The sequence below is a fragment of the Podarcis muralis genome, chromosome 1, assembly GCF_964188315.1.
Source record: "Podarcis muralis chromosome 1, rPodMur119.hap1.1, whole genome shotgun sequence".
Taxonomy (NCBI): Eukaryota; Metazoa; Chordata; class Lepidosauria; order Squamata; family Lacertidae; genus Podarcis; species Podarcis muralis.
This window is the reverse complement of record NC_135655.1, coordinates 115,278,732-115,422,910: the sequence shown is the minus strand read 5'-3', so window position 1 is coordinate 115,422,910 and position 144,179 is coordinate 115,278,732. Positions and strand designations below refer to the sequence as shown.

The 144,179-nt window shown below is 44.3% G+C and overlaps 4 protein-coding genes across 13 annotated transcripts in view; 1 reads left to right on the top strand and 3 right to left on the bottom strand.

The window, feature by feature from the left end:
- The window catches only part of SCRN3 (secernin 3), a 24,098-nt gene extending 4,325 nt beyond the window's left edge, over positions 1-19,773 (top strand). For 3 of the 6 annotated variants that reach the window (XM_028749322.2, XM_028749330.2, XM_028749340.2), the window contains exons 4-9: positions 1-162; positions 1,537-1,749; positions 4,882-5,044; positions 6,374-6,554; positions 8,258-8,409; positions 9,290-10,190. The exon at positions 1-162 is cut by the window's left edge and continues 38 nt beyond it. In XM_028749322.2, the coding sequence (XP_028605155.2) occupies positions 1-162; positions 1,537-1,749; positions 4,882-5,044; positions 6,374-6,554; positions 8,258-8,409; positions 9,290-9,320 (902 nt within the window). In that variant the 3' untranslated portion in view covers positions 9,321-10,190. Of the gene's footprint in view, positions 163-1,536; positions 1,750-4,881; positions 5,045-6,373; positions 6,555-8,257; positions 8,425-9,289; positions 10,191-17,189 lie in introns of those variants that run through there. The other 3 variants (XM_028749346.2, XM_028749359.2, XM_028749350.2) reach the window with 3 other exon arrangements.
- Positions 11,240-46,392, bottom strand: GPR155 (G protein-coupled receptor 155). Of its 4 annotated transcripts, none has more exons than XM_028749276.2 (16): positions 46,220-46,390; positions 39,553-40,060; positions 31,161-31,560; positions 30,223-30,388; positions 28,066-28,221; positions 26,062-26,145; positions 24,752-24,872; positions 23,756-23,840; positions 23,572-23,662; positions 21,596-21,809; positions 21,173-21,280; positions 18,776-18,909; positions 17,545-17,640; positions 16,874-16,938; positions 15,879-16,013; positions 11,240-12,193 (listed from the first exon to the last, which is right to left on the bottom strand). In XM_028749276.2, exons 2-16 carry the CDS (start codon positions 40,022-40,024, stop codon positions 11,953-11,955), a joined length of 2,568 nt encoding a protein of 855 aa, XP_028605109.2. In that variant the 5' UTR covers positions 40,025-40,060; positions 46,220-46,390; the 3' UTR covers positions 11,240-11,952. The 4 variants fall into 4 exon arrangements, with proteins under 4 accessions (XP_028605109.2, XP_028605119.2, XP_028605124.2 ...); XM_028749286.2 differs by lacking the exon at positions 46,220-46,390 and adding an exon at positions 45,320-45,479; XM_028749291.2 differs by having other exon boundaries at positions 12,051-12,246; positions 46,220-46,392.
- Positions 46,393-48,303: 1,911 nt separating this feature from the next.
- WIPF1 (WAS/WASL interacting protein family member 1) lies at positions 48,304-112,331 on the bottom strand. Of its 2 annotated transcripts, none has more exons than XM_028749260.2 (8): positions 111,751-112,331; positions 66,293-66,381; positions 63,658-63,787; positions 61,922-62,077; positions 58,625-59,392; positions 57,188-57,409; positions 54,640-54,753; positions 48,304-52,897 (listed from the first exon to the last, which is right to left on the bottom strand). In XM_028749260.2, the coding sequence occupies exons 2-8, from the start codon at positions 66,341-66,343 to the stop codon at positions 52,842-52,844; spliced, it is 1,497 nt and encodes a 498-aa protein (XP_028605093.2). In that variant the 5' UTR covers positions 66,344-66,381; positions 111,751-112,331; the 3' UTR covers positions 48,304-52,841. The 2 variants fall into 2 exon arrangements, with proteins under 2 accessions (XP_028605093.2, XP_028605098.2); XM_028749265.2 differs by lacking the exon at positions 111,751-112,331 and adding an exon at positions 90,841-90,880.
- A 14,773-nt stretch (positions 112,332-127,104) lies between these two features.
- On the bottom strand, positions 127,105-142,669 carry CHRNA1 (cholinergic receptor nicotinic alpha 1 subunit). The gene is made up of 9 exons (XM_028749253.2): positions 142,425-142,669; positions 139,930-140,075; positions 138,542-138,586; positions 137,734-137,843; positions 135,953-136,148; positions 133,534-133,771; positions 131,644-131,867; positions 129,425-129,664; positions 127,105-128,082 (listed from the first exon to the last, which is right to left on the bottom strand). The coding sequence occupies exons 1-9, from the start codon at positions 142,465-142,467 to the stop codon at positions 127,951-127,953; spliced, it is 1,374 nt and encodes a 457-aa protein (XP_028605086.1). The 5' UTR covers positions 142,468-142,669; the 3' UTR covers positions 127,105-127,950.
- Between the last annotated feature and the right edge of the window lie 1,510 nt (positions 142,670-144,179).

Below are 144,179 nucleotides of genomic sequence, written 5' to 3'. Positions count from 1 at the left end.
TTGGTGTCATTGTTGACTTGCTGGACAAGTATGGTCAAGGTGGAAACTGTATGGAGAGTCATATGGCATTTACATACCATAATAGCTTTCTGATAGCAGACAGAAAGGAAGCTTGGATACTGGAAACCTCTGGAAAGTATTGGGCTGCAGAGAAAGTAGAAGGTAAGGACAATCATCTTCACTTAATTAAATTCTTCTCAGATTATAAGTGTATATAACCTGTTTGTGCTGCTTCAACATAGAAAATTTTGGTGATAAAAGTGGTATAACTGGTGCTAGTGTGTTTTCATAGAAAGGCAGCTTAGTTCCTCATTCAAATGAGGAACTGTTTATCTCTTATCTGCCAGCAGAGATTTAACAAAACAAGATGAAACTGGTGGATGATGGTGGTAGTAGTAAATAATAATAAATACATGAAGGTCAGCATCAGATGTTGTGGCAAACATTATTGACTGCTGGTTCCAAGCTTTGGGCTTGCAGGCTTCCTCTTCCCATCATGTACTTAAAATCCCTTCTTTAATTATTTCAAACCAGGAAGTATGTATGCTTTGATGTTGGAATTGAGCAAGTCTTGGTTACTGCAATTCTGTGTTGGAGTCAAGTATGGCGAACTATAATTTGCCCAATTTGCTACAGCAAACTATAGCTATCATGAACCAGAAAGTGAAGGAGGGTATTGGGACATGTAAAGGGAAGAGGAAGAGCACAAGCGTGAGGTTCAAACCATAGTTCAGTTGCAATGTCTGAAACATGCTAAAGAGGAGAGGTGAAGAAATTCATTTTTTATTTAGCTGATTGACAACCTGCTTTTCAAGAAAGAAAAAGTCTTCTCCATGCAGCTTACAGAATACACATCAAAATCATAATAAAATACAAGCTAAAACAATTTAATACATCTATAGCAAACTATTGCTAAAGAGCCAGCACAAAAACAATACTACAACACCATTCGACAACTCCTTATAACATTAACCACTAAAGGCCACAGTAAAAAAAATGGGTCTTTAGGCCTGTTTTGAAACTAACTAGGGATGAGCCTAGCCTGATCCCACATGAAACCGAATTCCATATTTGCAGGGCCAACACTAGGGAAGGGGGAGAAATTCGATTCAGTTCGCATTCAAAGCAAAATCATATCAAATTTGCACTTTCTGAAACTATGCGAGAACTGAAACATAGCCATCCCATGAAATTTGTATTTATTCAAATTTTGCCATTCAGTTCTCCAACCAAACAATGGAGACGAAAATGCATATATTAAGAGAATGTGTGCTGTATGGGACAATAAATACCACAAGTGCTGGGGAATGAGGGGCGGAGACAACTGTTTCCTATGAGCATGTTATTGACCCTAAACCCAAATGCCTACTAGTTTGGGGAGGCCTTTTGGGTCATGCTATGAGGCCTCTTGGGTAGTAAGGTTAACAGTACAATCCTATGCATGAAAAAGTCCCACTATAGTTCAGCAGGCCTCACTCCCTAGTATGTAGGTTTATTATTGCAGTCTAAGATACTGTTTTCACCACTTTTCAGCAGAAGGAGTACGGAATATTTCCAATCAGCTATCAATAACAACCAAGATTGAGCGTGAGCATCCAGAAATAAGGAATTATGCTATAAGCAAAGGCTGGTGGGATGGAAAAAAAGAATTTGATTTTGCTGCAACCTTTTCATACGTGAATACTGCCAGGATGACTACTACCAGAGGCAGATACTGTGAAGGCTATAAACTGCTGAAGAAACACGAAGGTACCTTTGTTGAGTCATGAGTGACTTTAAATGCTTAGAAGATGTTTGTAGCAGGCTTGGGATCCAAGAACCACATGGAATTTTTACAGTGATTCTACTAGGATAGAAAAATAGCATTTGCACCATCTTGCTACAAACCCGGAAAGAACAAGGTAAAAAAGCTTGTCGGCTTGAACAGGATTCTGTAGTTGGCTTTTTGGCTCAGCCAAGGCCTATACAACAGCTGAGCAATTTAGGCCATACTTGCCCCTAGCTCAGGGACAGGGAACTCCTTTGTAGCCCAAGAGTGACATTACCCTCTGGGCCACTTCCTGGGGCCACATGCTGGTGACAGGCTGGACAAGGTCAGTGGGCAGAGCAACATATGTGAATTCTACAGCAGGCTAGTTTCTACACGTGAGACATCCCTCTCTGTTCTTCATTCAGGAAAGCAAGGAGCATTATCAGATTTCCAGGACACATTTCAGTCAGGCATAAGTGCTCAGGGGGAGTGTAGAGCAGGGCTTATGCAGGGTGTGGTCTGCAGAGTCCTGAAGGCCAGACAGGACTCATCTTTTCAAGAATGGCTCATCTCATGCTTTGAGGACTTTGGCTTTAGAAAAATGAATATAACACCACAGGGTACTAGAAGAGCACATTTGAATATCCCCCGATTTTTGTGATCCTTATAACAGCCATCATTTGGTATTGTTTGCTTATTACACGTGTATCAAAATTTCATGTATAGTCATGTGTTGAAAAAATAAGAACATAAGCCCAAATAAAATTGCACTCCTCTGTTTCAATATTCATTCTGCTGAGCCCTGCCGCCCCCAATTGTAGCAGTTATTCTGTGCTTCCTAGTGGATTACTTGAAGCTATAATACCCCTGTGATCATGCAAATCCTACATTCATTTGGGGAATTGTAGGTTCTGAATACTGAACATGTTTAATACCTGTCTAATGTGATGGCCTTGTTGAGGTTCTATCAGTGCCTTCATTCTAAATCCCCATTTTTCAGATACTTACCTCAACCATTTTTAAGTCGCACCAGGTGTTCAAGTTATCAGTCAGATGCAGTTTAAGCTGTTTCTTTTCTACATACCTTGAATGAATCATTATTGTAACGCACTAGTCTCTAACAAAATTCAGTACTTTCAGGTGTTTTTTTCAAAAAAGATTTTCCAAAATTGGTGCAGAGGATTTATTTTTAATATTGAGATTGTTATTGTAAAATGGCCACTGGGTATTCCGAACTACCTGGTGGGCAATGATGGAAATCTAAAGTGGAAAAGTATTTTTATGTAAATAGCATAAAACAGAGATAGATGCATTCATACAGATCAAAGAGGCCGGTAGCCAAGTATTTGGCTGCTTATTTCTAGTGAATAGATAAATCCCAGCCTTTCTCACCTTTTCAATGCTTGGCCATGTGTAGTTCTCCTCTAGCCCAATTTTCTCTCTCTGTTTTCATTCGCCTATTAGACTTGTCCTCCCTCTTTCCATCAAAACCTTTTATTCTTCTGGAGCACTCCCTTCCCCAGTCTTACTTTCTAATGCTCCTGCTTATTCTGCCCCATTTCTCCTGGGACAGTAGCCAGAAGCCCTTCCGACTTTTGAGTTCTGACAAGCAGCTAAACCAAACGTTGCTAGAGACCTCATTGAAATACAACCCTTGCAGTACAGATAATAGAGACTTCATGGTTTTGAGAGTTAACAGTAAGCACCCTGAAAGAGAAGAGCATGGATGGATCTCTTCCCACACACTTCACTCCCTGCCAAAAGAGATGTGCAAGCTCCTTTTCTACTCAGTACTTCTTCATGCTTTATTGCTATTATCTTTAAAATGCATTGTATCTAATTTTCTATTTTAAATACACTGCTTCGCATCTGTGTGCTTAATTCCAACTAGAATTTGAGTTTGGGGGTTTTTTATAAAAAAAATATTCAACGCAGCACCATGCAACTTGTTCAATCAGCAGAAGGATTTCTTCTTGTACAGTGGAATGTTCTTCCTCTCTCCTCCCTAAACCTCTTGTGGGGTTTCTCCCAACTCTTGGAGCAGATTTGGGGACAGCAGGGAGAGGAGAAAGAGGAAGTCCTAATCTAATCCTTGCGCTAGCTTAATTGTTTAATTGGATATCACCTTACATTTCTATTCTTCCCCAGAGCACTGAGAAAAGTTTTCCACATTTAGGGAAACTTTGTTTCCTTGCAGAGTGGTAGTTCCCCAACAAATTTAGTATGGTTCTCTTCATTTTTATTTGCAAAACCCCCTTTTACGCTGGCTGGCTGACTGGGATGGGAAATGGAGCACAGAAGGCCATACATAGTAAATTGACATGTAGCCACCCATTTCATTTTATTTCTGTTTCCCCAGTATTAAATTTAACATCTAAATATGTCATAAAGCAGTATTTCATGAGAAATACATATTTTAAAAGTTTAAAGCCATCCATTGTTTTGTGAGATTCTTCAGGGAATCCAAAAACGTTGCAGAGAAAAATAACTTCCCATTCTCTAGCGGGTACAGAAAATGACAACAAAAAAGATTAAGAGGTTGCAACACCTTTTTGTGCTGAAACATTTGGTCAGTTTTCTTTTAGTCTAGCAAAAAAGGTTAAGGAGTATATAACAACTTTTATATTACACTAGAATTTGAATTATCCAGTATCATTAACTGACAACAAATTTAGGAGACAAAAAAACCAAACAAACCCCACAGTGCGTAATTCATTAAAACTATTCACTGTCACAGATATGATACCATTCATGTATTATTTTCAGCTTTTCAGAGGCTGATTTTCCACTATTTGAGATAGGATGCCAGACAGATGAATTCTTTGTCTCATACAGAAGGGTGCTTAATGTTGAAAGAAGTGATTTCTCTCTGGAACATTTCTGGAAAATCTTGTGAGGCTTGAAACTGGATGACATTAGTTTCAACACTAATTTTTAGTACCCATGGGAAAGAATATTTTTGGACAGCGTAATGGTGGAGCCCTCTTTGATTCTGCCATTCATGTTTCACTTACCATTTTCCTAATTGTTCCTTAGTTTGAAACAGACATGCATGTGGTTTTTGAATTGGTGCTATTCAGTAAACTATGTTAAATATGCATATGAAATGAATAATGTTTTGTCTTGCATAGGCACCATAACAGCTGAGACAATGATGGCAATCCTTCGGGATAAAGAGAGCGGCATTAATATGGAAGGAGGCTTTATGACCACTGGAAGCATGGTTTCCATACTTCCTCAGGAAACCAGCCTCCCTTGCATCCATTTCTTCACTGGAACTCCAGACCCTGACAGGTGACTCTTAACAATTTATCATAAAGACTAAATTCCTAGCCCTGTTAACTTTCCTTTGAGCAACTTATTCATGATTGACCTTTAACCATTTTAAACACAGAGCCCCAAATTTCATTGAAGTCCAAAATATAATCCATAATGGATGAAACTATTTCACACACAGAGACAGGACCAAGAAGAGCCATAAAAAACTCAAGCACAAAAAAGGGCTGGAGATTAAGGCCTTGCTTTGACATAACACTAAGCTTAGTGAGGGACGCGGGTGGCGCTGTGGGTTAAACCAAAGAGCCTAGGACTTACCAATCAGAAGGTTGGCGGTTCGAATCCCCGCGACGGGGTGAACTTCCGTTGCTCAGTCCCTGCTCCTGCCAACCTAGCAGTTCGAAAGCACGTCAAAGTGCAAGTAGATAAATAGGTACCGCTCCGGCGGGAAGGTAAATGGTGTTTTCGTGTGCTGTTCTGGTTCGCCAGCAGCGGTTTAGTCAAGCTGGCCACATAACCCGGCCAATAAAGCGAGATGAGCGTCACAACCCCAGAGTCGGCCATGACTGGACCTAAGGGTCAGGGGTCCCTTTACCTTTAAGCTTAGTGAGAATGGGCAAGCATACAGGTACCCAAGGAGAAAATTGTGACCATTTTTCTCCTCTGGTTTGGTTTAATATTGCATGCAAAAACAGCCCCCAGACAAACCACAAAGGGTAAACCAAGAACAAACTTTGGTTACAGCTTGTTGTTTGTTTGGAGATAAACTATAACCCTGGGTTCATGTGTAACACGATACCATAGTTTAGCTCTGGGTAATGCAGCAGTCGCAGTAGGACCAGAGGAGGAGCAAAGCAGCCACAATTTGCTCCCTGAGTACCCATATTCTTGCTCATTCTTACCAAGCCATACCTTGGGCTTAAGTGTTACATGTGAACTGTCATATTTATTAGTTAATCAAATTGCACCCCACCCTTCTTCCTGAAGAAGCTGAATGCATTTTGAAATATGTGAGGCTTCATCAAGTCTTATGAGGAAACATGAAAGATTTTCCTTGAGAAAAGGTAGTCTTGAAACGTGCTAGAATCTCTCTTCTTTGTTCTAAGCACTGCAACCATTATTGGACAGTGCATCCTGTCTGATTTTAATAGAAAATACTCTTGAGTACATGTGATTAAAATGAGTAGCTCAAAGAACTCACTTGTAGACTGTATGGAGTAAACAGATAAGATATTGTAATGGCTGTGTGCTAGGAAATAGTTTAACCTTCACGTCCGTGGTGGAAAGCAGCATTCATTGTGCATTTGCTAATTTTCTTTTCACTTGGTGTTTCAATTTATTCTCTAGGTCTGTCTTTAAACCTTTCATTTTTGTGCCAAATATTACGCAGTTGCTAAAAACCAGCTCCCCAGTGTTTGGTCCCGAGGATCCAGTTAAAAAGCAACCACGATTTCAGACAAAGCGAGACAGAAGACACGAACTCTACAGAAAACATGAAAGTGCAGCTCTTGTGATGGAGTCTTCTAAGGTGTGTTAATTTAAGTTGAATCTCTGGGGGTATGAGGGGTATGGACTTTAAAATTAAAATCAGTGTAAGGATTTATGTAATCTGTTCCATTGCAATCATGCTGATGTAATTTAATACTTCAGCCTCCGGATGGAGAGAGACTGCTCTGGCATCTAACCTTTCAGTCACAGGGCCAAAAGATAGTTCTTGAAAGGTCAAGAGGATATTAGCATATGCTACTTGATCTTGTTTCCTATGCTCAAGCAAAGCCAGCTAAACTCAAATACTCTTTGAAAGTCTGCTCCCAGGGAGAGAGGGAAGAGAGTATTAATGCTCACCAGTTCAGCCCACTATCTTTATGTGGCAGGCTGTGGGTGGACAATGCAACTGTGTGACTTACACCAGTCTTGCAACAAAATAAGTCGTACTTCAGTTCTCGAACACCCTTGAACTCGTACGTTTCGGGTCCCAAACAACTGAACACCGGAAGTGAGTGTTCCGGTTTTCTAATGTTCTTTTGGAAGCCGAACATCCGGCGGGGCTTCCGTGGCTTCTGATTGGCTGCAGGAACTTCCTTCAGCCAATCAGAAGCCGTGCTTTGGAAGTCAAACGTTTTGGAATTCAAACAGACTTCGTTCGACTTCCAAGGTACGACTGTACACTGTTTTCTTGCAGGTAGAGGTGGAGCTAAAAAAATTTTTCCACCAGGGATGGGTAATCTTCTCCACCTAGCAGGCCAAATCTTTATCAGTTTCCTCTCCTGCAGGCCAACTTTGACAGGTAAACCTGCCAAAGTCCCTTGTGCAGTGCTTTCCTACAGCCAACCTGGGAAATGCCACCTTCAAGCAGGCTTGAACTCCCTGCCCACAAGCTAATAGGCAGTAGGAGCACAACTTGTTTCACTAGCGTGAAATGCTTTGCACTGAAAGCGCCACTAACACAGGAGGGAAAGAGCTCCATTTTGGCAGCTGTTTCAGTGCAAACCACTTCAAGGTTATCAGAGCAAGATGCACTGAGTGGTGGGAGATCACTTTCATCCCCCCGATTATTCCTTTGTAGCTATGTTGGCACCCAACGCAACAGATGACATCAGGTATGGGTCAGGTGGGTGAGCTTTGTGGGCCAAATTGGGATTCCTGCCAGGCCAAATTTGGCCCGTAGGTCAGAGCTGCCTATTTAGCAGCAACTAGAAGTCATGTAGACAGTCTGAGCCTAGCAGCTGTCTTATCACCAAGCGCAGTTGAGCCCCATAATTTTGAACCCATCCGTTAAACAAACTGGCAGAGAGGCAGGGAGGAAATTAACCTGCTTGAACTCCTACAACAGCAGATTATAATATCCTAGGGACAGACATTAGTTTAGGGGGTAGGGAGCAAGAAATGTGTGCTCGAAGGCTAATAAAATTCCCCTCCCCCCAAAGAAGTAGCAGTAAAGCACTTAGCTGCCCACCCTTAACCTAGTCCTTTAACTCTAACATAGTGGGACAGACAAGAAAGTTATTCCCTATGATTTCCAGACAGCAATAGGCTGCTTCCTAGTCTGCTGGAAGCCTGTGAACAGAAGCAGCACTTCCATTAGGGAATGCACTGCTACATTTTGTGTAGATCTTCACCAGATATGGGTAGGCTGATATGAACCTCTTAATGGTGGATGAAATAACTTTTAGAAGAGTTCATATGTTCAAGCATTACATTGTTAGTTTAATTTAATTTTTTTTTTAATAGGAAAAAGGGGACATGATATTGGAACGGATCCGAAAGTTGGAGAAAGAGAAGATTAAGGAAATGGAGCATATTCTACAGAACAGGAGCCTTGATGCTGATCAAGCAGTTAATCTTTTCTCAAACTGCACAGATGATGAAATCCAGGCATATGCGTAAGATAATACTGGGTAATTTGTTTTACTGCTCAAAGTGGTTTTGTTCTTTGCACATCCCCAGCTCTGGCCAAATAGCATATTATAATATGGGTATAGTCAGACTAGAAAGCAAGGAAATTTTGAATTAGGTTTCAGGAGTGTAACTGACTGTGGCGTTTGCACAGGGCCGCCGGTCATTCCACGGACTATTGACCTTGCACCACCTCGGCTTATCTCTTCCACTGCCACCAACCAGGTTTCCCCGGTAATATATTCAGACTCAGGTTGTATCGTATTAACAAAGATTCCAGTTTATTGTGAACGCAAACAAGTTTTAAATACTTTGAAACACTGTAATCCGATTCACTCTCTGTCTCTAACTCACTATCCTATGCCTCCCACCCACAAGAAACCAACCAAGCTACCGTATTTTTCGCTTCATAAGACACACCAGACCATAAAACACACCTAGTTTTTTGGAGGAGGAAAACAAGAAAAAAATATTCTGAAGCCCAGAAGCCAGAACAGCAAGAGGGATCGCTGCGCAGCGATCCCTCTTGCTGTTCTGGCTTCTGGGATAGCTGCATAGCCTGCATTCGCTCCATAACACACACACACATTTCCCCTTTTTAGGAGGGAAAAAGTGTGTCTTATAGAGCGAAAAATACGGTAACTGCCAAAGCCCCTGTGTTGAGCCTTAAAGTTAGGCTCTGCCCCTGGGATTTCTTATTGGTCAGCCTATTAACCCTTTCTCTCTCCCCCCCCAAAGTACGACATCTCCATAATGAGTGAGCAAATGCCACACTGAGCAACCTCCAAATACTGGCCTTTAATGATGGAGATATTTCCTCTTCGTATATTCTGCACTGAAACTGGTGTTTGTTTCTCCCCATCGTAGCACTACCACCACCTTCTGCCCAGGCTGGTAGGGTTGTGGAGATGGGACTTCTGCCAGAATTTTCTTCCATCCCCCATTGGATTGCTTTACTATAAGAAGACATGCACTGTGAAATTTCAAGGGGGCAGCAAGTGTGTAACTTCACAGCTGAACCAATGCAGTTGTGATTGCTCAGTATTTAAATGTGGAAGGGCCTATTCTAGCATGGCTTTCTCTCTTAACTCAGGGAAAGTCGGTAATGTGAAAAATACGAGTTTCACTTTATAGTGTAATATTATATTAATATATTGACCCATCAAGATGCTTTCTAGTGCAGTCTGCTTACTTGAAGTTAGAAGTCCTGCCACTTCAAGTAGGAGACTTTAAAAAGAAACACCCCAGAATGTAATTGTGAATGGTTAATTTTTTAAATTGACTTGCTAGGGAAGAACAAGTCCTACAAAAGTTAACTGCACGAAATCCCATTGAAAGCAACACGCTTTAGTAATGGTGACTAAAGTTTCACTGCTTTTGTTAGATCTTTGCTATGGCTGAAATTTGGCTGTGGTGGATACAGATTTTAAGTGCCCTTATGTAGCCACGTGTGTTGAACTTAGGCTAAGAATAATGGTAGAATCCTAAATGAACCAATGGAAAATTAAGGAATAAATTCTTAGTTATTTCAGGTGAAAGCCACTAAGGTTCTGTAAATGATTGTTTTCGATGCCCTCACTTCAATGGAGGGGCCTGTTTACTGTTTCTTCAAACAAAGGTACGCTATAAAGCTAAAATTATGCAACAGAAATTCAAAATAATCGAAAGATGCTACTTTTTCAGTTTATATATGTAGGAAATGGCACTGCTGTGTTAAAACACAAACGCTTCTACTGCCAAAAAAGAAATTGCAATTCTGTGTAGAGAACCAAGAGTGCTCTGTAATTGGTTATTATACTTGGGTTTTAATGTTTTGCTTTGGGTCACCTTTGTGAGAAAACTCCCCCTCCTCTGGAAATAACTACTGGGTGAGTGTGCAAAATAGCAAGTACATAATTATGTTGGACTTAATTCTGTAGGCAGCAACTTTAATCAACTCTGAAAAGGAATGTACAGAACACCAAGGTTAAACATCTGGATTTATTGAGAAACTGGAGCACAAAAATGCAGAAATGCCAACTACTTCCAAAACACATTTTTCCATAATTCCTCCCAAATTAGACAAAAGCATGATTGGCCACAGAAATGTAATTGTAATGCATTCCTGTCGTTTCAGCGGCAGATCAGATTAAAACCACACTTTATACCAAACACAGTTTTCTACATTGTGGAAGATAGTGTTTCTTCTGTAACATATACAAACAGGCCTGTCAGTTCATGTGTAAGGTTGACATAAAATAGATTACACGTTTGACAGCAAGAGGAGGTGGTTTATTCGTACATTTTGCATGCATATTCATGCAGTTGTGGCTACTGAAATGTTGACTAGGCTGCTAGCCTTGACTCGCTACTATCAGAGGCGAACGGCCACAAGTCCAAGAATACTCTTTCGATCCATACCTCTATAAAAATAAAGCACACACATCACTCATCTGGCAAAAAAGGGTTAGGCAACATAACAGATCTCATGACTGTAGGTGAAGAAACAAAAGTCACATGGCAAATTGTTCCTTCCAGTGAATTAAGTTTATATAAAATGGTCGATAAAATGACCACTCTAGTATCTACTTAAAAAATAAAGGGCATTATTTAAAATACAGTCTTACTTTATGTAGACAACCATAAAAAATAGAGAAACTAATGAGGGGCCTTGTGAAGACGAGAGAGTCCTTCAAATCAGTATTACAAGGTTATCCAACAAACTTAAATAACTCATTTAAGTTGCATATTGAAAGTAGTACCCAAATCTAATTCAAGTATTTGGTCTTTATAGGCTATTGGTCTAATTTAGGAGTGCAAAATAACCACAACCTCACAGACATCAGAATCTGTTTATTACTTTAAGGTTTGTTAAAAACAAATGGCTCAATGTTCAGAAGTTATAAGCCAACCTCTTGTTTCAGAGCAATTTATGAGGCTAGGAAAACAAATCATGCTTAGGCTGCAAGTGCTGCACAGAGGCTGCCTTAAAATCCCACTGATTTCAATTGAATTTGAGCAGCTTGATGGCACACAGGATTGCAGTCTACCTTTTCATTCTTTAAAATGATCGGCTTGTTCACCCAAGAACTGCTAATGGCAAAAATCTGCTATTTCCCAATTCTAATCCTCAGACACCACAACAATCTTCACAGTTTCATTTATGTCAGCACAAACAGAGGATTTTATGTTCAAAAGGGAGTAACAGACTGGCCAAAATGTGTTGAGTAACTATCCCTTGCTGTTTTGCCAGTGCATCACAATTCAAAAACAGAATTAAACTGGAGAACACAACACTTTCCTCAAGTACAGACTTTTGCAGAGTACTGTTTGCACAGGCAAGGAAACTATTGGGAAGCGGTTCATAGGTCAAAAATCAAAAATATTTTAAATAATTCCCTGAAATGACTCATTAGTCAGTATTCAACACATGAGACGTTAATTCTCTTTGGGTAGGACACAAGGAGAACCATATCACTAAGAGAACATCACAGAAGAGCGTGAGAACTAGGGGTCAGGAAAGAGTTGAGGCAACTCTTTTTTGGCTAGCTTCAAAGTGCATCCTCATTTCCATGGCTTTCTACTGCCACACATCTCCTAGGCACAAAGCGATAGTACAACTGCTCGTCCCGGAACTCAAATTCATCGGCAATGTGCTGGATGATGCCTCCTTTCACCAGTCTTTCTCCATACACCACAGCTCCCCCACGGTCTAAGGCAAGGCCAACTTCCACGAGCCAGTTCACCAGGTCACAGCCACAGAAGACCCCGGCCACAGTCTTTGTGCCACACCTGTATGTCAAAGGAAGGATTCACCCACATGCTCTGTAAATCTCGTACCACCACTGTTTGATGGGTGAAGACAAAGGGGGGGGGGGGGAAATAGGGGGAAACAAGGAAAGACAGCATGACAGTTAAAAGAATTGTTAAAAAGGAGGTCATGTGTATAGTAAAGCATGGTTGTGGGGATTTTTTTTGCAAACCTGGATTATCTTTTTTCTAAGTCACAATCAACATGCATGTACAAGTCATTTGAAGCCAGCATATGCATAAAATTAACACTGTGGGTTAGTATAGCATGAACTACCACTGGTTCAACATTCATAGTGGTACGAACTAAGATCTCCACTCCGTGTAACAAAAAGGATGGAAAGAGTAGGGGAAATCCACGTTTCAATCACTCCGATTGCTACCTAGTTCACACAGTATACAGCAGAAGTGGCAGTAAACCTGTTCTTGGACTGCACCATTTCAGACTGCAGGGGGAGGATTGCGTGCCTGCATTTAAAAAATGGAGAACAAGCTGGCAGAGGAACATTCAAAGTTGCTTTAGACCAAGCCAGGGTCCATCTAGGCCATGACTGTGGACACTGACTCGCCAGGGTTTCCCCACCCTACCTGGAGATGCTGGGGACTAAACGTGGGAAATATAATTCTGCTGTCTTTACATGCGAGCAATGTATTTCTTTTATTGTTTCCATTTGGTTGTGTATTTTTGATGCGTTTTATTTATTGCTTATGACTTTTGTTATGTTGCTAATTGTGTAAATCTTGTCACGTTGTAAGCCGCCTTGAACATAGTTTCAGCTATGGAAAGGGGGCATACAAATAAAATGATGATTCACACAGGCGATCAATCCCCTCTTACAGTCTAAAGGAGGAACCATTCAGGGACCGTTTTGCCACCTTTCAAACATTCACTAGCACAAACGTCTGGAGCCGCTTTCTCTTCCGACTGAGAGCCATTTAAACCCACTGGCCCCTAAGTCGAGGTTACCAAATCCATTGAAAAGCCCTCTAGCCTTGTTGCTGGTGCAGTTGCGCACACCACTTGCCTGCAATGCATCTGTCTGGCAGGGTGATGGCAATTCATACAGCAAAGAGCTTTGAAACAGGTGAAGTGCTGCCTTGGGGGACTGTATGGCGACTCAGCTACCTTTTAATGCAATTACGTAACTTGTTTTTCAAACTTAAATTGAGAATTCTCTATTACTGTATAAGAACAGTAATTGAACTTTTTTAATTCCCCTAAATTGTCGTGAATATGCAAGATGCTGAGAACAACATTTAGAAGAAAAAAAGATCAAGTTCTATTTCCAGTGACACAGTGGGAGAAAAACTACCCATGGCCACAAGGGTATTGTTCAGAAGTTGACCTGTGATAGTGAATGTTTCTGCTTATCTTATAAGGAAGCATGTGTTAGAGAGTTAGAGCAAGCCAATATGACCAACTACACAAGGCAGCAAACCAACGTAAAGAAGGAACCTATCAGCATTTTTATTAGAACGAAGAGCAAAAATTTATTTGGATTAGTGAAGTGAAGCAGAGCCAACACAAAAAAGGATGGAAGAAGAAGAAACAACAACATCAGAAGAGGACTGATGCAGGACTTTCAACTGAGAAGGAGAGAGGGGAAAAAAACATTAGAAGCAAAACATGTATATGAGAAAGGATCAAGAGAAGGCACATATTTCACCACAGTGTGGAAATAAGGGCACTCTACAAATGTACATACTCAAAACAAAACAAAAAAAAGCATTTCGTTTCAGAACTTAAAAAAACAAAGAATTCAGCAGAATTGTCCTAAGTTGTTCACTCAAGCCATCTTACTGTTCTAAAATTCCTTTTCAGTAAGTTTATTACATACCCCTTATCCCAAAAGACAAAACTTTTGGGAAATATGTAATCCTGAACTGGAAACCTCACTGCTTATATCTGAAAACATCGTGACAAACACAACTCTCTCATTTGGGAAAGGGGTAGGGAACTTTCTTTCAGGCCAAGGGCTGCAGCACCCTGATGAAAAGCTGTCGTGGGGGCTGCATTCTCAGAGTGGACAAGGCCAGACCCACATATAATCATACACCCCTAACACCACACACACACACACACACACACACACACACACACACACACACACACAGCTATTGCCCCATGGACACAAGATCCCATTTTCTCCAACACCCTTCCTCAGTCCTGACTGTGCAGGTGAATGAACATCTAAACAATGCACAGTTGGGACTGCAAGCCCTGCCTTACAGAGCCTCAAACTTAATAATGAACTTTGCATCCCAAAGATTGCATGCAAGAAATTGCAAGGTGTGTGGACAGCATTTTGAATATCTCTTAAGGAATGTAAGTACCTTTCTGCTGAAATACACCCACCCAGGCCCTCTGCTTTGGTCTCCTTGCAGCTGATCTTGCAGAGTTAGAAGCCACAATCACACGCTTTGGGACGCACAAGTCCCCTTTTGCTAATCAGCTGCTCCTTGAATGAATAGATCCCCACCCGATTTAGGACTTCAGGTACATAATAGGTTTGATCTCTAAAGTGATTAAAGAATACACCACCAAGTCTTCCAAGAGTAGCATCAGTACGAACTCCATCTGATGGGAGTTTTAAGCCCAATATTTCTTGGTTTCATGCACTACTATGTGGAGAATGACAGGTTAGAAAGCAGTAGCTTCTTCCACCGCTACTTTTGAGCTCTTGCATTAAATGTTTGTAGTTCAAATGTTTTAAATAAGACTTTCTAATGGTTGCAGCTTATCTACTGATGGCACAAAATGGGAAGGGTTTGGATTGTTTGCAGTTGCCTGCTTGAAATCAAAAGGGCTGGAAAAGCTGACTAAACAGTTAAAAACACTGAATAGGCAACAAATGGAAAACGACCTTGTAGAAATAGGACATGCCTTTATAACGTACATATCAGAAAACAATTCCATCCAACCTCTGCCAGTGCATGCCGAACAGTGGTGGGATATATTTGGCTGAACTCTTTACTTTGTTCTCATGAGGAGGGGAGGGATTATATTTATTATATGGGGATTTTTTTGTGTTATACTGGAAAATTAAATAAAAACATTTATTAAAATGTATTTTAAGGAGATGTGCCGTAAATTGTTTTCGATCAGCATGTAAAATGATTGGCTATAATATGAGCATGCTAGCATGCTCTACTATCTATTTTGGAAAGAAGTTTGTTCTCTAGGCATATAGAGGATCTTTTAAGGTATCATAAGCAAATTTTGTATGATGGTTGCTGAGATCAAGGAGCAGATTCTTGTCTTAAGTTTCAGGATACAACAGCATGCCATTTTGAATTGACACACCAAACCTTTCAAGACAGCACTCACTTTAATCACTAATTTCAAAACTGCACTGAATTTCTGGTTCCTTAGAATCCCTCAGCAATGCCAGCCACTTTCCACTAGTCTGACACTTATGTTAAGTCAGAAAAAGAATCTTGAAAATGATTTCCTGTCGTTTTGGTTTAAGACCAAGCATACCTTAGTCCAGGAATTAGAAAACAAAACACAAGTCTGGAGGCTTTCACATGCATATTTAGTGTTATTTGGAAGTGTTTCCAGCACAAAACACTCAGAGATAGAACACCAGAACTGTCTGCAAAGTGTACCCATCATCCAAGAATAGAAACAGTTTGAATAAATCTTTACATTGATACACAGCCCCACCTTCTGTCTTGGACAATGCTCCTGACACACATCTCTTTGTGGTAATTAACAAACTGTTGGCACGTCATCCGGATTTCCTCGGGTACAGTGGATTCCCTGCGCTCCGATGTCCTGTTTCCCCAGAGGAATTCAAACCTGGAAAGAGAAAAAGTCAATCTGAAACAAGCCCACTGAAATATTACAACAAATAAAAAGAAATACCAAATAGGAATGTCTTATTATAAATATCTACGTACATTATCTTTCTATTTTGTATAGATGAGTGATCAAATCAGGTCTTTGAAAATAATTAGTTTCAAGGGAGAAGAAGTATGAGAATTTGTGCATGGAATAGAAAACGGGATGAATAGGTGTGAATTTCTGCTCCTGAATTCAAGTACAGTCATACCTCGGAAGCCAAACGTCTTGCGAGACAAACGTTTTGGCTCCTGAATGCCACGCGAAACTGGAAGTGAGTGTTCTGGATTGCGAATGTTATTTGGAACTTGAACGACCGTCACAACTTCTGCGGCTTCCGATGGCTGCAGGAGCTTCCTGCAGCCAATCTGAAGCCGCGCCTTGGTTCCTGAACATTTTAGAAGACGAACGGACTTCTGGAACAGATTCTGTTCTACTTCTGAGGTGTGATTGTACCCTTTGGGCTGATTTATACACACTTGTTCATCATTTGGTGACTATAGCTTGGATCCTAAGCTGCTCTGTTCGTGTAAGGAGGACAGCAATTTGTAAACTCCACCCCTGCCCACCGTATTAATATCTCCTACCATCCTCAAGCCCCCCCCCCAATCCCATAGAGCAGATTCTCAAGAACAGAGGGCCACACAGAGAATGAGTTGAAGAGAAAGCCCCATTCCATGTATGTGAATGTTGTTTCATGAATGGTACAAAAGTTAAGAGCTGCACGGAGAAGGCGGCAGAAATAACATTAGTTGGGGGTTAAATCTGAAAGACAGTTGGCATTATTAACACATTCATATACTTATTTGGAAAATTACCTCCGTTTGAATGGAAGAATAATAAGATGTTTGTCTAAACCAAAAATTCCAAAAGAAATGAATCCCTGAAAAAGAAAGGATTGTTATTATTTTTTTTAAAAGAAACATTGATAGGTAGACCACTAAAATCTAAGGAATTTTAAGGTATCACAAGACACTTTGTGGCTTTTATTTTACTTCAGGTTATACACACACGTTCTCACACACAAGTGTGTATGTGGTAACAGCAGCAGGAATTAAAATAAGTGCTAGTACAAATACCTAAGTTACAAGTTAATGACTACTTTCAATAATGTGCACTGATTGAAATCTGCAGGCCTTGATGACAGTCACTTGATAATGCTGAAACATCCATCCATCCTGTGTCTTGGTGACAGATGCTAATGAAACACCTGTCTATTGGAAATGAGTATTTCCCCCCTCCCTTTAAGGACTGGTACAGCAGCCAGGAACCCAGTGCAACTTGTCAGAGCACATTGACAGAGCGAGTACTTTCAACATAATTTTCTTCAAGTTCATGATAAGCAAAGGAACAAAGAGGGTCCCCTCCCCCCCTTCCTGGCAAACTCTTTTTATCCCAATCTTCTTAGGCATGCTAACTGGGTTCAGTGAGATGTTGTCTCAGTCAAGTGAATGTAAGATCAGAGATGTGATGTCAGAGTCAATATTACCTGACCAAAATTAAATACAGCGCAAAAGAATTGTAGCTCCACATAGAGTCTTCCAGGTTCTTGGTTGAACAACCACCACAAACAGCTGGATAAATTCTGGGGGAAGACAAGAAGAACAAATATTTTTAAAGCTTCACTTCTGTGTGTGTGAATTTTGTTATTTTTATTGCAATCCAGTTTAGGGCTTGGAACGAGGTGGATTGTACATCTGTTTAACAAAACGCTTTTCCAATGGAAAGCTACTAGTCATTTGTCTCTGTACTAATATATTAAAGCCATGGGTTGTATGCATTCAAAGTAGCACTAAGGGGGAACAGTCCATCAGCACAATGGATTTGTCTCTAAGCAAGAGAATGTTCTCCCTTCCCACCCCAATGCACCCTCTTAAATCTGTTCTGGGGGTTCCCACTACCTTATGAAGCAGATTTGGATTTGGTGGGGCACACAGGGGAAGCCCCAATGTCCAAACACAACTCATTTGACTTACTAAACTATGTGGTTGAGTACCACACCCCAAGAATTTAATGAAATGTTTATTTCACTAAATACACAGCTGATGGAACAACCAGCCCATCTCTTTATCACTCCAATGCTGTCTGCTGTTATACCCACACTTGAAAAGCATGACAGGAAAGCACGACTACAGGTGTGGTAGCCTATTTCAGAGGTAGACAACAGGGTGTCCTTCAGAGGTTGTTAAGACTCAACTCCCATTGGACCCAGTCAGCAAGATTAGGGGAAATGTAGCCCAGAACATGTGAAAGACGCCATGCCAGCTACTCTTTGTGCAATACCTCTTCATTACACCTCAACAGATGGCTTATCACTATTTAATGCAGGTCACTTCAGACATCATTCCATGCAAGGGGTTTATGCAATGTTCTTATATTAACACAACTAAGGAAGAGGAGATAGGAAACTGGCGATATCACATCAGACCACTGGTCCACCTACTGTGAACTCTAACGCTGTGCATTGCTGAGGACCTCTAGAATTTCGGTGCAAATGCAAGCAACCTACTTGACATGAATGTTGTGAAGATAAGATTGGGGGTGGAGGAGAATGATGCAGTGAGGAAAGATGGGATATAAATGCAGCAAATAAAAAATGCTGCATAAATTATAATGGCATTGAAAGTTTCCCCTGCCTGCACTGACTTCCCTAAACATTGGTGTGAATCAATGGACTAAAACAGTTATCAGAAGAGGTGAAAAAAAATAATGCAATTTACAGCAAAGAGGCCCACAATGAGAAGCAAGCACAGCAGCACATGTCTAGCCAGCTGCTTGTCTCCAGTTTGCAGAAGCTGCTCTTCCTGGACCAAGGCACAGCTCTGAGAACTGCATGGACTTAAGCACCGATTCGCTGAAAAACATTAAAGTAAATATGTTAAGTTTTTCATTTTGCCCAATTGATATGTAAATACTGCATTGATTACTATCATATTGTTAAAGCAAAAGCATTCCCCCCCCCCACTAGAAAACACTAATCAGAAAAATAAACTGTATGTCCTTTCTTTTCCATTGCATTCCACAGCCACACATCTTTTGCTTGTGAAAGACTTTACTGGCTGCTTGCTTCAAGGAGTGAAAGACTTAGAGTTTTGACCCAGGCCAACAGCTACCCTATTTCTGTGACCTTACAAAGCAACAGGGGCAGTTACCACTTGAATAGCTTAAAACAGCACAGCACTAAAGCCATTCTCTGGAACAGGCTTTTAATCCAACATTAAATTTCCTGGCCAGGGGTGGGGAGGAGAGAAACGAGAAAGGAAATACTGGCACTAAAATACCGACCCACAATGCTTTCTACATGGTGTAGCCTTACTAAGCTGAATATCAGCATGCTGGCATTTTATTTATTCGGCCCTACGTCAAATTCCATAGGTAAAACATAACGTAATAGAATTTAGGACGGGGTTCAATGAAGCTGTACGCAGTAGGGCTCCCCCACAATCTGCTCTGGAGGGTTGGGTGAAGCCCCAGAAAAGATTTACGGGGCACGCGGGGATAGGAAGTGGGAAGGTTTCACTGCACAAGCAACAAGGCTTTTTTTCAGCAGGAACTCTGTTCCAGCGCCATTGCTATTATAAGAGAACAAGGAAGGCGTTTGTGGTGAGTTCCGGCACCTCTTTTTTTAGAAAAATAGCACTGGCACTGGTGAGTGGACCTCGTTTCTCATATACATCAACAGCTAAGCACTACAATGAATTCCACTTCTAAAGTTGAATTTGGCGTATTTATAGAAAGTGTCAAAAGTTCTTGACCGCAAAAATCGTTCCTGCCACCAGATGGCAGCAAGAGGTCAACAAATTCCCATACAGGGAGCTTACTGCAGCTGAACACTGTATTCCTTTCTGCTGCCAATCTTAGCAGCGATAGTTCCTGCTAACTTAGATGAGTAGTTCAAGAGGCCTAGGCTCCTTTCCTCTTCCTTACTTGTTAACCAATGACACACACTCTAGTCTCTCTAGTCAAGTCGTTCGCTTTGCCAAAGAATATGCTGCCCTTCTTGACAAACAGGTGAAATTATTTTCTTCCTGCTACTGCTTCCTTCGTTGTGTGATCCTCTATAGACCCACAAAGAACATAGGGAGTTGCTGTCCCCAAACATTATGGTTTTCTATCCATCCCATGTAAAGCCTCTTAGAATATTCTCTGAAGATTGTGGGAGATGATGCAGCAGTAAAAAAAGGTAAAAAGATAAAGAACCCCTGGATGGTTAAGTCCAGTCAAAGGCAACTATGGGGTTGCAGTGCTGATCACGCTTTCAGGCCGAGGGAGCCAGCATTTGTCCACAGACAGCTTTCCAGGTCATGTGGCCAGCAGGACTAAACCGCTTCTGGTGCAAAGGGACACCGTGATGGAAACCAGAGTGCACAGAAATGCCATTTACCTTCCCGCCACAGCAGTACCTATTTATCTACTTGCACTGGCATGCTTTCAAACTGCTAGGTTGGCAGGAGCTGGGACAGAGCAATGGGAGCTCACCCCGTTGTGGGGATTCGAACCGCCGACCTTCTGATCGGCAAGCCCTAGGCTCAGTTGTTTAGACCACAGTGCCACCCACGTCCCTACATGCAGAAAGTTCAAAGGGGCTAGTGGGATGATGCCTTGCTTTTCCAGCTGTCTTAAAAGCAAGGTACGGTCGTCCCCCCCGCCATTCTAACCCTCTCCCAAATTATAACAGGAGGCAGTGAATGACTTCCTACACCCGTACTGTCAAAAGTTACTTTTGGGCGTATTCATTTTTTCACTCACTAAAAATTAAGCTTATTATCAGTTTGGCCAGTTACCATCAAATAATTTTCCGAAACCCGTGTGGCAGTACATGAATACGACCAAACTCAACCATAAGAGCTCCCTTTATGTATTAACTGTGCAGCTGGAAGTTCACACATAGAAAAGGGCAACAGCCACTGACCCTCTCTGCCCTTCCTGCGCACAGACCCCCTTTACGGGACTGATATGTGAAAAGGTTCGTAACTTGAAATGTGGGTGATGTACTCTCGGCCTGGCACATGCAGACCTCTTAACGAACAGATGTGCAATTTTGCAATTTCACATGCTTCCGTTTTAAAACTTGTAAAGGGGCTTGAAAGACACAGGATACTACAGTTGTGCTTCACCTGTCTCAATTGATGTCGTGCAGTTATCGCGGGCGCTGCTACTACTGGATCCTGGCTCTCCTTCAGAACAGCATAACCTTCTATTCGGCTTTTGGCACTCACAGCACCCTAGAGGAAAAATGGCAGATTAGAAAGGTGTCTATTTTTCTAGAGAGTATTGTGACAGCAAGACAAGATTATGCTCTTTTAAATGGGCCTGCAATGGGTTAGTAATTCGACTGCAGTACATTATTTGAGCGGGGAATTCAGACATCACTGCCAAGGTGAGCGGGGGATTGCAAGTGGCAATGTCTACAAGTTTAGGTGTGGAACATGCATGCCTGGGTCGAATAAAAAAAGGAAAACAATTGCCTGACAGAGGCCTTAGTATGCCCTATTGCCGTCAAAGGTAACCAGGCTTCTTCTATTAAGGATTTATCATACCTCTTTCCATTGAAGGGTCCACCAACGAACGAGAAGAACTGTCTGGAGATCTACTGCGCTCGTTAAATTCCCTTTCTGTTTCCTCTGTTTGACTGTGTTGGGAATCTTGGGTCAACACCTCATAGCTGGCTTCCATTCCAGATCTGTTCATACACATGAGTGATACACCCGATATCAATATGCTGATGGATACGATTACTGCTGTGATAATCATCTGCAAAAATGGGGGAAGGGGAGAGAGAGAGGCAGGAGTTCAGTAGGTCCCTTGTCATTTGAAAGAACCTATGCGAAATTCAGCATCACTGTGTCTCTAAAATACTGAATAAAACAAATGCTATTTGCTTATTTGAGGCTGACACACATCTCAAATTCAATTCGAGGCTGACACACAGTCAAAGGCTGGGAACAGATGTTTGTATTACAGTACAAGTCGCTTTTGGGGGGGGGGGGACCAAAAAACAATAATAACATTCCATTTGCCACATTCACCTGCCTCAGATTTATTTAGAACTTCTTGCTGAAACCTGTGCCTCCTCTGGTTCATACTGTACACCAGATATCAAGTTTAATGTCGGCTTTGCAACTTCTCAAGCAAAATAATCTAATCCTCAGTACTTTGCCAACATCCCCTTTCTCTACCCAACACCACGCATATAATTCTGTCGAGCATATAGAAATCTCGGCTGCTAAAGCACTCCTCAAGTATTGCAGGGATGCGGTCAATTCTACACCTTGTTTCTTGGAAGTTGTGTTTCTTTCCCCCCTGTAAAAGTGAATCCAAGATTACAGTGGTACCTCAGGTTAAGAACTTAATTCGTTCTGGAGGTCTGTTCTTAACCTGAAACTATTCTTAACCTGAAGCACCACTTTAGCTAATGGGGCCTCCTGCTGCTGCGCCACCGCTGCACGATTTCTGTTCTCACCCTGAAGCAAAGTTCTTAACTCGAGGTAATATTTCTGGGTTAGCGGAGTCTGTAACCTGAAGCATCTGTAACCCGAGGTACCAGACGGAAAGTGCATAGTAGGGGTGGGAAAGCCTAAGGATGAGGGGCTGAACAAGGCCCTCCAGGTCATGCTTCCTCAACCTCAGCCCTCCAGATGTTTTGAGACTACAATTCCCATCATCCCTGACCACTGGTCCTGCTAGCTAGGGATCATGGGAGTTGTAGGCCAAAAACATCTGGAAGGCCGAGGTTGAGGAAGCCTGCTCCAGGTCTTCCAAGCAGTCACTGTGATTCTCCTCAGGCCATACATCACTGTCCTCGTTTCAATATTGCTTGAAACACTATTTGTTTCTCTAGGTAGAGGGGTGTGCCGTTTGGCTAGAACATACCTTACTGTACAAAAAGGTAAGAACTACATCAGTTACGGCACCAACTTTTGCCTTATGGCCCTCTGTAAGGTTGCCCACAAGTAAACGTGTCCAGAGGAGGGCAACCAAAATGGTCAAAGGCCTGGAAACGATGCCTTATGAGGAACGGCTAAGGGAGCTGGGCATGTTTAGCCTGGAGAAGAGGAGGTTAAGGGGTGATATGATAGCCATGTTCAAATATATAAAAGGATGTCATATAGAGGAGGGAGAAAGGTTGTTTTCTGCTGCTCCAGAGAAGCGGACACGGAGCAATGGATCCAAACTACAAGAAAGAAGATTCCACCTAAACATTAGGAAGAACTTCCTGACAGTAAGAGCTGTTCGACAGTGGAATTTGCTGCCAAGGAGTGTGGTGGAGTCTCCTTCTTTGGTGGTCTTTAAGCAGAGGCTTGACAACCATATGTCAGGAGTGCTCTGATGGTGTTTCCTGCTTGGCAGGGGGTTGGACTCGATGGCCCTTGTGGTCTCTTCCAACTCTATGATTCTATGATTCTAAATAAGGTGCTTGGCCTGAAAGGACATCCCTCCCCTGGAAGGCAGAATTCACAGACACTGACTACGGAAGGTCAACTATTAAAAGACAGGAGCGGAAGAACCTCTATACCTGATCTTTCCCATAAAAGAACGCAGAATCAATGATGTTATCCGAGCGTTCACCAGAGATTAACAGGATTCCCACAAGAACCGCTGGGATGCTGCAATAAACAAAAGAACCAAGATGAACCACACAGGTCATTAGCTTCTGGCTTCCTACGTATTTTCTCAGTAAAGAGCCTCTGCCAACATACCCCCAGCCAGCTATAATGATAAATCCGACAGGGATCTTTATGGCTTCTCTTCTTTTCAAAAGCAGCAGAGAGAAAGATAAGAAACCTGAGAACGACAAAGTTTGAAACTTGGTTTATTTCTTTTTAAGGAAGCAGTGTAACCCACCAAAGTGGGATGCCTCATCCCCTTATAACCACCGAAGGGATTAAGAAATAAGGATACACTGTAGGAAACAGGAACATAGGAAGATGCCGCACACAAAGTAGACCACCTCGACAGCTCTGTTGGTAGAGGATGAGACTCTTAACCTCAGGGCCAGGGATTCGAGGCACACAATGGGCAAAAAAGTCCAGCATTGCAGGGGGTTGGACTAGATGACCCTCGCGGTCCCTTCCAACTCTACAATTCTAAGATTTTATGAAAGGCAGACCAAACTAGCAGCAACTCTCTTCAGACAGGAGTCTTCTCATCTCTATCTAGAGATGCAGGGGACTAAGTCCCAGGAAGCAAAGCTCTTTTACTGATCTAGCACAGACTTCTAAAATATGCAACAATCCAGCTGGCAGGCATATGCAGGATAATCCAGACTAGGAAGGAAGCTGTTGTTAGTATAGCGACTAACAGAAACGAGATGCAATCCAGATCAATTCCCAGCTCAGCTACGGACTCAACTAGGTGGTTTGAGGCAAGCCACTTTCCTACTTGACGTCCAATCTGCAACATAAAATTAATACTGGCCCTTCCTTACAGGGATGTTGTGAATATGATGATGATTCTAATGTGCGTGATGTAATTTGCACACTGAAAGCGCTATATGAATGCAAAGCATTCTGGGCCATCCGGTGACAGGCTGGACACACTAGGAAAAAACAGGCTGACTCGGCTTGGAAGGAAGGAAATGTACAGACCACTATCGCAAAGGCACTATTAATTAAGAGGGGAAATAACTTGCAGGATCACCATAATGCACATGGAGTTGCATTTTGGATACCCCATATTACTGCTTTTTAGCTTACCTGTCCACAAAAAAGCACTGTAAAGCGCACTGTACAGGAAGATGAACACAAGGATTTGCAGAGTGATGCTTCTCTCTTTAATAGTGAAATTCCACATTACCATTCCAACACAGGCTACAAACTGAAAGGTAAAAATCAGGTTTATTTTTAACTCACTTTACGGGTTTGCCATGCAATGGCAGACATCTCAGAAATTAAAATTCACGTAATTAATGAACTGACTGATTAACAGGCTAATTGTAGCTTTCCCTTTGCCCTGTTACTTTGGGGTGGGAAGGGGAAGAGGTGGAGTGGTTTCTGTTTCCCTTCCCTGGCCTATAATAGAGGTAGTATCAGAAAAGAGCTTTATTTTATTTTAGATTATACAATGCTTGTGCCAGAGAAGACATAATCTTGGAAGAGGCATGCTTGCCCCCTGTTGTCAGAAGGGGTAATGCATCTAAGACAGGATGTTGAGTATCCCAGCGGGCCAGTCTTGCCCTGCAAGGCTGTTTTCCCCAAATGACATTCATCTGCCCATCAGCTGACATTACTTGCAATGGATGGCAGGACAGGGTTTCGTCCTACATTGGCTACATGCACTGTTTCTAGCAGACGAGCACAGAAATTTGCACATTCAGCTTACAATATTGTGAAAGAACCAAGTTTGCATATACAGTGGCACCTTGGTTTATGAACTTAATCAGTTCCGGAAGTCTGTTCTTAAACCAAAGTGTTCTTAAACCAAGGTGTGCTTTCCCATAGCTGCAGGGGACTCAATTTACAAACAGAACACACTCAACAGGAAGCGAAACATGTTCTGCTTCCAAAGCAAAGTTCACAAACCAAAACACCTACTTCCAGGTTTGCAGCGTTCATAAACTAAGGTGTTCTTAAACCAAGGTAATGCAATGCTTGGGGCAAGGGGAATTTCCCAACCCCTCCTTTTCATTGCAGGTGCCTCTGAAAGATTTCCCCAAGTTTCTCTCCCCAGAGTCTCATATTCTACCCAACTCTCAGGGAAAACTTTTGTTGGGGTACGCAGAAAGCTGCAGTGGAGAATTCCCTTTGCAGAAGCAACTGAATGTATTGATTTATCTATCATTGTTTATACTCTTCCATCATGGACACAAAGCAAGATGCATGGGATTTCCAGGTTATCTCCTATGAATACATTAGCCAGGCCTACTTGGTTTCACTAAGATTGCTGTCTGTGGCACACGCCTTCAGAGCTTCAGCAGAAAACAAAACACTTCCTGCTTATTATTACTTTCAAAACCATCCCTTTTACAAGAAATGTTCCATATGTTTATAGTCTACGTTATACTGACCTGAGCAATGAGTAAGTTAGTTGTAAGCATGTGAGGAAGCTGCTTGTATTTTTTACTTAGAAGAATAACACCAAGGGACCAGATCTGAAATACAGGTAAGAGAGTCAAATTCCAGTTTCTTTACAAAGAAGGGATCACATCAAATGCATGCGTGTTTTTGGTCAAAACCTGTCCCTTGTGAGAGTCAGCATTCCGATTTTTACAAGCGAGTTAATTATCAAGCCCCTTAAAAATGTTCCGTTTGCTTAACAGGTAGAAACCACCACCGACTCCCAACATGCTTAGCAACCCTGTCTTGTCCGCTGCACAAAAAACTTTGAATGCAGCTACAGCTAGCCCAATCAAGAGATCAAGTTTTTCATTTTGGTTTCAAGCTCAGAAGACTTCAGTCTGAAATATCAAATACCCTGAAAACAAGGATTCTGTAGATAGAGCTAGGTGGTGTGCAGTTTCAATGCAGCTCCCTCTATTTTGCAGCCTTTACCAAAGGTGTCACAGGCTTTGAAGACACTCGAACTCAGGACGCAAGGAAGAAATGCGCTAAGAGGAAGACACGCTTGGCAAATCCACACTGCCCGGAAACCAATGTCCCTACTGTGGAAGGACGTGTGGATCCAGAATTGGCCTCCACTGTAACTTACAGACTCATTGCTGAAACCGCGTTCATGGAAGACAACCTTACTCGGTTATGAGTGATTGCCAAAGAAGACAACCCCCTTCCCCCACATGAAAATATTCATGTACAGTTTTCACCCACAGGGTATAAACACATGGGCTGTATTCAACGTAGCACCAAGGAGATTCCTCTCCAGAGCAAGGAGAAAATCTAGCACTGGCAGAACTCTCTCTCCCCACTGTAGGATGTTCTGTAGAGTTCTCCTGGCCCTCCTGAGCAAGACTTGGGGAGGGCACAGAAGGAAGTCTAGCAGGAATCCTTGGCGCTGGCTTCTGCTGGCACAAGTTAGTTGGACAGAGGCCATTCTGCACCCCCCAAATACAGACATATATATGAAAATGTAATTTGTGAAACAGTCCTCAGTCTGGAACAGCACAGCACAAGAAGCGCTTGGTGTCTTATTCATAAAACTGGAACATCCATAGATATACAGTGGTACCTCGGGTTACATACGCTTCAGGTTACAGACTCCGCTAACCCAGAAATAGTGCTTCAGGTTAAGAACTTTGCTTCAGGATGAGAACAGAAATTGTGCTCCAGCGGCGCAGCAGCAGCAGGAGGCCCCATGAGCTAAAGTGGTGCTTCAAGTTAAGAACAGTTTCAGGTTAAGAACGGACCTCCGGAATGAATTAAGTACTTTACCCGAGGTACGTGTAAATAGGGCTACCTGTAAAAAAAAAAAAAACCCATCTGACAGTGTAGGGGGGAGAGGGAAATCTATTAATATGTCTGGTACAGTGGTACCTCGGGTTAAGAACTTAATTTGTTCTGGAGGTCTGTTCTTAACCTGAAGCACCACTTTAGCTAATGGGGCCTCCCGCTGCTGCCGTGCCGCTGCCGCGCGATTTCTGTTCTCATCCTGAAGCAAAGTTCATAATCAGAGGTACTATTTCTGGGTTAGGGGAGTCTGTAACCTGAAGCGCCTGTAACCTGAAGCATATGTAACCCGAGGTACAACTGAATTCTGAAGCTTTCAGGACAACCGCTTTTGCCCTGTACTGTCTTATACAATTCCAAGACTGTTTGCCATTATCACAAGCTTGTTAACGTTACAGGTAACCTTTTAACAAGAAGGGTTAGAATTTCACATAGCCCAGATTGTCAGCTTCTATTAACCTGCAAGTCTTCCAGCAACTGGCTATGGTAGAAACTGAAAACCCAACACCGTGCATGTTTACTTGGAATTAAACACGCTGTGTTCAATGGCAATTACTTCCAAGTAAACATGCTCAGGTTTACACTGTCAGGCTTACATGTTTGAACATGCAGGTTTATATGCTTCATTCCTCGCCCCCTCCCCAATGCAGTTTCGAAAATTTAAAACTCACCAAAGAGACAAGGCTGACGATACTAATATCAAAGCTAACGTTTTGGATTGAAGATGCCAGTCTAGTGGGATCCATAGATGGAATAGTCAACAGCCAGGCAGAAACATACATGATGGGGGCAGAGACAAAAGTGCTGATCACCATACCAGACGTTATCTGCAATCAGAAATTAAGGTGACAACAAGGACATATGACTTCAACTGCAGATCAGGAGAGGAATATAAATGGGTCAAAACACAACTTTAATGATGTGTGAGCTTTGTGGATCAGCATCATCTGATGCGATTTATAAATGGAAAGTATTCAGCAAGTAAAAGCCCGCAACACCATTTAGTAATTAATAATCAAAATCTTAATAATATCAAATTTGTATTCCACCCTTCAACCTAAAGATTTCCAGGGGAAATATGCAATATTAAAATACAAAGCTTAGTACAAGAACCATAAAACAAACAATATACAGTGGAACCTCAGTTTTCCAGCATCTCGGAAGCCGAACACCCGGAAGTAATTGCTTCCATTTCTGAACGTGCCTCGGAAGTCAAACGGCTTCTGAGGCGCATTTTTCATTTTCCCCCATTGACTTTGCAGCCAGCCCACCGATCCTCGGTTTTCGAATGTTTCAGAAGTTGAACGGTCTTCCGGAACAGATTACGTTCAGAAACTGAGGTCCCACTGTACAAAACATCAATGGAGAAATTTAGACAATCTATAGCATAACCCTCTTGCTTCAACCAAATCCAATGCAATCTGTAATGCATAATCCACAAATGGGTTAAAGGTGCATGTATGAAAAGGTTGAAGACCACTGGAGTAATATTTTATTATTTGTTTCATAAAATTTATATACCGATTACTCGATTCTAAAAACAACAACCAATACCCCTTATTGTAAAAAAAACCCCAACACCTTTACCTTTGCAAAAAGGTAAAAGAGTAAAATCGAGAAAAATTCACAACCGTGCTTTAAAATGTACTAAAGTTAAACTACTAAAACAGATTAAAATTATCTCAACTTGTTAAGCATCTATGCAAGGTTTTCTAAACAAGGATGTTTTTAGCAGGTGCCGAAAATAGTCCAATGAAAGCGCCTGGCTTGATATCAATGGGCAGGGAGTTCCAAAGAACGGTGGAGTTCTTACAAATGTGGAGCAGGTATTATGAGCCACCTGTATTAGTGCAAATTCCACTCATCGGAGTGGTCGAGCGGGCACAGGTGGGGAAAGGTAATCTCACAGATAAACTGGTCCAAAGCTGCCAAGGACTTTATATGCTAATAGTAATGCCTTGAACTCATTTTTAAGGCGTTTCAAATATTGATAATTTCAACATTCATGCGGATGCTTTACCTCAATCAAGTGGTATTTAAACTTTGTTAAATAAATAATAATAAAATTTAACCAGTTAAGTGACCCTTGAACGTCTGCAAAAAGCATGAAGTAGAAATAACCAGTAATGTTTCATTACTATGAACAAAACAGATTACTGTGTATGTAAGCCAAAATCTGACACATAACTAAATGTTCTTAGGCACAGTGAAATCAATAGGCACAAGTGTATATTGCATTATTATTAACAACTGTGGCCCTTAATCTCTGAGCAGGGTTAAGAAGCCAGGAACGCTTGTATAAGAAAAAACTGTTGGGAGTAACGGGACACGAGAAGGTGTTAATTTTCTTCACGAGCATAAAACACCCCATGAATGAGCTAATTGCTGGTGCGGTGTCAGCCAGGCCAGTTGCCATGGTAACAGCCCAGTGCCCTGACTCTATCTGTGATTAATGCATGTCTGCTCAGCGCTGTGTCTCTGCAAGTCAGTTAGCTGCTTGTCACTTGTCCAATGTTACGTCTTGAATTTCTGAACTTATATAGAGCAACTGAGATACTTTGTACTTGCGTGTATCTGTAAATATCTGTATCGGGGGGAAACTAGAGGCTGTATCTATATCTATATCCATATCTACATCCAGAACTGTTTTACTGAGCCTTATCTTCTGCAACAGTAACCTATCTAAACCTTTCTCAGCTTCTGTGTGGTGATTGGTACTGGGAGCAACCACCACTGTGTGGATATCTCACCTGAGATTCCCAACAAAATCAATTTTTTAGGTCTGCCCTAAGTTTACATTTGGTTCACTAATTGTTCAGGAGACATACAATTTCAACCTCCATGTTGAACTGAGTTGCAAATATTGCTACACCAGGAGCTGATGGAAAGACACCATACAGAAATGCATAGTTTGATAAACTGGTGTGGTTGACCACGCTGTCGCTCTTGTCGAACAGTTCCACCATTTCCCTGCATAGAAGCGGCATCAACAGCCTACAACAAAGAAGGGGAAAAGGAAACACAAATTACCCAGCGCCAATCTTACTATTTTCTAGCCTCAAAATGCAGCCGTAAGGAATACTGGAATGAAACAGCAGGAAAAGACAAAGTCAATGTTTTGAACACACTACTCGCCACAATTCAATGCAAAGTTTCTAAACACTCTTAACACCCACTGAGACTTAAGTGTCATGCTGGAAGGACATATAGGAATTCTGCTTTAAATTTTGCCTGTGTGTTTTAAGTAGTCATGCTTGTGAAAATATTAATCAGGTGATTCATCAGCTGCAGCTTAAGATGTAGATGTTGAGTCACCTACAGAGTGATCTCCTTAATTACAGTTTACGGATGCTTGGTGAATTCAATCATTTTGCCACTTCCTCCTTTAGCACCTCCACTGCTCCAGAAGGTTGGGGGACCTTACACAACCATGTTGGAGGAAGTGCTGGAAGAAGGTTGGCCAAGAAGTCACTCTCCCCACCCTTCCGTCCACAGGATCCCTCTCTACTGGATCAAAAGCTCTCTGTGGATGGAAGGAATCTTTTCATTAGCAGAAGGCAAAGTACAGATACAACCCAATGGGTATAAGAATTGTCCCCCAAACAGCCTAATATGTACTCCCAAAATGCTAACAGTTAACAGGAAAAATAAATGTTGGAGACCATTCCTGCACCAATTTCATACCGCTTCTATCCTATGAGAGTAGCTATGCACACAATACCGAAAGTAAGAGAAACACAAATGATTAAGAGGGAATCAAACTTACAGTTTCGCTGTGATGAGAAGAATCAGTGCAACAAATGTACCCTTCGTCAGCTTCTTTATTTGGCCCACCATTGTGAGGCCCAGATAAAAGAGTGCTGAGCCAGAAAACGAGCTGCCAAGTCCATCAAAGAAGTTTTCCAAATATTCGGGGATTTTTTGCTTAAGAATGAAGTTTGAGCCAATTCCTATGAAGACCATGAACACAATTGGGTTCTGCAGCACTCGAAGAAGCCCAAGTCCCACAATCTTGATTTTGCTGTGAGAGAGATTTTGATTGTCTCGCGATTTCTGGATTTCACAGAAGATAAATCCTAAGGGATTTAGCATCATAAGAGATATTGGTGCAACCAGGTAAATGTACTGGAGATACTCTGGATATGTGGTTTGATATAAAGCTTCAACTACAAGAGAGAGAGAGAGAGATGGAAAAAGAATTATTGACAAGGATTTTAATGGAAATGTTTACACCCACACACATCACTCTATTCTTAAATATATGCAGTTTCTGAAAGTCACATGGGCCAAGATCCAAAGATTTTCATCCACAATCTACTGTTCATGCAGGAGAGCTTTCTTAGGCAAGCAAGCAAGCAATCATTTTATGTGCGTTATGTGCGTTATGTGTGTGTGTGAGTGAGTGAGAGAGTGAGAGAGAGAGAGAGAGAGAGAGAGAGAGAGAGAGAGAGAAAGAAAGAAAGAAAGAAAGAAAGAAAGAAAGAAAGAAAGAGGCAATATGAAGTGGGTGGTTTTATCTTGCACAGCAACTTCAAAAAGTTATTTTGACTGCGCGATTAAAGAAATCAGTTGATTTAACGGCTTGACTAAAATTGACACAATTAACCAACTGATTCAAATGTGCATTAGTAAAAATAGTTCTGAAACAACAACAAAAACACAGTTTGTTTTTAGGTGCAGGGGGAAAAAGTGTTGACAACATTGAATGGCTTAAAATCTTTCCATACTAGATTGCTCTTCCGGTAAACTGATGCACTCCCTTTGCTCAGATCCTGAAGATTGTATGCAACTAAGTCTAGTGTTAGAAATCCCACAGGCACCAGACGAGTTTTGTGACTGGCGTGGGTCTAATTGTGACCACATGGAGCTCTCTAGATGCAGATGCCAGGCTGGCAACTGCCCTATCTATCTGGCTGGCCCCTCCAGCTTTCTGAAGCAGGTAAACAGAAGAGCTTATTGATTGCATTTCTATCCCTTCCTTTTCTCTAAGAAGTACATGGTTCACACCCCACCCCCGGCTTGGTTATTCCCTACAACGACCCTGTGAGGTAGGTTAAGAGGCTGTGCCTGGCCCAAGGTCACCCAGTGAGCTTTATGGTTTAGAGGAGATTTGAACTCAGGTCAGAGTCCAGCAGTCTACACTACCCTGGCTTCCTAGAGTACTTCTGCTTACGGGGCAGCTATATGAATTAAGTAGGTGAATAAATATGGGGGAAGCAAAACGTCACTTAAGAGAAGGATCTGAAATGTTTGCCTTGAAGCATGGATTTGTTTTATTCTAGATTGTTTGAATGTGTTGTAAACCACTTTGAGATTATTTTTCTTTATAATAATAACAACCACTTTCACTGGGGGGTGGAGGTGGACGGTGCCTAGATATTCCTTTATGGCGAACGTAACCCTGGTTTAAGGGGGCCATTAGGCAATCAGCTTATAGATCTTGATTTTCTAACATTGACTAAGTCCTACTCAGAGCAGACCAACCAAAATTAATGAAGCTAGGTTAGCCATGCACAATGAACTTCAACAAGTCTATTCTGACTAGGACTAGAATCAGAGTTGGAAGGGACTACGAAGGTCATCCAGTGTAACCTCCTGCAATGCAGGAATATTTTGCCCAATGTGGGGCTTGACACCATAACCCTACGTTTAGAGAGTCTACTAGCTTTGGGTACTGCCCCTGAACTTTGAAAAACAATCCAGCACTCCCATTAACTTGCTCCCATTAGGTCTGCCCTCATTCCATTGTTGAAACCACATTCACATTGTACTACAATCAGGATGATAATGAATAATAATAATAATAATAATAATAATAATAATAATAATAATTTCTTATTTATACCCCGCCCATCTGGCTGGGTTTCCCCAGCCACTCTAGGCAGCTCCCAACAGAATATTAAAAACACGATAAAACATCAAACATTAAAAGCTTCCCTATACAGGGCTGCGTTCAGATGTCTTCTAAAAGTCAAATAGTTGTTTATTTCCTTGACATCTGATGGGAGGGCATTCCACAGGTGGGCATCACTACCGAGAAGGCCCTCTGCCTGGTTCCCTGCCACCTCACTTCTCGCAGTGAGGGAACCGCCAGAAGGCCCTCGGTGCTGGACCTCAGTGTCTGGGCTGAGCAATGGGGGTGGAGATGCTCCTTCAGGGATACCAGGCCGAAGCCGTTTAGGGTTTTAAAGGTCAGCACCAACACTTTGAATTGTGCTCAGAAAAGTACTGGGAGCCAATGTAGGTCTTTCAGGACTGGTATCATATCGTCTCTTGGCGGCCACTACCAGTCACCTGTATGGCTGCCGCATTCTGGATTAGTTGTAGTTTCCGGGTCACCTTCAAAGGTAGCCCCTTATAGAGCGCATTGCAGTAGTCCAAGCGGGAATAAAATACCAAACGTTGGACTGTATCCGTCCCATCGCCATGAACAAATAGTCACAATCTAATAGAATGCTTTCCGGTACAAAATGCAATACCCGCAGAGGCTCCTGCCTCCTGCATGTGTGAATGCCGTCTTTCAGATTTAGGTCCATACAAATCTGGGACACATCGATGAGGCCCTGATCTTTAAACCAGACATCTGAAGCTACTACTAAGCTTTAAGGAAAGGGCCACTTGGCTTCTGTCAACCACATCTGCTTTATGCACCCATCTGTACGTTCAAGAGTGCTACTGGACTGTAAAGAGATCGGCAACTGAAAAGTCCTAGAAATTTTGCTGCCTTAGCTAACTATTCACAACCCTGTTTAATCTACGGGCAGAGTTCAAGCATTTGCTGCTGGCTTATTAACCTGTGACTCTGTTGTGGGTCCTTATCTGCAGGGATTATGTGGCGGCAATAAAAGATCCCAGGCAGTTATTCTGGTGACATTAAGCTCTTGCAGGAAAGAGCTTTGCAGAACGCCTGCTAAAACACTACAGGTGCTATCCCAAAGCTGGTGCAAGGTTAACTGCAAAACAACAGCAGAAGAAGTAATATAAAAGACAGTATGAAGCACACACCGAGACTGAGATGAAATGTGCACTAGGGAGCCCAGGTACACAGCATGGAGGGTGGTGATAGGCTGTGGTATCAGCTGCTATTCAAACACACAAAGAAGTGGTAAAGCTTCACCTTGAACCAGTTGAGAGTAAGGGAAGCCTTGGGCTAAATAAATATAGCACTGCATATAGCCTGGCCCTTTTAAGGTGCCACCTTAGAAGCATAGGAGATGAGGAGAAAAGGGCATCTATGGTAACAGAACATGCTAGCAAGCCACATTATGGCATGAAGATGACAAGCGTCGGCCCAGAAACCCTCGCTGCTTTCGCACAAAGGTCCTTCAGGAATACATGAGGCTGAAAGCATTGACAGAAAGCAAAAGGCACCCCCCTCTAGCCAAAACCTAAATAACATTTTTTACGGTGTCACTGAACTGCAACCGAACGCTCAATGTAGCTCACAAAATATTTAAAGGAAACAATGCAAACATATTAAAACTGTACTGGGGGGGGGGGGGGCATGTCAAAAATTCCTGAAAGCAACAACAGCATGCCTCCCCAAGCAGGAAGTAAAATGTGACACTACCATAGAGAAGGCTGTAACATAAACGCCAAGGCCACCCCCTCGAGCTGCCACTGTTTTATATGAGAGAGGACATTTCTATAGGCGAGTCTTATAGAGATATAAAGATTGTGCCTGAAAACTATCCAGCAGCCCATGAAGTTTTTCTAGCTATCACAACAGTTTGCCATCTACATTTTACACTCCTGTATAGAGAAAAGAAGGTGTATGCAAATTAAAATCATTTGCATGCATGTGCTTAATTAGTTGCAAGGTGGTATTTTGAGTGCAAAAGTCAAGTTGCCACCTAATTTAGATTTGGGGGGAATGCCCTGATACAGTCAAATGCAAAGAGGAAGGAAGGAGAAGTAGCAATGGCAAAGCAGAGATTTGGTGTCTTTGCGAGAGCCAGTGTGGTGTAGTGGTTAAGAGCGGTGGACTCATAATCTGGTGAACTGGGTTCGATTCCCCGCTCCTCCACAGGCAGCTGATGGGTGACCTTGGGCTAGTCACACTTCTCTGAAGTCTCTCAGCCCCACTCGCCTCACAGAGTGTTGTGGGGGAGGAAGGGAAAAGGAGATTGTTAGCTGCTTTGAGACTCCTTCGGGTAGTGCTAAAGCAGGATATCAAATCCAAACCCAAACTCTTATCCCTCTTTGCAAACACAGGGAGAAAATCCCAAGTGCTCCCCTATTTGGTAGAAGAAATCCAGAAAAGGAAGCCACAGGGATTCAAACCGCACTTATGTTTGTAGCAACAGGTTTCATATCTTACAAGTCGTCTGCATATTCTCAAACTTGACACAAACAACTTCACTGGGAATTTTTGGAGAAGAGGTCAGGCCCTATATGCAAAAAAACGGAAAACCTCACCTGTCTTGAAAAAACTCCTAGCTGTATTGGATTTCTAAAATACTCAAAAATCAATTTTCCTCCCTCAGAAAGTCCCATGTTCCATTTTGTTTACAATTTCGCCACTCAGCGTAATTAGAATTACTTATGGTATGTGGTGCTTAAAGGACACCTAACTAATGTTTAACTATGACCTGTTAAGTCCCTTTTAATGATGGGAGTCAAAAACCACGGGATTTGCAGAGCCAATGTTTTCTGCCGCATTGCGCCATTCAAGGACTCTCAGCTTACCTCTCCCAGCTGAAAAGCATTATCTTTTAAAACAGATTAGCTCTTATATGCTCTTAAATCAGGGTGGGGCAGAGAGAGAACATGAGAACCGGTCCTAAAACATTTCGCCCCCCGCATGGACCACTTGAAAATTGCAGAGGGGTATTAGCAGAGCACAGAATGAGCTGCTTTTCTCTTTCAACACTGCCTTTGTCAAAACCAGCACCATGTTATGAGAGTCACAGAGGGGGCTCGTTCTCAGCTGCCAGAGAAAATAAGTACAGAGCCACACAGATTCTTGAGTGTTCCATCAGTGCTCCAGAGATCAGCAGAGTGGAGCATGTGGACCACTGCTTGATGGTCTCTGTCTCAGAATACAGAGGAACTGTGCTGTTGGCTTTTGTCAGTTTCGAGAAACAATGGATTGCATTTCCAGGAGTTAAGTCAAACTGCTGCATCAGCAACAACAAAGTGACCTCCCCAGGGTGCAAGCCTGGGCAGTGAGTAAGGCGGTCTTGGGCTGGCTAGATGACAAGACCTTGCCAATGTGGTCCAAAGGAAAGCAGAGCAATGTGTTTGGCACCAGTGTGGTTTTAGGAGTTGCTGGAAGGAGCCAACCAACTGCCTTAGGAGCTCCATTTTGAATTTGTGTAGGGTTTCCTCCGTAGTCTTTTCTTGTCCCAAAGATATTCTACAAGGCAGCAGAATACCAGCCACCTAAATCAGGTCAATGTTAAGAAGAAAATTCACTACAGTGGTACCTCTGGTTGCGAACGGGATCCGTTCCGGAGGCCTGTTCGCAACATGAAAAGCCTGCAACCTGAAGCACCGTTTCTGCACAGTTGCGCGGCACGATTTGGCGCTTCTGCACATGCGCAAAGCATGATTTAGCACTTCTGCGCATGCACAAGCGGCGAAACCCGGAAGTAACCCTTTCCGGTACTTCTGGGTCACCGTGGGACGCAACCTGAAAAAACTTAACATGAAGCAAAAGTAACATGAGGTATGACTGTAGTTTCTTCTGAAGTGTATGCAACACACACACACACTTTGAACTAAACTCAAGGCTGCAGACTGCAGTTCTGCACATATGCAGAAACGCCACTGCATGCAGAATTCTATTGAACTCAGCTTTTAAGTATAAAGCTTCAATCCCATGGAAAAAAACCACTCTCTCCCCCCATCTCTAGCAGGTGCAGGAACAAATTAGGCATACTGACTTCATACTGATTTCTAAAATTCCCTATCATTCTGTCTCATTGATGACCACTCTGCTGAAGTGATTTAATCACATTCACTTAAACTTAAGCACTAATGGCAACTAATCCAACTAGCCGAAGGGGAAAACAAACAAACAAAATCCAGAAACAAAAGAATGAATTGGAATTAACTTCAAGCTTCTTTGATCAAAACAGTCAAGGATCCACACATCCTGGGTCAATACACTTTGCAAGCTTTGTTTTTGTTCTGCTTTCTTAAAAGCAGAACACAGCTGGTAGGATCTGGACACAAGCAGAAACATTCACCTGCTCACTAAGCCAAAAGCCTCTCAAACTACAGTTTTATACGCAGGCATGCTGCCGAAATTGCATCGAACTCAACAGGGATCAATCAATTTAACTGTGTCAAGGCCATTCACAAAAAGCAGTCATCATCTGAACTGGCTCCAAGGCAGCCTCTTTCTGCTGGATCAACTGAATATTGCCAACAATGCTAAAAGTCCAATCCTGAGTTATCCCCTAACAAGGGTTTTCAGTGAGGCATAATGACTTCTCCAATAGTATACAGCACCATAGGTGCATGCATGAGTTGTATCCAAAGGTGCGCAGGAATTTTTGCTGATGGAACTATTTGCTTTACTTGTTCTAGAATATTGCACAACAAAAATGAAACTACATCCCAATATATTAATCCACTTGTACAGCAAGTTGTACAGGCTGGGCAACTTCCTGCCCAACCAAAAGCATGAGAACAGTTATAGGACCTTCCTATTATATCACTGGATAAGCCTTTGTGTACATGTTTGCAGAACAGTGCCAATGGCCACTTTTCCAACCCTTGCTTGTGGTTTTCTTTTTCTTTTTTGGGGGGGGGGCATCCAACCAATTCTCTGTGACAGGGAGCCAAACATTCTCAATCTTTGTATGTGAAGACCTTAGACGCAAGCAAGCAAGCAAGCAAGCAAGCAAGCAAGCAAGCAAGCAAGCAAGCAAGCATCACAGCAAGTGAAAGTAACTGCTGGATACAAAATAATTGCCTGAACTAAATTACCGTATTTTTCGCCCTATAGGACACACTTTTCCCCCTCCAAAAATGAAGGGGAAATGTGTGTGCTTCCTATGGGGCGACTGCAGGCTTTCGCTGAAGCCTGGAGAGCAAGAGGGGCCGGTGCGCACCGATCCCTCTCGCGCCCCGGGCTTCGGGCAGATATCCGCAAGCCTGGGGAGCCCAGCGGGAGTTCCCACCGGGCTCCCTAGGCTTGCGGATAGCAGCCTGTTCTGGGGTCAGGGGAAGCTCGGGCTTCCCCCGCTCCAGCCCCGCACCTGGGGGGGAAAATAATTTTCTCCACTTTATTTCCCCCCCCCCAAAAAAAACTAGGTGCGCCCTATAGGGCGAAAAATACGGTACTAAAGGGTGATCTTGGATACAGATTCTAAAAGAAAGAACTCTTCCCATTTTAGCCATATTAACATAGATTTGGATGGAACACCGCTTGTGGAAGAGGACAGACGGCTGTTTCAGCTTCCCTTCTCCCTGCAGACCACTCTGCCACCTAAAAACATGCTCCAGGCAGTTTGAGGGAATGGCGTGGGAGGCTGCGGGGGGGGGGGGGGAATAACCAAAAATGACTTCTCTTTCTATTAGCTGAACCTTCCAGAGAATGCAAACTCTTTCCATGAATGGGGGGGGGGGGGTTCTCCTAGTCATTCCCACTGGGAATGTTTAGTCTGTCAACCTACTGGTGGACATTATTGCCATTCACCCCAGAAAATCAACACAAGAACTAGAAAAATAAGTATTCAACTGGATCAATTTTTGGTGGTAAAGAAATGAAAAAGTTCTAGTGCTGCCAAGAACACCTTACATTGAAAACATGCCTTCTCACTGAACAATTCTGAGTGAAACTGACAGACAACAACAACTACTTGGGTAGTACTTGGCTTTGCTTAGTAGAGTGGCTGGGGTAACTCAGCCAGATGGGTGGGGTATAAATAACAAAATTATTATTATTAATTATTTATTAATTATTATTAATTATTATTATTATTATTATTATTATTATTATTATCTCATCAGTTCTGCTTCATGCGACTCATAGTGCAACAGAATGTGCTCTTTCTCAAATTCAAAAGCACAAATTAGCAGCTGTAACAACAGTGCACGCACTGTGTACATCATCAATGCAAACAAGTCACTATGCATTCCTAAGGCACAAAGTGTTATGGAACAATCTCATTACAAACAAAAAAATATGTAAATTTGTTTCTTACCTATAGGATAGCCCAGTGCAAAGTCATTGCTCTGAGTAGCAAAAATAGGAAACAGTCCAGCTCTGCTAAACCGCCTCTCAGGAGTAGCTATCAACAGTGTTAAAATGCAGACCAAGAAGAACACTGATGCTTTGGCAACAAGGATGCTGTATAAGAAGGACCAATTCACATTGGAAAAATTCAGTACAACCATGTTTTTGAACAATAAAGCTGGGAGTGCAAAACAGGAGACAAAGTTTCCGAGTCCTTTGGCCTGAGTTGATGTGATAATGTTAACTCTTCCAGCTATATATCCACAAAGGATTATGCCAAAGCATTGTAACAAGGCTGGGAAAAGCTTACTTATTGACATAGAAGGAGAATTGCTGGTGAAGTTCAGCTGGTACCCAAATCTGCCTGAAAGCAGATTGGACATATTGGCTGAAGAAGAGAGATTCTTTGTGCTGACATACGTGTAAATATCCATATTCATTCAGCGCTTCTGAAAACGTAGCATGTGGATTCTGATCTGTAAAACAAGGAAGGCAGCGTTCGTTATTGTATTGCAGTAAGATTGAGAAAGCCCCTCACATCGCAGTAAAATGGAACAGAAACAGGAACCCTAAAAGGGAACTGGAAGTAGGAGACAAGGCCAATAGGGAGCCGAAATAAATATTATTCCGTTGAAAGAAAAGATAAGATAGCACATCTAAAGAACTGTTATCCTTAAGCAAGATAACACAACTTCTCCATAAGAAAAAAAAAGTTTGTCTAGATTTTATTTATGTTAAAATACCAAAACATGATTTTCAAAAGTTTATTTTTTCTTCTGTTTTCCTATAATCAAACTATTTCAGCAAGTTTTATGATTTCAATCATTTCTAGATTTGATGTCAGGTCACTGAAGCATGCCATACTGAAGAATCAAAATCGGTGGGTGCAAGGAGAAGGACTCTGGACTTCATCAGCAGCAGAAGCCATAATACAATCATTTGTCATGCACTCAGTGTAGAGATAAGACCGTTTATCACATAATAAAGGGAACATTATACATGTTCAGCCACACATGCATCTCCAGGGCAAACAAGAAGATGCACTGGTCATCCAGTTCTAATGGCGTCGCAGTATCAGCAAGATCTTCCCTCACAGAAAATGCAGGAAACTTGCCATTCCCATGATGCACCTGGCTGGCTAGCTGCTATTATAAGCTGCTGCAGATGGGCAAATTGTGCTTCTCTCAGCCAAACTGCCATGTCACTGTTGTATGGGCAGTTCATTATACAGCGGCATGTTGGTGATCCACAGGAGCAAAATAATATCACAGAGGCCACAGAATGTTGAGGGTTGGGATTACCCTCCAAGATAAAAAGGGTGGAGAGAGAGAAGAGGCCTGCTTGAGCCCCACAGGTCTGGATGGCACCAAGAACAGGAGTGTTCTTGTTACTGCGTTAGGTTGCCGTGCAACCTTTGTTCTTGTTACAGGTTGCCACTTGTTTCCTCTAATTGCCAATTCAGGTGGTAGAATGCCTATGAGTTTGAAGGCAAAACACAGCCCACTTAAATTAAGATAGGGGAGCTATATATTTAGAGCACTCCTTGCATGCATGCATACATAAGGTTGTACAGTGGTACCTCGGGTTAAGTACTTAATTCGTTCCGGAGGTCCGTTCTTAACCTGAAACTGTTCTTAACCTGAAGACCACTTTAGCTAATGGGGCCTCCTGCTGCCGCCGCACCGCCAGAGCCCGATTTCTGTTCTTATTCTGAAGCAAAGTTCTTAACCTGAAGCACTATTTCTGGGTTAGCAGAGTGTGTAACCTGAAGCGTATGTAACCCGAGGTACCACTGTACATAATAAATAAACAAACAAACAAACCGCTCAGCAAAGGCCAAGCACGCCAAGTGGATTCTAGGAGCCATGGAATGTGAAAATGTTGAGATGGTGCAGTGGCAGCAAGAGGCCCCATTAGCTAAAGTGGTACCTCAGGTTAAGAACGGTTTTAGGTTAAGACCGGACCTCCGGAATGAATTAAGTTCGTAACTAGAGGCATCACTGTATTTCTATTGTTTTACTTAATCTTGGGGGGGGGGGCAGCTGTCCCCCTTTGGCTAAACCATGTCAGCATTGTAGGCTGGAATCCTGAAGAACATTCCTCTTAAGAGGTGTGGCTGTACCCCAAAATGTTGTAGCTGGTTCAGTTTGTATTCCCTATACAGTATAGGTGAATACAGTTGTACCTTGGTTTTCGAACAGCTTAGTTCTCGAACTTTTTGGCTGCCGAATGCCGCAAATCTGGAAGTGACTGTTCTGGTTTGCAAACTATTTTTGGAAGCCGAACGTCCGACGGGGCTTCCGATTGGCTGCAGGAGCTTCCTTCAGCCAATCAGAAGCCACGCTTTGGTTTCTGAACATTTTGGAAGTCAAATGGACTTCCGGAATGAATTCCATTCGACTTCCAAGGTACGACTGTACTCAGGAATATGCAGATCAACTGTGCTTTGGAAGGATTCATGATTATGGGCAAAGCAGAGATTCTTGTGTAAACTGTGTAGGTACAGCACCAAAAGTCTGTCTGTATTTAGTTTCCATTGTGAAGAAAACTGTGGTTTTATTTGCATATTCACAAATAGTAATATATATATTTGGGGGGGGCTGATTGTTAGAGAAAGGTGATCATTTCTGTCTCATTCACATTTAAGATGTCTGTTAGGCTTTAATTTGGGTAACTTTGGGCAAATATCAAACTGAAACAACATGCCCTAAAATGTTATCGTAAGCCAAGTATACGAAATGTCAAAGAGGACAATGTTTCTACAACAAAAGAATCTTGGTAGATAAATTTATCTGCTATTTAATGGAAGATACACTGATTGAATGTAGCTTTTTCCAACCAAGCTGAAGTAAAATCTCTGTAGGAGGAAGCTAGCTGCATAATTTTACCCTTTTGTTACCCTACTCAAGAGAGATTTTTTAAAGGCATAAATCAGGGGTCAGCAAACTTTTTTTCCAGCAGGGGGCCAGTCCACTGTCCCTCAGACCTTGTAGGGGACCGGACTATATTTTGGGGGGGGGGGGGGAATGAACGAATTCCTATGCCTCACAAATAACTCAGAGATGCATTTTAAATAAAAGGACACATTCTATTCATGTAAAAATACGCTGATTCCCGGACCATCCGTGGGCCGAATTTAGAAGGTGATTGGGCCGGATCCGGCCCCCAGGCCTTAGTTTACTTACCCATGGCATAAATTGTAGGCTTCTTGTAAACCAAGCAAAACCTTCTACAATTGTCACCTCATATTTTAAATCTGGTGATCAAACAATCATACCCTGACACAAGACAGATAAAAAAGTGCTATTGTGAAGGTATTTTAATGTTTGAGATGGTTAATAAAGGGGGGGGGACCACAATAGCAGTCATCATAGGACCTCCCTCAAATTAAGCAATCTCAAATTTTATTAATTCAAAACTCTTAACAGTTCTTTGCCCATCATTGTTTCTCTGAAAGCACCTAAGTCACATGACAATACAAAAACGTTTATCTGAGATTTTTAAAAGAAATAAGTAACGAGAATAAAAAACATCTACAAAGCCTAACAATCATAAAAATATTATTCTCCCCAGATGGCAACAACCATCTTTAGACCCCTGGCTTGTATACAAATAGCACAGTCAAATGTTACAGAAGTCACACCTTTCACATAAAATTGTGTATTATCATATGAAGTTCTCAGAAAGGCTCCTAACATTTGCACCCCAGATGTGAAGGGTTAACATTAATCTCTTTAACAAATAGGAGGCCTGAGTAAACATCAGGTTTCCTTACTAATTCTGTTGACAAAGCAAAGGTCTGACCTGTCCATTTTCATTCATTCATCATGCCCTTATGAATCTAAGGTTCCAGTCGTCACTTAAGTCTTGCCAAAGGACAGGTGTGGAAGTAGACTGCTGCCAAATTCTCCTACTGAATCTTCTTTCCTCCATGGTTAGTAAATGTGGGGCAAGCCTCTCAGAGTCATGTTTTGTCCAAGTGACTGCTGGCCACCAAGGTCAAATACAGTATACCAAGAATGCTACTGCCTATCTTTTTTATTTCATTGTGGTGTCGTCTTTTTTAACCTTCGCCCAACAGCAGTCAGGGAGCAAACCTAAGAGCACATCATAACGTAACTTCACCCCACCCCACCCCGGTTACCTGCTATAACAGTAAGGTAAAGGTACCCCTGACCGTTAGGTCCAGTCGCGGATGAATCTGGAGTTACACGCTCATCTCGCTCTATAGGCCGAGGGAGCCGGCATTTGTCCGCAGACAGCTTCCGGGTCATGTGGCCAGCATGACTAAGCCGCTTCTGGCGAACCAGAGCAGCGCATGGAAACACCGTTTACCTTCCCGCCGCAGCGGTACCTAGTTATCTACTTGCACTTTGACGTGCTTTCGAACTGCTAGGTGGGCAGGAGCTGGGACCAAACAATAGGAGCTCACTCCGTCGCAAGGATTCAAACCGCCGACCTTCTGATCGGGGAGCCCTAGGCTCTGTGGTTTAGACCACAGCGAAAATAGGACCGCAATAAGGCATGAGTGCCAAAAAACCTAGTTGGTCAGACCACGACCAAATTCATATCCTCAATTGGCCATAAAAAAACCAGAGTGTTCAGTCAGTCACACTCTCATAGACTATTCTGCTTTACAAACCTAGCACAAAGATGATAATGATGATGATATAATAATAATGGATGGGATTGAATTACAGATTTTTTTATATAAAAAAGGTTCACAACAGCAGCTAACAGTAGTTAGTATAAATACCAAACCTTTTGACGATTATTTTTATTGCTATTTTCATTAACGGTAGTGCTTTAACAATAGTGGACCAATCAACAGTACAAATATTTTTGGCCAGTCAAATGCAAAACACAAGGTGATCCATATTCTAAGCCAGCTAGCCGCCTCAGTGCCTCTGCCCCCAAATGATTCAATTCCAGTAAAGATAATGGTTAAATTCCTATTTCTACTTTGCCACTCGAGAAAATAGGCTGAACTGAACTGGGCTGACAAAAACAACCACCCTAAAAAGATTTGCCAGTTCTATACACTGTATCCAAACAGTGCCAATGGACCAGATGGTGATATGCTGTGATATTCACAAACAGCCCTGTTTATGATCAAGCATGCAAGTCTCACTGAAATCATGCCACATTAATAAATAAATAAAACAAAACACCACCTAAATATCTGAAGTATAATATCACAATGCTATCAATATTATTTGTAGGGCTGCTGCCTAGTTAAGAAAGAATGGTTGATTGATTATATGAACTTTAATTGGCTGCCCAATTAAATCCAGATATGCAAACAAAGGAGGGTTCTAAAGAAAAATATGCTTGCTTCATTTTTCAGATGAGGCACACATGCACCACTTCAAGCATATTGCCTCACATATAGGAAGGAATGCTTGTCAATGTGGTATATTGTTATACATGGTTTATGTAGTATCAAAAGCAGTCAAACATTTTAAAGTCTAAGACACTACCCTAAGACCAAGTAATTGCAACTGCAGTTGCAGTTTGGAAGAAGAACATAACAAAATATTTTACTGCACGTTAACCCCAGTTATGACTAAATGCTGCAATTACACCCCCAAAGTGGTGAAAAACAACTACGCAACCCACCAAAAAATTCATCTGCTGATTTAAATAGGAACAGGATGCACCTAACTTTCTGTCGACTTTAAGAAAACTCATGTTTCCCCTTATCTGTAAAAGGGGGAACTGATATTCACCATCACCTTATGGAACCAGATACCCAGCTGTTCTCTTCTTGCAAAAAAAACAACACCACCACCTCTTCGGTTGGTTTCAAGCGCAGATAGGGCGATTTAAAGGGAAACCACACAAATGCCTTGTAAATTGTCCCCCACCGCCCACGACTTCGCTTATCCGGTTTGCAACGCGCGAAAAGGCCGGGCCGAGATGCAAACCGCTGCCGGGCTGCGATTACTTGATTTAAAGGGAAAGGGTCGCCGCCAATCCGCCCGCGGCAAAGGCCTTGCACCCACCCCGAAAGACGCGCCGCAGCCAATGGGATCCTGTTTACCAGAGGGCGATTTGCTGGTGGAGAGTTTGAGCCAGACGCGGCGGCCCTCGCGCGCCGGCGGACGAACCCGAAAGGGAGACCCCTAAACGCAGACGCAAGACGCGCACGCAGCCACATGGCAACCTGAACCAGAGGGCCGGAGTCGCCCCACAACTGCACCGACCCCAATAAAAGCCGTACACGCAGACACGTCCCAGAAACGCCGTAAATGCAAAGTCACCTGGCAAATGCAAAGTCATACAGTCTCAAGTCTTTGCGCGCTGGCCCTTTTGGGGTGGCTTCACTTTGGGGCGGCCCCGCTGGGTATAATAATAATAATAATAATAATAATAATAATAATAATAATAATAATAATAATAATAATAATAATAAGGTCCTAAGTGTTCACAGGAGGCTCTGCTTCCAGCCTCCCCTCCCCCAGCTCTCTCAGTCTCCCATTGCCCTCGTAGTAGTGGCTGCCGTCCAAGGTGAACCTGGCGCGGCGTGTGGAGAGGCGAGCGGGGTCTCCCTGTTGCTGTTTGGGAGCGGGCGAGCAGCGGGGGTTATGGAAGGAGAAAGAAGGAAGGTAGGGGGTCCCCTTTCCCTCGTTTACCTGCCCTCGCCCTATGGCGGCTGCAGCAGCAACGGCAGGCAAAGCAAGGCGGGCATCTCCGGCCCACGGCGCCGTTGTCGCCTGGGCGCCCGGGAGCAGCGCGCGTGGGACGGAGCCGGCGGCGCGTGAGCTCAGCGCAGAGGCGGGCCTGCCCGCCAAAACCCGCCCCGCCGCGTCCGAGGCGCAAAAGGCTGCTTTTAAAATGGCGGCGGCGGCGGCGGCAGCCGAGGCAGCAGCAGCTGCTGTGTTTTTTGTTGTGCTGCTGCTGCAGTAAAAAGCAAACCAGAGGCCTTGGAGATTCGCTTCCGCGCAGCAGCCGCTTGCTCGCCTCCAGGGCACTTGGCGTCTTTTCACAAGAGCTCTCTGGTTTAGTTGGCCAAATGAAGGTGTGTTTTTTTCTACGGAAGGAGCCGCGCTTTTCTCTGAGGGGGGGAAAAAGTCCCGTTTTCTTTAGGTAACCCGCTTCTTGGGCAACACCCGCAACCTCGCGGCAGCACAGGGTTGTCGGAATGGTGGGGAGGAGGAGAAGCATCCGTGCGCCAGCCACCCCGAGCTCTTTCGAAGAAAAAAGGCCCAGAAATATAATAAGTAAATAAAAGCACATGGCTTCCCCCTCCCCCACTCACAAAGGACCATGGGAACTGTAGTTTAAGGTCTCTGGGAATTGTAGCTTTGTGAGGGGTCAACGACTGGATTCCCAGAGACTTTAGATCAGTGGTTCCCAAACTTTTGGGGGGGGCATGCCCCACCTAAGCATCTCTAAAATCCTGATGCCTCCCCCCATCCCGACATATGATTCTTATTATTCAAAAAGTGAACTCCTATTCACGTGGAGGATGCCTAAAAGGCCCTTCACTGTTAATAACTCATTCTCGAACTGCCCCTCTTAAAAATCAAATTGCCCCCTGTGGGGCATGTGCCTCACATTGGGAACCACAGCCTAAGATTAAATGAGCCAACAGCCTGTGTTCACCAGAAACCCCTAAATTTATGGGCCATGGGTGTCTTAAATCTTTACCCCTATTTTCATTTTTCTTAAATATATTCATATATCCATATATAAGAAAAGCACTGGTTAAAAGTGTGACTTCATGGTGAGTACAGACACCTTTTTCTGGAAGAAAAGCACTTATTATTTTTATTTGGGATGCCCTTTTAAGAATTCACATTCTTCTGCTAAACCGCTAGGATATTAGCTCTCTAGTGTTTAGAAACGAAGAAAGCGCTTTATAGGCAGCAGCACACAGGATGAAGGAAGTGGCAGCATCTGCCCACCACAGCATCCCAATATGGATGGAAGGGAGATGGGCAGAGAACATCCCTCTCCCAACAGCCAGATTGCTGCTACTGGTTAAGAAATTGAATACCTGCATTTGGGTAGAATAAGGCAGTCTCCTAAGATTTAGTTAAATCTAGATTTAATTTAAATCATCTAGTAAATTTAATTTATTGTATTTTTAACCATGGATGGATCCATTTGGTGTTGACAGCTCAATATCCAAACTGTCCTGGATCTCTATCCTGCAGGTTTATATATAGGCAAGTTGGCGATTTTGATGTACAGTAGTGGTTTGGATAAAAAGTGCCCTCTAGTGCTGAGCTGTCAACTTACAAATTTATTTACCCAAGTAAAGAGACACGTCAAGTTGCTCATGGGGGGAAGCCTCATATTCATCTTTAAACTCTGTGTATGATCTAACCACCCTTTTAGTTAAAAAACACTATTATTCATAATACAGAAGAAATCCCTCCATAGGAGCTGATGGGAATTGTAGTATTCATCTACATGTATCTACAGGGATCCGTGATATACAGGATGTGAGTGGGCCAGCCTACATGCTTACCGTAATTACAATCCACATGGCTGGCTACTATACAACAGGCAACAACAGTTTTGTTACTTCACTTTAGTGCCGAGGTGCAATCAAGAGGAAGTTCAGCATATTTAAGACGCCATTGAAAATAGTATTTGGACATGGCTAATATTTTTTTGAGATTGCACCTTTGCAGGATCAGTGTAAAATGATTCCAACAAAGAAGAGTTGTCCAATCACATTGAGTGTATCCTAAAAACACACAAACAGTTGCTCCAATTTTATTTTTATTTTTGCTTTGGACAGACACGAGTTTATTTGTTACCTGGTTTCTCACAATTTGAGTCACAGTGATAACATATTTTAAGATATGCATGTTAATAACACAAAGCAAAGTCAAATAGAAAAAAATCTTATTTACATTATGGGCATTGTTTTACTCTAATACACCTGTGCAATCTCATATATAAAAAAAGTGGTGAGTATGTATTATATCAGAGGTTTCCAAACTTTCCATGTTGGTGACAACACTTTTTAGGCATGCATCATGACACAGTAATTCAGTTTTACTAGTAAACAAGAGGTTAAAGTAAAGAACCCCTTTCCAGTCCCGGGAGGAGCATGGGGAACGTTTAGAAAGCTCTGTATTATATAATGGAACTTGCTCTGTAAGTTCACGATCCATTTGATTCATTCTCTCACATATAAAAACATCTGTAGGGTTTAAAACTTTTGCTCATTTTAAGACCTCGGTCTTAAACTCATTCATTTGGAAGTTGTTTTGATCTATGTAACTTGCCTGAATATACATACCAAAAAGAGTATTTTAACAAGTCTTACTGAAATCCAAAATATTTCTATACAGTGGGCATCAGGGTTAGATGTTAAGACAACCAATAGGAAAAGAGATGGGGCTCAAACACTACACCATATATAAAGTACAATTTTATATTTGAAATTCTGGGGGCTGTGGGAACATGATCTAATTTTTGTTGTTGTTTTAAAAAAGACAGCAGCCATTTGGATATTTTAAAAGTGGCTTTTAAGTAGCAGTAAGGCACCACTGGGAAGAATCTTTTGCTTTCTGCTGTTTGATCATTGTACATAGTCAAATAAATATTTACTCTAAAATGTCTATAATAAAATGATATGCTAAACTTCAAAATGCTGCTTCTATCAATGTATCTGGTGAAAGAAAAAGAAATATGCTTTACACCAAACAAGTCCTATTATTGTTTTTCCTTTGAAGTATTTCCTGACAATACTTAACATATACACACACACACCAAGGAAGATTCCTATTGGAGAGAAAGTGCTAAAATGTTATCCTCTGAGGAAGACGGAAGCTCCAGGTTTTGCTTCTCTCTCTAAAAGGCCACGTTGCATTCTAAATGCCAAGGCTTTGGTTAGAATTTCAGATAATATTGCACGGGAATTAATTTGCCAATGGTACAGACAATTGGCAGGATAAAATGAAATCACATCACAGAGTTTCTAAATACCATAATCCTGAGAGTTTCTGAGCGGACGTTGTTTGTGAAATCACCAAATTTTAACCACTGCATGCTTATTCCTTCATTTGTCTGCCCTCTTGACACCTCGCTTTTCATTACATGGCTGTTCCTTGCTGTCAAGCTTTTTCACTGCAAAGATCCAGACTGACTAGCTGAAGAACACAGCTCCAGAACTTCACTCACTCAATGAATAATCCATTGGCAGCAACAAGGAGTAGATAATGCAACCAGCTCCACTCTATTGCATAACCAAATTTCTAACTTGAGCGATCAGTTGAAAGCAGTATCGTCAATTTCTCTCTGCCATCTTTAATCAAGATATTCAAAGAGGGAATTTGCTCTTAAATCAGCTTACACAAAATGTACAGCTTCCGGAACATTTTTTAAAATTATTTTTTTAAATCCCCACTGTAAAACTTTGTACTTCATTTGTTCTTCAGAAGGCTGAAGTGTTCCATTCCAGGAACAAAAACGTAATAATTTAACATTTTACATCCTGCTTTAAAAAAATAATAATACACACAATACTAATTGAGTTGAAACTGGAACTGTTAATTAATACTGCATATATGTAAAGTTAAGTGCATAGGAAAAGAGTCTGCTGAAAAATCCATTATTATTGTAGACTATGCTTGATCCCAAAAGGTATTGCAAGACGTTGCTGTGCTTATGGCTGAAAAAAGGTCTTTCCAATTTTGCAACGAGACCTGTGTGGGTGGAATCTTTGGGTCCCTGAAAATATTCAACTGCAAGTATTCCATCACAAGAGGGGCTCATGGAATGCACCTCAACATAAGACCTAAAGCTACGCAGTAACTTTTTTTTCCTTTTAATGAAAAAGTCATAAAAAAGCTTTTACATACATATTTCTGTACAGACAGATTGAAAATGCAAAGCAATGTTTCTCCATCCTAAAGCTCCAGCCTGCTTTATTTATCATCAATGGGAATGCACATAGTCTAAAGTAGTGGCTTCCTAACTTTCTTCCCACAGATCACTTGATAATTGCTATGGGTCTTGGCAGACCTCTTGATTATTATTATTTGCCTGCTGTACCAATTGTAACGAGCAATTACAATTGCAGTGTGAGCTTTAGTTGAGTTTTTATGGCTTGTTTTTATTTCTTATATTGTACTTTACTATTATTACCATCTGAATTCCATTAAATTCAAATTGTAAGTGTTCTTCACAGACATGCCACAGACCACCTGAATGAAGCTCATGGACCACCACAGTTTGGGAACCTCTGGTCTAAAGCAAAGTGCAACCTTGGCTGCACCATTGTGAATATTTCTGAGTTCCTCTTCAAATCTTCCCCAAAGATCTAAGTATACTTTTCATGTGCATCTCTAAGGAAATCTTGCTCCAACTGTTCCACCACAACTTAACTTTGGATATTATTATACTCTAATACACATCTTCCATCTTCCCACTTTTTCATTCATGGCATCACCAGGAAAGTCATCCTTCTGTCTCCAATTTGCATAGTAATGTGTACAAGAGAGCCATCTTCAGAGCTTCCATAAATAGTCATTCCATTCTCAATCAATTAAGGACCACATTTCTCTCATGTGTGTAAAGGTGAATCGGTTGTGAAAGAGTAAATGCACTGATCAACTGTCAGAATGACAAGAAAATTCCTGCGAAAAGTAATGAAACTTTGCAACAAAGCCGTCACTTTAAAATGCTGTCCAGCTGTTTTGCACCTCATGGAAAGGAAAGAGCTTGAAACAGGTCAACCAAATGGCTCTTGCGGACACTTCCTGCTTGCAGCTGGATGCTTGATTAACAGCTGCCACATCAAAGGAGAGGGGAGTGTCTTCAGCACACAGGAGCCAAAATAAAAAAAATCTTTTCATAGCTAAGAACAGTTCCAATGGTACCATGAAAGAAATGGAAGCTCAGGGCAGAAGTGTTAGCAGAAAGCCACAGAAAGAGTCTTATTAGCATCTATTGTTGCTTATGTACACTAACTTTGAATATTTGCCTTGCATAGTTTAAAGGAGAGAGCTTTACAACGATTCATTTTGCAGAACCACCAATTCAGAAACCACGGGGTAAAACTCACCCCAGAGGAAAAGCCCAACAGCATAACTGTTAGCAAAAGAAGAACTTAACTTCCAAGATGACAATGACACCTTGAATCTTGTTGTTTTGTAGCACCCGCAAGCCCCAAATTCTTTTTTCTTCTTCTTCCAAAATATGAAACTCCACCAATCCAGCTGTTTGGCTAGAAGACACCCCAGTTTCCAATGCTGAAAAGTCCACCTGCAAGATCTTAGCTGTTTGTTTGTTTTTTTAATAAAGAAAATGGAGATCTTCTGAGCACACGGTCCCTGCGTCTGGGACGGAAGGGAGGACCTGTGTACACAGTATTTGGTTGTAGACACCTCCCTCCTTCCAGCTAGATTTACATGCTTGGAAGCCTGCTTCCGTGCACGTACTGCCCTGAATTGTGACATAGGCATTTTCGGTGGATTTGTTAAAAGTTGCTACTGATGCTTTGGCAAACACAGAGCAACATTCTTTTGGTCTCTGAAGGACTACAATTCATTAAAGTTTTAGCAGATTGCCTGAGAGAGAGAGTAAGAATGTCACACACAATGAATCCCAACTCTTTCCAGAGACGGAATGTATTAAAAGTTGTGCCATGTAGTTCTTTCCCCCTACCTCTAATCGTCAAACTAATTTGATCAATTTGATCAGTAATCTCAGACAAGACTGCAATTGGGGGGGGGGGAGTGCTACGAATCATATTTATCATGGAAAGAAATACAGAAGGTTGTCAAGGAAGCTATGTTTCAGGTTAATGTAACAGAGACTTGAATTTTGTAAAATGTTATTGTCCCACAAGACAAGCTGAAAGTCTTGGCTCTTTTTGATGGTACTGGCAAGACTTTGACTGAGCTCCAAAATGTGATCTATACAGTCCCCACTATGCCTTGCAAGACAGTTTTCAAGGTAACAATAGTAATAATAATATACCACTCCCCCAATATTAAGCACCTTATTGGAACCAAGTCCCCATTAATATCAAAGTAACTTAAAATTCCCATAAATGGGGATTTGGATTACAGTTCACAAAATCTTTGATTTGTAGAACCAAGGTGGAAATCGGCAGGAATAACCTGAGCAGGATTCTGACGGCTTGATCTGAAAATGATACCAAGAGTGGGATTCCCCAGCCCCTTCCAAAAAAGTGCGGCATGAAAGGAAATCTTTTGACAAGACTGCTGGGTTCAAGGGAAATTTCAGAAAAGCAGTCACATCCCCAAAGAGGTCAACAGTCCCACTTCACCTTGGAATAGGTGGAAGTGGTGGAGCACCTCTTTCTCTACGACTGGATCCACCTAAAAGGCAAAAGAAAAGAGATTTCACCTTATTTTTTTATTCACTGAAGCTTATGCTCAAGATATTCAGTTAAAACATCCCCATTCAATTTTTAAAAAACTCTTCTGTTATTCATTGAACTAGTATTGGATGGATGGATATGAACAATACAAAAATATTTTATGTCGTAATTACATGTAGCTGTTACAAACGTGTGGCTAGCTAGCCTACAACATTGTTCATGTATACACGGTGGGCGGGGGAAGTTGTTTATTTCAAACTGATAATAGTATGGCACCCATATCATTGCCCAAAGATGTGGGCATTCATTTATAAAAGACACATTGCTGGTCAGGTGGGTTTTGAAGGGTTTTCAAGCACCACAAAAACTTGCAAAAAGTAAAAAATGGCAAAAAAGAGAGAACACCTGCACGAATGAGAAACAATATTTATTTATTTTTGGTACTGTTTTCAAGTCTAAGAAAATCCACTACAGTCATACCTCGGGTTACAGACGCTTCAGGTTGCGTTTTTTTGGGTTATGGACCGCCGAAACCTGGAAGTACCGGAATGGGTTACTTCCAGGTTTCGGCAGGTGCGCATGCGCAGAAGCGCTAAATCGCGTTTTGCACAGAAGTGCCGAATTGCAGCATGTGCAGACGCGCAGCTGCGGGTTGTGAACGCTGCGGGTAGTGAACGTGCATCCCACACAGATCACGTTTGCAACCCAAGCGTCCACTGTATCTACTCCAACCTAATTTTAATGAAAAATGTAAACTGCACATGGTAAGCCACAAGGCTTAGCAAGACCATGCAAACTGGTGGACTGGAGAGGAGGAGCTCACAGCCATTTTGGCCCTCCCCAGTCCCTTTTGCTACCATGCTAAGATAAACCATGGCAGAGACATCACCTTGCCAACAAAGGTCCGTATAGTTAAAGCTATGGTTTTTCCAGTGGTGATGTATGGAAGTGAGAGCTGGACCATAAAGAAGGCTGACTGCCAAAGAATTGATGCTTTTGAATTATGGTGCTGGAGGAGACTCTTGAGAGTCCCATGGACTGCAAGAAGATCAAACCTATCCATTCTGAAGGAAATCAGCCCTGAGTGCTCACTGGAAGGACAGATTGTGAAGCTGAGGCTCCAATACTTTGGCCACCTTATGAGAAGAGAAGACTCGCTGGAAAAGACCAGGGTTGGGAAAGATGGAGGGCACAAGGAGAAGGGGACGACCGAGGACGAGATGGTTGAATAGTGTTCTCAAAGCTACCAGCATGAGTTTGACCAAACTGCGGGAGGCAGTGGAAGACAGGAGTGCCTGGCGGGCTCTGGTCCATGGGGTCATGAAGAGTCGGACACGACTAAACGACTAAAGAACAACGACATTATCCATACTGGGACTCATGTTTAAGGCCTCCTCTCACCACTGCAAGCTAGTACAGATTTGGGTAAGGGAGATGTTTTCAGAGGGAAAACTAACTAAAGTTGCCGCCTTTTCCCTTCTGTTCATAGAAACCTCTTCTAGATCAGAGAACCTTCCATGAGTGGAACAACACAACTAAATACAGTCCAAAGCCATTAAATACAGGGTCTAGGAGTACCCCTCTGTGGTCACTTGTGCAATTTAGGTGTGTCATTTAATAACATGAACAACCTTTCACATGTACGTAGTGATTTTTGAGTGCTCAAAGCACTTTTTAAATAACTTCTGTGATCGCTCCCCAAATGCTCTGCTACCAAGCACATCAAGAAAGAATACTTACTTCTGTTGTCATTCCTTGCTAGTTTACTGGGGTAGCTTTTGTTCATTGGCACATACGGCTCTGGAGGTGGCAGGTCAGACATAGGATGGAAGGAAAATCTGCTCTCCCACTCATCTGGAGAAAACACAACAAGAACAGGCTTTGTAGAACTTTCTGCAATGTCATATTATACACAGGCAACCGCCGAACCCTGGGCATCGAGGCTCAGGGTTGAATCCAGCACACCTTAGCTGCGCACCTGTGTTTTTAGGGGAGTGCAATCCCAACCACCACGGGGTTGAATCTCTATTTCCTGACCTGCGCCTTTTGACTGACCAGGAACACTTCTGTCTAGCCGGGATTAAGTTTTAATTTCATCCAGTCTGCTACCGACACCAGACACTGAAATAGCACTGAGAAAGCTTCCTCAGATTTAGATGGAAAGGAGAGAGGGAGCTGGGTGTCATATACATACTGGTGTCACTGAACCCTAAAATTCAGGACCACCTTTCTTAAAAGAGTGGGGTGGGGAGGGACAGGATAGAACCTTGAGGGACACTACAGGCCAACTGCCAAGCATTGAACCTGAGTCCACCACAATCACCACATTTTGGACCAGAGCCACTGTAAAGAAGGCATCCAAATCTCATCCCAGTGCAGTAGCCCTGAAGGATACAGGCCTTTTCTGCTGTGGCTCCCCATTTGTGCAATGCTCTCCGCAGGGAGGTTTGCCTGTTGCCTTTGATATACATTTATTGGTTGCTAGGCGAAAACGCCCCTCTTTAAGAAGACCTTTGGTTGATTGTCACCCAATGCCCCTTTGAAATGTGCTGGGGGGCTGGTTATTGGGTTGTTTTTGTTTTAATTATGTATTTTCTGTTTTTATATTGTTATTTTATCCTGTGAACTGCTCTGAAGCCTGTGGGTATAGGGCGGTATACAAATTTAATTGGTAAATAATAATAATACAACACCAAAAAGAAAAAAAAGCACTGCTAACTAAAAGTGCTCATCTGCATTAACGCAAAAAGGGCACACGCATTCTACCCCACCCAACTAAAAGACGGGATTTTTCCAGGGGCCTCTGATTCGATTTGTGCTACCTCATACAAATCCCGCTTCACTTCTGACAAGCCAAAAATCTGTCCAAGACATCCCACTTGACCTCAGGATTCATCCGAATCGGGTGCACACCCCTAGTATCATTCTACAATACCTGGGACCCAAACAACATTCTTGCAGTGTCGGTGTTATCAAAATGTCACCACCCGCAAGCGTGTGGGAAGGGCTCCTTAAAATCCTTGCGGTTAACGAAGTCCTCTTCAAAAGGTAGGTACTTGAGTAAAAAAAGCATTACAAATGGTCTATGGTTTTTTTAACTGGCACAGGAACAGGTTTGCTCCATTTTAAGAATTTGTAGCCTGAGAAAAAAAAAATTAAGGACTACCTCAATTTTGGTAGCAAATTATAAAACGTTTGCACTGAAGCATTAAACAGTCGTTGAGCTCCCCACCCACCCCACCCCCTGAAAGAAGGTCTCAAAAAGTTGCTAAGCTTGTTTTTGGGAGATCACGGACACTTCCTTTAACATGTAAAAATCTTGGGAGGTTGTATAGTTACAATGGAATGGACTTGGTGGTGGGATGCAAATTTTTATTCTTATTTATGTATGATTATTACTTTGCCAAAATATAATACTACTACTACTACTACTACTACTAATAATAATAATAATAATAGTTTTAAAAATGTAAAAATCCTCCCAAAGAGAGGACATGGGGGCAGAACCTCAGTTTCTTAAGTATTTTTAATGCTTTTTGAGGATTTAGGGGGGAAACTGCTCCCCTCTCCCCCCCCCCCCCGCCTACGCCCATGCCCACAATATTACAGTGTTTATGCAGTTAATTCCTGATAAATTGGGTAACTCCACTTTTTCTAAGTTTTTGAAAATAACCAGACATGTAGGTGATGTTAAAAGTGTGGCACTTGCTGTTAAGAACTTCATGGTGAGTGCCGACACCTCTTTTACTCTCACACACAAAAAAGCACTGCAAAAGAGCATATCAAGAGGGCGGAAGAGCAAAATTGCAAATTCTTCCATGTACAGCAGTGGAGAGCTGTCTCCCACGTGACTGGATGGAGTTCTCTCCCTCTCTGAAGGAAACCCTGGGTTCCACCCAGACGGAGAGAAAAACCCTCCCCACGCGCAACTGTACACGCAAGGATTCTTGCAGATGTTCTGCTTAATTCACGGAAGTCGCTGGGCGCACGCAATCCTGCTCTGAAAATTGGGATTGCAGGGTGATTGCCACACACACTGTTATGTACTGAAGTTCTCACCCTGGGCCAGCAGGGGGATACTGTAGCTAGTTATGCAAATAAGGGATCGAAAGTGACGTCCAGTGATTGGATAGTTTTAGCAAAATTGTTACAGTTACGTGTACTGGAGCTCTATATAAGCAGGCTGGCTGAACCCTTCAGTTCAGTTCTGTTATGCCTCTGAATAAACCAGAGCTGTTTGAAGAATCGCTGTGTCATCTGATATGTTCACCCACAACTTAACACACACCATCGCATGAAGAATCCTGGAAGCCGTTTCGCATGGCGGACGAAGGTGGCGGTGGTGGGGGAGGCGCTCCAGAAGCAGGCCTGTCAGGAGGAAGTGGAGGAGGAAGTGGTCCGCCTCTGTGTTTATCAAGCCCGCCTCTGGAAGGAAGCTGTGGGGTAGCTGGCAAAGCCCGTGAAGTGCTACCGTTTCTGCTTATTGGCGGCGGAGGTGGAGGAAGGGGTCCTGGATATGAAAGAACAAAGGAATAATAATAATAATAATAATAATAATAATAATAATAATAATAATACAGTGGTACCTCGGGTTACATATGCTTCAGGTTACATCCGCTTCAGGTTACAGACTCCGCTAACCCAGAAATATTACCTTGGGTTAAGAACTTTGCTTCAGGATGAGAACAGAAATCGTGCAAGGGCGGCGCAGCAGCAGCAGGAGGCCCCATTAGCTAAAGTGCTGCTTCAGGTTAAGAACAGTTTCAGGTTAAGAACAGACCTCCGGAACTGTACCACTGTAATAATTCATACCCAGCCCATATGGCTGGGTTTCTCCAGCCACTCTGGGCGGCTCCCAACAGAACATTAAAAATGTGAAAAAACATCAAACATTAAAAACTTCCCTAAACAGGGCTGCCCTCAGATGTCTTCTAAAAGTCAGATAGTTGTTTATTTCCTTGACATCGGATTGGAGGGTGTTCCACAGGGCGGGTGCCATTCCCGAAAAGGCCCTCTGCCTGGTTCCCTGTGACCTCACTTCTTGCAGTGAGGGAACCACCAGAAGGCCCTCAAGCTGGACCTCAGTGTCTGGGCTGAACAATGGGGGTGGAGAGGCTCATTTCGAAACAGGGGCCCATTGCCCTTTCTTATTCTGAAAGGTATGACTCACACCATAGAACATACCAGAGACATACTCGAGAACATCCTACACAGAAGGAACAAGAGGCCATTTATCTGTAAGCAGAGAGGCGGGTATTTGCTGTCTTTCTGTATTAGCTTTCTAACTTCTCTCTTGAAGCAAAGGGTATCTTAACAGCAATTTGGAAGATCCATGGAAAATTCTCTAGCTACACAACACACAAAATTTCACACACCGCCGTGCTAAATTTTATACACTGCTATTATGTCCCCTTCTCACTTCACCCCAATGTTTGCATGACAGTGGCACCTCTGGTTGCGAACGGGATCCGTTCCGGAGGCCCATTTGCAACATGAAAAGAACCCAACCCACGTCTGTGCATGCGCTGGTTGCGATTCGCCACTTCTGCGCATGCACGTGGCATCATTTTGCGCGTCTGCGCATGTGCGAGCGGCGAACCCAGAAGTAACCCTTTCCGGTACTTCCGGGTCGCCGCAGGACGTATCCTGAAAGAACGTAACATGAGGTACAAGTGTATGTATTAGGGCATTCACGTTGTCACTGGAAGAACGCAGGGATCCTCACCTGATCTGCTGGGCGGGTCTCTGACGGGAGGTGGCGGCCTCTCTCCTGGTGGCGGAGGGAGAGGTCCAGAGCGACAAGAGCCAGGCAGGCTCGGCGGAGAAGGACACGCTAGCGAGATATTCCTCTGAGGAAGCCGCGGCATCTCATCATTTCCGCCAGACGTCGGTGGAACCAGAGGCGGGCCTGGCCTGCTTGGAGGTGGTGGAGGAGGGACCGGAGAGCCAAAGGATGGCCGAGGCGTGGAAGGAACCGGAGGCCTGTTGTTTTGAGGTGGAGGAGGCGGGGGCAAGGAAGCTTCCCGGTTGAGAGGTGGCCTGCTTCCTGCTGGGGGTGGCGGCGGCGGAGGCTTGTCTTCTGTCGGCCTGCCTGGGGCCGGAGGAAGAGGAGGCCTGTTTGCGAAAGGAGGAGGATGACCCCCTTGCGACGACTGGCGGAGGGACCCTCCGAATCGATTTCCGGGGAAAGGCGGAGGTGTGAGGCCTAAGCTGACTTGCCTGCTGGCTCCGGGCACAGGAGGGGGTCCTCGGTTGTACAGCGTTGATGGGACAGGCCTTGGAGTATTTGGCACGGGAGGAGCGCCCATATCGGCCCTGGAACCAGGGTCAGGTCTCGGTGGAGGCATTCGGCTCCTCTGTGGCTCTGGAACGGCAGTTCTTTGCCCGGGAGAAGGGCCTGCAAACCGCCCTGCGCCACCTGGGAGTGAAAAGGGCTTTGCAGACGTTGCTTTTCCTCCCGGTGGGAACACTGGAGCCCTGCTTCCTGGAGAATCTGAGAATGGAAAGAAATCAGTTTGTCATACAGAACCGAAACCACAAGGAAAAGGATGGATTTTGAGCCCCCTATGTATAGCCGCCGATATATGCAAACGTTTACTGCAACGTGAACGGTAGCATCCAGGGAAGGCTACAGATCTCTTAAAAAAAATAAAAAATCCAACAGAGGATGACCGCTGTCAGCGCGTATGCAAAGCATGCTCCATTTTCTTCATGCTGTTCGGGAAGCAATGGATCCTCGATGGTATATTCCCTACTTGACCGACAGCCCTGCAAATACAGCTCTGGCTCAATGCAATTTACGTATATTTGGGCTGGCAGAAGGAATTTCTCTGCTGTCCGGTTACTTGCATTTGTCTAGAAGAGGCAGTCTCACAGAAAAACTCGGGCTCGTTAAGTGCTGTGAGATTAAGAGGAGAGCCATAAATAGCCTGTGACACAACAGATAATACCAGCTCTGAAAGACTGTGTTGTATCAAACACAGGCTGAAAGACCTCCTCATGCACTTTTAACCAGCACCGCTACATCCAAGCCTTATGGGAGACGCCTGCAATCAGGAAAGTACAAATCTGACCTGCCTCAGCCACTCCAGCTTGTTCTCTGACCCATGAATGCAACCATGAATCAAGGAAACTTTATCTCACAGTGCAGAATGCATACTGTTATTCCTTTTGGAAGCCTCTCTGCTCTGCAAGGTGACTTTTACAGCATCATTTTGCATTTTGCATTTAATTGTAAGCCATCCTGGGAAAACTCTCTTTTCCCCATGATGGGTGGTATAGCCATGTTTTAAATAAATATAATAAAAATATTGCTGCGCTAGATAAACCAGCCGTACAAACAGAGACAAAATGGATGTATTTAATGCCAGCATTGCCAAACACACATTCTCCCTTTCTGTCACAGACACAGGTTAATGGCATGTTACCAATAATATATACTATCCATAATCTATGTAAGTCAGTCTATACTGGAGAAGCAATCGGTCTAGTGGCTTAAGTAATACTGAGGGAAGCAGAGTTCAAACCTCTGCTCGGTCATGCAACTTACTAGGTCAGGCATAGGCAAACTCCGGCCCTCCAGATGTTTGGGACTACAATTCCCATCATCCCTAGCTAACAGAACCAGTGGTCAGGGATGATGGGAAATGTAGTCCCAAACATCTGGAGGGCCGGAGTTTGCCTATACCTGTACTAGGTGCATGGGCGTAGCCAAGGGGTGGCAGGGAGGGGCAGCTGCCCCCCATTAAGTAAATAAATAACAGCTCTTAACTAACTGACCAATCATGTTGCAGATGGCTCAGTTCTGCCCCACCCCCTGCCCACAAAAATCTTGTCCCGCCCACAAAAATCCTGGCTACGCCCAGGACTGGGTGACTCCAAATGTTTTGGGGAGGGAGGATTATTGGGTTGTTTTTGTTTTTATTATGTACAGTATTTTGTGTTTTTCTATTGTGATTTTATCTTCTGAACTGCCGTGAAAGCTGCGGGTATATGGTGGTATACCAATTTAATTAATAATAGTAAGTCAGCTGAATCGACCTTCCCAGAATTGCTATGAGATTAAAATAAGGTGCCCTCACATCCAAACCCCCAAGCTGCACAAAGCAAGGGTAAGATGCAAATGTGATAAAGAATAAAATAAGCTAGAGCTGTAGGAGGGAGGGCACAAAGAAGTATTTGCCTATGATACAGCTTTCAAGGTAGGGAGGCAGACCACCGAGTAGGCGAGGAGAAAAAGAAGATCTGTTTGTGGGTCTTGGCATAAATGGCAGGTGCTTTGCAGTTTACTTGGCTGCTGTGTTCCCACTGGAAAGTGATGCTGCACGCAATTTCCATACAGTGGTGCCCCGCAAGACGAATGCCTCGCAAGACGAAAAACTCGCTAGACGAAAGGGTTTTCCGTTTTTTGAGTCGTTCCGCAAGACGAATTTCCCTATGGGCTTGCTTCGCAAGACGAAACGTCTTGCGAGTTCTTGCGAGTTTGTTTCCTTTTTCTTAAAGCCACTAAGCCGTTAATAGCCGCTAAGCCGCTAATAGCCGTGCTTCGCAAGACGAAAAAACCGCAAGACGAAGAGACTCGCGGAACGGATTAATTTCGTCTTGCGAGGCACCACTGTACTTATTTGGAGGGAAGGGGAGAGAAGAACGGAAAAGGTGGCAGACTGGGACGAGTGGAAAAGGGGGGTTCAGGGAGCAGTGAAGAGCGCCTGGATTTCAGGTGAGAAAAGGTTCTATGCATCATTTAACAAGCAGCACTCATTCCTGAGCAGGCATTATCAAATGAAACCTCCATTCTGGTCCGCTTGGCACCAAGAAAGCCGGTCAGTCAATAGCTCTGCTGTTCCAGTGTGTGTGTGTGTGTGTGTGTGTGTGTGTGTGTGTGTGTAAGTGAGAGAGAGAGAGACAGAGGAAGCACCCAGGATGGATTTATTGTATTCATATTTGGCCTTTCCTCGCGTTGGGTAAGCAAGGATGCCAAGTGCAATATTCTGTGCGCCACTGAATGTATTCCTCGGCTTACCGTTATCCCTGTTTGCAGATCGGAGTTTGGGCATCCCTGCCTGGAACAGACCTCCTAAACCAGGTGGCCCTCCTCCACCATAGCTGCCGCCACCGCCACCACCGCTGCTGCTGCTGCTGCTCGTGAAGCCACCTCCACCACCAGACCCTTTAGGTTCTGCAGAGACAGCATGGGGAGGGAGAGCATTTAAACACCACAATTATTATTATTACAGTGGTACCTCGGGTTACATACGCTTTAGGTTACATACGCTTCAGGTTACACACTCCGCTAACCCACAAATAGTGCTTCAGGTTAAGAACTTTGCTTCAGGATGAGAACAGAGATCGTGCTCCGGCGGCAGCGGGAGGCCCCATTAGCTAAAGTGGTGCTTCAGGTTAAGAACAGTTTCAGGTTAAGAACGGACCTCCGGAACGAATTAAGTACTTAACCCGAGGTACCACTGTATTTTTTAAAAATGTACTTACAAGCAATGACCAACTGACATGAACACGAAGGGAGGGCCTGCGATCAGGCATGTGTGCACCTTGTTGAACCAGGAAGTGACCCGTAAACGGGTGGTGCACAGCATAACAGGGCGGGGCATCCCACCGAAATGCGTGGGGGGGGGCGGGAACGGAACCCCCACGTGAAATGGTTGATTGTTCTACCCATCCATACTACCCAATAACTTAGGGGTGATGCGCAATCAAGGTTACAACTGTAAAACAGATCAATACCTAAAATCTGAAGCAGAATAAAGATGGTGCAATTAAAACCCGGAATAGCAACAGAGGGTTTTAAAAGATGCAAGGAACTTCAAAAACAAAACAAAACACTTTGTAAAAAGTCTGGGAGAATATAGAAAGGTCTTCACATCCTAACAGGATCTGTAGGTTATTGGTAGCTGCTTTAAGTAAAACAGCGACTGATCATGCCCCAAGGAGCAGCTGGGGCTGATGGGAGTTGGAGTCCAACAACATCTGGAAGGCCAGTGGTTCCCCAGCCCTGGTCTAGGATAATAATAGGCCATTCAAGTTTTGGGCTGTGTACATAACAGAGTGGCACTGCACATGTGGATCACACGGACCTGGTTTTTCTGCATGCACTTTTGTGCATACATGAGTGCTTTCAATTGAACTCTGAATATTTCCCACCCACACTACTGTGTGCTGTTTTCCATGCCCCCAAATTAGTACTTCCTCACCCACTCTGCATTCCAGAAACCTGAGGTCCATTGTGGGCATGCACACAGGTATTTATTTACCTGTACAATGTGGTCGTTTTCTTAAAAATAAAAATAAAATTTGAGACACATATTTTCCAATATACCAGACTTGCAGAAAACAGCAGGATGTTTGCATCTAGCCAACAGAGGCAGACAGTATGGTGATAGATGCCACCCCAGTAAAACCACTCCAGACATAATCCTGCGCACACCTTAGTACACCCATTTGAAATATTAGGATGGATTTTTCGCCCTCACATTATCCGTGGATCAGAAAAACCAGGAAATGAAGGGAAAGTGCAGACTACCACGTGGATGAGGACAATGTTATATAGACAACGCAAGAAATATGCATACATGGGGTGCATCAAATCCACTTTAAATTGCCAGGTGTACGCAGCCTTTAAATGCATACATTCAGAACCACAGAGGAAAACCCTACACATTTCACAGCTTCAAGACGTCTGGCTAGTGGTGTAGAAAGTATTCTGCACAGATAACCCACTGAAAGACACAGAAGTATACTTACTATCGAAGACTGGGGCACTCCTGTCATTGGTAACAGCCTTCTTAAGTTTCTTCCCTTTGGTAATATCGGAGAGAAGAGCATTTCGTCCTGCTTGCTCTGATCTGTTTAAGTTTGGCTTTTCTGTACTCGCCTGCAAAGGAATGATACTAATTATGAAGAAGAACAAGGAAAGATGCATTTAAGTCACAATGATGCATGGTGTAGGAATCACCTTTCTTTTACACCTCAGAGTCAATAGTTACCCAACTATTTTTTTGCAAATCAGATAGATAGCTGTTTGAATACCAAATCAGACCACCAGCAGTGCCGAATTGGCTCTGCCGGTGCGTTTACACCATGCCAACCTCCCTCCTGGCCTGCCCTCTCTCTCTCTCTCTCTCCCCCCCCCAATATGAAACAGCCACCCACCTGTCGGGAAGGTAGCAGAGCAGCTCTGCCCCACCATTTCTGGTGTTCACAATATCACATGGTGGGCATATGTTATATGGTTTAAATACAAAATGTCTAAATGGGGCAGAAGATACAAAACCAATTGTTTGCAACATTATCGTTTTTGTACTTCTTTCCACATGGACGACTCCTTAAATGTTTGTGCAATGACCTTTCCCAACATGTTTTACCCCACCCCCCCCTTAATTGACAGCTGTATGTCAGTCTGGTTCAGAAAGAAAGGGCATGACTATTTAATTATTATCTTTTTAAGAAAAGAAAAGCAGCCATTTTCCTTCAGGCACAGCATCCCTCCAGACCCAGTTGTGTTTCATTTTTCTACCAACAGGAACTGGCCTTATACAGAGCCACACCAGTCGGTAACAGCATAGAATCGCAGAGCTGGAAGGGACTCCAAGGGTCAACAAGTCCACCCCCACTCTTAATCTCAGGGTTGTGGGTTCGAGTCTCACACTGGGTAAAATATTCCTGCATTGCAGGGGGTTGGACAAGATGGCCCTCATGGTCCCTTCCAACTCTGCAATGCTATGATCCATCTACTCTGATTGGCGGCTGCTCTCCAGGACAATAATAAATAATAATTTTTTATTTATACCCCGCCCTTCCCGGTTCAAAAACCGGGCTCAGGGCGGCTAACAACAAATTTAAAACACTTAATTATAAAAGCAGCATAAAATACAGTATAAAAACATGAATAACAATAAAATTCAAAAATCAATTTAGGGGAAATAAGCATTAGATAATCCCCAGGGCTAGCTGGCTGAATTGGTCCTACTTGGGCTAGCGAGGAGGCCAGGGGGGAATTAGCTGTGGGGTCTCAGAGCGGGTGATCTTCATAAAAGGGGAGGGGGACGGAAGAGAAGGCAAATAAAAGATCAGGCTGAATTCAAATTAAAGGCCAGGTGGAATAGCTCTGTCTTACAGGCCCGACAGAAGGAGGTTAAATCCTGAAGGGCCCGAGTCCTAGACGAGATCCTAGGGACTGAAAGCAGATGCTGTACGACCGAGCCACAAACCTTTCCCAAACATGGATGCTGTTCTGCATAGCACTGCTGATTCTGTGACAATTAGCTGGGACAGTCACTGTTGGTCTTTACTACCCCAACATAATATGTGAGAATGGCTCTGGCCCGATGTCAGAACCTGGCAAACGTGCAGGAAATGCCAAGGCACACAGTAGGACTGATGTTACCTGTCACCACCCCTTTAATCCTGTATGAAACAGGTCAGTGTGTGCAGGGCAGGGGTGCACCCCTAAACATGTGTTAAACACCAAGAACCAGTGATAAGCTGGGATTTTCAGACATACATCTGTGGATGCAAAGTGTATAGCAGCCCTGAATGTCTGCTTCATTTTTTTTAAAGAACTTGTTCATAATTAAGTCAGTATTTAAGTCAGTAAAGAAGAGACACTTTTAAGTTTGCTGTCTTGGAAACAGACACACAGTTCGCTTGCACAAAGAGAGTCATTTTCCAGATAGAGGCGAACACTTCCAATATCCAAACACAGGATTTCCTGGATATATTTCGAAGGGAATAAAACAGTTTCTTATCATGCTTTTTATTAAAAGGACTTAAAGAATTCTGATCAAAGAGCCATTCCAATTTTACAGGCTCCATATTTAAAATCTGCCACGATTGCTATAAAGTTTTCAATTATCTTTTGTTAGCAGAAGCACACACATCTTTTTTTTTAAAAAAAAGTTTAATAGAAAAAGAAAATATTTTGTCTGAGCAACATGAAACAGCTCAAATTTCTCCAGATGTTCCAGAAGTTGACTCACGCCTCTTCAGAATTCCACTAAATAAGCATGTTTTCCCCAAGTGTAAAATCACGTGCAACATTCCTGCACTAGATTCCTACTCCTTTTCCTAAATGTTGTGCACATCATAATAACTCCCGAGGATGCAGATTACAAGTAAGGAGTCAACCTATTAAAAATATTTTTAAAAATCAGTTCAATTCCTATTTGGATTCATCAGTTTTTAATTTTATGATTTATAGTTCAGGTTCAGACACCAAGGATGACTGAGGATTAGAACGCTGCTCTCCTGAGTCTTAGTCCAACTCTCTAACCACTACACCACACTGGCTAAGACCTTGGCTTCATTTTCATTGATCCATACAATAGATAGTGGTTGTTTATCCCCATAAAAATTTTAAAATAAAAAAGCTGAGACTTACCAAGGCAAGTGTTGGAGGAGGGGGAGGAGCTGGAGGAGGAGGGACAGGCATGGTTTAAACCTAAAAACGTTCTTCTATCACTGTGAAACCTGTCAAGGGGGGAAAAAACACCATTTTGTAACTTCTCAGAAATGCTCTGCTGAGGGGCAGTCCCCTCCTTACACATTAGTAAATGTATAGATAATGACAAATCTGAGCCGCAACAACTGAAATAACAAAAACCTTAGCGTTTTAGGCAACAGACATACCACCCCCTTGGGTGGTACACAGCTTTTTAAAGAGAAAAGGCCCTTCAGAATAATTAAAATCATGATGCTATTATAGCCTTGGACCTCACAAGAATGACTGAAAATCTGATATTTTGTCAAATCAAGCAAGCAGGGCGATAAGGAACGAGACAGAAGAACTTAGAAAGAGAATGGAGATTCTTCATCTCAGGGCTGTGGGTCCGAGCCTCACATTGGACAAGAGATTCCTGCATTTCAGGGGGTTGGAATAGATGACCCTCAGGGGTCCCTTGCAACACTACAATTCTATCTCTCTGCCAAATGTATGCACCTGACAGGAGACTAAAATACATGGAAAAGACCACCTTAGAAAAGACCTCCTTAGAAGAAGGGTGGGATAGAAAATGAATAAATGAATGAATAAAAGAACGGGGAGGGGGGGTATTGGTACTTAGCCTGCCAGAAGAGTGGCAGAAAGTGAGGAAAGAGCATTTGTGGAGAAAGTCACCTCTCTTATTCAAAATATACATGCTTTAGTACTGCAACCTCAGAAGCAGAAAGCCAGGAAGAATAAATAAAACATGCTCTAGGTAACAGCAACCGTGATCGCTCATTACTTTGGGGTGCGGCAGGAGAGGAGAAATTCAATGGGGGGGACTCAAATACTGTACCAATGTGTTTTTGCACTCAATTATTTTGGAAGGGTGGTACTGGAAACAACTGAATCACTTCTTCCCTGCTCCAACTAAAGATTTTGTGCTTCCTATGGTGCTCCACCCCCACCCTGTGTCCAGAGGAATTTTAAGATCCCAAGATACTTCTCTAGAAGTAAATGCCTGAGAAGGTTTTTTTTTCTTGAGAGGTGGGGAGAGGACACAACATTACCTGCAGTCACTTCCAGCTAATATAATTTCATATTATCTGTCCCAATAGCTTTGCCATCCATTCTCCCTCACTCTCTAACCCAATGAAGAAAGAAAACAATTACAGAAACACTTTAAAGATTGACTACTACAACAATAGAAGAAGGGAGGAAAAACCTGCTTGCAGAATTTAAAAACACTTTTTTTAAACTACAGCTTCAAAAGGTTAATGACAATAATAATCTAAAAATATATACTTAGGTCACGTAACCATCGGCCGAATTTCCGAACTACTCCAGAGTTGTGCACGTTGCAACGCTCATCACTGCAGCAAAACAGATACTATTCTCCCTGTGAGCATTTTACACCTAAAGATCAGAATCTGTAGCACTAAAATTTGTTCAACTTCCTGTTCAAAAATGGTCAACAGGAAAATTAAGTTCTCACAGCAAACCACAATCATCCTGTTCAACAGCTTCTTCTTTTTCCACAGCTGCAGTGGCCTGTGGAGTTCTGTGTCATACAGCCAACCATTTCTTGCCTTAAAAATAAATTTTAAAAAACCTTAGCTGTATTAGTTCTTTTCTCAGGCTTAACCATTTCAGGACATTAAGAGGCTTCTTATTTAATCGCCAGAAGCAAATCGGGGTTAGGATTTTTGTGTGAATTTTTAGCAAGACTAAACAACTTGATACGGAATGAAGATTACCCACCAACTAGAATAATAATAATAATAATAATAATAATAATAATAATAATAATAATAATAATAAAATTTGTTACTTATACCCTGCCCATCTGGCCGGGCCTCTCCAGCCACTCTGGGCAGCTCCCAACAGGATATTAAAAACACAATAAAATATAAAACAGCAAAAACTTTCCTAAACAGGGCTGCCTTCAGATGTCTTCTAAAAGTCAGATAGTTGTTTATTTCCTTGGCATCTGATGGAGGGCGTTCCACACGGCAGGTGCCACTACCGAGAAGGTCCTCTGCCTGGTTTCCTGTAGCTCACTTCTTGCAGTGAGGGAACTGCCAGTAGGTCCTTGGAGCTGGACCTCAGTGTCTGGGATGAACGATGGGGGTGGAGACGCTCCTCCAGGTATATTGTTTAAGGATACATTTCGGGAGGGGGGAAAGTATTTTAAAGCATTGCCTCATCCCTAGGTTTTCAGAGATGAGCTTTCATGAACGGGATAAAAAATAGGTATTAAGATTATGACAAGAAAATTAGGCAGGCTCGTCTCACCAAAATCAGTAGATTGCTCTGATTTTTTAAAAATTGGAGGATTCCCATATGGGACAGCTGCATATTCCTGCGTTGGAGGGGATTAGACAATTCTATAATTTTATGAATGTTACAAGGGTCTATGATGTTAAAAACTATTTTTGCTGATTAGAGAGCTTAGAGGTGAGGCAGGGAATCTGTGACCCTCAAATGTTGCCGGTCAACAATTCCCATCATCCTTGACCATTAATTATTATACTTCCCTTGAAGGAAAAGTATGATTAATTAATAAATGGGGAGGCCTGCTTTCTTTTATGCTTCCCTCATACTTAATAATTTAAAAACATTTCAGATACCTCAACTCCTAAATTATTAACATGCTCATAAATCCCCTTGCGTTATATATCAGTCGGTCTTTCACGTGGCGGCCTCTGTAGACTTAAGTCGACAGCATGTACCTAATCAGCCATTTTAAAGCAGCCATTCTAGAGACACTTAAAATGTAGATGGACCGCAGTAGCAGGCAGCTCTCGGAGGTTTTACTCATTTCCTGCACGATTAATCTCCAAGCAGAGAAAAAGAGGAAGACTAAATGGCAGAGTAGGAAAAACAAACCAAAAAAACCCCATAAGGCTGATAGAACTTAGCTGGGGGGGGGGGGGGCGTATAGAGAGAAATTAAGTCAAAAGTTTAAGAGTGGGCATTTTCCTGCCCACTGTTTCTACTCCCTGACACTAAAAAAAGCAGTCTATAGTCTAGTTAAGTTGCTCTGTGTATATGCATGTATATACAGAGAGAGATGGAAGAGGGAGTCAAGTGTTGAACAGATTCATCAACTCAAGTGAAGTAATGAAGAAGGAAGCCTGGGTCTATAAGCTATCCGTTCATAAAAGTAAAGGTAAAGGGACCCCTGACCATTAGGTCCAGTCGTGGCCGACTCTGAGGTTGCGGCACTCATCTCGCTTTATTGGCCAAGGGAGCCGGCGCACAGCTTCCGGGTCATGTGGCCGGCATGACTAAGTCGCTTCTGGCGAACCATAGAAGCACACAGAAACGCCGTTTACCTTCCCGCCGGAGCGGTACCTATTTCTCTACTTGCACTTTGACGTGCTTTCGAACTGCTAGGTTGGCAGGAGCAGGGACCGAGCAACAAGAGCTCACCCCATCGCGGGGATTCGAACGGCCAAACTTCTGATTGGCAAGTCCTAGGCTCTGTGGTTTAACCCACAGCGCCACTCGCGTCCCTTCATATGTTGCCATGAATACAATTATATTTGGAATGACTTTATACAGAATATAGTAGGTTATTGAAGACTGGAGGAAAGACCCTCTTAAGTACATTAGGGGGGTTGGGCAGGGGAAGGACTAGACCATATGAAAAATGAACATGAATTTTAGCTGCGGTTCATTCATTTTCAGCTTTGTATTCTTGTCACAAAAAAGCGCACCTAGAAATTTTGTAGCTGTGCCTATAACCTAGGTTTAAGCTGCTATTTAGCTCCTAGCTTTCACATCTCAGTTTCTAACACTGGTTCCACTGTCTAACAGCTCTTACTGTCAGAAAGTTCTTCCTGATGTTTAGTTGGAATCTGCTTTCTTGTTATGTTTTCTCCTTTCAGTATTATGTTTTCTGGTAGTTCCTTTACGTTTTTCTCCAATGCTAGTTACTGTGAGATTTTACTTTCTTGGGCTCCATGATCACTGCAGATGGTGACAGCAGTCACGAAATTAAAAGATGCATGCTTCTTGGGAGAAAAGCAATGACAAACCTAGACAGCATCTAAAAAAGCAGAGACATCACCTTGCCGACAAAGGTCCGTATAGTTAAAGCTATGGTTTTCCCCAGTAGTGATGTATGGAAGTGAGAGCTGGACCATAAAGAAGGCTGATCGCCGAAGAATTGATGCTTTTGAATTATGGTGCTGGAGGAGACTCTTGAGAGTCCCATGGACTGCAAGAAGATCAAACCTATCCATTCTGAAGGAAATCAGTCCTGAGTGCTCACTTGAAGGACAGATCCTGAAGCTGAGACTCCAATACTTTGGCCACCTCATGAGAAGAGAAGACTCCCTGGAAAAGACCCTGATGTTGGGAAAGATGGAGGGCACAAGGAGAAGGGGACTACAGAGGACGATATGGCTGGACAGTGTTCTCGAAGCTACAAACATGAGTTTGACCAAACTGCAGGAGGAAGTGGAAGACAGGAGTGCCTGGCGCGCTCTGGTCCATGGGGTCACAAAGAGTTGGAAACGACTAAACAACAACAAGTTTCCGTAGGCGAACTTTCCTAACACAACAGTTTGCTTTCATAGAATGCAAATTCCTGGCTACCCTTGGCCATGATTCTCACGACACCCTCCTCAAGCACAATTGGCTGGCTTGGATTTGCCATTGCACTGTGAACAGCTCCCATCAGCTCCAGCCAGCACGGCCAATGGCAAAGGAGGATGGGAGTTGTAGTCCAGCCACACGCCTGGAGGGCCATTGGTCCCCATCTTTGGCCCACGAGGCCCCTTTCCAAGCTCTCGCATGCCTGTGCAAACAGTGAGCTCGACGAGTCTACTGAAGTTTAACGCAGTGAAAAATTGGCATTTGTCGGGTTGTTAAAGGACGAGGCAGTACATGCCGAGTGCCGGTAAACAATGTAACTACCCATTTGCATGCACAATTAAAAGCTCCAGCAGATACGATGGCAGGGCGATAGCCTTAAAAGTAGATCCTGCTCTTTATTGTCGTCAGGAGTACACTTTGCTCTTCTGCAAGACGGGCTCTTGCTGCTTAAACAGGTGAACCAAAACAGTCCAACAATCTCCCCAGATACATTCCAACGGAGACCTCATATTGAGGACATCGGCTGAAAAAGAAGTATACTACGTCATGTGCACTGCGACTATACCTCTGTAGATCTAAGGGAACAACAATGGCCCCAGGCCCCAGAATTCAACACCATTAATTAATTAATTAATTAATTAGTCACCTAATTAATCTGACTGGGTCACTGCAGCCACTATGGGTGGCTTCCAAACAAATTAAAACACAGCAAGACACCAAATATTAAGAACTTCCCTATACAGGGCTGTCTTGAGATGCCGTCTAAAAGTCAGATAGTTGTTTATTTCCTTGACATCTGCTGGGAGGGTGTTCCACAGGGTGGACGCCACTACCGAAAAGGCCCGCTGACTGGTTCCCTGTAGCTTCACTTCTTGCAGTGAGGGAACCGCCAGAAGGCTCTTGGAGCTGGACCTCAGTGTCCGGGCTGAATGATGGGGGTGGAGATGGTCTTTTCCTCCCCATTGTGGCCTTCACACACTGCACAAGCACCGGTTTTCCTGTCAACATTTCCAAATAAAATGGCAGCAGTACTCCCAGGAAGTCTAAATCAGTGTCTAAATAATTCTGCCCTGCGGTGTTCAATGGCATAAGCTTACAGGTGTTGTTAACAATGGCTTTCTGCAAACATACAGCTGATTTCAATGGTCTTCAGCAATGCCAGGGTTCCCGCCCCCCACATGCTGGCCCCTATCTAGCATGGCATGGTGAGAAACTGCTTGCAGCAGCCAGAGGTTGCATACGTGGTGACACAGTTCCCCTCTGCCTTGCAAGGCTGATGCTTCATGGCTTCACTGTGAAGGGGCTACATCAGAAGTGGGGAACCTGTGTATCACCCTTCAGGTGTTGCTGGATGACAACTCTAACCATCCCTGACCATCAGCTGTGCTGGATTGTGCCGTCTGGCACTGAAGGCAAACAACATCAGGAGGGCCACAGGTCACTTAAAAGGTAAAGGGACCCCTGACCATTAGGTCCAGTCGTGACCGACTCTGGGGTTGCGGCGCTCATCTCACTTTATCGGCCAAGGGAGCTGGCGTACAGCTTCCGGGTCATGTGGTCAGCATGACTAAGCCGCTTCTGGTGAACCAGAGCAGTGCACGGAAACGCCGTTTACCTTCCCGCCGGAGCGGTACTTATTTATCTACTTGCACTTTGACGTGCTTTCGAACTGCTAGGTTGGCAGGAGCAGGGACTGAGCAATGGGAGCTCACCCTGTCGCAGGGATTCGAACTTGGTTACTCCCAATTACAGTGGTACCTAGGGTTACATCCGCTTCAGGTTACAGACTCGGCTAACCCAGAAATAGTACCTCAAGTTAAGAACTTTGCTTCAGGATGAGAACAGAAATCGTCCTCCGGCGGCGCGGCGGCAGCAGGAGGCCCCATTAGCCAAAATGGTGCTTCAGGTTAAGAACAGTTTCAGGTTAAGAACGGACCTCTGGAACGAATTAAGTACTTAACCCGAGGTACCACTGTACATTCAACAGGAGGCCTGTGACTGCACAAGCCATCTCCACAAATCTGCAGGTGCAAGTTGTTTTACCTGTATCTCAGTAGGGTTCGGCGCACATCTTTGTGCATGGAGGGCAGAGCTTTGGCCCTGGCCTTTCAGCTGCTCACCCTCCACCGCATAGCAGACTCTTCTGCACATATACCCAGGAAAAAGGAGGCTTCTTTTCTGCACACCAAAGGCAATTGACAGGAGACAGGGCAGGGCTCTCTCTGCAGCTGCCCGACGCTGCACCTAGCAACTCCCATGCCAGCCATGGGGAGGTGGGAGTTCTATCACAAGGACTCCTCTTTCAGGGTGCCTCATTGGACAGGGCTGAAACTGTGACAACCTTATTTGTTATGCCTGCCAGCACGTTGAGGTAGCAACTAACACGCAAACCTTGCAATGGCGGTTGTTGAGAAAAGAAATGGCAATAGCTGGGCTTCAGATACAGAAGTGGCTGCATGGCAAAAGGAACTGCAAAAAAACCCCAGCACTGCATATGTTAAAAAGGGTGAAAGAGTCGTGCTACAAAGGATCTAGACCAGGGGTCAGCAAACTTTTTCAGAGGGGTGCTGGTCAATACAATACAATACAATAATATTTATTACGGCCATAGGCCCATACAAGTAAAAACAACACATAAATAACAGCTTGTGTACGTGGGAAGAAAAAAAAAAAAAAAAAAACAGCCGCTAAAACACCACAATAACACTAAAATACTATAAAATAGAATGGCATACTACGCCTTAGTTAGCTTGTAGTGCTCCTTGGCGTCGCTTTTGGGTAAGGACAGCGACCAGGAACCTTGCCACTTTCAGGGTCGTATGAGTATCCTTATCCTGCAAGATTTGGGCAAGGTGGAATTTTGGTGGGGTACCCTCTAGATTCTGTATGATTGATCCCAACAAATTTGCCCGTGGCACATTGAACAGGGGGCAAGTGAACATGATGTGCTGGAGCGACTCCGGCGTCTCCTTATCGCATTCGCACGTGGCGGGAGCTTGGCCCTTTGAGAATCTATGTCTCAGGACGTTGGAGGGAAAAACGTTGAACCTCGCTTTGGTGAAGGCCAGTCTATGGGCAACAGTCGAAAGGGAGGAGAGGTATGATGGAACGCAGTAAGTTAAAGTGATACCAATGTTCTGGGGCGAACAAACACCTCCCCCCAGCATATAGTTTCGCTGTAGATCGATGTCATCCAGTCTTTGGCGGATCAGTCTTTGAGCAGTAATTTGGTCTAGTTTTAGGGAATCTGAAGGAGAGATTCCGTAACTCAGGAGTTTGGCATGAATTCTACTAGTCCAAAGGCTAGAGAATTCATCTCGCCATAAGCATTGGACAAGGTAGTGGTTTGGTAATCTATGCCACAATGATAACCAATAATTGAAGACTTGCTTCCACAGGCAAGTTTCTAAGGATGCGATCTTCAGTTCTAGTCGCATGGCTGCGTTACTTACGCACAGGGGGAGCATTAGGAGCCGACGCAGGAATTGATTTTGCAGTGTCTCAAGAGGAGCAAGGTCTGTCATCACGGCCCAAAGCGGGGCAGCATAGGCCAGCACGGCAACCACTTTTGCCTTGAACACCTTTAGGGCCGAGGGAACATGCAAAGCTCCATCCGAAAAAAAGAATCGGAGGAGCGCATATGACAGAGTTTTAGCCTTGTTAAGTAGGTGTTGAATTTGAGCTTTCCACCCCAAATTGTGTTGAAAAATAACTCCTAGGTATTGAAATTTTAGGACTTGCTCAATTTTTGCTCCGCCAAGCTTCCATTCGTATAATCTCCGGCTTCTGGAGAAAATCAGGATCTTGGATTTAGCATGGTTGATGGTTAATTGGTTGAGTTGACAATACGTGGCAAAGATCTTCAAAGCTCTGGTTAGTCCAACACGTGTATAAGATAGAATTACCGCGTCGTCCGCATATAAAAGGAGAGGGCAGCGGTAGTCCGCAAGTCTAGGCGCGTGTGTACTTGGAGATGAGTTAACTAGGGATGCTCGCATGTCGCTGATGAATAGGTTGAATAGACAGGGAGCCAATATACATCCTTGGCGCACTCCCTTGTTTATTGGTATCGAATTAGTGAGGTCGCCCGCAGGAGTAAGTCTCACTCTAGCAAGGTTACCTTCGTGGAGCTGACTTATAAGCCATAGGAGTCTTCTATCAATGCCCTGTTTCGCAAGTTTCTCCCATAGAATATTTCTAGGAACGCTGTCAAAGGCTGCCTTTAGGTCTAAGAAGGCAGCGCAGAGGTAGCCCCGGGGGGGAGAGGAGTACTTTCGTGCCAGATGGTAAAGAACTATCGCATGATCGGTTGTAGAGCGTTTAATTCTGAACCCTGCTTGTTCGTGGCCAATCTGATTAGTCTCATCTACCCATCGCAGTAGTTTAGTCAGCAAAAAGCTGGCATAAATTTTCCCTATGATCGAAAGGAGGCTGATGTTACGGTAGTTTTCCGGCTCCATTGGAGAACCTTTTTTATGAATTGGTACTATAATGGCCTCCTTCCATATTTTGGGGATGAGGCCAGAAGCGTTGATTGCATCGAAGGTTTTGGCCAAGATGCCAGCCCACCATTTTGGGTGTAGTTTAATGGCTTCAGCAGGGATCAGATCGGGCCCTGGGGCTTTACCCGGTTTCAGCTGAGCTATTAGCTTGGCTATTTCGTCAGGATCAGTGGAGGGCCAAATAGGTAGGTGGGTAAACAGATGCGTCAGGTGGTCGGAGGGAGCATCTGCCTGTGAGAAGCATTTCTTCAGGAACAGTTCCCATGTCGGTGCAGGGATGACTGCCCTTGGGTATTTCCTCACCCTTCTGTTGATCAAAGACCAGAATTCCCTGGATCTGTGTGATTTTGAAGCAGTAATCAAAGCCTGCCATCGATTGTGTTGCCACTCACGTTTGGCAATTTTCTGCGTGCGTTTGTAAACTAGCTTGGCTTGTGCATAACTAGCTGGCAGAGTAACTGCATCAGAGGTCTTATATACATTATATATAGCACGGAGGCGCTGTCTTGCTTGTTTACACTGAGAATTATACCAGGGGGCACCGTAAGTATATTCATTTCGATTTAATGTTTTGGGTGGTAGCCTGAAGAAGGACGTAAGATCAGTCGTATGATGGTGGAAGCATTTCAGCACTATGCTATGCTCGTCTGCGGCAGAGCCTATGTTGGGATGGGGCCCGAGGATTACTTTTTGAAAGAATTCCTGGTACCTTTGAGTCTGGGTCTCCGACCATTTGATTCCTCTTACTTGGAGAGATTCGTTGGTTACCATCTGGGTCGCATGTCTATGAGCCTCCGACTGCCAGTTCAGGGAGAGCTTGGCTACAAGGGGAAGATGATCACTAGATTGTATATTCTCGATCTTAAAGGTGGAAATACACTTAAGTAGATCCCTGGAGACCAACAGGTAATCGAGGACGCTGTTTGATTTAACGCTCAGGTGGGTAAAATCCCCAGGAATGTCAGGGAGACATGTGCCATTTAAAGGGACCAGATTTAAGCGGATGGCCATTTGATAGAGGAGTACTCCAGCCTCATTTGCTCTGTGGTCTTTAGAAGTTCTCCTCATGATATGTTCCAGATCATAATTATCAAGGTTTGGAGTAACCCACCATTTGGCTTTGGTCAGCGAGTCCCAGTTTGCTGCTGTGCGGGCGTTGAAATCGCCACCTATTATGGCCGGGGTATTAGGAAACTTAACGTAGCATGAGAGCAGATGCTCTTCTAGCGAGCCCCATTTAGAGCCCAGTTCGGGGGAAGAACCCCCAGGTGGCAAGTAGACATTTGTAACTAGAAGTGAGATCTTTTCCCCCGCAATGAGCCCGGTAAGGGCGTAAGGAGGCAAGGCCTGCACTAGGGTAAGTTTAGAATGAAGGTTGAGGGAGATGCCTATTATTAGGCCCCCTTTTGGTCCACTGTCCCTCAGACCTTGTGAGGGGCCAGACTATATTTGGGGGGGGGATGAATTCCTATGCCCCCCAAATAACCCAGAGATGCATTTTAAATAAAAGGACACATTCTACTCATATAAAAACGTGCTGATTCCCGGACCGTCCGCGGGCCAGATTTAGAAGGCGATTGGGCCGGATCTGGCCCCCGGGCCTTAGTTTGCCTACCCATGATCTAGACCTGCGACTGCTGCTGTTCTGATCTTTGCATGTGCACACACAGGGAGAGTCAGATTTTCTGCAGTCTTCCCACCTCTGTGAAAGCACAAGAGGGCAATTATTTGTTGACCTACGGCAAATCAAATGCACTGTAAAATCAGAGAACTGTAGAGATCCCAAGGATCATCTAGTCCAACCCCCTGCAATCCAGAAATTTCAAGATCATAAATGACAGCCATCCAACCTCTGCTTAAAAACCTCCAAGGAAGGAGAGTCTACAATCTCCCGAGGGAGACTGTTCCACTGTCTAACAGCTCTTACTGTCAGAAAGTTCTTCCTGATGTTCAGTCGCAATCTTCTTTCTTGTAACGTGGACCATCGGTTTGGCCCTACCCTCCAGAGCAGGAGAAAACAAGCTTGTTCCATCTTCCATGTGATAGCCCTTGAGATATTTTAAAATGGCTATCACATCTCCTCTCAGTAGCACCTTAGAGACCAACTAAGTTTGTTATTGGTATGAGCTTTCATGTACATGCACACTTCTTCAGATACCTGCACTGCATGCACACGAAAGCTCATACCAATAACAAACTTAGTTGATCTCTAAGGCGCTACTGGAAGGAATTTTTTAATTTTTTGTTTTGACTATGGCAGACCAACATGGCTACCTACCTGTAACTATATCTCCTCTCAGTCTTCTCTCTACTAGACTAAATATACCCAATTCCCTCAACTGTTCCTCATAAGGTTTGGTTTCCAGATCCTTGATAATCTTAGTTGCCCTCCTCTGCACACATGCCAGCTTGTTAATATCTTTAAATTGTGGTGCCCAGAACCGGACACAGTACTCCAAGTATGAGCCAGTGTGGTGTAGTGGTTAAGAGCGGTAGACTCGTAATCTGGGGAACCGGGTTCGCTTCCCCGCTCCTCCACATGCAGCTGCTGGGTGACCTTGGGCCAGTCACACTTCTTTGAAGTCTCTCAGCCCCACTCACCTCACAGAGTGTTTGTTGTGGGGGAGGAAGGGAAAGGAGAATGTTAGCCGCTTTGAGACTCCTTAAAGGGAGTGAAAGGCGGGATATCAAATCCAAACTCTTCTTCTTCTTCTTCTTCTTCTTCTTCTTCTTCTTCTTCTTCTTCTTCTTCTTCAAGTATGGCCTGACCAAGGCAGAATACAGTGGGACTATTACCGGTACTTCCCTTGACCCGGACACTATACTGCTATTGATGCAGCCAAGAATAGCATTTGCTTTCTTTGCTGCTGCACCATTCTTGCATGTTAAGCTTGTTAAGACTCCTAGATCCTTTTCACATGTACTACTGGCAATCCAGATGTTCCCCACCTTATAGTTGTGCAGCTGGTTCTTGCTGGCTAAGTGAAAAACCTTACATTTGTCCCTACTGAAATTCATTTTGTTTGTTTGGGACTTAAGGTCAACTTGAGTCCCGATTCTGTATTCTGTGGCAATGGCTCCCCCTCCCAGATTGGCGTGATCTGCAAATTTGGCTAGCTTCCCCACAATACCTCGAGACAAGTTGTTTATAAAGATGTTGAATACCAGTGGACCCAAAGCAGAATCCTGCAGCCTCCCACTTGTCCCCATTTTTTCAGGATGACAAGGAAACATTAGTGAGCACTCTTTGGGTTCAGCCAGTCAACTAGTTGCAAATCCACCTAACAGTTACCTCATCCAGTACACATTTTTCCAGCTTCTCCACAAGAATATCATTGGGGACTTCGTCAAAAGCCTTATGGAAATCAAGATATACTACTACATCCACAGCATTCCCCTGATCCACCAAGCTTGTAATTTTTATCAAAAAAGAAATATGATTCATCTGGTATGACTTGTTTTCGAGAAATCCACGTAAAAAGAGAACAAATAGAAATGGCGGTTTCAGAGCCTTTGCCCAGCGTGGCATGTTTAAAGTAGGGTACTGAAATCCTGGGCACAGCTCCTCCTCCTCTTCAAAATGCAAGAGGGAGGTGCTTAAAGCTCCTGAATAGATTGTACAGTCATTAATGACCACCTGATCCTAAGGAAACTGACTCAACCCCCCCCCCCCCACTGATTTCATCAGGACCTTCTTCTAAGGTGCTTCAGTTTGGAAGGTTTCATATTCCATGGTTTTGCAAACTAAAAAAAACTTGTCTGGAATCCCATTTCGATAGGAAGTGTTAGGGAGAAGTGTTTTGCTGTAGAAAAACAGCTGACGGGAGCAAAGGTTAAGTGCTCCCTCCCTCTGTTGTGATTTCGTGCCCTCCTAGCATCATCAAAAGTGGTGCCTGGGCTGACCCTGAAATACAGACATTTGGCTGGAAAAAAGTATACAGAGAGCCATATGAGTTTTCCACACGGCGTAGACTAGAGCCTTCAGGAAGAAAGCCGCCCTCTGTATAATTTGTCCCATGTGTTACATTCACCACCAGAACATTTAACAACATGGTATGGCAACTACATTTTGGATAAATATTACAGTTTCAGGAATTTGGCTAAATTTACATGATTTCCCCCCCTTAAGTGTTTGAGAGAGAGAGAAATCACCTGTATGATGAATCTGCTTTGACCAGTTAAGGGAGATTTTTTTTTTAATGTGAAGCTGTATCCTCAGCTAACCTTCCAGCTGTTGCAGTCTATTGGTTGGAGGGAGATCATGCAAGCTTCGATATTCAAGCTTGAGCGCAATACAGACAAAAGGAAGGAGAGGAGCTGAGTTTTGACTTTAGCATATCTTCACGGGAATTAGGAAATAAGGGGGCAGTGAGGGAATAAGCAATATACCTTTCATCTCCCTTTTTTAAAGGATAACGCTGTAAGTCCCAGCCCCCCACCATATGGATTCAAAAACTAAGGCCATTGTTTAGCAATGACTGCCAGTGAAATATACCTTTTAAAGACATATTTGAAAGTTAAGTTTTTAACTTTTAAAATAATAAAACATTTGCATTGTGTGTGGGTTTTTTTTAAAAAAAAGTCAAATGCAGTGGACCTTCTAGTTATGTACCGCTCTGGATACGTAACTTTCGGGTTACGAATGTGGCAAACCAGGAAGTGTATACTTCCAGGTTTCACTGCGCACGCATGAGCAGAAGCACTCTGTGTGCCACACACATGCGCAGAAGCGCTCAATTGCGCCGCGTGCACAGAAGCAGCGTCTCTGCCTACGGGCTTTTCAGGTTGCGGATGGACCCCCGGAATGAATTCACCGTATTTTTCGCTCTATAAGACGCACCCGACCATAAGACTCACCTAGTTTTAGAGGACAAGAAACAAGAAAAAAACTCTCTCCCTCCCTGCGCAGCGCCACTCCAGCAAAGCGGGAGAAGTGGAAGGAGCTCCGTTTCTCCTCCCGCTTTGCTGAAGGGGCGCTGCGCAGCTTTCCCTCTCTGTGTAGCGCCTCTTCAGCAATGAAGAGGCACTGCGCAGAAGGAAAGCTACGCAGTGCCTCTCCAGCTAAGCGAAGTCAGAACAGCAAGAGGGATTGCTGCGCAGCGAAAGCAGCAATCCCTCTTGCTGTTCTGGCTTCTGGGATAGCCGTGCCAAGCCTCTTCAGGGCAGGGGGAGCGCTCCTCTCGTTGCACTGAAGAGGCTTCGTGAGACTATCCCTGAAGCCAAGAGAGCAAGAGGGATCGGTGTGTACCGATCCCTCTTGTTCTCCTGGCTTCAGGGATAGCTGCGTAGCCTGCATTTGCTCCATAAGACGCACACACATTTCCCCTTACTTTTTAGGAGGGGAAAAGTGCGTCTTATAGAGCGAAAAATACGGTAATTCATATCCGGAGGGTCCACAGTCGTACCCTGGATCCCGAACAACTTGCGAGTCAAATGTTTTCGCTTCTGAATGCCAGAAACCCAAGAGTGTTCCAGTTTGTGAACATTCTTTGGAACCCGAACGACCAACAGGGCTTCCGACTGGCTGCAGGAGCTTCCTGCAGCCAATCGGAAGCCGCGCTTTGGTTTCCGAACGTTTTGGAAGTCCAAACTGCTGCACAAGGGGGATAATTTTTGTCAGGCTTACAAAAGTGGAGGGAAGGGGTAAACAAGCCCTTGCTATGATCCCGATGAAAAAATTCTCCCCTCTCCATTGCCTTGCATTGTACTTATCATTATACTTATCAAATCCCTGTATGTGGTTGTTAACCCCACGATTAACATAATGTCTACTTCAGCCCTTAAAGGTCACCAAGTAGCAAGCAAGCGTCCCCACCCACAAACCACACCAATCTGAATACATAACCAACTAACAATCTTTTGTGTATGTGCTCTGCACATGCCAACTCATTGAATTCCCAAAGATACTTCTTCACGTTTTCTCAGCAGTCGGGGGTTTAACAGAAGCAAATTTGCCTTTGGGCTTTGAATGACGCCTGTCACACATGCCACTGTGACGCCTGTCACACGTGCCACTGTGGTGCTTTAACTACATCAAAACATGCTGATTATAGTAAGGCAAGATACATATTTTTAAAGTAATCCTAGGCGAAGAGAACGCTCTCTCTCCCGATTTCCACGAGGACCACAGCGCACAGGTAGCGGAGGTCCAACTCCTTCCTCCCTCATCACGACGCAATGGGATTCCCCCCCCCCCATCGCTAACTGCGGTACCATGCACTGGAGAGAGGTGTTTCCACTGAGTTCGTGGCTGTGGAAGGAAGTGTCAAACCACTCCTTCCTAGTGAGCAAACTTTTTGAGTTCTCCAGAACTCTCCCTTTTGCTTAACATTCAACCTGAAGATGAGTTCTGGAGGACTTAAAACACTACTTAGTACATCCCCCCCACCCCACCCCACCCCAGATTTTAGGCATAGCTGTCAACCGTCCCTTTTTTTGCGGGAAATTCCCTTATTCCAGCGCTGTTTCCCACTGCTCCCCACTGATATCCCGGATTGTTAGATATCCCGTAAGCTGTCCCCAGGACAGGTGAGGCTGCTGATCCCTTATTTTCGAGGCTGCTAATCCCTTACTTTCAAATCTGAAAGTTGACCGCTATGATTTTAGGTGGTCCAAAGAAAGATACTGTGGCTTTTGAATTTCATCTCGTGGAACAAATACACCATCTCTGGCTGAGCACTGAAATATTTCAGATTGTTCTCCTGTTCTCACCATATGTGCCTCCATTCTAGTTCCAGCTCAGGGAGAGAGAAAAGGCGAGTCTTATCAATCAGCAGGGTTTTTTGGGTGGGTAGAGGGGAGACACCGGTTTAATACCTTGCAAAATAAGCAGAAGAGTTTTAATGAAAGCAATTCAACTTGCTTCCTGTTTAGCTTAAGCACCTGCGAAAACCACAAAGCGCAGTATAAAAGGGCCTCTTCTGCTCCCTGTTAACTTTTAAATTTTATTTCAGTGCTGCAATGCTGCCAGTAGGGATAAATATTTTGGCTGCACCGGGCAAGAATGAATTTGTTTTAAGCTTACTTACTTTTCTATTTAGTTTCTGCCATTAATAAACGGAAAACTGCATTTGCAGAGATTGCGGGGTGGGGCAGGGGGAATCTTCCTTGCCAGAATAAAACTGGAATCCCAGAACTCAAAGCCTCCTGCCCATACATCTGTGCATGATTTATATATTCTGTTTCAGATCCTACTTCGTCCGAATCAGTCACCTCCAACCTGGTGCCCTTCAGATGTCTTGCCATATAACCTCCACCTGGCTGCAGTGGCGTAGCGTGGGGGTGCAGGGGGGGCCGGCCGCACCGGGCGCAACATCTGGGGTTAGGGCAAATCCACAGGTTAGGGGGCGCAAATCCACGGGTTAGGGGGCGCAAATTACTCGCCTTGCCCCAGGTGCTGACAACCCACGCTACGCCACTGCCTGGCTGGGACTGAGATTGGCATTCTAGTCCAAAACATCTGGAACACACAAGGTTTGGGGAGGTCTGGCCAGTAATCCTAAACCAGATGATAAAAATCAGCAATTTCTGTTTTGAGCATGTTTAGGGTTAGGAATACCCACTCAAAAGAGTATTAGTCAACTGACATTTCCAAACTACTTGGAACTTTGGAGGTGAAAGAAACCTTACAAAACATTTACTTAGGAAATATACCAAAGGAAACAAAATTTCCCTGGCTATCACCCTGGGGGAGAAAACAAACAGGCAACGCATATGCACATGCACAAACGCAGCCGAAAATGGGCCAAGCATTTAATGATATTTTTCTATTGTCTGACCCCATACAGAAGCTTCTTTTAGAAGGGGCCAAACACAGAACTTCATAGCCTAACAAAACTGCAGGCTTCTAATGGATCGGCTAAAAAAAAAAAAGAAGGGAAAAAGCCAAGACACTTACTTAATTTGCACACTAAACAAATTCACTTAAACATCTGGCCCAAGGCTGGCTGGCAGGTCCCAAATGCATCTTTGAAAAATCTGGGCAGCAGTTACCTTTTCTGAGAAATAAAGCACACGCACTAATTTGTTCGAGAGACTTTGATCACGCCAAGACACCTGCAACTGTACAGTGGTACCTCGGGTTAAGTACTTAATTCATTCTGGAGGTCCGTTCTTAACCTGAAACTGTTCTTAACCTGAAGCACCACTTTAGCTAATGGGGCCTCCTGCTGCCGCCGCACTGCCAAAGCACAATTTCTGTTCTCATCCTGAAGCAAAGTTCTTAACCTGAGGTACTATTTCTGGGTTAACGGAGTCTGTAACCTGAAGCGTATGTAACCAGAGGTACCACTGTAGTTCTTTGGAGCTTCAGCACAGCTGAAGGGTTGGGTTTGTGGAATGCCTTTGCAAGAAGCTGCTGTGCATGGAGGATGAAAGCTTCTATCTACCCCATTGAGTTGCTCCCCCAAAGCAGAGATCTGTAAGGGCCGCAGTGGGTTGCCATCACGGAAAACTCACCCATGCCCTTCCTGTCGTGCCGCCGGAGCACGAGTTCTGTTCTCATCCTGAAGCAAAATACTTAACCCGAGGTACTATTTCTGGGTTAGCGGAGGCCGTAACCTGAAGTGCTGATCATTTGTCCCTATTTATTTATGGTTTAGAAGAATATTTGCATCCTTCATTTGCACTGTCTAGCCTATCCTCTGTGGACCACAACTCCCAACATCCCATGCCAGTTTGGCCAAAAGTCAGGGAGTTGTAGTCTAAAACATCTGGGGAAGAGTACCACATTGGCTACTTCTGAGCTAGTTTGTAAAGCATCACACTATAGTCTGCACCATCAGAATGAATTTCAGGAACCCAAAAGTGGTATTGAAAAATAAGACTTTTGAGCCACCTGGCCCAAAAATGGCAACCAGGCATTCTGTTTTGGCAACTGTAACCCTGGTTTAAGGAGCCATATGGTGCCTGGCTTATATATATATATATATGAGTTTCTAACACTGGTTACATGGTAAAGGTAAAGGGTAAAGGGACCCCTGACCATTAGGTCCAGTCGTGGCCGACTCTGGGGTTGCGGCGCTCATCTCGCTTTATTGGCTGAGGGAGCTGGCGTACAACTTCCGGGTCATGGGGGCAGCATGACTAAGCCGCTTCTGGCGAACCAGAGCAGCGCACGGAAATGCCGTTTACCTTCCCGCCGGAGTGGTACCTATTTATCTACTTGCACTTTAACGTGCTTTCGAACTGCTAGGTTGGCAGGAGCAAGGACTGAGCAACGGGAGCTCACCCCGTCGCGGGGATTCGAACCGCCGACCTTCTGATTGGCAAGTCCTAGGCTCTGTCGTTTAACCCACAGCGCCACCCGCGTCCCAGTTACATGGTAGACTGCCCTTGAAGCTGGACGTTCCATATTAGCCAGTGATAGGCCTCCTCTCCTAGGGAATATGCTTTGAACCTATTTCTAAGCAGGTGGCCTTTGCCAAAGCTTCTGGGAGCGAATTCGAAAAAGAAATAAAATGCATGCTGTACCTCTTGCAACAGCTGCAGAGCGCAGGAGGATCTGAGCAGGAAGAAGCACAGTGCAGAAGAAAGGTTCTGGCCTGAAAGCAGAAGGCAGATGGGCTGCCATGTATCGATACCTTAGGCTAAGTCCTAGCTTGGAACAGGTGTGTGTTGGCTGCACGTCCTTTTTATTGCACGTGTACAAAAATAAGAACCCAATACCACATCCTATTACCAAGCATCAGATGTCCTCCAAGCACCCTGCGAGGTTGGTTAGGCTGGCAAATAACAATGAGCTCAAGGTCACGCCGTCGGCTTCATGGCTGAGCAAATCCAATACGCCACAGGCTACACCTCAGTGGCTCCCAAGGCCTGTGATCAACTGCCTTAGATGGAAGCGTGAGAACCATCGAACCGCTGGTGAGGCTTCTCAAGCCAGCCTCTCTCCAGCATTGCAAAAGCAACTCACCCCCCTCCCCAAACACACACACTGCCTCAGCCTCCACAGCAGCTTAGATTCATTTCCTTACCTGTTCTTTCTTTCTATTGAGCCTGATCTAGGACTGGGTAATAATAATAATGATAATAATAATTTATTTATACCCTGCCCATCTGGGCAGCTCCCAACAGAATATTAAAAACACAATAAAACATCAAACATTGAAAACTTCTCTAAACAGGGCTGCCTTCAGATGTCTTCTAAAAGTCAGATGCAGTGGATACGAACGTTTATGGTTGCGCACGCGTTGGGTTATGAGCTGCGCCAACCTGGAAGTACAGGGCTGCTTTCTAATGTCTTCTAAAAGTCAGGTAGTTGTTTATTTCCTTGACATCTGATGGGAGGGCATTCCACAGGGCGGGTACCACTACCGAGAAGGCCCTCTGCCTGGTTCCCTGTAGTTTCACTTCTGGCAGTGAGGGAACCACCAGAAGGCCCTCGGAGCTGGACCTCAGTGTCTGTGCTGAAAGATGGGGGTGGAGATGTTCCTTCAGATATTTTTCAAAAACCGTGATCTATCACAGCTAAACATCGCAATATAATAATATATCATGATGTCTGAAAGAAGGATGGAGCTATGTAGTGATATTGGGTGGCTCTGTGGTATTCCCTCCATTGTGATTTTTATTATGAAACTGATATCACGATATGGTCTTCAAACTGGTTTTGGACAATATATTGATATATCAGCCCTAGCCTGAACCATTCCTTCATTCTTCTATATTTACATAGTTGTGTAGTCTTTTCTTGCTCTTCTTCCTGCTGCTCTAATTTTAATCTGGAAAATTAATTCCCTCCTCAGCCTTCTTTTTCCAAGAACTCTGGTTTACGCAGTTACCACTTTTGTACAATCCCCTTATTGTTTTTTTGCCCTCCCCTCTTTGCCTCTGCCACAATGCTCTCTGACTCTTCCCACTTCCTCTTCTCTAACTTTTCTCAGTTTTTCTCATCAAGCAGCGTTATCCGTTTATAAAACACAGGCTATCATATGCTGCTCTGCTTTTGCATGCTTCAATGGTGGTGCTTTCAAAAAAGATTTTCCATTCATTTTACAGGTCCACAAAGAAGTGCTACCGGTGTGAAAGAAAACATAGAACCTGAAGCAAAGCTTTGTACAATGGAAGCCAAAGGTTTTGTACAGTGACACACATAGCCTTGCAGCACACAGGGGCCATTCCCCCCCCCCCCCAGCTTGCTTTTTGTGCACAGAGGTTTGCAATTGTACAAATCTTCACGCAATAATTGCCCTTAAAGCGGAAGATGCTATCTTTTGTTGTCCCCAGTCACTCTGGGCGGCGTCCAACGAATTTGAACACAGTAAGACATCAAACATCAGAAACTTCCCTATAGAGGGTTGTCTTCAGATGTCCTCTAAAAGTCAGATAGTTGTTTATTTCCTTGACATCTGATGGGAGGGCATTCCACAGGGTGACCCCGCCTGTATATATATTGGTACACTGAGGTGGCTGCTGCTTCCTGTTTTGCCTACTTCATTCATAGACAAGTGCAACGGGAAGAGGAAGTGGCACAGCCTTGCATCATCTGTGGACTTGCCCCAATAGGAGTGATCTGAGAAAACCCTCTCTGGACTCAGCGAGAATGGCAAAGAAAAAGCGATTTATAGGCACTGTATATGCAATATAAACATTGTGCCACCAGATGGCGCTGTGGAGTCCCCTTTTCTCTCTCTCCCTGTTTTCCCTGTTTAAATTTACGTGTTTAACTGAAACGCTTACTGTGTCTAGATCCAGACTCTGTGTACCCATATAGGCAGTAAGTGCTTGAGAAGTGCAACAGAGCAAACGTAAATGTTCCCAGCAAACGAACAGTGTAGAACAGTGTAGGACAGGGATGACACCCCAAAAAGGCACCCGTGCCCTGCAAATTATAACACAGTGTGGTGGGTGCTCACTCAGTATTTGCAACTCAGCCTTTTCTTACAACACCTATTTACAGAGCCTTGTTACTGTTCTTTTAGGGTCACCAGATCGCCATGCTGACGGCAGTGGCAGTGGAAGCCACAACTGGCAATCAGAGCCTAGTTCCTAAAAGCCAGATGTTTTGGACTACAACTCCCATCACCCCAGACCCATTGGCCATACTGGCCCAGGGGTTAATGGGAATTGTAGTCAAACACCTGGAGAGCACCAGAATGGGGAAGACTGCTAAATCAAGTAATCTTCTTGATCCTTTTCTCCATGGCCCAGGGTCCTACAAGGACTAAATCTCCTTTGACTGGCCATTTCCCTCCAGTTCCCAGAACGGACCTTCCTGTACCTCCAACACTTGTGAAATTATGCTGCGGTCAGACTTTCCCTTTTGCTTATTTTTTCTTCATTCCATCAGCTCCCCAGGTTTCTGCCTTAAAACACCACTCACTTTTTGTCCAACTTCCTCCAGCTACCTTCAGTTTCTTGGTTTCCTTTCCTTGTATCCCAGCTTTCCTCTCCTTAAACCACACTAAGAGTCTTATTCAGAGGACCTTCTCCCACTCGTCCCTTTTTCTCTCTCAATTCTCTTTTCTCAGCTGAGTTGGGTCCCTTGATTCAGCCATGTTGCCTCCAAGATTGCAACCCTCTAATTCCCTCATTCTTGTAAGACTAGTTGACAAACCTACTTCTGTAACTAAGGTCTGGGTGAGGTTCTAATCCCTTGCCAAACTGTCAACTTCTCCTTCCCCCACAGAAACTGAGCTGTATAGATGTATAATCTATGAAGCCTGAATAGTTGGGGTGGTTATGAACATTCTGTGCTGCTGCTTCAGCCAATGAATGTCACATGCTTCACCACCAGAAGCACAACATGCTAAATAAGTTTGTGTTCTTCCCTATAAATAGCATTATTGCATAGATCTTGCAGTATTTATGTGAATCCAATCATACAAAGAATCCAATCTTCCAATCATACAAAGGTAAATGTAAAAGTCCCCTGAATGGTTAAGTCCAGTCAAAGGCGACTATGGGGTTGCAGCGCTCATCTCGCTTTCAGGTCGAGGGAGCCGGCGTTGGTCCACAGACAGCTTTCTGGGTCATGTGACCAGCACGACTAAACCGCTTCTGGTGCAACGAAACACCATGACTGAAACCAGAGCACACAGAATCACCGTTTATCTTCCTGTCACAGCAGTACCTATTTATCTACTTGCACTGGTGTGCTTTCGAACTGCTAGGTTGGCAGGAGCTGGGACAGAGCAATGGGAGCTCACTCCATCATGGGGATTCGAACCGCTGACCCAGGCATGTCTCATTACAGCAGAAAATGCTGATTATTTTGTTACATATCCTTATAACCAAAAAACCCCCCACAGGTTGTAGATTTTCACCATTGTGATGACAAGGACATTTTCTTTTTAGAAGGAGGGGGTAGATAAACACTCTGCATTGTCAAGAATCAGCATATTATAAAACATTCTGAACCCAAATATTATTTTGCACAGTTAGAGACAGGCCACAGGACAACGTCTTGGGAGTCGCTGATCCAGTTTTTGATTGGTGCTCTTTCCCTCATGTCCTTTCTGGGTCTCAAAGTGGGACATGCATTTTCCCTCCCCCAACCATGTTGTCCTCACAACTAGCCGGTGAGGCAATTTTTGGCTGAGAGTGTATTTAAACTCGGGTTCCCCCTCCCCCGCCCAGACCTAGTCTGAGCACTACCCTGAATTTTCAGAAGACTATGCAAGTTATTCACAGAGAAGGACAGAGGCCACAGAACCACCCAACTGGTTCTGTGACTTTAAATGCAATTTTGGACTTGTTTTTCCTCCAAAAGCAACCCCCCTCCCCCCTCCAGCAGTCCGCTGGAAGACTGCAATTGAAACTGATGGAAGTTTCAAAAACAGCTTATGATACGGCCTGGGGAGGAAGAAGGTCCAGAGGAGGGGGAAAAGAATATCTGATCCTACCAGTTAGGCCCCTTACACCAAGCCCAGCAATTCTCTGGATGCTGGGAAGATTTTAAGTGAGAGACGTTTCAGACAAAGACAAAGAAGAAAGCAAAATTAGATCGATGCCCAGGGACTGAAGAAGCAAAAGGAGGCACACTCTGGCATCTGCCACTGGCTAGAGCACCAAGGAGCACTGAGAGTCTTAATCTGAGTTCTGGGTTCAAATCCCACACTGGGCTAAAGAGTTATGCATTGCAGGGGGTTGGGTTCGATGACCTTCGTGGTCCCTTCCAAATCTACAAATTCTATGATCTTTGTCTGCATCCAAGGAAGAACACCATGACAAAGGGGAGACCAACCTGGCTCCATTCACCGGCCCCTGGAGGAGCTGCAACACTTGCTTTCCTCTTCTTCGCTCATTTTGCATCGCATCTAATTATACCGCAAGCTCACAAGCAGGCCCTTGTGCTCTCTTTTAATATACGTGCAGGGCTTAGAAATTTTTTTAGGCACTGTAAGTATTGAAATCAGTAATAGCATTTCAGAGCTAGCAAACTCCACTAAAGGAGCAGCCACATTTGCAGCACAATCCTAGGCATGCTTACACAAAAGCACATGTAATTTAATTCCCACTAAATTCAAGGGGCCTTACTCCAAAGGAGGCACGATTGGACAATAGCTGTGTATAGGATTGCAGCCTTAAGTCTTTTGCATTAAAGGTAAAGGTAAAGGTCCCCCTGCCCGTACGGGCCAGTCTTGACAGACTCTGGGGTTGTGCGCCCATCTCACTTAAGAGGCCAGGGGCCAGCGCTGTCCGCAGACACTTCCGGGTCACGTGGCCAGCGTGACAAAGCTGCATCTGGCGAGCCAGCGCAGCACACGGAAACGCCGTTTACCTTCCCGCCAGTAAGCGGTCCCTATTTATCTACTTGCACCTGGGGGTGCTTTCGAACTGCTAGGTTGGCAGGCGCTGGGACTGAGCAACGGGAGCGCACCCCGCCGCGGGGATTCAAACCGCCGACCTTTCGATCGGCAAGTCCTAGGCGCTGAGGCTTTTACCCACAGCGCCACCCGCGTCCCATTAAGTCTTTTGCATTAGCCAATTACAATAACAGTTCAAGGTTCTCCCCACCCCAGCTGTGTGTGTGTGTTTCTCAACCTGCGAGTCCCCAGATGTTGTTGAACTACAACTCCCATCACCCCTAGCTAGCAAGGCCAGAGCTCAGGGATGATGGGAGTTGTAGTCCAACAACATCTGGGAACCCACAGGTTGAGAAGCGCTGGTGCCACAACAATAAAACATGCTTTCATTACTGAAAATAAAATCCTCATCTTCTCACAGACAGGTAAGTTCAGCAGCACACACACATACAAACTGAACCACCAACCTGAATATTAATTCTTCCCTGTTATATGCATCTTTTGGGCAACCTTGTAAGTCAGAAGCTCAGCACTGTCCTAGCGAAAGTCTCGTGCTACAATCGTCCTACCCCAACCACGACAAGCTTAAACACACACACAACACTCATATTCGAAAAGAATAAAAACTTGCTGCAAAAAGAAAAACACAGACCTGCGCTGTCTTCAACAGTAGGAGAGCCGTCACGTCTGAAGCTCACCTCAGCTTTCAGCTGAGTTTCCTGTCACATAGCCACATGACACCACACTTCCCCACACTGCCTCTTGCTAAAAAAAACAACCTTGCTCCATCTACTTCGTTCCGACTTGGAGAATATTTATACCTCACGTTATTATGCATCCCATTTGTTTGCATAATTCCGCTATCTTTTGTTTGTTCCGCTCAGAGCGCTCTAAAACTTAAAAGGGTAAAGGCAAGGAGACAATTAGGAGTGTTACAGGAATGGCCCTCCGGTCAGTTCAAGGCCATATTAAAGCTTGCACTGTGTGCATGCATTGAAATCTTTTGTGGTGCCACACTGCTGACTCATTTAAACCATGCTCTGTCTGTGGCCTGCTGCTGGCAGAGGGGACAGGACCACACAAATGTGAACGAGCACACACACACACACACAAACATTTCATTCCTCCCGTTAACTCCATCCTGTCATGGAAGCTTTTCTGCAGCAGAGTATTTTTTTCCCTCTCTCTCCCTTTCAATAGATCAGTGTTTCCCAAACTTGGGTCTCCAGCTGCTTTGGGACTACAACTCCCATCATGCCTAGTCAACAAGACCAAAGGCCAGGAATGATGGGAATTGTAATCCGAAAACATCTGCAGACCCAAGTTTGAGAAACAATTGCACTAGACAGTTAAAAATTGCTTATAGGTAGGAATGTAGCTACCGAGCCACTGTATTGCGATCAGGGAACACGGACTGTGGTGTGAGCCACAGGAAGTTTTGAAAGAAACTCATGCAATAGGAAGAATCAGCAAAGGTTTCAAAACAGGGTCACCTTCTGCCACAAAAAAAAGCCTTCACTTTGGCTTACTGAGCACAAAAGTCCAACCCAGCCTCGACTATTTAAAAAAGCAGAAAGAGCTATAGGTAGGGGTGAAGTCCGATTTACCAGTGTGGTGCTGTGGGATATAGGTGGCGCTGTGGTCTAAACCACAGAGCCTAGGGCTTGCCGATCAGAAGGTCGGCAGTTCGAATCCCCGCGACGGGGTGAGCTCCCATTGTTCAGTCCCAGTTCCTGCCTACCTAGCAGTTCGAAAGCATGTCAAAATGCAAGTAGATAAATAGGTACCACTCCGGCAGGAAGGTAAACAGCGTTTCCGTGCACTTCTCTTGTTCGCCAGAAGCGGCTTAGTCATGCTGGCCACATGACCCGGAAGCTGTCTGCAGACAAACGCCAGCTCCCTCGGCCTATAGAGCAAGATGAGCGCCGCAACCTCAGAGTCGTCCACGACTGGACGTAATGGTCAGGGGTACCTTTACCTTTACAAAGGGGGAGAGTGCTTTTTTGCTCAGGTTCCGTTTTTAGGTTTTCCATAGGCATCTGGTTGACCAATGTGAGAAAAGGATAATGGACTTGATGGGTCGCTGGCCTGATTCAACAGGGTTTTTCTTCCGTTCTTAATTTTGGAACGGAGGCAGTAAGAGTCTCTTTTATACAAACACAACTAAGGTTTTCCTTTGACTAATTCATGCAGATACAACTCCGTTAATGCCATCTTGGCAAACTTGAGCTTGGAAGACCCCCACCCCCTACCTAGAACAGGCTAGAGGAAAAGTACCAAAATCCCACGGAAGATTACCACTGGAAACGTAGCAGAGTTGATAAAAAGAAAGTTAGCAGACAGTGATGCAAACTGCAAGTAAAAACCACAGGAAGTAGCATGGGAGGTAGCATTTACACAGAATTTGTAATGCGGAGAGGCCCTATAGCCATTTAAAGATGGGCCAAAGGAGGAAGGTGGCACTGCTAGATTTGCATTTACAACCTCATCTCTATTCACATGCAAAACTGCACCCAGAACGAAGCAGTTTTATTCATTCCGCAAAGTACTGAGCAGCCACTGTCTCAGGCTCCTGTACTGAAATATTGCATTTATATGCATGGCAGTACTGCCATCCTACCAGGCTGAAAAGAGAGAAAAGGTGGTTTGTCCACCCCAGCCTTTGCCAACCTGGTGTGCTGCAGCTGCTTTGCACTACAACTCCCATCAGCCTCACCTAGATGGGAGTCAGAGTCCAAAGACAGCTGCAGCACAGCAAGTTGGCAAAGGCTGACCTGTTAGTTCTGGCCCAAGTGCCTAGCCAGCACACAAACACACCAACTCTGGCTCCCTAGTTATAAAAAAAGTGCAGTCTGCTCTGCCTTAAGACAGTGTTTCCCAAACTTGGGCCTCCAGCTGTTTTTTGGACTACAATTCCCGGCATCACTAACCACTGCTAGCTAGGGATGATGGGAGTTGTAGTCCAACAACAGCTGGAGACCCAAGTTTGAGAAAAGCTGTCTTAGACACAGAGCAGACCCCACAGAGCTGTTATGAGATTGAAAAGGAGCAGGAAGGATCTAGGCAAACCACCTTAATCTCCTCAGAGGAACAGCAGGATATACAGTGGTACCTCGGGTTACATACGCTTCAGGTTACACACTCTGCTAACCCAGAAATAGTGCTTCAGGTTAAGAACTTTGCTTCAGGATAAGAACAGAAATTGGGCTCCGGCAGTGCGGCAGCAGCAGGAGGCCCCATTAGCTAAAGTGGTGCTTCAGGTTAAGAACAGTTTCAGATTAAGAACGGACCTCCGGACCGAATTAAGTACTTAACCTGAGGTACCACTGTAAATGTAATAGAAGAAGAAGAAGAAGAAGAAGAAGAAGAAGATTTTAATATTTATTCTGCAAGATCTGCCACTCACTCCTGCACACAAATGCCACTCACCAGTTTGGGCACAGTCAGATATGACTACCCCAAATTAAAAAGAAAGAAGAAAGATAAGCTCTGTCCACATTTAGAGAACCTTGATTCGAACTAGGTTGCTTTGCCAGGGGTCCCACTTCACCCAGCACCCATTTTGTGGCAAACTGTGTTACAAGGAAGCTTCCTCTTTTAATTAAACCAGGTCTGGGAAAACTGTGGCCCTGCAGATGTTGCTAGCCCTGCAGATGTTGCTAGCCTACAACTTCCATCATCTCTGAACCTTGGCCACTAAAATGTTGAGTTTATTGCCCTTAGGTACAGTAATGAGGACTACTAGATATACTGCCAGCCCTGGCTTAAGCTTTATATCAGGGGCTGCCTTATACTGAACCAGGCCTATGGTCCACCGCATCCAGTATCCCACAAACACACCCTGAACTACAGCAAAATATCCTTTCAGCCAGAAGTGCTGGTGAACAAATCAAATCTGAGATTTTAGCCATGCAAACCATGCGTACTGGATCGTGCTTTCACCCATAAACCGTGTCAGGTGACTACTTCTTCCCAAAGCTCCCATTTGTGCATGCAGTTTAAACCTCACTGGGAAGTTGCACCCAAAAGCTGAAAATGCAAGTGCTGGTTATTTATATTGGAAGCTTTCATTTCATTTCATTTCATTTTATTTGCACACACAGCTGAAGCGATCCCTCAGTCAGCAGGAATATATATATATATATATATATATATATATATATATATATATGCTTTCGTAGATTTTCACGGGTACAGGAATGCAGGTTTTGGTGTCCTCGGGTGTCTTCCCGTGTAAAAGTTGGGGTGTCTAGGCGACGTTTCGACGAGGTCTCACTCGTCATCTTCAGGCTGGTGCTTTCGGCTTCTTGTTACTGGAACAGAGCAGGATCTCAGTGTTTGAGTTCCTATAAATACTGTTGAGGAGGTGTGGCCTCTGATGTTCTGGGCAGAGAGGAAGTTCCCAGGCTAGTGTGCCTTTTCTTCTTTTGTTTCTTAATTACTTGAGGGATATCTTGAGTGATTTCTTGAGTTGTATCCTGAGTACCACTTAGGTGGGTCATTAGGTGTGGATTAGTTGCTAAAGCCTTTGTGTCTTGACCTCTTGAACTTTGTGAAGAGTTTTTCTGAGAAGATGGTTGTACTGCATTTTGTTGTGCTCTGGCTTGGCTTCGTGTATAGGGGCGAGCTGTGGTTTTGTGGTCTGTGCCAGCCAGATCTGTGTAGGGATTGCAGGGGGGTGCAGCATCCGGAGGTGCCACCATGGTTTGGCTACTGGATGGTATCTGTAATTCATCTGTGGAGAGGGTCTGGGTTTGGGTCTGGTGTGGTTGATTGGTGATGGCGTTCTGTATGCCTCTGGCTCTGGTGTCAGTTTTTGTGGGGAGGGCTAATTTCCAGATGTCTGGCAAGCGGGATGTGTCGTCACGCTTGTTCATGTTGTGAGGGTGTTTCTCTATCTCGATGGCTTCCATGATTATTCTCTTGTGGTGATGTTCCATGTTAAAGAGCAATTTGGAATCTGCAAAATTAATTTCGTGTCCTGTTTCTTTCATGTGTTGGAAAAGAGAGGAAGTTTTTTCTTCTTTTTTGACGGCATTCTTGTGTTCTGCGATACGTGCATTTATTCGTCTGTTAGTTTGTCCAATGTACGTGGCTGGGCAGACTTTGCAGGGTATTTCATAGACCCCTTGGGGTCTATGAAATACAATCCCCCCGAATACATCTTGGACCTGACCAAGCACTGCCTAACCAACACGTACTTCATCCACAATGGACAAAGATACAAACAGATAGAAGGAGCACCTATGGGATCACCCCTCTCACCGGTCATCGCAAACCTGTACATGGAACACTTTGAAACCAATGCCTTAGACAAGTCAGAACACAAACCCAAACTTTGGCTCAGATATGTTGACGACACCTTTGTAATTTGGCCACACGGGAAGGAAAAACTGGATAGCTTCCTCACACATCTCAACAGCCTACACCCCAAAATACAATTCACTATGGAAATAGAAGCCAACAACCAACTTCCCTTCCTTGACGTCCTAATCTACAAAAAACCTGATGGCTCCCTAGGACACACTATCTACCGGAAAAAAACACACACCAACCGCTACTTACATGCACAATCACACCACCACCCTGCACAAATAAACTCCGTAGCCAAGACTCTCATCTCCAGAACCAAACGCCTGGCTGACAAAAACCACTTGACAACTGAGTTACAGAATCTCTCAAATGTGTTAATTGCCAATGGATACCAGCAAAACAGGGTTACGAAGCTAATCCAAAAAGAAACACCCCCCAAAAACCAAGACACAGAAGAAAACAATGGCATGGCCCTCCTTCCTTATATCAAGGGCACTACAGATAAAATTAGCAAAATCCTCCATAAACACAATATCAAAACAGCCTTTTGCACCAACCAAAAAATAGCCAATATCCTCAGAAACCCCAAGGATAAAATCCAGTTGGAAAACCAAGGGGTCTATGAAATACCCTGCAAAGTCTGCCCAGCCACGTACATTGGACAAACTAACAGACGAATAAATGCACGTATCGCAGAACACAAGAATGCCGTCAAAAAAGAAGAAAAAACTTCCTCTCTTTTCCAACACATGAAAGAAACAGGACACGAAATTAATTTTGCAGATTCCAAATTGCTCTTTAACATGGAACATCACCACAAGAGAATAATCATGGAAGCCATCGAGATAGAGAAACACCCTCACAACATGAACAAGCGTGACGACACATCCCGCTTGCCAGACATCTGGAAATTAGCCCTCCCCACAAAAACTGACACCAGAGCCAGAGGCATACAGAACGCCATCACCAATCAACCACACCAGACCCAAACCCAGACCCTCTCCACAGATGAATTACAGATACCATCCAGTAGCCAAACCATGGTGGCACCTCCGGATGCTGCACCCCCCTGCAATCCCTACACAGATCTGGCTGGCACAGACCACAAAACCACAGCTCGCCCCTATACACGAAGCCAAGCCAGAGCACAACAAAATGCAGTACAACCATCTTCTCAGAAAAACTCTTCACAAAGTTCAAGAGGTCAAGACACAAAGGCTTTAGCAACTAATCCACACCTAATGACCCACCTAAGTGGTACTCAGGATACAACTCAAGAAATCACTCAAGATATCCCTCAAGTAATTAAGAAACAAAAGAAGAAAAGGCACACTAGCCTGGGAACTTCCTCTCTGCCCAGAACATCAGAGGCCACACCTCCTCAACAGTATTTATAGGAACTCAAACACTGAGATCCTGCTCTGTTCCAGTAACAAGAAGCCGAAAGCACCAGCCTGAAGATGACGAGTGAGACCTCGTCGAAACGTCGCCTAGACACCCCAACTTTTACACGGGAAGACACCCGAGGACACCAAAACCTGCATATATATATATATATATATATATAGTGGTAGACCCCCTGAGTACGAAAGAACTTGAAGGGAAGTTGAAGAGTTCAGGAAGTGACTTGATGTTTGCTCATGAGACACTGTCCCCATTGTCTTTAAAACCAATCCTAATTTTGAAAGACTTGAGAGGGAAAACACTAGCACGATTTGCTGACAGTAGCAGGCCTCTCTCCAATCACATTCACACCACACATTGAAAGCGCTATGATGCCACTTTAAACAGCCATGGCTTCCACCCCAATAATTACTGGCTGCGGGTGCTGTTGAGACCCCTATTCCCGGCACAGAGCTACAATTCCTAGACTTCCCTGTTAAACCACTCCAGGAATTGCTCTGTGAAAGGAACAGGAGATGAATAGGTTCTGTCTTCGGATGTTAAACAAAAAGGGTGAGTCGCCTGCACTGTTCTCCACCCTCAACTTTCTGCCTGACATCCAAAACTGCTTTGGGAGGTGGCGGCAGCAGTGGGGGCTCCCTGTCCCTACGAAGACCATAGAGGTGGCTGGCGCCAACTGCCTTTCATTCTTCCCATCCCAGAACTGTTTCCCTCAACAGTCATTCTCCCCTTGCTGCACCTGAGGGAGAGGGAAGACAGGAAACGCTACTCCACAGAGTCAGCTCAGAGCAGTTACCCATTTCGGCAGCTCCTCCACCTAAAAAGGTGCGCTCAGGTACAGCTAGGCATCCCAAGGCAGGGATGGCTAATCTATGACTCCTGTGGAGCTTGTTGGATTCCAGCTCCCATCAGTTCCAGACAGCAAGCCGTCCGAAGCCGAGGGGAGTTGAAGGCAACAAACTCTGGAGGGCCAAAGGTTGTCCATTCCTGATCTAAGGTCATGGCTGGATCGCCCATGAGGTACACTGAGGCAGCCGCCTCCCACTTCCGGAGGCTCAGATTAGTTTTCACTTCGGTGCTAAATTTGGTCCTCATACCTGCTGGTGCACAGAGGACACAGGTAGGGCTAAATTGGGATGGTTCAGATCTTCCACATGGTTCCTTGAAATGAGTCTGGGAACTCCGATCTCACCCACCCAGCCCTAATACAGATCCCTAGAGCTTATTTGCTACTTGATGCTGTGCATCACCCACGTTTTAGCAATGGTGAAGAGAGTTTACATCTCTCCTGCACGGAATATGGAACCAGTAGAATACATTAAGAAGGTGTGAGCTACAGAAGTGAAGGGAAAGGTAGTGCTTTTTTCTTGGGGGATTGAAGAATAAACAGTACCAGCACCTTAAAAAATAATAATGTTAAAAGTGTAACAACTTCATGGTGGGTACCGGCACCTTTTCTTCTAAGAAATAAAAGAAATAAAAGAAATAAAAGAAAGAAAGAAAGAAAGAAAGAAAGAAAGAAAGAAAGAAAGAAAGAAAGAAAGAAAGAAAGAAAAGCACTGAATTCACAGGAGGTGAATTAAGAACATCATAACTTCTAAAAAGGCATGAAAAGCTTAAAGCTGAAAAATGAGAATTTTACATTGGTACAAAGCAAGCTTGGCACATCTTGCTCTATAGTCTGAAGGCTTCCAAAGGAAACTTTGTTGAAACCTGGAAAACTTCTCTCTCTGTGTGTGTACAGAAATCTAACTTTCTGGTCACCAGTGACATGTGCTTATTTGAAACTTTGTGAAGCAGTTGCTTTAGGTATGCATTAAATACTCATACCAACGGGAGACTTTGTCCTATATCTCACATGCTCTAGTTCACCCCAATAACTAACACCTACTGTTCGCTAATTTGCAGCAACCTAAGGTGCTGATAATTAACAAAAGGAAATAGAAGCAGAAGCAGCAGGAGTCATTGGGGAGAGCAGTGGCGAACCAAACGCCACATTTTGCGACGCAACATAGCATGTCAATTGTACCGCAAAAGTATCTCGCTTTGGAATAAGAAAGAGAAAAAAGTAATGGGAATAGAAGAGGGAAGCGAACAAATTCAGTGCATAAAGTTACATCAAGCTATATAATTATGGACCTTAAGAAGGGGCAGCCCACCCCATTTTGCTGCCTGAGGCAAAACAGGAAGATGCTGCCAGCACCAGATTTAGGGTGGCGCTCTGAGCCGAGGGGGTGCAAAATTGAGACAATCCATAATTGAGAAGATCCATTTGGGCGTGCCAAATTTTGACCTCGCACAGGGTGGCTTATTACGAAAGATTACCAAAGTCCACTCAGGGTCGTGCCCCCCGTTAAAGCCTCCCTTAACTGGCTTGTGTGGCGGTACCCACAAAGAGTTGGCGATGGTTGGGTCTGGCAAGATATTCGTGTTGACACATTAAATGATTTGTAAAACTGCAATTCAAACTATATGCTTGTTCTTCCTGTGTGTGTGGCAATTATTATTTCCGTGGTGTTTCTTCCAGTCCCGTTAAGGCAGAGCAGAACCGGAAGCAGAGGCGAAGCATTTTGGATACTTTAACCACGTTATATAAAACATGATCGCTAGATATCTTAAGAAGTCCCCCAGCACATGCACATTGACAGTTAGGATGGCTGGAATTTCAATCAGCACAGAGGAATGAGTTCCTGAAACTGGGCCAAGATTACAGGAAAGGCTGCCAGATGGCTGCCTCCTATTATATCAAACGAAGTAGCATTAGGACATTTGAAATCTGCAGCAGGACGTTGTGTGGAATACTGTAGCTCTCTGCTCCCCAGCCAGTAAATATCCAAGTATTTGGATTTGAAAATAAGCAGCGGAGTTAACACAGGACACTGAACCATCTGGTTATGTTTGGGCAGTGGAAATTCTTGTGCATGAATTATTATTCTAAGCTGCCTCAAGACCTGTTTTCCAGAGCGTTTGGAATAAGCCTGCAGTACCACTTAGACACGCAAATTAATAAAGTGTAATGCTCATATTTCTCACACTGTCTTCTCAAAAGGCACATATCTAAAACACCATCACCCCTCCCCCCCCAACAGTGATAACTCTGTGAACTGTAGCAGGCATTTTAAGATGGTTCTCTGTTTCTACGCTATTACCGATAGAACTGGGTTGCTCTGCAACTCTTCCAGACGTGGCAACGGACCTTGCCTCACAAGTTAGGCAGGAGCCTAATGCGAAACTCACGATTAAAGCCTTGGTGTATTTAATGCAGGGAGATTTGGCAATTAGCAACGAGTTTAGCAAACACGCTGTCTCGATAACTGCTTTCTGGCTCTGGAATTCTCTGTCTTTGAAGGTGTGCCAAAAGTAGAGGCTGATCCACCAGAGGAAATGCAAGGTCTTTTTAATTCAATAAGCATGGGCTTGCTTTAATGGCACATGTATGCAAGAGTATCTTAGATCCTTCCAAAATCCCATTGATTGTGGATAATAAACTTGCTGTTAGCCCTGACCTTTCAAGAACAGAGGCAAGACCATAAATGCAAACTATACGCTTCTAAGAAAAGCAATCCCTCCTCTTCACTTGGTGTCGGGTCATAGAGATGCTTTTAACAGACTGACACAAAAAGGTTCTGGGAATCTGCACTGATTCTATTTAGAGACCAGCTGTTGTTGCACAAGTGCTCATGTGACTCTGCCCAATAATAAGTGAGGCTTGACGCTGCCAGCATTGTACACCGGAGGAAGGGAATTGTTGAGGGACTCTTACTGCCTTTGCACCCCTCTTACGGTACAGTCAAACCTCGGTTGTCGAATGCAATCCATTCTGGAAGACTGTTTGATTTCCAAAATATTTGACGACCGAAAACTGAAGCCTCAATAAAATAGGGAAACTCAAAACGGGAGCCACGTAACACGTTTGACTGCTCAAAAACCGGAGCAGTTACTTCCGGGTTTTCGGCATTCAGTAGCCAAAAAGTTCAAAAACGGAGCCATTTGAGAACCGAAGTTTGACTGTACCCCTAATCTGCACAATAGCACATGCTATCTCCAGTGAGCAGAATCCCAAACCTAGGAGTCTGCCTTTGTTAAGAAAGGAGGGTGTTTGTCCGTGGAAAGCAAGTTCAGACCCTAGTCCAAGACAACCAGGCCATTGCCCAGCTAATAAATCACGTTGTACACTGACCAAAGAACATTTCAAATAAAAATCAACATGTCTGGAACCACAGGAGCAGCAAAAAACAAAAAGACAAAAACAAGAACCTCAACCACTCAAAGCATATGCCTAAATTTTAATCACAGGAGAGGAACTTGTCGGTTAGTGAGAACTTCCCATTTTAGAAGCCACATAACTGCAGCTCGGAGTTTGCAGTTTTCTTTCCCCATGAGAGTTAAAAGGAAAGATCAGCTGAATTTAGAGATGATGGAAGCTAAAAAAGAAAAAGTATGGCTGAAGCACTAGCCAGCTTCTTCAAAAGCTACAAGGAGGAAAAACAGAAGGTTGCTCAGATTTTCTTAGGTCTCCTGGTTCGCTAATTTGTGGGGACAGCTATGCTTTTCCTCCCACAGTGACTAAGTATGGTGCAATTGAGGAGCAGAGGGGATTTCCACGGACAAATCAACTTTGCATAAAACTATCGGCAAGGCATGTTTTGTAACCAGCTGTTTTCATTCTCCTTTATGTTTAACTGACATGAGTTGTTTAAACTGTTAACCCCCCCCCCCCCCGTTTATACCCTGATTGAGAACAGAACAGCAACTCTGAGGTTTTAAAACTGAAGCAAATCAGAAAGAAAGTTGAGAGCAAGACTGAGCCATTTTTAAAACAACCAGAACTAAATTTAGAAAACAGTGTTCTCATCTTATGAGTAAATTTTACTTTGGAACTGCACTTCCCCCCAAATCAGCTAGGGGTGTGAATGACAGGAGATCCCCAAAAACAGCACACCGTGGGAGGAGAGGGGAGATCATTCTGTTAGGCAAGCAGAAAATGCTTGCAAGTGAGGAATGATTGTAATTGTGTGACATTTACGTGGCATATTAAATTGGGTTATTTTGAATAACATCAAAGCTAGCTACGACATGTGGGCATTACCTGGAAACATTTAGATCTATTTTTTAAAAAGCAAATTCGCATGGATCCTTGATAGACTGATAAAGGGTGAATTCAGAAGTAATGTCAAGCCACAGTTTGGTGTTACAGGAGCCTCAGAATCACACATGCCCTCCCTCTTTAAAGCATAAGGCAAGTCAGAGTTTCTTGTGTATCTGAGGGCTGGTGCCCTCTGCCTGATGGTTCCTACTTTGCTATTCCCGTGGTGGAAAATGGAAGACTTGGCTTTGCATTATGTCCAAACCAGGGATCTGTTGCTCCCTAACAAGCCATGATCACTGGTCAACAACAATCATGGCTTGTTAAGTTGCCTGAATTGCTGGCGCTGGAAGCCAACAAGCCATGATCCCTGGTTTGGACAGAACACAAAGCCAAGTTTCTCCCTTCAGCCTGCCTGGTTTGTTTATGCTGCTTACACCAAGGAGGGAGCAATTGGAAAGTGAGCACTGATATGCTACTGCTCCTTCTTGTCAACCACAATGAGCCAGAAAATCTGGCTGATTGGTGTGTGAGAATGCAGTCACTATAACCATGGCCTGTTGATAAGGTTTTGCCATTTTGAGGGCAAATGCAAACCATGGTTGCCAGTTCAGATGCAACAGAAACCTACAGAAGGGAAGAGGAAGAAGACCCTTAGACTTCTGCATGCAACACAAAATCATGGTTTACTGTTACATCTGAACTGGGCTTTGGGATACTGGAAAAGCACAATACTCCTAGTAGGAGAATTATGGGAGTTGATGTCCCAAAAACCATGGGGAACACTATGATGGCTACCCTTGCTGTAGGCAATACTAGGTCAATAACAACTGGGGAGTCTCTTGATCAACCTCATGGGTGTTTTAAACCAGGAAACATGAACAAATGCGACCAACAGCCTTCAAAGTGTGTATTGCATATTTTTATCTCCAAGATGTAGCCTGGATTAGTGCCCTTGAGCAATTCCGTATCATTGGTGTGGCCTCAAGGGGAATATTTGGGGTAAGCTGCTCTCCCCCCCCTTTTTTTTTTTTGCAATACACATGTAGTCTGGCATGATATCCAGGCTCATCTTCCATGCCAAGTTAACCAGACAATTGGGCCTTATGCAATGCACACAGCTGTCAGTGAGCATCATTCGCGCATTACACCCTCCCTACAGTCTATCACTACAATGTGTTTTCTGATGCTTGCAGCAGTTGTGGCTTTCATTGTTCCATCCGATCTCTAGGATTTAAAGGATTGTGCTGCTTCCTGCTCACAGCAACTGTTTTCTGCTGTTCTCTTAGGCCTCATTATCTTAATAGTGTCCATAGGGTTGTGTGTGTGTGTGTGTGTGTGTGTGTGTGTGTGTGTGTGTGTGTTTTAACCTGTCTTAACTGCATTATATTTTTGTAAGCCACCCTGGAAACTTGGCTGAAGGGGCAGGGTAAAAATATACAAAATAAATTACAACAACTTCTGTCCGCTTTCTGATTTTAACTCTTCCTATCAGCTTGTATAAAAATAAAAGTAACCTTCATCATAGAGTAGGATAAGGATAAAATGATGCCAGGTTTGAGAACCTCGGGTCCTTCTTATGAAACACAAGTAGATTCTACAGCTGCTAGAAATTAGCAGATGATTTTACCTAACTGAGTGCCAAGTTAGCTGTCTAATAAATCCTTTTTAAAAAATTGAAACTGCATTTCAGAATCCAAAAAAAAAAAGCAACTATATTTAAAAAAGGGCAACACTAAACTGCACCACAAGGTCAGTTTTTTGCTATCCTAGCACTGCTTTTCCTACATGGAAGATATTCACAACATTTCCTGGAATGGTATGGACCATGCTAGTCCTACTCAGAGTAGAGCTACTGAAGTTAACACACATGACTAACTTAGGTTCATTAATTTCAGTGGGTATACTCTGGGTAGGACTTTCTTAGCTGAATACAACCCTGAATCTGGAATTTGAACCCCAGGACCGGTCCTACCCTTATGCAGTGAGACAACAGAAAGATCTCAGGTAGAAGATGGAGTTCCCTTATATTGAAATCAAATTCACCTTCTAGAATTGGGAAAGACTTGCTACAGAAACCGCCAAATACAAAACACACACATTAAAATGGGCAGTATTATCCAGTGTAAGAGATACAACCTGATTACAGTGTCCATCTCTATATCAGCATAGACACCATGGTGTTCTCCAAAGGTCAGTTCTAGAGGTTTCTTCAAAGGTGAAATCCAGTGATGTGCATCTTCAGTGAAATGCTCTCCTGCTCTTCCTGCAGCCCCCTCCCAAATCTGGGATACACTCAGAGCATATTTGGGGAGGCACAGAGGACTGCAGGTGGGGAGGAGGAGGGGGGAAGGAAGATCTGCTTGCACAACACTGGATGTCACCCTTAGTCTCCATTTCTTACCCAACATAGGTGAAGCCATTTTTCCCCTCACTTCAATTAAAGCATTTTCCATAGACGCCCCCAGAAGGGTGACCATACCCAAAGCAGAGTCATCATGATTCTTCACACACACACACACACACACACACACACACACACACACACACCACCGCCCAAGCAAGAGCCAACACACTTTAAAAACGTCTTACCAGACACCAGCTCCTTCCTTCATCAATGCCCCCTTATGGTGACATCGAAGGAGATTGCTTCACTCCACTGCAAGGCAGAGCAGGAATCCAGAGAGGTCCCATGAAGCCGGTGAGAGGCAATTTCTGAAAAACTTCTGTGTGGTTTCCTCTAAGGGAACTATAGCTCATTAGCTTCCTTATAAGCATCAAAAGTTCCTTACTAAGGCAGCTTCCTGTTTGCAATCCTGTTTGCTTTTAATGCATCTCTGCAGCGGCTAAAGTTCTAAAACTTTTACAGAGGTTTCCATTATTTAATTATCCAACCCATAGCACAAGGCCGCTGTGATCCAAACACTTATTTCATTGTTTAATTTCCTGGAAGAAGCACCCTGACATAAAGCTGTTAGCACTATTCTCCCAGTCCCATTCAGAAACCAAACAATATCTTCTTGATTCCTTGCTGCACAGTCGGTAAACCCCTTGTGCCACATCCAGCACAATGCATACCAATGTCGCAGCCATACATAAGAGGCTGACTTCATGAGCGCCAGCATCAGAAACACAGCCTGCTGTCCTTCTTTAGTAGCATTCCGTGCCAATAACTCCAAGGGCCTGGGCAGATGTCATGCTAACCATCTTTTAAGTGGCAATAAAGGGACCAGAAGCAGGTTGCATGTTCGCCATCGACCTGAACCATGGTGGAGAATTACATTGGTTATCTGCGTTAATGCCAACATATCTAATGCGAACCAGGATTCCCTATGAAGGAACAGAGAAGAACTAGCTTGCCTCCCTTCAGACAGTCACTACTTTAGGGTGGGATTCAGTCACATACTGCCGAATTCAGGTTGCACACTTAAAGCTGCTTTGGAGCTCTTGTGCAACAAACCCACTATCCCTCACCACTTTTGCACTGAGAAGAGTAGGATAACCTTTGCTTGTAGGATAACCTTTGAAGGAACCACTGGAACTAGCCATGATTACTATTCATGTAGATCAAGGTACCCAATGAGGTACCCTCAGCAAACCTACGCCAACATATCTAATTTCCCAGCAAACGAATTGCTCTGTAAATAGCCAATGCTGCAAATTTTGTATGAACAAATCGGGATGAATGCTCAATCCACAGGTTGCCTGGAAGCAGATTTGGTTTCAAGTCCTAGGTAAGAGGGACTCCTGTTTAGCATAAAGTGGGATTAACCTATTTGCTAATGCAATGCTTAAGGCTGGTAGAAGGGAAGTTAATGGGAATTCCATACATGACTGAATTCCATCTATCCTCCCAAGTTCTATTAGGAGTTCTACCCAGACTTTAATGCTTTAACTATTGTCTTTTCACATTCATAGTTTGTGGGACACCACAGAGGGCACAAATCATCACTCTACCGTTGTACCCGATTGATAATGGCAGCACATACATTCCCTAAATAAAAACAACGAACAACCGCAACATTTATTTAAGCCCCCAATTAAATTGCTGGGTCTCCAAGCAACCTACGGGAAAACAGTTCAGTGCAACATTGCAAGACTCTTCTGTCCTTGCGAGAAAAGAAAAGAAGAACCACAAAATCTTATTGCGCCATTTCTGTGCGACACTTATGTGTTACAGAAAAACCTTTAGCAATTTAATTCTTCATATTTTACTCAGCACTCCAGCAAGAACCTTTCCAACATTCATGGAGAAAATTTACGAAAGGAGAAATTAAAGAGAGAGGAAATACTAAAGCCTGAGAAAGTAAATATTTCCATTTAAAATGCTTATTTCTGCATGCATGGATAAGTCCCATTAGTTTCAGCTGGAGAGGTGACACACTCTGCCATCAGTGTCAATAGAACTTTGAGCGGATCAGACATATAGCATCTCATTGTGTCACATGACAAATTTAAATCATGAGCAAGATGTAGTTACCTTTTCTCACAGTTATAAACAATTAGGCAGAAAAATTTGATTGTGCCCTAAAGGGCTAGTCTGTGCTGTCATTAAGCTCTTAATTGGAAATACCCAATTTACTTCCTACTTCCTTGAAAATGAAAACGAAACTCAGATAAGCATTATCAAGAAACTAGAAAAGAGAATATGAAGATAATTAAAAGTGAAATCACTCCTCCTTGCCCTGGAGCACCTTGTCACAAACACTGTTGTTGTTGTCTTTGTGTGTATGCTGCGCCTGATATATACAGTGGTGCCTCGCAAGACGAAAAGAATCCGTTCCGCGATTCTCTTTGTCTAGCGGTTTTTTCGTCTTGCGAAGCAACCCCATTAGCGGCTTAGCGGATTAGCGCTATTAGCGGTTTAGCGGCTTAGCGGCTATTAAAGGCTTAGTGGCTGAGCTGCTAAAAGGCTATTAGCGGCTTAGTGGCTATTAGCGGCTTAGAAAAAAGGGGGGGGGAGCGGGGAAAAAATGGCAAGACTCGCAAGACATTTTCGTCTTGCAAAGCAAGCCCATAGGGAAATTCGTCTTGCGAAGCAACTCAAAAACGGAAAACCCTTTCGTCTAGCGGGTTTTCCGTCTTGCGAGGCATTCGTCTTGCGGGGCACCACTGTATTTGCAGTTTTCACTTTGCAAACATAGGCTGATTATCCAGATTTAGTCATACTCAGAATAAGCCCATTGATTTCAAGAGGCCTACTCCAAGTATGAGTAAAATTGGGTATTGCTAACAAATGGCTCCCCTCCCCCAATACTTTCATGTTCTTTAATCATGGGTTCCTTTTGGGAAATGCCTGGGGGTGGGGAAATGATAACTGATTCCAGAGACGTTTTATCACCATCTCAAAACCAATGAGATTCAATCGAACAATAAGAAATGACTAGCAAAATGACTGCTGTTCCTTACAATTCCACAGTGATAGCATTCCTCACAGCTACTACAACAGAAGAACCAACATAAGATTGGCAGGGGAGTGGGGTGGAAAGAGCAACATATGGATTTGTAAAATAAGTTAGGGTTGCCATACATCCAGAATTCCCCGGATATAGCCAGGATTCGGCTGCCGGAAACAGTGTCTGGGCGGAAATTGCTAAAAACATCCAGGAAAATCCGGCCGTATGGCAACACATGTCGTCGGTTTCGTTTTGGGTGATGTTCCTTAAAAATAGCTCAAAACTTTGTTTTTTGAGATTTTGCCAAAAGAAAGTTTGACATCTCTTGTGTCCAGATTTTCAGGTTTTGAAACATGGCAACCCTAAATAAGTGAATGCATGCAGGGAATGTACATCACACACCTGCACAGTGTAAATGCCTACGTTTGCTTCCAATGCAATTCAGGCTTCTTATTTAACCTTCGGAAGAGGCACCGATAGATATGCATGCTGTAAAATGTGCCTCAAAGAAACAATAAAGCCTTTAACTAAGATCCTGCCATGCTTCATATTATCTGCTGCAACTCTTTTGACTGTACAATTCACATTTTGCATGAAGGTAACTGCCAAAAAGCATGTAAGTTGACAAGCAACATGGAACAGTACTTGCAGTTTCTACCATCGGATATTTTTAACCTTAGGATAGGTTGCTCAGAGTGGCAAACAAAACTGTACAACTTTGAACTCAAGAGTTAAAATGACGTCAGAGGTCATCTTGTCCACACTGCTGCAGATACAGGAAACTCACTACTATTGCATCATTATTAGATATGGGCTTGTTTGTTTTTAACTGAACTTTTTTAGTATAATAAAATGGGTTCTTAAATGTTTTCAACATATATTCTCAAAGCGGAATTCTCAGCAGTTCTATCCAACATGGCCAATGCTCAGGGATAATGGGAATTGTAAATTCAGTCAGAGACATCGGTTCCTCAGACCTGTTAGTAACAAAAGAGAATTCTGTGCCATTTCCCTGCAGCTGAAAAGCAACCCCTCCTTGAGAGAAAAGGAACGGGTAACAAACAATACGCTCCTATAAACACGAGAATTTGCAAATCATGCAAAAATCAAGTAATTTACCCCTCACCAACTCAATAAAGATGTAACTTAGAGTCCTGACTTTTTTTTTAAAAAAAATCCTCATCCCTGGGTCCCCCTCGTTCAGCTCCGGCCCAAGACATTTCGCCACTTGAGGCAAAACAAAAAATGGTACCCCTCACTGCCTTCCCCTCAGCTGCCTGAGGTGATTGGAGAAGGCCTGGGAAAGATCCAAGGAAGTGAGGGAGAAAAAAAGGAGGCCAGGGAGGAGCAGGAGGCAGCAAGATTCTTGAGGGACTGGATCTGCTGCCCCTCCCAGCTGCACTCAGCCTGCTGCCTGAGGCGACTGCCTCACCAACGTTAATGGCTGGGCCGGGCCAGGCCTGCCCTCAGTCCCTATACCTCTGCTCTGTCCTTTCAATATTTATTCATACCACCTCTCTTCCAAGGGAAGAGTTAGACCAGATGTTGGACTACAAATCCCATCATCCTTAACCTTCATCCATGCTGGCTGGGGCTGATGGGAGTTGGAGGGCAACATCGTCTTGAGGGCACCATGTTAGCTGCCCCCCCCCCAGGCTATGGCCAACCATACCTGTACACACTTAGCACTGAAGTGAAGTAAATTCACAGTCTGAACAGTCTTACGGTTTGCCATCCAAAGGGCTGGGGGAATGCAGGTTACTTCAGAATATGGCCAATTCAGGCCCTGTTGCTGCGTCTGAGGAGATTCCTGCTCATTCTGCTGAGTGAGGCCCAGTGGCGTAGCGTGGGGGGTGCAGGGGGTGCCGGCCGCAACATCTGGGGTTAGGGCAAATCCACGGGTTAGGGGGCACAAATCCACAGGTTAGGGGGCGCAAATCCACGGGTTAGGGGACGCAAATTACTTGCCCCGGGTGCTGACAACCCACGCTACGCCGCTGGTGAGGCCCAAATCACCACACAACCACCACTCCAAACAGGCACTAAAACTAGCAGCCGCAAAAAGGAAGAGGGTAGAATCCAGACAGCAACTGGGAAACAGAGCAAGGGGAAGTTGCAACACGACTTGCGAATAACCGAGCATCTCTTCCCGATTACAGTGGTACCTCGGGTTACATACGCTTCAGGTTACAGACTCCGCTAACCCAGAAATAGTGCTTCAGGTTAAGAACTTTGCTTCAGGATGAGAACAGAAATCGTGCTCCGGTGGCGCGGCAGCAGCAGGAGGCCCCATTAGCTAAAGTGGTGCTTCAGGTTAAGAACAGTTACAGGTTAAGTACGGACCTCCAGAACGAATTAAGTACTTAACCCGAGGTACCACTGCAATTACATCATATTTCTCTCTCCCTTTCACCCTATTTATCCTTCTCAAACTCTTGTCTTTTCAATCTGACTCGTTTCCACCGTACAGAGAACACAATTCTTCAGCGTTCCTGTGCTACATCGTTACAGTTCTAGACATAATGCTCCTTGTCTTGAGCACTAACGGTAAACCTTTGCACACTATTCCAGAAGCAGGACTCTGCTCATCTCTTGAGCATTTGTAAGGATGCAGGAACCACAACAGTCAGCTGATGGCTAGCCGACCCATTTCGTTTGAGAATACTTCCCGATCTGTTTTCAAAAGCGGGTGGAGTGGGAACAGCAAAAGCGACTGGGGATCTTGTCACATAAATCACACAAAATACAGAAAACAGAGTATTTGTACGCATGCCAGGGAAGAGGAGGGAAATGTTGAACTTTAAATTTATACATAAAGGAAACTGAAAGCCGTTCAATAGCCATTTGGCTCCGAAGCAGTTGCTAACATTAGCTCATGATAGGCACAGGAAGGAGGTAATAGCCAGCATCACATACTTGAGCAGAGCACTGTGGGAATTTTATAAGCGCCTCTTCTCTTCCGTCCTTCTTTAACCCCCCCCCCAAATTCAAGAGATTCAAATGACTTGTACTAAACAGAGAAAATCCAATCAAATCAAGCATGAGGAAGTTGAAACCGAGACAGTGATGCTCATTTATAGCAAGCTGGCAAGCTGGCAAAGTTGCTTGCAGAAGCCATTTCCAAGTGGTTTGCAGCTCACTCTAAGGCGCAGCTGAGGAGATATGGAAGTTTGATTTGATTCACGCCTGCTTAAAATCATAGAACTGTAGACTTGCAAGGGACCCCAAGGGTCATCTAATCCAGCCCCCTGAAAGGGGGAAACATCCCTGGAAGTTCTAGCTGGGGGGGGGGGCATTCACACACACCCTCTCTCACACACACATTAAAACATCACTTGATATGGCACTTATCAAACGCAAATGCAGAAATCAGCTGTAGTTAAAGCACTATCAAAACCCTTTTCCAAAACAGAGCCAGGGGGTGGAGGGGCTAGCCAGGGGTTGTTGTTTTTTTTGCCCCAAGTGAAGTCTCCAGAGGGGTGCAACTGAGGCTCGCAACATATGCAAATGTGCATGTGTTGTGTGTGCCAAACTGGGTCTTTGCCCCAGGGGAAATAAAGCCTAGTTTCACTCCTGTCCAGACACCCACAGCTGCCTTAGGTGAAAACAGGGACTCTCAAGCAGACACACAAAGCAGAGACGTCAATGGAACATCAGCATGAGGCTCTAGATCGTTCCGGTCGTGGGTTCGAATCCCACGTTGGGAAATTAAGATTCCAGCACTGCAGGGGGTTGGACTTGATGAACTTTGTGGGTCCCTTCCGATTCTATGGCTAGAAGGGATTTGATTCCATTTCTTTAAAAAAAAAAAAAAGAGGCAAGGGTTAACGCGGGTTCTGGAACTGGGTCTACTTTATGAGCCACATCTGCTTACCGACGCCCCTCCTCCGCTCCCGGCGCCCGGGGGACGTTTCTAACTTAGGCAGGGGCTACGGAGGGAGCGGCGGCCTGTGGGTCGCCCCGCCGGAGACTTTCGCCCCTCTTTTACACCCCGCTTGCCAAAAAGCAAACAAACCACAAAGCCTGCTCTGCTAAGCGGCGGCTCCTTGGCCAGATGAGCTCTGCAGCAACCCCGGCTCGCCTGGAGCAACAGGGGCGAGGACCGGGAGATCGGCCCGGGATCTGCAGCAGATATTTGGGGAGGGGGGTGGCAGAGGGAGAACCCCAGACTGGAGGCACCTCTCCCTTCTGCTGGTTTAGTTTTTGTTCTTGGGGTGGGGAGATGGGAGGAGCCGCCTCCCCAGCAAAAGTAAACTGACCGATGCTAACATCCACACAAGTCAACACCCCTCCCAAAAACAATCACAATCATCACCGTTATTGTTAATTGTTTTCTTTAAAGGAAAGTGTGAAGGATACCAACCTAAACTTCTACTCGCGCTTTCCTCTGCCCCGGAGCCATTCAGAGGTTGCCAATTGCCCAGAGCCCCTCCAAAAGAGAGAGAGAGGGGCGGAAAAAAAGCCCCTCCCCTGATCCAGATGTTTATGGAAAGGCAGCGGCGCGAGCGGAGGGGGAGGCGAAGAGGAGGAGGAGGAGGAAGAAGGCGGCGAGACAGATCCAGAGAGCAGCCCCGCCGCCCAGAAGCCGCTCCCCCCTCCGAGATCCGTCCTCCTCCTCCTCCCCGGGTAGAGCAGATCTGGGGTCAACCCAGGAAAAGAGAAACGGGGGCGGGGCAAGGGGGGAAAGGATCTGCCCCCCCCCTTGCGGAGATCTGCTGAGATCCTGTGCAAACTGCGGACTCTTACATCCGCGGGTGGTGGCTGGGTGAACTTAAGGCTCGCCGTTGCGCAGGCGGGACCTTTCAGCCTGGGGTGGGGGGCAACCTATTTTTAGAGCCCTCCAGCAGGATCTCGTGTGGTTTTTTTGTACGCAAAGCAGGAGGAGGGAAAAAAGAAAGGGTCCTTCTGGGCTTGTCCTGTATTAGAGACTCCCATGCACTCCCTAGACACGCACACCGCCTCTTCTCAATTGCATTATGGATTGTTTACTTTTACGCATGGGTTCAACTCCCTGCAATGGTTCCCCCCCACCAGTGAGCATGCGCGCGACCTACAGGCATGCCCAGTATCCACCAGAAGCGCCCCCTGCCCGAAGCTGCTGCCCTTAGCCTGCCCTTTACACGCAGCGCCGAGACAGGCAGATCTCTCTCAGTCCGGATAGTGGAGGTGCGAAGGGCAGGCTGGGCCAGGCCCGAAGGACAAAAAAAAAAGGCAGCGGCAAAATGTGCTGTCTTGCTGATCTAGAATGCAAAGAGGATTTATCAAAGGGTAGTTGGGAAACAAGTCCCGCCCGGTGCTGTTAGGCGTGACAACCAAATATTTTTATTTTCCGAATGTGATTTAAACGGGCTGTCGCTGCCTGCGTGCTGCTGGGCAAGAGACTAGTTAAAACAAGATGAACATGGAATTACGTCTTCAGCAAACCCCCTCTGATCAAATCTGCCAAGACGTTCAGATGCATTTAATGTCATAAAATCATTATTTTATTTATTGAATTTATATACCGCCCTATACCCCGGGGGTCTCAGGGTGGTTCACAGAATAAAATCAAGATATATAAAAAAATAGGATTCAGGGCCGTCTTTACCTGGGGGTGCAATGCGGCAAATTCTGGGGGGCGCCAAATGTATACCTACTGTCCCTCTTGATTGGTGGCAGTGAAAAGCAATGGAGCGAAAGTCCCTGCCCCCCTCACTCGGTTACTCTGTAGCATCAAATATTTTTACAATTTTAATTAATTTATTTTATTTCTATACTGCCCTATACCCGAAGTTCTCATTTTATTTTATTTCTATACCGCCCCCCCAAAAGTTCAACAACTCTGGCTTCCCCCCTCCCAAAAAAAACTCAGTAAAAGTTAACTTGTGGGCAGCTAAACTAAATTTGGGGGCCCTGGGCGGATTTTTGCACCCCAGCAGCGCATATGCTAAAGACGGCCCGGATAGGATTCAAATTCTTTCTCAGCTATTTCATCCTAACAAAATGCACATTTGTTTGTCGCTTTATATCAGATCTATCCAAATAGATAAGTTCTATCAATAGTGCTGCGTTATTTTCCTTGGGCAGAGACCTGATGACTAGAACAGCTGCATAGCCTGCAGGAATTTAACTGGCATGGAGATGATGCAATACTAGGAAGTATCACCTGCGGAGTGTTGAGTTCTCCCCAACCAAACCACCTCGCAGCTGCTAAAGGCTCAGGATCTCTGCCAGGGGGTGAAATAAAGGGTGGCAGTGGTTTCGGACCAGCTGTTCTCTGAATCTGACAAAGGGGCTGGTCATTTCTAGGGAAAGTTTGTTCTCATTATTTCTGGTGAAGTCTTTCAGCTAGAGTTCCTCCCCCACCCCAACATATCACACCCTTGTGGTCCACATTAGCTAATCTGAGTGGACATGTTGCCCAGGATATGAATTTAAATATAAACAAATTCATACCCTAGGCAAAATGTCCACTCCAGGCGGCTTACAATACCTCAAACAAAGATCAGTAACAACACAATCAAACCATGAAGCAAAAATAAGGTTGGTTTAAAAACACACACAACCCAGTATGGCTAGAGCCAAACAATAAGCAGAAGAGCACAATCAAAACCAAGCAGAGGAAAAATAACTTTTTTAAAAAATGCCCACCAAAAATAAAAACAAAATCCTAGTAGTTCCCTCACTGCGAGAATTGAGGTTACAAGGAACCAGGCAGAGGGCCTTCCCGGTAGTGGCGCCCGCCTCGTGGAACGCCCTCCCATCAGATGTCAAGGAAATAAACAACTGTCTTACTTTTAGGAGACATCTGAAGGCAACCCTGTTTAGGGAAGTTTTTAATGTTTGATGTTTTTAATATTCTGTTGGGAGCTGCCCAGAGTGGCTGGGGATGATAATAATTATGATGATGATGATGATATCCCTCCCATCTAGCTGGGTTGCCCCAGCCACTCCGGGTGGCTTCCAACACATATAAAAACATTTTTAAGAAAACACATCAAACATTAAAAGCTTCTCTAAACAGGGCTGCTTTCAGATGCCTTCTAAAAGTTGTGTCATGGTCAGATCACTTCCTGGTGCAACTGGACTTCTCCGCAACCCTTCCCCTCTGCAGGGAGGTGGGACCAATTCGGATGGTCCGCCCCCGCCACTTAATGGATCCAATTGGTTTCCAGAGAGTGGTAGGGGATGCTTTATCCCAAGTTGATGGCCTTTCAGCTGATTCCCTGGTGGCACGCTGGAATGCGGAGTTAACCAGGGCTATTGACTGTCTGGCTCCGAAGCGCCCTCTCCGATTGCATGGAGCCCGGACAGCCCCGTGGTTTTCCCCAGAGCTGAGGGTGATGAAACAATCGTTGAGACGGCTAGAGCGCCGGTGGCGGAAAACTCATTCTGAATCAGACCGGACACGGGTTAGAGCTCAGCGTCGAGCCTACCAAGTGGCAATGGCGACGGCGAAGAGGGCCTTCTTCGCCGCCTCCATTGCATCTGCAGAAAACAGCAGCAGGAGACTTTTTCAGGTGGTTCGCAATCTATCGGAACCACCTGTACCACCGGGGCCTGGTAGGGACCCCAAGATCTCCTGCAATGCTTTTGCAAAGTTTTTTGCAGATAAAATCGCTCAGATTCAGAAGGAGGTAGACTCCACCGTGGGAGCAGGGCCAGGGCGGGAGAGTGCTAGAGTTCTGTCTGGTCCTGTTACATGGGATCAATTCCAATCTGTTACCTCTGAGGATGTGGACAGGCTGCTTGGAAAAGTGAAACCGACCACCTGTCTCCTTGATCCTTGCCCATCCTGGCTGATAAAAGCGAGCCGGGAAGGGCTGGGCGATGGGCTCTGCGGGGTGGTGAATGCTTCCCTCTGTGAGGGAGCCTTCCCAGACCCGCTGAAAGAGGCGGTCATTAAACCGCTTCTTAAAAAAACATCTTTAGACCCGGCCAATTTGGCCAACTATCGCCCAGTCTCAAATCTGCCATTCTTGGGCAAGGTGATTGAGCGGGTGGTTGCTGAACAACTCCAAGCACGCCTGGAGGAAACGGACCATTTGGATCCCTTCCAATCGGGATTCAGGTCTCACCATGGGACTGAAACTGCCTTGGTCGCACTGGTTGATGATCTCCGGCGGGCTAGGGACAAAGGTGAGAGCTGTTTCCTAGTTCTGCTGGATCTCTCAGCGGCCTTTGACACCATCGACCATAACATCCTTCTGGACCGTCTAGAGGGGTTGGGAGCTGGGGGCACTGTCATACAGTGGTTCCGCTCCTTCCTCCTGGGCCGTGTCCAGAAAGTGGTGGTGGGGGATGAGTGTTCAGACCCCTGGGCTCTCACTTGTGGGGTGCCTCAGGGTTCTGTCCTCTCCCCCATGCTTTTTAATATCTATATGAAGCCGCTGGGAGAGATCATCAGGGGGTTTGGACTGGGTGTTCATCAGTACGCAGATGACACCCAGCTCTACCTCTCCTTTAAATCAGAACCAGTGAAGGCGGTGAAGGTCCTGTGTGAGTGCCTGGAGGCGGTTGGAGGATGGATGGTGGCTAACAGACTGAGGTTGAATCCTGACAAGACAGAAGTACTGTTTTTGGGGGACAGGGAGCGGGTTGGTGTGGGGGATTCCCTGGTCTTGAATGGGGTAACTGTGCCCCTAAAGGACCAGGTGCGTAGCCTGGGAGTAATTTTGGACTCACAGCTGTCCATGGAGGCGCAGGTTAACTCTGTGTCCAGGGCAGCTGTCTACCAGCTCCACCTGGTACGCAGGCTAAGACCCTACCTACCCGCGAACTGTCTCGCCAGAGTGGTGCATGCTCTAGTTATCTCACGCTTGGACTACTGCAATGCGCTCTACGTGGGGCTACCTTTGAAGGTGACCCGGAAACTGCAATTAATCCAGAATGCGGCAGCTAGACTGGTGACTGGGAGTGGCCGCCGGGACCATATAACACCGGTTCTGAGAGACCTGCATTGGCTCCCAGTACGTTTCCGAGCACGATTCAAAGTGTTGGTGCTGACCTTTAAAGCCCTAAACGGCCTCGGTCCTGTATACCTGAAGGAGCGTCTCCACCCCCATCATTCAGCCCGGACACTGAGATCCAGTGCCGAGGGCCTTCTGGCGGTTCCCTCATTGCGAGAAGTGAGGCTACAGGGAACCAGACAGAGGGCCTTCTCAGTAGTGGCGCCCGCCCTGTGGAACGCCCTCCCATTAGATGTCAAAGAGATAAATAATTACCTGATATTCAGAAGACATCTTAAGGCAGCCCTGTTCAGGGAAGTTTTTAATATGTAACGCTGTACTGTTTTTAACACTGATTGGGAGCCGCCCAGAGTGGCTGGGGAAACTCAGCCAGATGGGTGGGGTATAAATAATAAATTATTATTATTATTATTATTATTATTATTATTATTATTATTATGTAGTTCTTTATCTCCTCGGCATCTGATGGGGAGGCGTTCCACAGATGGGGCGCCACTGCCAATACAACTACAGTAGTGGCATATCAATAATGACTATGGTTTGGATTATACGCCGTCCTATAGGAAATTGTTAGGGAGAGAGTTCTGCCTTTGAACACCATGACAGCCTTGGCATCTCCTCCGATTCGTATGGTTCTCTGAATTTGCCAAGGCCTCAATTTCTATGTTTCATGTATCCATCAAGTCTATGAGCAGATACACAGTGTACATGCTGTATCCCCCCCCCCCCCTCTGGCAATACACCTTGTGCCCCTCCATTTGTAGACTGGAATCTGGATTTTAAAGCCATTGACTTAGAAGTACATTGTATTTCTTTCAGGGCAGTTTGACTCATGTGAAGGTGCTTTGTCCCTACGTACCCACAATATCCAAACGAGGTGCTTTGCTTTGAAACGCTCCCACCAGTGTCCATTGACCTCCCAAGAGTTTATCGTCCTTGCCTTGCCTCTAATGGCCTCGATTACATCTATCTGGGGAAGTGTGTGTGTGTGGGGGGGGGAGAACAGTGGTGCTCTGGGGACACAGATGCCACAGGCAAAGGGGCAGGCAGAAGAAAAAGAGCCCCATTAAACAGTAGGGGAGAGAGGCTGCTGCCAACTCTGCTTTCTCAAGTTGCAGGATGTGCAGAGGTGTGGAAAGGTCAATTACTTCTTCAAATGATGCCCGCAAGCCTCCCATCTTGATTCACATAAAAAATAGCATTAATAGGCAGGCTGTACAACTTTCCGGGTGTTTTTCCCCCACCCCTCTTCTCTTCAAACTTTGTTCTGTTTTGGTTTTTGCTCTAAACCTTCCTTCCTTCCTTCCTTCCTTCCTTCCTTCCTTGGCTTTGGGGAAAAATCCATCTTGTGCCATTGTACAAGTTCTTAGGATAGGGCTTGCTTACTGCTGTCTCAGGCTCAATGTCACAAAACAGGACATTGCATAGCAGGGAAGTTTCGGGCACATTGTGGCGAAAACATTTAGTTGGCGTGCACTGGGATCTAGGCATAGCTGTCAACCGCCCCTTATTTGGCGGGAAACTCCCTTATCCCAGCGCCGTGTCCCGCTGCTGTCCCGGATTGATGATGTCCCTTAAATTTCCCGGGTTTCATGCTCACCTGGCTCAGAAGGGAAGCAGCGGCTCAGGGTCCTCCGCCTCGAGAGAGCGTGCGCACGAGCTGCCATGTCTCCATCTCTACATTTCCCCCCTCAGGGGCACATTGTGAAAGACGGGTGGTGGTGGGCAGACAGGCAGCCCCTCTCTTGCGAGGTTTCCCGCCGCGCTGCCAGGGGAAGCCGGAGGCGGCAGCGGCGGCCTGAGGGAGGAGGAAGAGGAGGGGATGGGGAGGGACACAGAAGGGCGGCGCTTCAGCGGCCGCGGCGGTGCTGCAACCGCCTCATGCCAGGCTCACGGGCGGCGTGGGCGAGAGTCTCTCTCCCTCCCTCTCAGGAGGAACTCATAAACTAAGCAAAATCCCTTATTTTGGCTGCTGATCCCTTATTTCCGAGGCTGCTGGTCCCTTATTTTCAAATCTGTAAGTTGACAGCTATGGACCCAGGTCTCTAAACCATGCTCCAGGTCAGGTGTGCGGAACCTTTGGCCCTCCAGATGTTGCTAAACTGTCAGGCCCAGCAGGGCTGGTCAGGGATAATGGGAGTAGGGATTCAACAACATGTGGAGAGCCAAAGGTTCCCCCCACTGTTTGGAGGGACGCATTTGACGTACTTTGTAAGAATAGGAAGTGGTGGTGATCACCCACTTAGCAGCTTTCATTATTCTAAATTGGAAAACCACCACTAAGTATTGGCAATAAACCTTATATGCAGTACATAGAAAGAATGATTTTATTTTATTTTATTTTATTTTGCTTTATAGAGGGCTAAGAATTGCCTTTCAGTGCAGCTATGAGCAAGATCCTTTGACTTCCTATGCTATATTGTTTCCAACATCTATTCCTGTTAGATAAGCTTGGGGCTGGATCTAGACACATCAAAGAAGTGTTTCAGTTAAACCGCTGACCTTCTGATCGGCAAGCCCTAGGCTCTGTGGTTTAACCCACAGCGCCACCCGCGTCCCAGTAGTTAGACTTGAGATACAACAAATTCATATTTGCACACTAGGAAGCCCTGCATTATGTTGCTCAACATTTAAAGGGCAGGTGAGCCAAATATGGGGCAACTTAATACTTCTGCTTTTGTTTTTTAATGGTTTTAGATCGTCTGGTGCATACACAGAGATTATTATTATTTAAATAAAGACCACCCTGTAAAATTTGGGCCCATGTTTTGATGTGGTAAAAGAGTAACTGCTGAAAAATGCAACTTTTGCAAGCCACCAGCAAGGCAAACAACCCCTACTGGTGATGAAATTCATCATTACGCAAGATTGCTTTGCTGTGATATTCCACTATGAATGATGTGGTGCTGATGTTGTTCTTCGTAATGAGGCCCAGGCCCAGGATGGATTTCTAGCACTGCAGAGAGCTGGGCTGATGGATGCCGTGAAAAGAAATATCCAACACTGTTATCCTAAGCCCTGTCTTTTTGCCTTTGCTTCTTCCTGCAACTCCTTCTTGCAAATGTGGAAACAGGAACTGCTTCGTCAGCATGAGACTCATAATGCCTCTGGGAGAGAGGAAACCACAGCAAAGAGGACAAATATACACTTAAAGTGAACAGAACAGTGGAGCCGTTTGAAAATCCAGCCCTAACGACAGAGTGAGCACAACAGGAAATGTCTTAAAACTGTGGATCCAGCAGTTTGTGACTTCATGAAGTCAGAGATGCTAAGGCGGAATTGACATTTGCAAGTGTTCGATTTCTCAGCAGCGAATGCCAGGAAGCCGTGTTTTGCTGTGGTTCACTTCCAGGCAGAAATTAAAATTCTGTTTCTGTGGCATTCGGTTGAAATGAAAATGTCCAGTTAACATTTCCGCACTGTGGGCATAAGTCCCACTGAAATTAGGGGGACTTACAGTGGTACCTTGGTTCTCAAACGCCTTGGTACTCAAACAACTTGGAACCCAAACACTACAAACCTGGAAATATGTGTTTCGGTTTGCGAACCTTTTTTGGAAGCTGAACGTGCTCCATTTTGAGTGCCACACTTCCGTTTTGAGTGTTACGCTGAGTTTTTTGCTATTTATTTTGCGTATTTGTTTTTGCGGCTCTTTTTTGTTTTGTTTTTTGTGACAGTGTGGAACCCAGTTCAACTACTGATTCATTGATTGATTGTGTGACTGCAGTACCTTGTTTATTGTTTTCATTTTATGGATCAATAGTCTTGTTAGATCAGGCATAGGCAACCTTCAGTCCTCCAGATGTTTTGGCCTACAACTCCCATGATCCCTAGCTAACAGGACCACTGGTCAGGGATGATGGGAATTGTAGTCCAAAACATCTGGAGGACTGAAGGTTGCCTATGCCTGCGTTAGATAGTAAAATTCATGTTAAATTGCTGTTTTAGTGGTAGTTTTTAAAAGTCTGGACTGGATTAATACATTTTGCATTACTTTCTTTTTTTAAAAAATAATATTTATTAAGAGTTTCAAAATTACAGAAAGAAAGAAGAAAAAACAACACCACAATATATAAAAAAGAAAAAAGAAAAACGGAAAAAATACATAAAAAATCAATACAACAACACAACAAGAAAAAAAAATTGCAGATCCCTTTTTGCATATCTTTACCTTTCATTTGCTTGTTTCATTGACCACCTCACACCTCCCTTTTTGTATTCTAACTTAATTAGTTGTTTCAGCAAATTCTTTCCATCTTTCTCAATTTTTATTAAATAGTTTATCTTAACAGTCTAACCTATTACTTAACTCAACAGATCCTTTCCATCTTTCACCATATTCTGTTATTCAATTTGCCTTAATTTGTTTAACCTTATCTTGCCGTAAAATGCCTTAGAACTTAAAACTTAATACTTATTTATACATAACTCCTTATATCATTTCTACTAAAGCCCAATAGTTTCATTCCAACATTTTCCCCAATATTAATTTACACTAATTCCCAATATAACAATTTTTCTTTATAGACTTTCTTCGAATCTTCCTGGTCTCGGGTTATGTCAGTCCTTACTGTCCATTCCATCTAGTCCATCAACCTGGTAGTCTTATGTCCGAGACTCTTAAGTCTCTTCCATGCCCCTTCTGCAGATCATCTTCTTCTTGTTTATACTTGCACTTTTCCTTGTCTTTTGTTGGTCTCTTTCTTAATTTCTTTCCTTTCTCATTGAAGAGTGGGTCTCTGGGGGTTTCCAGCCCAAAATTGCCTCCCCTCATCAGACCAACCCATTCCCCAGAGTCCCACTCCCCACGGTCATCAACATAATCCAAAAAATATTCAACAGCATGTTTCAGAGTCCCTCCGAAATTAAGAGCCTCCTCAGCTCCAGACTTCCCCTGGCCCACTCCAAATGCAATCTTCAAAAACAGAGGCTTATGCTCCTGCAGGGCCTCAGATCTCTCCATTTGTATTGCTTGAGGTGCTACCGCAACCTCATCCATTATCTTCTGCACTTGTACTTGCCCAGCTAAAACAGGTTCCTGAGTTGGTCCCTGAATAATTTCTGTGACAGTATTCCGTACAGCCGTCATCAAATCCAGCTTTTCATTTATTAAATCCATCTTCTCATGCATCTGCTCCAACAGTGCATTTGTCTTGCAAAAAGCAAGCACCAAAGCTTCCTCCCAACACATTTTGTCCAAGGTCAAAAGACTGGTCCCACGATCTTAATCTTACAGCTGTAGAGTCTCCAAGCAGACTGCAGCAACAATTTAACAAGCTCCCTCTAGAGGAGACAATTTCTATTTGTATCCATCTTTTTAAAGCAAGTCCAACAAAGGAAGATTACTTTCATTTTTCAAATACTTTGTTTCTTTAAAATGCAAAAGGCAACATTGGAATCAGTTTGTTTCTCTTTTTTAACTATCTGTCAAAATGTTCCATTCACAGTCAATGAACGTCTCCGACAATTTCTGTCTCTGACACCCCGTTCCCAGGTTTGAGACGGTGGAAACTTATCTTTCTTTACTCCCTCTCATTTTTGCATTACTTTCTATGGGAAAGCGTGCCTTGGTTTTGGAACGCTTTGGTTTTGGAACGGACTTCCAGAATGGATTAAGTTTGAGAACCAAGGTACCACTGTACTTCCAAGTAAACATGTATGGGATCAGAGTTTAAATGCTTCAACCCCAATTACATTTGCTTGGGAAGGAACACTTTTTCTTTTTTTTACATTTCGATATGAACGAGTTTAATATTATGTACACATTCCCAGCTTAAAATGCAGTGGGGTCATTTTCATTTGCAGGTCACTGTACGCATCAGTAGGATTGGATGTGTTTCCTTGTCTCCTGCTGTCTGTCCAGACTGGAGGGGGGGAGGGGGGAAAGGCAGGGATGTTGTTACAGGGCATATGTATTCCAATCGGATCAAAGCTGGTTTGCAGGGAAATGCTTTAAAATGCAGCGTTTCTCAAGAAACTACAGGATAGGTGTGGATTGCAGCTAACATCGTGTGTCCAAGGCTTGAGAAACCAGTGGTGGGGAAATTAACATGTTTAACTAGAGAAAAATCATTTCTGACATTTATTACAGAGTGGAAACTTCTTATGGACTTTTTGCATGAAAGAGAAAAATGAATTGGCAATATCTGGATTTGAAGATGGAAAAAATATTGGCTTATAGAAAATAGAACAGCTGGTTGTTAACGAGTGAATACTACATTTAGCTGCAGGACAGAGAACCTGAAGTCTTTAAAAACTTTTTTCATTGTCTTTTCTTTTCTTTTATCTTTTCTTTTCTTTTCTTCTTTTCCATTCTCTCCTCCATTCCATTTTAGGTTAGATTTCAGTAGCATTTCTTTATTTCAGTGTACATATTATAAAAAGGTACTTATCTTCGGATAAGTATCAATAAATATAGATTTTCTTTAAATTAAACAGTGGTGTGAGTGCACTGGGTGTAGAATAAATGGCAGTGTGCACACAGCCTAAGAATAGGATGCAAATGATTTGAGATCTTCTTTCTCAGCAAGTCTGAAATCCTAAGTTCTCTTAGAAATCCCACTGAACTCAGCAAATCTCACTTCTTAGTAAACATAACATAGGACTGAACTGCACACATGCACTGGAAGAAAGCAATCCACAGTCCCCGGCCGATGCAAATTATTTGCCTCCCTTGATTGTCAAAGATCAAGATTGCAACCCAGAAACCTCAGACCATCAGTCGAGACTCTCTCCATGTTGTCAGGATCTGTGGATGGCAGCCAGCCGCAGACTGGTGTCCCACATGATAATAATGAACTCATTATCTGAGCGTGGATCCTTATTTAGCAAAAATGAACCGTCCAACACAAGAGGGAAGCATCATCAGACTCAGGGGAAATCCCAAGGTTTACAGAAATAGATTTTTTTAAAGGGGAAAACCCCCCCCCCCAAGCCAGTGAGGTCCAGCGCCGAGGGCCTTCTGGCGGTTCCCTCGCTACAAGAAGCCAAGTTACAGGGTACCAGGCAGAGGGCCTTCTAAGTAGTGGCACCCACCCTGTGGAATGCCCTCCCATCAGATGTCAAAGAGAAAAATAACTACCAAACTTTTAGAAGACATCTGAAGGCAGCCCTGTTTAGGGAAGCTTTTAATGTTTAATAGGTTATTGTATTTTAGTGTTCTGTTGGAAGCCGCCCAGAGTGGCTGGGGAAACCCAGCCAGATGGGCGGGGTATAAATAAATCGTTATTATTATTATTATTATTATTATTATTATTATTATTATGAGGGTTGATGAATAAAGGTGAATGGGGTTCTCTCCCACCAACCTTAGTCAGTTGTTAGCCAGCCCCCATCTGCCTGTCTTCTTACTTACACCAGAAATTGTGCGATCTGTCAGATTCCTCCTTAATCTGTGACATGTAGAACTCAGCAGGGAGGAAGGGGATGGGGACAACCAGAATTAGTTGGCTCCGGCTTTCAGCTATGGCGCCACCTGCTGTTAGCCTCCCTGCTTTCCACCCTACACCTAATGGGCATCAGCCACCAGTGCTCTAAGAGGGAGAGGATCCAGCAAACCCTTCCAATGAGGACTTTTCAGTGGCCAGGGAATGGTGACTGTTGGAGTGAGCAGGGGTGAGTGGAATAGGATGAGGGAGGGATGTAACTGAGTGCTCTGAAAGAAGGCATGGCTGGCTGGCTCCCTGAACAGGAACATTGTACATTGCAGTGCCTTGTTGAAGGTCCCACTTGTGCAAAGAAATTTCTCAGGCAGTTCCTACCTTGCTTACAGTTTGGACTCTTCCTAGGACTGGAGAGCCTCTGTCCCTGCTCACCACAGCATGCAATCCTTCCTGAAGCACCAGTCACATCTGGGCCATAGCTGTCAACTTACAGATTTGAAAATAAGGGACCAGCAGCCTCAAAAATAAGGAATCAGCAGCCAAAATAAGGGATTTTCCGAGCACAGGTATGTTCGACTTCTGAGCCCCTCCAAGCCAAAGGCAGAAAGCCCAGCCTGCAGCCAAACGAAGCCTCAAGCGGTGGTTCCCACAGCGCAGCAACCTGGCAAAGGGGATGCAGCAAGGAAAACCACCGCCACCTCTCCTCTGGGAAGCGCTGAGCAAAGGCGAGTCTCCAGGCAACGCGGCCGATTTGATCAGCACAAGGAATACAAGCTCCACCCCCCAGTCGTTCTTAGACTCCTTATTGGGTGAGCAGCGCAGCCAAGCAACACAGTTGGGGCCTCCCTCCTCCCTGGCCGGCAGGGAGGGAGGGAGAGGAGCTGCTTCCTTTGAAACCCGGGAAATTTAAGGGACATCATCAATAAGGGACAGCAGCGGGACACGGCGCTGGGATAAGGGACTTTCCCGCCAAATAAGGGACAGTTGACAGCTATGCTCTGGTTATTGATGAAGGTGGAAATTTCTTTTGTACTGAGAGCTTCCTTGAGCAAAGCACACACAAGACAGAAACCATTTTTATGCCAGTTTTTTTCTGGTAGGAATGTGAGTACTGTATAGGTGGGGGAAGATGCTATTTGAAAAAGGCGGCACTGCTTCTCCGCCACGACTTTTTAAGGATATGTGTCAGTGGCTCTTGACAACAGCTACAGGGAGCATCTGTGTTCCAAAATGGGTGATAAAGTTTTGACAAAGGGGAATTATTTCCTCTAAAGGCCTTGATGTTGATATAGGACAGGCCGAACAGCAGTGCGAACGAATAAATACATATCTGAATTTATTTATTCTCTCCTGTAGCATGGCAGGACTGTGTTCACAGGCTGGATATGTATCTTATTATCTTCCATGGTAACTTAAACCATAAAATAGAGGGGGCGAGGAATATATAGCAGAGCTGTCAACTTTCCCCTTTTCTTGCAAGGAATCCTATTCGGAATAAGGGAATTTCCCTTTAAAAAAGGGAAAATTGACAGCTATGATATATAGACTGAAGGCATGAACCACATTTCCCTTCCCCAGGAAGAGGAAGATTTTGGTTCTGACAAGTTTCCCTAGCTGGATAAATGGGTCTTTAACACAAATGTCCCCTTGCTAGGGTTTTAGTCTTGTTTAGAGTGCAGGGGCGAAACTGGGCTATATTCCACCCAGGTCAAAGACCCAGTTTGGTGCGCGCGCGCACACACACACACACACACACACACACTCTCATGCCCATTTGTGTACACACACAGAGGCCAGGAGTCTCAATGGCGCTCCTCTGGAGGCTTCACCCGAGGCAAAAAAACACAACATGGCTAGCCCCACCCCCCCAATAGCTACGGCACTATAAAATGAATATTGTGGTGGGGTCAGGGTTGTGTGTGAGGTCAGCTAGGCTAATAGATAGTGGCTAGCCTGAGGTCACCCAGCTGAGATTTGAACCCTGGTCTTTCAGGTTCTAGGCCCAAACTCTAACCACTAGGCCACACTGGCTCTTTGTGATCACCATGGTGATACATTGTCTATGAAGGCAGCAGAAGCATGTGAATTCCAACCTATAGCTAAACAGCTTTCTTTCTTTGTCAATTAGTTCAAAACCTTGTTCTGGAATAGGAGTTGGCTAACTTTCCACCATGCCACCGACTTTACTGCTCCTATTGTAACCGTGTCCATTATAGAAATACTGTATTTCCACCACAGGAGGGAGCCTGTGACTCACAAATTCGACTGCAACCGGCATTTGCTTGAAGCGGGGGAGGGGGCGAAGATTTTTTGGGTTGGCTAAAAATTAAAATCTGAAACATTTAAATTCTTATTTTATACAGTGCCCTAAACTGGGTGCTTGCATGCTCTCAGCACACATTCTCCAAAATTCTAGTGAGAACAACCAATAGTCAGATGGGCAAGTCCCATAGAATTCAGTGGTGCTTACTTCTGAATAGACCCACGTAGGATTGCACAGGATATAACAGTTTTTTCTGTGTGGCTTTAGGGCATGCATGTGAAATTGCGACATTTAGAATTGCAGTCAATTGGCCTGCTTATCTCATATCCGAGCATGTGTACAGGAGACATCTAAGTACTCCTTTGCTTGCCAGCTTTATCCCTGACTGTGAGAATAATGCTAAGAGGATCAAGCGACTTGTGAGTATTGCTGGCAACTGAAAAAATAAATCCCAAAGCAGAACTGAGATTGGGGTGGTGGTTCTTAAAAAAGAAAGAAAGAAAAGAAAATGAAGTATATCACAGAAGCACATTTAATAAAAAGTAAGTGCTGGGACGTGGGTGGCGCTGTGGGTAAAACCTCAGTGCCTAGGACTTGCCGATTGTATGGTCGGCGGTTCGAATCCCCGCAGCGGGGTGAGCTCCCGTCTTACGGTCCCAGCTCCTGCCCACCTAGCAGTTTGAAAGCACCCCTACGTGCAAGTAGATAAATAGGTACCGCTTTATAGCGGGAAGGTAAACAGCGTTTCCGTGTGCTGCGCTGGTGCCGGCTCGCCAGAGCAGCTTCGTCACGCTGGCCACGTGACCCGGAAGTGTCTCCGGACAGCGCTGGCCCCTGGCCTCTTAAGTGAGATGGGCGCACAACCCTAGAGTCGGACACGACTGGCCCGTACGGGCAGGGGTACCTTTACCTTTACCTTTAAGTGCTCAGAAGGGGCTTCTGAATATTTCTGACTAAACATGGTTTTGATAGGCCTGCAAGCAAGAACCACAGCTGAGGAAAGAGAGTAGAAAACAGCTTGGTAGATGTCAGTCAGTGACTATTTTCTTTTCTTCTGCACGGGCCACTTTCAGCAGTGTGTGGGAGATTCAGATCACAGATGTGCTCAGCCAAGGTTCTCTGACGGAGTCATTTGGAACATTTCTATTTATTCAAAAAAGCAGTAAGGAATGGGAAGTGAGAAAATTGTGGGTTGATGACTTGATGAAGACATGACTGCCAATGGGTTGAAGACATGGCTAGGGATGGTGTTCAGTTTTTGCATCCTAGATTGCCAGTGATTAGGGACGACCAATAGGCAATGAGATGAACCATTGGTGTACAGCACCAAAGCTGTTTTTCTTAAATACCCAGAACAGACCGATGTCCTAGGCTCATTGACCTGGTGATTTGAACAATAAAGAAGTTCTGACCCAGTGCTTTAGCAAGTTGGTTAGGTGCGATGATAGCCATGCCGGTTGACATTAAAGACGCCAGTCAATCAAAAACTTTTAGCAGAATCACACTTTCTGGAGCCTGAAATTGCCAGTTCGAAAGAGGTTATCCCTCCATTTAGCCCCCTTTAGGCCAGTGGCGTAGCGTGGGTTGTCAGCACCCGGGGCAAGGCAAGTAATTTGCGCCCCCTAACCCGTGGATTTGCGCCCCCTAACCTGTGGATTTGCCCTAACCCCAGATGTTGCGCCCGGTGCGGCCGGCCCCCCCTGCACCCCCCACGCTAAGCCACTGCTTTAGGCAGAGACAGATTAACAACACATTAAAGATATAGGCTTGGATCTTAAGATAAGCAAAGTTAAGGAAGTTTCTGGAAGGAAAGCTTACTGGCTGCAGCTCCCAACCTTCAAGCTTCTTTGAAAGGTTTGCTTTGCTGAGGGGATGGAGGAGAGGGAGATGGAAGACTTTCCTTCCATGAACTTTCTTAAGTGAGCACATATTCAGATCTAAATCAAGCTATCCCACTTGGTTTTCGCTTTTCAGCCTTGCTGCTGTAACTCGATGAGGCGACCGGCAAAGACAGCCAGTGTTCCAATGATGCAAACTAACATGAAGATGCCAAGCAGAAGGTGATCCACTACCATGGCAACAAACTTCCATTCTTCGGCAGCCTGAGGATGGGGAAAATAAAAAAAAGACAAGAAGCAGTTAGAATGATCTTGGGCCTAGTCATTGTTTGCACTAGGGAGTTGGCACTTTCGAGCATTTATGCTTCTCTGTCTTGGAGGAAAAAATATGCTATTCTGTATGTTCTCCATCGCAGGAACAAACTTCAGCATGTAATGCATTCTAGTCAAAAACATGTCCTTGCGTCATTGTGAGAATGACCTGAAACAGAGGAGTTTGACTATCAAAAAATATGTGTGTGATTTGGTGCCATTTTAGCGCACATTACAGAGTATATGCCGCCCCCTGGCCGGAGCTTGATGTACCGTGAATTATTTCAATGAGTCATTTTGTTAGGCCTTGGGTCACAAGAGGGAGCCAAATACCATAAAGCAGCGTTTGTCCAAATTAAGGCTGAGTGGAAAAGGAGAAGAAACAACAAAAGAGACTCGTGGCAGCTTAGTTTGAGACAAACTGGCTTGTGGTGGCATCTGCTTTCATGCCACGGGATTGATTCCTTCTTCCTTTTCGAACAACAGATTAATACAGCTCCTGTTAGGGAGCCAGATATGCGAGAAAGGTTTCCGCCATCAAGGAACAGCATTTTGGTTCCATATCAGAAGCAGGTGTGTGTTATCATGGAGGCGATTCTGAGCCCAAGGACTCTGAAGCAGAAGGACAAGGTTTCCTCAGAGACTCCTCTATAGCAGGCCTGAGCCTTGACTTGCGCCAGGCCTCACCTTGCCAGAGATCAGTGCTTGCCTCACAACAATAGCCAGGAGATTAATAATGGTATCCCTTAAACCAGGACTAGGAAAACTGTGGACTTGCCAGATGTTGTTGAACTCCACTTCCCAGCCACTCTGGCCAGCTCTCTCCACCTCAGCATCAAACCGTTGCTTGCCTGAATACAGTCTAGATTTCAATAGCACAGGTTCACTCATTTAAAACAGATTAAATGGTAAATCTGGACTATTTTAAAAGGATGCCCTCACAAACCCAAAGTTGCAGGAAGCGTGCACTGATTTAGGATTTCATCTTTAATCTTGAAACCACTCTTGCTTGTCCACATGCTCTTTCTTCCCCTCTGCACTTAGAAAGCACTTAGGTTTTAGAAAAAAACCCTCACATGCTGTTGATAACTCTTGGTTATCATTCTTTAACAGGTGTGTTAGAGACATTACAGCAGAAATGGGGAAGCTGTGGCCGGCCAGATGGTGTTGGACTACGACTCCCATCATCCCTGATCATTGGCCAAGCTGGCAGGGGCTGATGGGAGTTGAAGTCTTACAACATCTAGAAAGCCAAAGCTTCCCATCTCCTAAAACAGAAGGAAAAGGTCCTTACATTGTTGGATTCCTGGTCTGACTTCATTGTTTCAGCAATGTATTTGATGCCCTCAATAGCACTTTTCACATCTGGGTTTTTGGTGAGCGACGACTGGAAATTGACAGCAGCCGGACTTTGCTTCCCGGAGATTTCAGAAATATCAATGTCTTCAGTAAAAATCCTTTTCTCCTGCTTGTTTCTGGAAGGCCGTTTCATGGTTGAGAAGAACATGACGTTCGGAATCGTCTCGATAAAAATCTGAAAGAAGTTAATATTTGTTTTACAGTCAGTGTCTTTTTTTTTTTTTAATAATAAAAAAATCAGAATGAAAACAAGGGGCAAATATGTTCTCCATCTTGGCCTCAGAATAAAAAGGTTTCCTTTCTGAGATTTGGGCTTTCTTCTGCTTGTGATGCCTGAGGCCCCAGGAAGCTGTCTGAATTTTTCAGGTGAACAGATCTTTAAGACTCATTTAAGTGAAACCACATACAGATGGATACTAACCCCAAGTAATGCACCGTTATCAAATCAGCATGTGAAACTGAAACTCTGCTGACTTGATCAGTTTAGGATCCAGATGTTATTTTTATTATTATCTTATCCGTATTGGGTGGGCCTCCACTGGCCCCAAAAGGGCCTTCCTTCTTCACTCCTTCCCCTAGCCCTGCCGAGGCCTCCAAAAAAAAGCACAGGCTGTTGTTGGATGCTGTTGTTGGAGTCAGTAGAAACTATTCACAACCAAATTGCCTTCGACTCACACTAGTGTGATCACCTCCCCTTTATTCGTTTGTGAGCAGTGATGCTACCAGGACAGGACTATGGGGCAGAAGTCACCCATTCAGCACAACAGAGGTATAGCTTAGTTGGTTAGAGCACGGTGCTGATAACAAGAAGGTTGCAGGTTTGATCCCTGTAATGGACAATTGCATATTCCTGCATCACAGGGGGTTGGAATAGATGATCCTCAGGGTCCCTTCCAACTCTATAAAAACAAGCAGGCCCCAAAATTCACCTAGCCAGGCTTATTACATTTTTAAGTATGTCAAATAATACACATTCCCCCTCTAAAGACCCTGTAAGGCCATTAAGTCCAGACTAGGCTAAATTTCTGTCCATGGAGTTTTCTTGGCAGGGATACTGGAATGGCTTGCCAGTTCCTGCTCCAGGTGGATCACATTTAGTCAAAACTCTCCACTATGACCTGTCTGTCTTGGGTGGCCCTGCAGGGCATAGCTCATAGCTTCTAAAAGACGCCTGCTTATTGGGAGGAAAGCGATGACAAACCTAGATAGTAGCTTAAAAAGCAGATACATCACCTTGCCGACAAAGGTCCACATAGTTAAAGCTATGGTTTTCCCATCTTGAAAACTGAAATTAAACTGGTACCTTGGAGACATAAGACAGGGCCATGGGTGAATTAGGATTTCAACCCAGATCCAACACTTTGTTGGGGACGCGGGTGGCGATGTGGGTTAAACCACAGAGCCTAGGACTTGCCAATCAGAAGGTCGGCGGTTTGAATCCCCACGACGGAGTGAGCTCCCGTTTTTCGGTCCCTGCTCCTGCCAACCTAGCAGTTCGAAAGCACGTCGAAGTGCAAGTAGATAAATAGGTACCGCTCCAGCAGGAAGGTAAACGCTGTTTCCATGCGCTGCTCTGGTTCGCCAAAAGCTGCTTAGTCAGTGCTGGCCACATGACCCGGAAGCTGTACGCCGGCTCCCTCGGCCAATAAAGCGAGATGAGCGCCACAACCCCAGAGTCAGTCACGCCTGGACCTAATGGTCAGGGGTCCCTTTACCTTTTACCAACACTTAGTCAATCTTTATCCTATAAAGCAGGGATGGCCCTTCAGATGTTGCTGGAGTACAACTCCCATCATCCATGACGGGCCATGCTGGCTAGGGGCTGATGGGAGTTGGAGGCTGGAGGGCCTCAGGTTCTCCCCATTTTTGCTATAATAAATGCCACCAGGTCCGAGGCAGCAAGCCCAGCCCAGCCTTTTCTCTTAACCCTGTGTTCTGTTCTGAGCTTCGCAACTGTTCCAGGGGACATGTTTCTGACTATAGCTTAGGGTTGCTGTACGTCCGGAATTTTCAGGACATAGGCAGTATTCAGTCCCCGTAAGCAGCGTCTAGGCGAAAATCGCTGAAATGTCCAGGGAAAACCCATAGATATGGCAGCCCATGTCCACATTTTCACTTTTTGAAATACGGCAACCCCACTATAGCTCATCTCACCTTCCTCACCCACTGTGGCATCGTGTGAGTACTTGGAGATCGGTGGTGGGTATTGATCACAATGACAGTGATGATGATGGAAGCTATGACGAAGACCATGGTGAACAGCATGTATTTGCCAATCAAGGGCACTGCGCTAGAAGTGGAAGGAATCAGCTCCACAATGACCAGAAGAAACACCGTCAAAGAGAGCAGGACAGAAATGCTCAGAGTCATCTTCTCCCCTGTGACAAAGAGTAAACAAAGAACGTGATTTTTTTAAATAACATTTTCTTTAAAAAAATCTTAAACATATTAAACACTCAAACTCGTTTTTTAGTATTATTTTGAATTATTCTATTTATAATTTTCAATTTTATACATTTCAGTAATTTTATAATCATTTTAACTTTTCAAAACTTGACTCCTTCCCCCCTCTTTCTGCAGTTCCTTAAATTTATTTTTTTAATATTTTCAGCATATCCAAATGTAACTTAATTTGCTCATTTATTCATCTACTGTACCTTAAATATATGCTCTTAAAAAAACTGGCAGGTTATTACAATAATCCTGCGTATGTCCTTATCTGTTTATACTCAAACTCATTTATAAGAAAATACAAAAACACAACTGGATAGGAAAAAGAAAAAGAGAAAAGAATAGCGAAAGAATAACGAAAAAAGACCCTTTATCACATTTATGTCGTGAATATCATATCGTTTACCCACACACAGCAAGGCAGATTCCCCCAGCTCTCATCTGGGTGCTTACTTACCCAGGCAGAGGGCCTTCTCGGTAGTGGCGCCCGCCCTGTGGAACGCCCTCCCATCAGGTGTCAAGGAGATAAACAACTACAGTGGTACCTCTGGTTACGAACTTAATTCGTTCCGGAGGTCCATTCTCATCCTGAAACTGATCTTAACCTGAGGTGCCATTAGCGAAAGTCCGCCTCTTGCTGTGCTTCCACTCACATCCTGAGGCAAAGTTCGCATCCAGGAGCAACTACCATATTTTTTGCTTTATAAGACTCACTTTTTCCCTCCTAAAAAGTAAGGGGAGATGTATGTGCGTTTTATGGAGCGAATGCAGCCTGCGCAGCTATCCCAGAAGCCAGAACATCAAGAGGGATTGCTGCTTTCTGGCTTCTGAGATTCAGAATATTCCTCCTCCAAAAACTAGGTGCGTCTTGTGGTCTGGTGCATCTTATAGAGCGAAAAATACGGTACTTCCAGGTTGGCACAGCTCATAACCCAACCATAAACGTTCGTATCCAGAGGTACCACTGCATCTGACTTTTAGAAGACATCTGAAGGCAGCCCTGTTTAGAGAAGTTTTCAATGTTTGATGTTTTATTGTGTTTTTAATATTTTGTTGGGAGCTGCCCAGAGTGGCTGGGGAAACCCAGTCAGATGATCAGGGTATAAAATAATAATAATAATAATAATAATAATAATAATAATAATAATAATAATAATTGTTGTTGTTGTTGTTGTTGTTGTTGTTGTTTTATTATTATTATTAAATTATTTTTCTCCTAGTCTCCCACCCTGAGAGATCCTTCCTACCTTGCCTTTTTTTGCAGGGACCTCCCATCAAAACAGATGAATAATCAAGGTAGGCCTGAAAACGGCAGGTTGTTCTCCCTGCCTGCTAGTCGCAGTACAGTGGTACCTCGGGTTAAGAACTTACCGGTAATTCGTTCTGGAGGTCCGTTCTTAACCTGAAACCGTTCTTAACCTGAGGTACCACTTTAGCTAATGGGGCCTCCCGCTGCCACCGCGCAATTTTTGTTCTCATCCTGAAGCAAAGTTCTTAACCCGAGGTACTATTTCTGGGTTAGCGGAGTCTGTAACCTGAAGCGTATGTAACCTGAAGCGTCTGTAACCCAAGGTACCACTATATTCCACATACCTGAATCTGTAGGCAGGTAAAACACTAATCCGGTTAGGAAAGAGAAGAGGAGGCAAGGGATGATGACATTGACGATGAAGTAGAGAGGCAACCGCTGCAACACAAAGTGATAGGTGATGTCCAGGTAAGGTGTGTCAGGGCAGCAGGCGTAGGTAACCCAGTGCTTCCAGCCTCGGTAATCTTTCATGATCCATTCTCCGCTGGGCATGAAGTTACTCAGATCTGGGCGGTCACTTTCCTGAAAGGAGGACGAACGCCATTAACATATAACTAAGGCCCGATGCTCCTTTACATTCAGGAAACATTCGGTTCCATTTAAATACTGTAAAATCAATATCTCCTTTTGTTGTCAGAATAAAATAAACACTTAGCCTGTTTTTCTGAGGGGGCAAGAAGTTACAGGGACCCAGGGTTTACCAAGGTTTGGTTTCGTTTGCGAGGGTAATGGCATCTTTGTAATATAGTTATTTATTTGCAAATGTATAGGCTGAGCGTAGGTGGGTCAAAAGTTCACTGCTCCCACATCCAACCTCCAGAAAGACAGTCCCTTAAAAGGTTTTCAGAGCCCAAACCCTGCTCTTTGTGCTTTGGTCTAAAATGGCACGTCATACAACCGAAGCACATTGCTTCCCACAGAATCTTGGGGGCCATAGTGTACTCCTCATGGCGCTATAGCTCCCAGCACCCTTAAGAAACTACAACCCCCAAGCTTCTCTGCGGAAGCCATGCGCTTTGAACACATGGTGTATATAGCAGCTGGGAAAGAGGAAGATCTGCCCTTCCCAAAATCTTTCCGTTATTTCCTACTCATTAAGAAAACTTAAGAAAAATGGAGAGACAGTTAGTTCCCATGGAAACACATCTCCAGGCTATTCACACTCTTTTCCCACATCTGTGGGCCAGCCAGGTATTTCCTCAGAGCAACCCACATGGTAGCCCCGCTGACAGAAACTGCATACGAAGCTGATAACAATATGTAATTTCCCCCTATGCACAGTGTTTAAAAGAACACTTGAAAAATAAAGAGCCATGCAGCTTATATAACTATATGCTTCAAAAAAAAAAAAAAATTCCCCTACCTAAATAAACTCCACACACCAAACAATATATCATGCAAATATATGAAGGGGTGTGTGTGTGTGTGTGTGTGTGTGTGTGTAGGGGGGTGCTACCTCTCCCCCCCCCCAGCAAAAAAGAAAAGAAGAAGAAGAAAGTAAATAAATATTTAAAAAGTTAGAACTTTTCACAAGTAGCAAAGATGAATAAAAGCAGCTTGGCACAGATATCCAATGAGGTTTCCAAAAAGCTGTGCGTCTCATTCCATGAGTCTAACAAGGTCTTAGGATTCTTGAATTGCTGCCCCCATCCCTCAATACAACAAGACAGCTGGAAGTGCAACAGCAGGGAACAGTCAGTTTGCAACCTAATGCCACGAACTGGCAGGACAACAGGGAGGAGGAAAAGGAGGATCAGGATGGCAGTGAAGGGTGTAGCCGGGACTGGGACACACCGGGGCAAGTTGGGGTGGGGAAGAAGAGGTTGGCGTAGGAAGGACTCATAGGATGAAGGAAGATCAGGGTGAAGGAACCAGAGCAGCAGGACCCATCACCAGAGCCAGAGGGGCATAGGGAGCAGTGGTGCTCCAGGAGGCTGAGGCAGACAAAGGCCCACAGCCCAGCCCCCTAGCTGGCCAGGTGGGGCTTGCTAGCTCTGGGAGGAGGAGTGTGATTCCTCCCTTGGAGCAGGTGAGAGTCATCTGCCTCATCAGGCCCAGGTGCTGCAATCAGCCTGCAAAGTCCAACAGGGAAGCAGAGCTGAGGGCTGTGTCTCCTCAACTGCCCATGTTGATGGGCCTCAGTCTGGATGCTCTGGGATCTCTGAGGGAATTTGGACATGTGGATTGTCCCTTGACCAGAGACTTGCTGCCAGGTAAGCCACGGGTTTGGGGCACCGAAAGGTTAATTCTGTTAGTATTGAAGTCAGCTAGCTAAGAGAGGTATGGGGTGGAGGTGTTTGCTTAGCAACCAGGGAGAGTGGCATGATGGTTTGCTGAGGTAACACATGTGGAGTTCTGAGGGAGTGCTCTCTGTACGCTTGGTTGGGCATCTCCTTGCCATATACAAGGCAGACAAAAACTCCCTGTCCTTTTCTCCTCAGATTATGTGCTGCTTTTGTTCAGTGTTATCAGGATTTATTTTCTCTCTGGGCTCTGTCTGCATTATTTAAGCGGCTTTGCCAATGAAGACAAACGACTTTTGACACCGAGGGAAGCTTCAAAAGCCCTTCAAGCACAGGACTGTCCTCCAAAGTAGGAACACATAGGAACTCTTTTCCAGCACAAGGGCCCCAGTCCTCAATACCAAAACACAAAGGGCCTTTGGACCCTGGTGCTTGTCTCATATGCCCAGATGTTACCTACCGGAAAGATGGCGACCATTGTGCCATCGTATGTCCATGTGCCCAACTTCATACTACAGTTCTGCTCATCAAATGGAAAGTGGGTGACTATAATTTCACAGTAGCTTTTGAAAATGGCTGGAGGAGTCCAAGTAATGTGACCTGTATAGTCTAAGAGTACTTTGGTATCCTGGACGATAGCAAAATCTCCATCTGCACTGTAAAAGGAGAGAGATGAACACCAGTGCTGTGAATCCTATTCATTTTCACTGGCAAATGAGACACAGCAGCTACCAACAACTTTGGGAAGGCTGAGGGTTAATTTAACAGTGGAGTTCTATACAGTGGTACCTCAGGTTACATACGCTTCAGGTTACATACGCTTCAGGTTACACACTCTGCTAACCCAGAAATAGTGCTTCAGGCTAAGAACTTTGCTTCAGGTTGAGAACAGAAATCGTGCGGCGGCAGCAGCAGCAGGAGGCCCCATTAGCTAAAGTGGTGCTTCAGGTTAAGAACAGTTTCAGGTTAAGTATGGACCTCCGGAATGAATTAAGTACTTAACCCGAGGTACCACTGTACAGATATAATATGCAGTTTCCAGTGTTGAACGTGGGCTAACCCGGTCACACCAACCAAATGCAAAACGACTACTCCATATTGTGTTTCTTTGTTTGATCTGAAATACAGCAAATGTCTTGCATCTGCTTGAAGACATGTTAGGGGGGGGGGGACAGAAGTCGGAGACAGGAACTTCCTGTCTGCCCTTTCCAGTTCTTTGGCAATTTTTTTTCATAGCACATAGGGTTTATATTTCACTTTTTCTTCCCAAATGAAGCCCAAAGTTGCAACAGCCGACACAAGAGCATCTCAAACCCCACCAGCAAAACAAAACTATCAGAATATTCAGTACAACAAAGCAAGTCAAATTGACACTCATGTCAAAACAATAAACCCATTCATCTGATAAAAATTTATTCAACTCCAATTGTCCACCATTTGGCCTTGATGCGCCCATCTGATGTGCCCATACTAAGCTTAATTTGTACAGTAATGGGTGCTGCATCTCAGGGAGATGATCTTGGCCGCTGATGAGTAAACCTGAATATTCTTCTACCTCTGTGACCCAAATTTCTTCATCCTCACATGCAGTTGGAACCTAAGTCATCCCTCAAATGTGTCTGGATGACAGCTTCTGCACCTCCTGACCATTGAATATGCTGGCTGGGACTGATGGTGCCTTGAATCTGAAAACCTCTGGAAAGTCACAAGTTCCTTAGCTTTGCCCTAGTGTTCCTCTTGCAGACCCTTATCTGCCAGCCTGTAAGTGCCCATGGCAGCCATGGGTAGCATCAGGAATTATGCAAAACAAAGCAGTTCTTAAAGGTAAAGGGACCCCTGACCATTAGGTCCAGTCGTGACTGACTCTGGGGTTGCGGCGCTCATCTCGCTTTATTGGCCAGCATGTGGCCAGCATGACTAAGCCGCTTCTGGCGAACCAGAGCAGTGCACGGAAACGCCATTTACCTTCCTGCTGGAGCGGTACCTATTTATCTACTTGCACTTTGACATGCTTTTGAACTGCTAGGTTGGCAGGAGCAGGGACCGAGCAACAGGAGCTCACCCCGTCACAGTGATTGGCAAGCTCTAGGCTCTGTGGTTTAGACCAATTGGCTAAAGTTAGTTGGAGCTACTGGGGAGAAATGCTCTCATTGCAATTACATAGTCACATACAGCACTTGGACTCATTTGCAGCCTTGCTATGTGACTGCTGAACAATTAACATGAAAGAACCTTACTTACTTGTTGTACAAAACCAAGTCTGGACGCCAGAGTTCGCTTGAGGCGATGCGAATTTGTTTCACACCACCATAATCTTCTGGCTTCCATTTCAGGTTTACATCTTTCCATTGCTAGAAAATGAATTTAAGAGAGTTTAAAAACAAACAAACACCCCAACAACTCTTTCCTCTAGTGTTATTTTGCCCTGTGTTCAAAGTAACTGGAATAATTGCTTGAAACTAATATGGCCATTTCCTTTTTGAGAATGAATACCTATATGTACCCGTTATCAGCAATTCTCTGCCCACATTCACCATACATTTAAGGTGCTATGATACCACTTTAACTAGTCGTGTCTTCTCTCAAAGAATTTTGGGAGCTGTTGTTTGTTAAGGGTGCTGAGAGTTTTTAAAAGATGCCTAACCCCCGAGCTAGAATTTCCAGAGTGCTGTAACAATCAATCCTTCTTCACAGGGAACTCTGGGAACTGCAGGGAGTTCTGTGAGGGAAATGTGTGTGTCTCTTAACAACACTCTCAGCACTCCTGAACTACAGCTCCCAGAATTCTTTGGGGGAAGTCATGACTGGTTAATGTGGCGTCACCTTAAATGCATGGTGTGAAAGTGGTGGCCTCTATAGTTAAAATCAGTGCAGTTCTGAAAGGTTAAGTCTGCCATCTTGATTCAAAATGGCATCTAATTTCATCCCAAAATAGATGAAAACCTGTCCCCATCGTGCAAGATTGGCAAGACGTCCAAATGCATAGTGAACAAACAGACAAGCTTGTTAAATGGGCAGTAGATTAATGAAAAGGGTGACAAAGAATTACCTGTTTTAGACGCACGTTGGTTGCTACAATCTGATTCACTTCATCCTTAAGAGAGCAAAACACTAAGATTAAGGGGAGAGATCTTAGCAGGCAAAATGTACAGTAAGACTTACTGGTAAATAGCTATCTGCTACTATTCCTGACTTTTCCACCCTATTCCTTTCTTCCCACTATCAAAATGTAGATTGTAAATGCCTGCTTTGTTTTAGTCTGCATACATGTCGTACTCTTAAAGCATGCAACTGTCCCTGAAAAAACCCAGGAGCTGTTTGTAAAGGGTGCTTGGAACTGTAGCTCTATGATGGGAAAACTACAGTTCCCAGAATTATTTACGGGAAGCCATGTGCTTTAAATGTGCTTTCATTGTACACTGATGACACTGTATAAGGGCACTTTATTGTGGACTCAGTGCTGCAGAAACACCCTACAGGAATGTTAAATTTGTTTTTTTTTAATTTGCATGTTATTTATTTGTTAACATTCTTCTATTACATCAGTAAATGTTGCCATATTACATTACAGGACTTACTATAATATAATTTCCAGCATGTATACAAAAATTATATACAAATTTTATATACCTAGAACAAAAAAAAGAAAGAACAAGGAGAAAAAACAAAAACAATTTCCCCCCAAAATCATATACATACCAACGCACTAGACTTCCTGTCTTTTCCGTTGTATATTCCTTTTTTACAAATGAATGTACTCTTATTATTGTATATTTCTTTACATATTCTCTAATACATTCCTATGTCAATATGTGCTCTTAGTCTTATTTCTCAACTTGGTCTCACTCCAACGTCAAACAAATGCTAGCGTAGATAGCGAACCTTTACTGTATTTTTGAACATATGTTTTATAACTATCCCACTTTTCCACAAATTTTTGTTTTGAATTGCCTCTCAGGGTATTTGTTAACTGCACCGTTTCAGCAAATTCTTGTAGCTTGTGGGGGGGGGGTTATATTTTGATGAGGACAATGTTGAGTAGACATCATGGAAAGCTTTCAATGGTTAGCCAAGTTGTCTGTTGGTTAGACCTGCACACGTTTCCACTTGATAACTTTGGGACAACTTTGTTGGACAAAATCCCAAGTTACTTGAACTTAATTCTCATTGAAATCAATGGAACAGGCTAGGTATTATTTAAGTCACATTGATATCAAAGGGGACTAAGTTCAACTGATTTAGCCCAGATCCAACCCTACATAAAAACACACATACACACAATCTGCTGCCTAGTTAAAGGGGTGCACCATTTTAGTTGGTTAAACTGTTTATAACCGACTAATCAATTAAACATTACACCCTTAAAATAATTAAAACTGCTGCTTATTACTACTACAACTAACAATAATAATGGAATAATTGAAATTTGTACTATACCACATTGATCAACTGGATAAGTTGTAGTCCAACGGTAACGTTAACACTTTCATAGTGGTTGCTTACTGGACGAATAACTTTGTTATAATGCTCGAATAAATCGGCAACCAGACGAGTTTCATGATCAGAACCCAGGACCAGAACAACTGCAGGACAATATAGAGCAAGACTTGTTAATTTGGTGTTGCAAAATTACTATTATTTCATCCTATTCCTGTAAAAGAGTCTGGAGTTTGGACAGAAAAGCATTCATGGGTCCAGAAAGTCTGATAAAAGTTGGGCAAATCTTCTGGCAAAGCCTGGGTTTACCTTCTTTTGTGACTGAAATTGCTAGCTAAATGACTAATAGATGCATTGTGAATAGCTAGGAAAAAGCTGGAAACTTCTGTACTGTTGTGTGCTAAATGGGAACATACCTTTTGCCATAAAGCACACCTGCATTCTGAGATAGTTTTGAAGTAGGGAGACTGAGAAAACTGCAGAAGGAGGGGTGAGCTGAATTTTGAGGCTTTCTATCTGGGGATGTAGAGATGCCACTCTCTGGAGAAATAGATGTTCAGTGTTAGAGTTTTTAAGCTTCCTCCTCCACCTATGCCCAATTCACATCTTATCTGACTATATAATAAAATTGTAAGGTGTCGTCGCTCTGTTTTTATTGTCTGTTTTCCAAGGTTCCAAAGGCAGGTTGCTCTGTGAAAACAGTGTGCTAATGGGAGGGCGGTGCAGAAGTGAGCAAGGGCAGGTTAATACAACAGGTGTAGTCCTCTGGTGGCAGGCCAGAGGGAAAGAGAAGGAATTGGGGAGGGGCAAGGGAAGCTGGGGGTAAAGGGGGCATTTGAAGAAATAAGAGGGAAGGAGGTGTGCGTGACAGTTTTAGGCTGCTAGTGATATTGGAGGGAGAAAGTTGAAGAGGAGGAGAAATTGAAGAGGGGACAGGTGGTGTGGCTGGAGTTAAAGAGGCCATTTGCAGTGGTGTGGAGGAGCAAGAGGATACATTGGGAGGAAAGAAGGGGAATAATGGTCAGAGGAAGGCTCTGTCTGTGGTAATTGGTTTAAGAAGGCTTAAAGAAGTAAATCCAACTTCTTAAACCACGGTTTTGCTTTTTTTTGGTTTGCTTTACAAATGTTGTGGAAAGTCGATGATTAGAAGGAGATAGTACTATCAGTGGCGTAGCGTGGGGGGTGCAGGGGGGGCCGGCCGCACCGGGCGCAACATCTGGGGGGGGGGCTCGCCGCCTCCGGAGTCGCCGAAGAGCCTCTGGCGCAGGCTGTAGCAGAGCCCCATGTGTCGCGGAACCGACGAGCTGGCAGCGGCTCTCAGCGCTCGCTGCGGTCCCCGCGCGTCAGGGCCGCGGAGGGCGCGCCAGGCAGCCCCTCCTCACAGCCCCGCCACCGCTGCTGCTGCAGCTGCTGGGCCATGTTGCATTTTCCTCGCCTCTCTGCCCTCCTCCTCCTCCGGGCAAGCGGCGTCATTTGGGCGGCAGCGCCAGCGGCAACTCGCCTCAGATCACCTGACACGGACCCACCGCCGCCGTGGCTACCTTACCGTAAATACCCCAGCCCAGGCAGCAGCAAGAAGAAGCTGGCAGCGACGGCAGGTTAGGGGTTAGGGGGCGCAAATTACTTGCCTTGCCCCGGGTGCTGACAACCCACGCTACGCTGCTGAGTACTATGGTCGTACAAAGACACAGCCCAATCTTATGCATGTTTACTCCATGACAAATCCCATCAAATTTAGTGAGGATTACTCACAGTTAAGTGTGCATTGGGCAGAAGCTGCAGTTTACCACAAGACCTTTGGTGGAACGTCTACATCTTTTTTTGAATGAACTAGAATCCCGAGGAGTTTCACCATTCATAAGTTGTTGGTGCTATTTAAAAAGGGACATGGAGGATCCTATTTATGACTGCAAATGCTGCTCTTAAAGAATGCGGATGTCTGTATCTCAGAAAACAAACCATCTCCTATTTCTTCTGCAGACCGGAAAGGTCTAACATTTCAGAGGGTACGTTTAAGACCCATTAACAGTCTTTTGGCAACACATGGAGCTGCCAATCAGTTCTGCTTCCATATCAAACTTCTGTACAAATAGAGGAAAAACATTCACCATATTATATTATACTTTAAGCTTTACCGTATTTATTTCATGTCCCCACATATATTTTAAAAACATCATATTTATTCTTCTTTTTGTTATTTATTATTTAGTGTTTTGTTTTTTCCCACTGAAGCTTATTGTTAGTTTTACCCCTCATATTTCATTCTTTTCTGGTTGCCGTTTGGGGTTGGGGAAAAGATCTCCAACATATATATAAAACTGCGTTCAGCTAAAGCTCATCATAAAGCTATAGGAATAATCTTATCTTTGTAAACACATGCTCTCTCCATCTATAACACACACACACACACACACACACACACACACACACACACACACTCATTGCAACGAGGCAGAAGCCACACCAAAATTATACTGCTGGTTGAAATGATTTACCTGGTCCAAGGAGCAGGAAGATTGGTAGACCACAGACATCCATCCCTTTTCCTCTTGTATATAAACACTGGGACTTCCAGAGAGTTCAAGATCTGTTACTGAGCAAAGCTTCGCCGCTTCCAACTAGGGCGTTTAGGAAATGTGACCACGGAGTTATTGTTTCCCGACACCTGCTTATGGGGATGGCAGCTGGAAGCCAGCAGAACTCTTTGGAAATGGGAACAGGGTCTATTTTTGCCGAGCGCAAGTCCCCATGGCTCACAGTCAGGATTCTTTTTGTCTAAGTTACACATTCCATTGTCATGTGTGTGTGTATAGCAACTAGCAACCCAGGTTGAAGACCATTTGTTCCAATCCATGGAAGAAAATGAGGCACATTCTAAAGAAACTAGACTTTGTGTCAGATTGAGACCCTGAGGCCAGCTTACACCTATTATATTTCCATAGGTTTGGAGCTAGTACATTTTCTCCCCCAGTCAATACAACATTCATCATCAGAAGCAGAACAATCACCGGCCTTTTGGGCTAAGTTCAAGGGTAGAAGCAGAGCAATCAGTTTCTTTCTCTGCAATTTTCTCCAACCCTGCTGCTAAGGTGGAGTTGGCCAAATGGGTTGCTTTTGAGAGCTTCTGTTACATAAGCTTTCTAGCAGTGATTAGTTCCCTCCTCAAACAACAACAGGAAAGTTGTGATAGCACAAACACTCAGTGCACTAAAGGCTTTTTCTTCTTACAGTTATATCTAGGGGTTTTGCTCTTTTGCTTTCAAAAAGACATTCCGAGTGTTTTTCACCACCATGTGTAAGCTAGCTCAGGAATTAAGCTGTTTAGGAGATTGTTTTCTTCACTGTGTTCTTCCCAGCTTAATGAACCAAAAAGGCCTAATTTATTTCCCTCCATCATAGACACGGACAGATATGACTACTCAAGGTCCATATGGTTTAGCATCTTTGACTAGTGGCAACTCAAACAGGTATCCTCTGGAAGCTCACAAACAAGTACTACTCTTTGTTGTTGTTTAGTCATTTAGTCGTGTCCGACTCTTCGTGACCCCATGGACCAGAGCATGCCAGGCACTCCTGTCTTCCACTGCCTCCTTGCAATTTGGTCAAACTCATGCTGGGAGCTCCGAGAACACTATCCAACCATCTCGTCCTCTGTCGTCCCCTTCTCCTTGTGCCCTCCATCTTTCCCAACATCAGGGTCTTTTCCAGGGAGTCTTCTCTTCTCATGAGGTGGCCAAAGTATTGGAGCCTCAGCTTCAGGATGTGTCCTTCCATTGAGCACTCAGGGCTGATTTCCTTAAGAATGGATGCTGTCAGAGCTGCCTCAGGTCCCAGCTCACAGAGGACCAACGCCAGTCCGTTGTTATATAAAATAGTCTTTATTGAAGTTCAGTTTCTCTTTTACAGCCACGGCGCGCAGCTCTACGTCTTAAACCCTAGACCGCCGAAGCTCCGTCTGAGTCTCCTCCCCCCAGACACCAGTTTAAGACCCTAGCCTTGCTCCACCTCTTCCTCTGCTCCCTCCTCCTCTGGGTCCGCTTGTCCGCCGAGGTCCTGCCCTTCCTAGACTCTTCTGACGCTGAGTCCCCTGAGTCTTCCCCCTCCCTCCGGTGAGCTTTAGGACCTGGTTCCCAATCCGGGCTTTCTGCTGTCCCGCGCGCCTGTACATTTGAACTTGGTGCGCGCGCCCAGCCTGCCACCTTCCTTCTGACCGTTATACTGCTCCTGTCGCTGCTTCCCTCTTCGGGGAT

Bases quoted from the DNA above. Each gene is read 5' to 3' on its own strand.
- GPR155 (XM_028749276.2), bottom strand. From the start codon at position 40,024: ATGAATATGGATATTTACACGTATGTCAGCACAAAGAATCTCTCTTCT. The intron at 28,222-30,222 runs GTATGTCTCCTG...TTCTGATTGCAG, and splicing joins TCAACATGGAGGTTGAAATT to ATAACGTCTGGTATGGTGAT. The intron at 21,810-23,571 runs GTATAGAGGTTC...CCATTTTTGCAG, and splicing joins TCTTTTATGGGAAAGATCAG to ATGATTATCACAGCAGTAAT.
- WIPF1 (XM_028749260.2), bottom strand. From the start codon at position 66,343: ATGCCTGTCCCTCCTCCTCCAGCTCCTCCCCCTCCTCCAACACTTGCC. The intron at 57,410-58,624 runs GTGAGGATCCCT...TTTCATATCCAG, and splicing joins AGACCCGCCCAGCAGATCAG to GACCCCTTCCTCCACCTCCG. The intron at 52,898-54,639 runs GTAAGTATTCTT...TTTGCCTTTTAG, and splicing joins AGCAAGGAATGACAACAGAA to GTGGATCCAGTCGTAGAGAA.
- CHRNA1 (XM_028749253.2), bottom strand. From the start codon at position 142,467: ATGGATGTCTGTGGTCTACCAATCTTCCTGCTCCTTGGACCAG. The intron at 137,844-138,541 runs GTAATTCTTTGT...TTCATTTTCTAG, and splicing joins CCAACGTGCGTCTAAAACAG to CAATGGAAAGATGTAAACCT. The intron at 133,772-135,952 runs GTAGGTAACATC...TCCTCCTTTCAG, and splicing joins CAATGGTCGCCATCTTTCCG to GAAAGTGACCGCCCAGATCT.